This window comes from Parasteatoda tepidariorum, chromosome X2 (genome assembly GCF_043381705.1).
Source record: "Parasteatoda tepidariorum isolate YZ-2023 chromosome X2, CAS_Ptep_4.0, whole genome shotgun sequence".
In the NCBI taxonomy this organism is placed as follows: Eukaryota; Metazoa; Arthropoda; class Arachnida; order Araneae; family Theridiidae; genus Parasteatoda; species Parasteatoda tepidariorum.
The window spans coordinates 29,326,008-29,459,613 of NC_092215.1; the positions used below are offsets into that span (position 1 = coordinate 29,326,008).

The 133,606-nt window shown below is 27.0% G+C and overlaps 3 protein-coding genes and 1 long non-coding RNA gene across 13 annotated transcripts in view; 3 read left to right on the forward strand and 1 right to left on the reverse strand.

The window, feature by feature from the left end:
- Positions 1-5,599: 5,599 nt before the first annotated feature.
- On the forward strand, positions 5,600-53,577 carry LOC107438958 (cAMP-dependent protein kinase type II regulatory subunit). Its single transcript, XM_016051383.3, has 12 exons — positions 5,600-6,045; positions 25,550-25,635; positions 28,542-28,625; positions 29,909-29,950; positions 31,348-31,412; positions 31,696-31,852; positions 35,022-35,123; positions 36,807-36,881; positions 38,558-38,623; positions 41,087-41,147; positions 47,247-47,315; positions 48,611-53,577. Exons 1-12 carry the CDS (start codon positions 5,808-5,810, stop codon positions 48,739-48,741), a joined length of 1,176 nt encoding a protein of 391 aa, XP_015906869.1. The 5' UTR covers positions 5,600-5,807; the 3' UTR covers positions 48,742-53,577.
- Positions 53,578-55,004: 1,427 nt separating this feature from the next.
- On the reverse strand, positions 55,005-70,905 carry LOC107438957 (uncharacterized). Of its 7 annotated transcripts, none has more exons than XM_071188117.1 (5): positions 70,344-70,497; positions 69,805-69,879; positions 68,796-68,890; positions 64,498-64,619; positions 55,005-60,128 (listed from the first exon to the last, which is right to left on the reverse strand). In XM_071188117.1, the coding sequence occupies exon 5, from the start codon at positions 60,058-60,060 to the stop codon at positions 56,392-56,394; it is 3,669 nt and encodes a 1,222-aa protein (XP_071044218.1). In that variant the 5' UTR covers positions 60,061-60,128; positions 64,498-64,619; positions 68,796-68,890; positions 69,805-69,879; positions 70,344-70,497; the 3' UTR covers positions 55,005-56,391. The 7 variants fall into 7 exon arrangements, with proteins under 7 accessions (XP_071044218.1, XP_071044219.1, XP_042896959.1 ...); XM_071188118.1 differs by lacking the exon at positions 70,344-70,497 and adding an exon at positions 70,040-70,261; XM_043041025.2 differs by lacking the exon at positions 68,796-68,890.
- Positions 70,906-77,490: 6,585 nt separating this feature from the next.
- LOC107438956 (uncharacterized) lies at positions 77,491-88,210 on the forward strand. Of its 4 annotated transcripts, none has more exons than XR_011638345.1 (4): positions 77,491-77,642; positions 80,830-80,950; positions 82,072-82,131; positions 85,213-88,210. It is a non-coding gene; the product is annotated as an uncharacterized lncRNA (long non-coding RNA). The 4 variants fall into 4 exon arrangements; XR_011638346.1 differs by lacking the exon at positions 82,072-82,131 and having other exon boundaries at positions 85,213-85,740; positions 86,824-88,210; XR_001583467.3 differs by lacking the exon at positions 82,072-82,131 and having other exon boundaries at positions 85,213-85,368; positions 85,482-88,210.
- Positions 88,211-103,622: 15,412 nt separating this feature from the next.
- The window catches only part of LOC107450998 (hexokinase-2), a 40,157-nt gene continuing 10,173 nt past the window's right edge, over positions 103,623-133,606 (forward strand). Inside the window, exons 1-4 of the mRNA XM_016066951.3 lie at positions 103,623-104,082; positions 129,112-129,274; positions 130,779-130,918; positions 132,716-132,931. Coding sequence (XP_015922437.1) covers positions 104,059-104,082; positions 129,112-129,274; positions 130,779-130,918; positions 132,716-132,931 — 543 coding nt within the window. The 5' untranslated portion in view covers positions 103,623-104,058. The remainder of the gene's footprint in view (positions 104,083-129,111; positions 129,275-130,778; positions 130,919-132,715; positions 132,932-133,606) is intronic.

The window sequence follows — 133,606 nt, forward strand, 5'->3', positions numbered from 1 at the left end:
TCGATAGGGTTTTATCCCACTTTATATATATATATAAAGTTGGCTTTCAAATCTCGCACAACTTTCTAACTGTTGTAGAACTATATACAAGGAAGCCGCGATGGCTCAGGGAATATAGCGTTCGCCTTCCAATGAGGTAAACCGGGTTCGAATCCATCGATGGCTGGTCGATACGAATCCGCATCCGGCTTGCACCGACCACAGTGCTGACTTGAAATATCCTCAGTGGTAGCATGGGTTAGAGTCCCTTTGCCGTCAGGCTAACTGTGGGAGGTTCTCGTGGTCTTCCTCTCCATGTAACGCAAATGTGGGTTAGTTCAATCAAAAAGTCCTCCATGAAGGTAAATTTCTCCCAATACTTGATCTAGAAGTTCTTCTGGATTGGTTCAAAATTACAAGGCTACGGAGTTGAACATTAGTAGTCGTAAACCCGAAAATTGGGTCGGCTGTTCAGTGACGATGATAAAAAAAGAAGAGAAAAGAACTATATACAAGGGTGTTCTTTAACCAACGCCCTTAATATACACACATTTCCACAAATATCTACGACTCTGGAAGGAATTGTCAAAATGAAGCGAAATTTTACAATCGTAAGTACAACGCTCATATAAGTAAGTGATTGAGATATCAAAGTTAAATGATCATTTATTGCACACAAAAATACAAATGAATGGAAGTTTTAGCACCCTTTTGTGCTACCTCTTACGCGAATGCACAATGCGATATGGCCAGGCATTGAGGCAAGCAACTCCCTTGTGATGCTCTTCGGCATCTCAGTCCACAGTTGCCATAAACAAGCCTCTAATTTGACTAAATTAGAGGATGTCCAACTTGGTGCCTCAACTAATCGCAGATATGCTCGTTTTGTGTCATATCTGGCAATCGGGTAGGCTAGGGAAAGGTGATGATGTGGCTGAGGCTGTCCTGTGACACCGTTGCTGTGTGTGGCGGAGCATTGCCCTGCTGAAAAATTGCTCCTGCGAGCCCTGTTATGAGTGGCAACACAAGCAAGTTTTGATGTTTCTAATCTCGTTTTTCTCAATAATGTTTCGTCAGATTTCGATAGGGTTTTATCCCACTTAAATATTAGTTTGCGATCAACGATGAGTATAATTTTTCATTATATGTGTGTATTTATTAATATATATATATATGCGTGTATATTTTCCAATATTTATGTATTTTTAAATATATTTATATGTGTGTTTATTTTTCAAAATAAATGCATTTTTGCCCTTTAATGGGCCATTTATTTTTAGTATAGGTAAATTAAAGTATTTTTGGAATTGAAATTCTTTTAAGAGTAGTAATTGATATAAGAAAAAAAACTCATTTAGTTTATAAAAATGCCATTTTTTTGGTGATAAATATATTTAACATGACCTAATGACTTTTATTTTCCTTATTTCTAAAATAAATTTTATAAATGCAACTAACTTCAAAATGAATTATGTATTTTATAACTTTTAAACGTTTTTTTAAACTAACAAATGATTATTATTTTATTCAAACACACTTCAAGAAAGGTAAAGTTATTAACAAATGGAAACCTAAATTAAAAGTGGTAAAAAGTGGTGGTAAGTATACTTCCCGCGGCCTTCGAAAGGGTTAAAGGCCGTGACAACAAGGGAGAATGTATTAAGCAAAAGTTTCTTTAATTAAAAGGGCCTTTCACTATACTGAACAACAAAATTTTCCAATGAATATTCAAAGACTATGTATTCCAAACCATTAATTTCTGCAATGAATTAAAGTATATATGTTTTAATATTCTTACTCGCAACTCGTGTAATAACAAGGAAATTCATACAAATTTAACGAGACTTCCATAACTTCGTATGATACGTTAAAAAATTTCTTAAAAATATAGTCTTTTTTTTTTTTGTTACTTTAGATTTTGGAAGAGACAAATAGCAGAAATCGAGAAACTACACCTTCAACCATATTTTTTACGAATAAAAATTTGCATCTAATCATTAAAACCACTGCAATTATCCGACAATTAACAAAAAAAATATAATTAAAAAAGTAGAGCATCCTAAATAATACATAATTCCCAAAAACAAAAGGTAAAATTTTGTTTTTGTTAATTTATTAGCTATTTGCATAAAAAAATATTTTCAGGAAACGTATCAGTTTCTTCACGAAAATTAAAATTTATTTCATTAAAAACAATTAATAAAAACAAGTAATTTTAATAGTAGTACAATAGATTTCTTTTTGATTAAATATAAAATATAAGGAATGGAAAAGAAGCACGAAAAATAACTACTTATTTTAGAGAAGGGTATATTTTTCAAAAAATATTTTCAGAAGTTTTAGAAAATCTAACTAAATATATAATTATTTTGTATATTATGCTTAATTTTTATGTAAATATCCTCATTATCTTTCTTAACATAAGAAAGGGAAAAAATTTTACATACCAAAAAAAAAAAAAAAAAAAATTTAAACTTCACAGCTTTTATTTCAATGGATATAAATCAAAATTTTGAGTAATTTGGTTATAAATTTTTAATACCAAGTAGTTTGCTTGAAAATAATAATCCTTTGACAAAATAACCATCCATAATAATCCTTAGCGAAAAATCGACGAAGCATTCTGAAGATATTCATATTTTGTGCTCCATTGTTTAAATAATTCATACAAAATATTAAAACGCGTTAATTAAAATTATTGTTCCAGTTTTCTATTTAATACGATATAATTGAATTTTTTTCGAAATGATTATTACTGATGTATTTCATAAAATATTTCAAATATATTTAAAACTGTTTTTCGAAAACTCGGTACTCATATGAAAAAATATGTTTCTTTTTTCTTTTTTTTTTAATCTGTTAGAAGTTTGTAACAGATATTCCTGATTGTTGGATTAAGTTTTGCCTAAATACAATACTCTATGGAATACTGAATCAATTATAGCAAAATATCATAATCGTACGAGACAATAGTTATTATGTATCGTATTTCAGTGTACTTATATACAATTTTCAAAACATATAACATAGAAATATTTATTGAGCTGTATGGTTTAAAATAGCATTAAAAATGTAATTTGTTCTGTTTTTTTTTCCTGGTATTTTATCCCCAGGAAATTATCACTTTAGAGTATATTTACTAAGAACAGTAATTAAATTTTTGCAAACTGTTAATTTTCATAATTTTATAAATTCCTAATTTCATGTCAGTTTTCAAGTCTTAGTGCATAATTTTCTAAACCATATAAAATGGAAACACTTATTTAACTCTTTTATTCATTGAGATTTATTCCATTTATATCTATTGACATCGATAAAAGCAATGTAATTATCACCTTAGATCTTCAAAGTAAAGGAAAACACCGCGAAAATAACTTTAATATGATTTAATTAAATGTGATGATAAAATTATCAATTATAGCGAAACTTACAACTTCAAAATCATCCTGAAATTTTTATCTCCTTACAACAAGAAAAAAATAAAATGTTTCATTTATTGTATGCATGCTTTAAATTTGTTCATCTAAATCGAAAAATAGTATTCCTTTTAAAGTAAGAGTTAAATTACTTATGTTCTAGTTGTTAAAACCTGAGTGCATTTTCATTTGTAAATTAATATGATATATTATTAATAAACTCATTTAGGTGTCTTGATTTCTTTAAAACTAAGTTAAGGAATAGCTGAAAAGTTTTTAAAAAAAATCAAAAAGTTCTTAACTGAATCCCTAGCTAAATTCAAAAAAATTTTCGGTCAATTATTTGAAATATATTTCTCAAAAATAGAATTATTCTCCGTAAAAATTTCAAAATAGACAATTTCCTGATATTTTATAGCATTAGATAATACATAACCTAATCACTGTATTTAAAATATTTTAATATTCTCAATATAACAAGCACATTAATTTTGTCCTTCGTAAACAGAACTTCCATAAGTAACTTAGAAAAAATTTGTCTCTTAACTTCTTTTTTCTGATAATACGCATCTGACAAGTATATATCGATTGCAACTTTTTTTTACCCTAATATACCATCTCTTAAAAGCTAGCAGAGCAAAATAGAAAAAAATATCTATATTCTTCTTATAAGAAACTTATAAGAAATTCTAAACAATTTGAGAAGAATATGAGTGATGGATTAAATATATGATTTGTGCCTTTTATAAATTAATTTTTTTCCCCAATTTTTAAAACAGTTTTATGTCAGATAAGCATGCTATAAACTTAATTATAACTTAAATATTGTATATAATCTTTATTTAATGCTCAAGTTCTTTGAGATGTAAACGATAAAGGAGAAATAACTTATATCGGGTACTGCAATTTTCGTTTAAAAAAATAACAAATTTCTCTAAATTGTCTTCCATTTTTTTTCGAATAATCTTTTAATTAAATATGAAAGACTTTTTATATTAAGTTTTAGGCTAATCAACCAAAACGGGATAAATGATTTAAATACAATTTGTATCTTAACTTGTTACCTCAATTTTATTAATTATTAATCTTCAGATAAATTATTATCTTTCAATGAATTCTAAAAGGTTTTAAATTTTCATAGCAGGCGATACACATATCTTTTGATCTAGAAGTTCGTATTAGTTTTGTGAAGAAGCCAATTACTAGCTGTAATAAAAATATTCAATTTTTCTTTCTATTTAAAGAAAACAGAAATTTTTTCATCGTTTCCAACCAAATATATACGTATGCATGGATGATTGTTTGAATTCGTCCACTGCGATACTGTGGCAATAAAGGATGCGCGGAATGAGTCACTCAAATCTATGAGCAAGCCCCTTGAAAATACAAACACCCTTGTACCAGGGCCTCACCTTCATGGAGGGTCCTCCATAGTAGCTGAATCCCAGGGAGGGATCACAATTCCGAGTCTATGGCCAATCCGACCCTGTTTAACGTCACTTCACGTACCTGCCTATTTAAAATTCTTGAAAGACCTATCCGTTTGTAGTACCAACCAATAAGTATACGTTTCTATTGGAATAAGAATCGTTCAATGGGAATAATGTGAACAACTGGTTACCATTCTCAACCACGAAATTAGGGTCCTATAAAGAGAATTATATAGAATACTATATGGAGAGTTATATACAGTACGGTACTGTACTTTTATTTACGTCGAACTATAGCTGCAGAATGGGCTATTGGTGACGGTCTGGGAAACATCCGTGAGGATGATCCGGAGACAACATCCATGCATCACATCTCGTTTTACAGGGAGAACACATACGCTCACCATCCATCCAAAGATCGTAATTTTGATCTGAAGCAGAGCACGATCAATCTCCGGTCCAGCACCCCTAGAACTATTGATTTGTTATGGGAACTTGGAGGACTTAGTAATACCGACAGATTTAACGAGCACAAAGAGATATATATGTATATAAATATATAGTACGACTACTGTTTCAGCTTTCTGGTTCTCCAAATTTATACCCCTAGATCATCATTAATTCCTGTAGTGAAACTTCTAAAAAAACTCTAATATCTCTCTCCTCACATGTGTTTTCTAAAACTGGTTGGAGAAATTTTGAATTTTCTGTGCTATATGACACGCCATGAAAAGTAGTTTAAAATCGAACTCACAGGTGGCGGCCCTAACCTACTGTGGAATTCTTGACTAACCGATTCCTGTGTGCAGACCGGAAAGTTTCTCTTTCGTTTGATGTCATCTGTACCTAAGTGATCTGTCGAAAAGTATTAATCCGGCATGTTAATCTTTAGTGAAATTAGTTACCTTTGATTAAATATAATTTTGGTGATTGTGTGCTTCATTTACATCGTTATTGTGATCTGTAATTTTTGTTTGTAATTATGAATCGTCCTCGTCTCGAAGTACCCAGAGAACTGACTAGTTTGCTGTTAGATTTTACCGTAAATGTTTTATTGGAGAAACCGGCGGATTTAGTGGACTATGCCGTTAGTTATTTTACAAAGCTTAGAGATGAAGGTCGAAGTAATAATCGTGAAGAATCTGTTCCAGCTGTAACATGCGAAGATGAAGATGCTCTAAGCGAAGACGATGAAATTGATGAGCCACCTCCTGTTAGAAGTATGTAAATATGCATTTGTGTTCTTGCATTTCTTAAATTAATCTTCATTTGAAGTTAATTTATAAATTATCTAATGAATTTCTAAAATTATCTTCGCAAAAAAAAATTTTTATTCTGTAAAAATAGCTTCTGTTTTAAGATACATTGATAAAATTATCTTCTATTTTGAATTGAAGATTCTACGTTTGATTATTAATGTATTTGTTTATTATTATATTTGATTATTACTACTATAGATTACTATTTTTCTGAGAAATTATTGATTATTGTTACTTATTCTTTAATGATTAATTAAATTTGCAGCCAAAGATTTCTTAACGTTGCATAATTTTTCAAAAGTACAATCTGTAGAATATTTAAAACAGATTTATTAACCGAATTTTCTTTTTTATTGAGCTCTCTAGATTTATTTAAACTAGCAATATTATCTTTTATTTACATTATTGTAGCTGTTAAGCATTTTTTCACTGGGAATGCAGTCATTTATATCACATAATGGGTTTTGTGTTCAAATGGACAAAGTAGTTAGTTTCTGAGAAATTTAGTACATACAGCCTCAGTATCGCTNATAAAATACTTATTCAATTTGTTTATTTTTTAAAAGTTTTTGTGTATTTTTATTACAGTGTCGGGTTTTTGAATAATGTTTTATTAAGGAAATGGTATTTATTTAAAGAGTATCTACCTAATATAGTTTTGTGTTGCTAAATCTGTGTTTAATTATTTTATTTCCATTTAATATTTTTAAACAATTATTGCTCTATTAGTGTGTAAAATTTCTTGCATTCTTATATTTAATAAATTTTTTACTTAAAATTCCTTAGAAGTGTCAAATATTGCATACCGTGCGCCTTTTTTTATCCCTCCTGAAATCTCCTGAATTCTTGTTAAGGAAACTCCTGAATGTTAATTTTGCTAGGTTGGCACGTCTGAAAGAGTCTTGCATAACATAATACAACTAATCTTCTCCTATAATTAAAGACTAAAACCTTATTGACAGGAAGTGACATTTTGATGATTAAAACACTGGTGTGTAGAGATGGCTGGGTGCTTTTGGCAAATTCCTCGGGTAGAGGCCACTGAAAAGTAAAGTGCGCCTATGCAATCCTTGAAAAGAGCAAAAAATCTTTAAAAGGATGCTATTATGCAAGAGAAACTTTTCATAGCAAATTCTGTTTCACTTTCTCTAGTGATTTAAAGTTTGGAGAAAAGTGAGTTCAGTAAACCTTGTATAGTTTCAAATGTTGAAAAAATGTTTTCAAAGCATGGAAGCGAAAAAAAAATTTTACAGAATTATATTCCCACTGTTTAATCCTGAAGAATCTTCCTGTAATATGTTTACGTTTTAATATTTTTAAGAAAAAATTTCAGCACTTGAAACTTTATTGTTTACTTCATACTTCATTGTTCTATAATGCTGGAGAAACTTTTCATAGCAAATTCTGTTTTCACTTTCTTTAGTAATTTAAAAGTGAGTTCAGGTAAACCTTGTGCAGTTTCAAATGTTGAAAAGATTTTTTCAAAGCATGGAAGTGAAAATAAATTATTACAGAATTATATTCCCACTGCTTAATCCTGAAGAATCTTCTTGTAATATGTTTACGTTTTGATGTTTTTAAGAAAAAATTTCAGCACTTGAAACTTTATTGTTTACTTCATGCTTCATTGTTCTATAATGCTGGAGAAACTTTTCATAGCAAATTCTGTTTCACTTTCTTTAGTGATTTAAAGTTTTGGAAAATAGTAAGTTCAGGTAAACCTTGTGTAGTTTCAGATGTTGAAAAAATGTTTTCAAAGCATGGAAGTGAAACCAAATTATTACAGAATTATATTCCCACTGTTTAATCCTGAAGAATCTTCTTGTAATTTGTTTACATTCTGATGTTTTTTAAAAAAATTTTCGCTCTCGACACTTCATTGTTTACTCACAGGTTTATTTGAATTCATTTTTTCTATAATTTAAATTGCGTATGTAGTTGGAAGAGAATTCGCCCTGAAGAGCTTCTCCCACAGTATAGCATCCTTTTAATAAGAGGTGGAAAAAAGTTAACATGTTCCATATTAATATTTATTGAAATCTATATTTCAAATTTATTTTTATTAAATGTATGAAGAAATTATTCTTTTGTAAAAATTCATTGTTTCCAATTAAACATAAAGAAGTTTTAAAATTATTTAGATTGTCATGTCCTAAACTCCTATTATTAAATTTGATTGGAAATCATATTTTATAGTTAAAAATATTTGCTTAAGCCAAATATTTACCTAATAAAAAATTTAATTTCCTAATAAAAATAATAATATACTTGTTACGAACGAAAAGTTTGAGTGTGTTTAGTCATTGATTAGATGTCTTGGGCCATTGCCTACTTTGTCCCACACCACACCAGAATATATGGTTTAGCATAATGCATCGTTTAGTTCATCAAAAATAATGGAACTTTGTTTTATTCTGTCGATATTTTATATAATGTTTTTTTTTTTTTTTTAGAAAAATCAATTGTAGATTATTTTTTGATTTTTCTGTAATTTTAAAAATAATTTTCAAAAACTATTTAAAATATTGCTTTAAAAGTTTTTTCAGTGAGCGCTTGTTAATTTCTAACACACTTTTGTTATATTCCATTCTTAATACCCACCGCTATTGTTCCTTCTTCCAGTTCCTTAATTTACTTGCTTATTCAGAGATACTTCCATGTCCGCACCTTTTAGTAATGATTACTATCACCAAAGCACTTTTTTGCACTTGCAAAAAATTTTAAAAAGAGAGAGAAAGAAATCTATGGTATGGCAGTGGCTACGGGTTATATATATATCTTTCAAATTTGTCCCCTTTTGTGATTTTTTCTTTCTAGTTTCTTCCCAGTTGTCGCCAACATTCGGCGACTTTCTTGATGCAAATACCAAAAATCTTCAAATTTATTCTTAGTATTTCATAAAATCTTCATACATTGCATACATTTGTATTTATCTGCATGCACTACATACATCTGTATGTATCTGCAAGCACTACATAAATCTGTATTTATCTTCATGCATTACATACATCTGTAATTATCTTCATGCACTACACACATCTGTAATTATCTTCATGCACTATATACAGCTATATTTAAGATACATTTAAAAAAAAAAAACTAAGAATAAAATTTCAAATTATCCACATTTTAAAATAAAACTAATCAATTTTTATGCATAATGAATAAATTTAAAAACTTGTGCCTGATATTGTGGAATTTTTTAAGAAAAACATACAATTTGTCTGAACAACAGTGTGACAGCCCATAGAGGAACAAGGTCTACTGTGTCTATCCCAGCTTTCTTGATCTTGGGGAAGGGGGGTTGCAGGAGCAGATGTTCAGTGTAGGAAATCAGCTGAACATGAAACCCCTATTGTTTAAACCCCAAGTTTGCGGGGTACTCTTTTTATCAACCTACTATGAAAGGTGGATTCAGTCTTTCTTTATCAGAAGGTAGAATAGAACCCTGCACCTGTGGCACAGGAACGCTATACACTGTCACAATTTTTTTCTAGTACCTACAAGTAACAGGAATTTTTTTCCCTGACCTAAGTCTGAATTAAGAAGGAATTTTTTTCCCTGGTCTATGACTCAATTTCCTACTCTTTAAATAATACCTCTTTTAAATATAACCTAGATAATTTTGTTATGACTTAGAAAAAGTCTTTAGTTCGATTAAGTATGCCTAAAAATAGAATATTAAATACTAGTCTCTGAGTGCCCACAATGGGAATAGAGGAGGCAGTTGTATTCCCATGGAAATTCAATAAATTAAAAATTATATTTTGTTTTTAAATGTTAGTTTTTATTTACATTAAGTATTACATATCAAATCTACTCTGTATCTTGAGCTAAGTGCAAAAATTACCTTTTTAAATTAGGTTATCGATAAGTTTTTTTTTTATTAAATAAAAAAATTCATAGCAAACAATTCTTCAATAAAAAAGTGATATGACAGTCATAATATAAAAAGGAAATAAAGAAGCATATATATTTAAAAAAGAAACAAATATTCATTCATATATTAATACTGCATTAAGCTATCAAAAAGAGTTTGCAAACTTAAAAATGTGCAAAATTTTTACTTAGCTTTTTTATTTATGTAGGTACTCTTTACTTAACATTTTTGCCCATATTTCTTCAAAATTTTACTCATTCTAAACATTTTTATACAATTCTACATCGTGAACTAAAGCTTTAATTGATAAGTTTGTTAAAAGTTAGTTAAAAAATATTATTCATATTAGAGGATCTACTGGAAGGTATAGACTACAATAGAAAAGAAAAAAATATACATTAAAAAAAATTTTGAAAAAAAATTTTTTTTTAATAAATTATGAAAGTGAAGGTTTTTTCTACCTTGTTAATGAATAGTAAGGAATCATTTCCCATTTGTTTGAGTCCCGCAGTGGACTGATCGTAAAGACACTGTTCACTGGAGAACACCGAAGTCGAGTATCACTGGCTGCGGTCAGTAAGTAGGTGGGTGACCACTATGATTAGCCTGCATATGGACCAAAGGTGCACAGTATCGGTCCTAGTTAAACTGTTCTGCCTTAAAGTGCTCACCTTCGTGTGCAGGTCATCGGGCTAACAAAGCAGGGGAGCCATCACCTCTGCAGAGGATCAAAATTGTGATGGCTTGTCTTCGGGTCACCCTCAAGGATGTTTCCCAGACAGCTGCCAATATCCCATTGTGCAGTTCTAGTGTGACGTAAATAAAGTACCTACCTACCCTTTTGTTTGATAATAGAGAACTTAAGAGAAGAAAAATCTTCAAGAGTAATATCTTTTTCTTTTTTTTTTAAATTCCTTTAGGTAGATTTTTAAGTGTTGCGGCATAAAAAAATTATTTCTGTAATCATTTTCATTAAATATTTTTTCTTTCAAATTATGAGGCTATTGATATTTTTTTTCTCAATGCTATGCTTTAATTGGTGTGTTTTAAAAATAGACTGACAGCTGAGCTTTAAATTTAAGTAACAAGAAGTTGTGACAGTTATATTTAGCCTTGTATCAACATTTTGAAGAAAAAAAAATTATATATGAAAAAGATTTTAGTCTATCTTTAACCCTTGGATGCATATGGGACATTGGTGTCCCTTTTTATATTTTTTTTCTTGTGCTCTACTTAAGGCCTGGTTTCTTAAGACAGGACGCCGTCAGCTGGAAATCAGCGCTAACCTCTGATTGGTCCATTTGTGAGTTTGATAGTATACGTCATCGAACGCTCATCTTGAACTACAATTGCCGTCCAACTCAACTGCAGTTGGATTACAACGTGACGTTAACCACAGAAGCAATGGCGGACAACATCCAACAGCACATTGAAATCAGCCAAGATTTTGATTTTGACATTAAACATAGCTTCTTCATTAAACATAGCACTCTTCATTTAGCTCAGCTATAATGTGTTTTTTCTTGGACAAAGTCATTATTTGTTCTCTAAAACACTGGTCGACAATAACAAAATCAATACAAATTCAAAATAAATATTTGTTTACGTTATTAACGCATGCGCAATGAGAGATAATGTCTGCGTTGGACCGACTGCTCACGCTGAGCTAACAAAAAAGTATTTTTTTGGCGTCAGCTCTACGTCAACTTTCCGCTGACGCCCAGATAAGGCGCTAGTTCTAAGAAACCAGGCCTTGAGCTAACAAACCAGTATTTTGTTGGCGTCAGCGTGACGTTGACGTCCCGCTGACGCCCAGATAAGGCGCTTGTCCTAAGAAACCAGACCTTTAGAAGTAGTTTTTAATTATAAAAAAAAACAGTAATATTTTCTAAAAACTGTTAGGTTATCAGAATTATATTAATACTAAAAAATATATTCCAAACGAAGTAGTTTGAAAAAAATTTCAAAAATATTCATTCATATTCAAAATAATTGATTTTGCAAATTAAAATAATTTCAATGATGAATAACTTTTTGCTTAGATCTAAATAACTGCAAATGACTGTTTGGAAGATTTTACCTTTATCACTGAAAAAGACTCCAGTGTTTCATGTTGTATTTCATGACCGTGAGTTATTAAAATACTAAATGTATTATTTTTCTCTTATTTTGAGCTAAATTAATACAAAATAATGAATAAAGTATGAAAAATTTGTTCAATAAAATTTTTTTCGTCAAAGGGTTCAAGGTTGTCATAAAAAAAATGTTAAGTTTCAAGAGCCAATGATAAAAATATTTTTAGTTATCAAGGGTCTGTTTAGAAGAAATTTGGGTCAGTTAACGGACCCTTCACAAAATATCTTTTCATAAAAACGGACCCTTCACAAATTTGTTTGTCTTCATTACTGTTTTGTTAATTGAATAAACCCTTCCCCGGGGGGGGGGGGGGGNGGGGGGGGGGGAGAAGAAAGGCAGTTCGAGACAAACTAAGTTTCCCTAAGTTTAAATTCCAAATGTAGTATTCTAAGAAAATATTTCTACTTTTACAATCTTATTAATATTAAATCATATTTTTTTTGTAAATAAATAATTGATCAATTTATATTTATGCATAAAATTAATTAATAGAATATTATGTAAATAAAAATTAAGTATGAGAAAATGCGATTCACTCATGTGTTAGCAGTTCATCTTACATTTAGTCTCATTTTAATCCGGATGCAAGTATTGTAGCTACAAAATTTTACAACCAATCAAAAAATAAGATTTCAAATTAGCAAAAAGTCGTATTTTTAAAAATTTCATCGAAATTCGTATTTTCAAGGTAGTCACCTTTTAAAGTATTGTTTTTCAAGATTTCACTTTTATTGACCATTATAATAAATTTATTTAATTTAGCTACTTAATTGATAGATTCATTTAATATTTTTTTTAAGGATTATTGTATAAATTTGAAACTAAATTTAATCTCAATAAAATTTTTTCTGTTTGTTATTAAGCTACTTTGCATCAGGGTTTACCCAGTGGGCCCAGTCAAAATTTATTTCAAAAGGGCTAGAAAAAAATATGCAAAATATACATTTTTGTGAGTTTCTTATAATAACTGCTTTTTAACTATAAAAAAAAACTGTCTAGTTATCTTTTACACAAAGTTTTAAAATTTTTGATAAGTCCTTAAAATTTTGGACTCCTTGGATACTCCTTAGATTTCTTCTTCTGATCTCTGTATGAACCCTGCCTATGTCACTAAATATTCAGTTAGGCCCAAGTAATATCCATTTTTCCATTTATAAAACTTTCTCTATAAGACGATAAAAGAATTTATGTAAAAAAAAATAGTCTAATTAGACTTTTGTATAAGATTTTGCTTCACTTAACCATGCACAGCATTTCATGATATTTAAACAGTAAATAAGTTTTATATGAAACTTATTATAAAAGTAAATTTAAGGATTGGTGGGATTCTTTTTAAAAAATTACTGATTTATATATATATATTTGCTTAACATGTTACTAGTTATCATTTTTGAGTAAAGTATAATGCAACTTAAACCTATGTATCATTTATGTAAAATAATAGCCCACCAAAAAAAAAAAAACATTTAATTTAACTTTAAAATGAAGAAGCCAGAAAATTATTATTTTTATGTATAAAGTTCATGCCTTAATCTTAGATAATGTGGAATGAATTGTAGTCTCTGAAAAATAAAAATTTTTGTTTTTATTGCTTTTAATAAATACTATTACAAAAGCATGTGTAACTTTCTTTCATTCTATTTTCTTGTGCAAGATATATTTTCTAGTTGTTTAATGTAGCTAATTTTGTGATTATTTTTTCTTTTTTAATTTCTTAGATTGTGATTAATAATAAACCATTAAATGTGTATGTATTCTCATAAATTTAACAATAATTGGTATTACCAGGTTAGTTAATATTATTATGTGATATTTGTATTGTTTTACTATATGCATGTTTGGAAAAAATATTATTTCTAAATATTTTAAGTAATATTTAAAAATTTACTCTATTTCAATTACATGCTTTATGTCTCAAAAAAATTTAAATATTTAAAAAAAGTTACTAAAGTTAAATAATTAGTAAAAAGTTGCTAAGCATCAAATTAAATAAAAATCTAATTTAAATCAAGAAGATCCAAGTTTTTTTTTATATTCAGATTTCTAGTCAGCATATAAAGTTAAAATTATTAATATGCTACAAAATTGTAAAACTTTGTATTATTAGTAATAACTTTTGCATTGTTATTAAATAATCTTTTGGCACAAAAAAAATTTGACAAGTTTTTATAGTAACCAAAAATTAAATTGTAATTTAAAAAAAACGCTAGTGACTGCACTGGTAACTGAACAAAATGATTAAGTTTCCTGTAATTAACCTTAGGGATTTGCAGTTGGTAACTTAATTTGTGCAAATAAGTTTAAAAAATCTGAGATCTTTTAATTTAATAGGTAATTCTTAATTTTGATGTAACAATATTTGTTGATTTTAATCAGCTTGATTTAAATCAACTGATTTGTTTTTTTATATATATTGATTTTGAAAGTTAAAAAACAGTATTTTAAATTATTGATACTTTTCTTTTCTTTTCTTAGTTTTAAAATTTATTTTAAATAAATTGCTGGATTAATTAATTTTAGTCAACAAAATTACTTTCTTTCTTGGTGTGTGTTAAATTTCAACACATTTGAAATTACATTTTTAAAAATCTTTTGATTCTTAAGATTGAAAGTACAGATTTAAGTAAACATTTAATGCTGTCTTAATATAGACTTGCATAGCTGTAGAAAGTAATTAATAAACATGATTTTTTTTTTTAAATGCAAATAATGTTAATTGAAATTCTACCTTTTGATTGAAAAAGCATGGAATTAAAATCTACATTATAATTCCATTGGTGGAAAATGTATATTTCTAAAGCTTGAGGTTATATTAAAAAGAAATTACCCTAATATGCCAAAAATAGAAAAAAAATGCTGATGAATTCAGATATTTTTTTCCTGATATAGTGTCATTCTTCCCTTTCAAACTTTTTCAAAGTCTATTTGAAGCAGTAGGGTTATTAACTGGAAACTGGTATTTTGTTTTCTCATTAATATGTTTACAGTATCTTTGACAGGTTTGACAGTATCTTACAGTATCTTGATCAGGTTTTCTATTAATATTTATTTTGTGAAAAAAACATTCCGATGAGTACATAGATTTTTTTAAATTTTTTTTTAGTTTAACTTATCTGTTTTGATATAGGATAAAAAATGAATATTTTAATATAAAAATATATAGATTAAATATTTATTTATTTTTTGATGAATGACTACATTTATAAACACTATCTGTCTTTATTGAAACTTTGTTTTAATAGTTGTATTCTTTAAATTCTCTATTTCATCTAGTCTTGAAATTTCAATCATGCATTTGTTTCAAAATGGTTGCTATGCATTCAAAGCTATGTATTATAATGAAAAATTATGTTAGTAAGTTGGAGCTTCTAAAATATTGTTATAATATAATTTTAATATTAATTTAATTTAATTTTGTACTTACAGTGTATTTGAATAAAAAATTTAAAAAATCTGAATTTTTTGATTTTTTTTTTTTAAAAAAATCAGAAAAATCATGAACCCTATATATATATAATAACAATAAAAATGGTTGTGTATCAATTTAAAACTACTTTAAAATATACGCATATAGCGTATTGGAACTAAATGAGTGATAAAAAGTAACCAAACATATGTGTAGAACAGAGCATGAAATTTCAGTTTGAACTCAGGTTTGCTTTTTGTCAGGATGAAACCTATTTCTTCCAGCACAATGGAGGAAATCAAAGAAACTAAAAATGACATATACAATTATTTAGCAATAAGTATTATAGAATAACTTAAGGGCCATCCTCTACAAGTACTCTTTTTCTGGTAGGGAGAACAAGAAAAAAAATTAATGTCAGAAATTTCTGTATTTTTGTATTAAAATACAAGGTAAGGTACTAGGAAAAAAAGTTACAAATAATATTTTTTTAAAAATACTATATTTGTTTTAAGCTTTTATGAAAGTTAAAAAATGATAACATTGTGTGGGAATAATAATTTTTGTTATAAATGTGTATAAAATAATAATTTTAATGAATATATGTAATTATTTCTCAGTCCTTAACTGCTTAAAAAGATAAAGTGAAACATAAATATCTTTTTTAACTAGTCTTTAAAATCATTTTAGAGTCAATCCCTCACAAAACTGTCATAACATTTGCTTTTGAAGCGTATACCCATAAATCAGGGTTGGCAGGTTTTTGACATGTGACAGTTTTTGACGGTTTAAACCATGGTTTAAACCGTCACGTCAAAAACCTCACTGTCGAAAATGTCAAAAACCTATATTCATATGTGAAATTTAATTAATACACAAAATTTATATATTTTTTATAAAGGATAGTGTTTCTAAATATGTTTTAGAAAAAATAAATTTAAAATTTTGAAGAAGCACTTATATTTTGAATAGTAACCAAAATCTTGTACTTTTGAAAGCTCACATCTTTTGTAATATTATGTATTCATTTTCATGTGTTATTGAAAATCTGCAGTGATATTATTAAGAAATTTATTTATAACCAAATTTAGTGTATAGTATAGATTATACTAAAAATTAGACATTTTTAAAGATAAACATTAGCAGTTTTGTACATTAGACATCTTCTTTTAAAGAAAAATCTTTTTAATATTCTTTTAAATCTTCTTAATAATCTTTTTAACATAAGACAATACAAATTTAAGTGCTTTCTGTTAAATACACAGAGTAGTTAGTGTCGATTTACAGTATATTCAGCCTATTCATTTACTATGCTGAAAATTTAGTTTATCCAAATACTTGTGAATTTCATTTTGCTGAATACTATATAGTTTTGTTGAATATCTAAATATTCAGCTGTTGAATAATTACTTCTTGCTTTCAAGATATGCATTATTTGTATTCTTAATACAAGTGGAGAAAAAAAAATTAAGAGATAAAAATTGTTTTAAAATGATAAGTGTAATAATTATAAATAAATATAATAAACAATATGAATTATATTTATCATTATTCATAAATATAACTACTTTTAAATTCAAATTAACATACTGGATAATAAAGATATTCGGTATAACATTAAAAAAATTTTTTTATACACTTGTATCAAATTTGTATTTATACAACATAACTTGTAAGTTCCTTATAAATATTAGTTATAGGTTCCTTATATGTTAAAAAGGCATAGTAATAAACTTATAATTTTCTTAAGTATCAAAAAAAAAATTTCTTTTTTCAAAATATAAATATTTAAACAATTTTTGTGCAAAATTTTTCTGCACATGCATTTGAATATAAATTTCTGAGATTTTAAATCTGTTATTTTACCTTAATTTTAATTAAAAAATATTTTAAAACCTGCTGATTACCTATAGTATAATTAAATATCAATATAATGCATGGCAACTGTTGGTAGTTTTGAAATTTATATATTTTCTTGGCAAACTTCAGTTTTTGACATTTTTGACGGGTTTTTGACGATTTAAACCAGTATTATACCCTTGTCATGTCAAAAACCACTTTTTGACGTCAAAAACCCAACCCTGCCATAAATAAAAATGTATATTCTTAAACTATCCCATAAGAGGAAATTAAAGCACTTGTTAATGCATTTTTAGGAAATAAATTAGCTTCATAAATTTGAATTTAGGAATGAGAGCGTCATTTTAATAATCATCCAATATGCTTATTTAGTTTCTTTTAATGTGCTGTGAAACTTCTGCCAATTTATTGAAAATTGTTTTGCAATTTTATCACATGTGCACTGTTTATACTCAAATTCTGAATCCCTATAAGTGAGAAAATGAGATGAACTATATTAGTTATAAACTTTTTGATAAATTTAAAAATAAGAAAATAAAAAACATTGAAAAAACAAAGTATTTAATTAAAACATAGAAATCAATGTTAATTTTAAAATGTAAAAGTTTAAAAGAAAAGTATTGGTATTTTAGTGTGAAATATTGTTTTTTGTATTCATAGGTTTTAAGAGTTGCGAATGAGGGAATGAAATTTCATAGGTTTAAAAATTAATGAAAAATATTTATTAAATTAACAATACTTCAAACTTATGATATAATGTAATAAAAACATCTTCAAACTATAGATTGAACAAATAACTTACTCATTTTTCTATCCAAAAAAAAACTGAAATATCTTTCATTTACATTATTTTAGCCTACTTGCAGAAAATTACCCTTAAATTTAAAAAAGTTAAATTTGACACAGTGCCAGAAAGTTAGGAGTTTTTCACTTTCTTTAAAAAGGTAACTTTTTATATTATTAATTTTAGTCTTATACTGAGTTTTAAAATCAACATATTATTTATAAGTCTGCTTAAGCATTCACATTTACAAGTATTTAATTATAAAAATTAGTTTGATACTTGTAATTGTAATTTCAATATTTGATTTGTAGTAATTTATATGTTTAGTATATAATTTCTCTATTAAATACTATTAAAAATGTTTGATAATGATATTTTAAGTTCTTTATGTATTTATGGAATAAGGTTTTATTATACTCATTTCAGTAAAATATTAAATTACACTTATTTTAATATCTCAAAGAAAATCATGACATTTATTTTTATTTCTGTTTCTTTCTAGTTTCCACTTATTTAAAATTTATATATTAAATAGCTTGGAAGTTAATAACTTAAACCAGATTGCAATTATAAGCTGTTTAAAAAATTCTTTAATATTTAAATTTTTAAAAAAAAGGTTCAATTTCTTCCACTTGGGTTCCATTTCTTCAAGAGAGGATTTTTTCTTAGTTTGCAATCCCTGGCTTAGTTTAAACCAAATTGTTTATTTTTTATTTATTTTTTACAACCTTTTTAACAATTTAAATTTTTATAAATACTTTTAATTTAAATAGAATCAAATGAAAGAAAAAAAGATTTCAATTTTGAGTTCAATTGCTAATGTGAATCTATATATATATATATATATATATACAATGCCCACCTGTNTATATATATATATTTTAAATAAATTTAATTATATTTATTTAAAAGCATGTAGCATGGTGATCTTAGCACACCATGGCATTCTTGCAGAAATTTCTGTATGAAATAAGTTGGTGTTATCAAATTTAAAGTTTAGTCATAATGTATCTAAAAATGCTGAAAATAAAATAGAACATCACCAAATCCATGTTCTTATAGTTTTTGGAATTAATTAAATAATGTAATTATTGAACAAGTTTAGCACTGGGTGATGTCAGAAATTTTATATCGTGATACATCATCTGTTAGACACAGCGATGTATTAAGTATTGTGATTTAGTATATGTTCAAAAATTATCTATCAGAAATCTTTAAATCAATTAAAAATAATAAAAGGAATAACTATTACAAAAGAAAATGCTAATTCTAAAAAAATGCTTCAATAATATCAATAGCATTGCTTAATTTTTTCAATTAAAATAATAAAGATGTCTTAAAGTGAAAACAAACCCAAGCTTTATTTTTTTTTTTAAATTAAAAATGACTTAAGATTTATTGGTTTAAAAATAATAATAAAACTGTAAGAAAATATATTACATACCTGCAATAAAAATTAAAAGAAAAAAAGTGAAAGTAAAAGCAAACCAAAGTAATATTCACTTTAGTAAAACATTTTTTATAATTATTTGTTGAAAAAAACTGTGCTTTTGAAACATCGTTAGACCTTCTTTTATTTATTTATTTAAAATAATAAAGTTGTATTATAACTAATGGTGAAATTCTATACCTAATAAATGTAAAAATAAATGTTAAGTTTTTTATTTATTTATTATTATTTTCTTTTCTGAAAATAAAATCGACTAAAGATTTATTTGCTTAAAAATGATACTGACTATCTAACAAATTATGAAGCAAACAAGTATTGAAAGAATTTTAAGAAAAATGGGGGGGGGAATGCGTTAAGTATTATTGTTAAATTATTGAAAAGCGTCAATACATTACTTAACTTTTTATTTAATTAAGAAAAATTATTTGTTTTTACTAATAGCACATTTTTTTTATTAAAAAAAAAATAATGCAAACTTTGTTTTAATCTAAGCGTTGGACTACTAGCGTTGGACTAAACATGTGGGTTTTACTGTCTTAAAGTGTCCAAAACCTTGAGCATTGACAAAAGGTAAACATTTTATATGTGTAACCATTGTACGCATAATAATTTCATATATTAATAAAAATAAATATTTGATACTTTTTATGCAATTTGCTTTAACTTATTACAGGAAAATAATATATAATCGAAAAAGATTTATAACTTTTGAAGCTCCATAATTCATTGAACAACAAAAGTGAATACCTTATCCTTTAAATATGAATAAATATGCTTTTAATACTGTTTAGTTATGTTTTTACATAAGGATAAATAATGCAATATTAAAAATAATTATTAACTTTTTTAATAAAATAAAAACTTGTCTTCATTTTGTTTCTTGCTCAAAAATTAACCTTTTATTTTTTACATTATTTTTTTTAAATTGTGATATACTTTGAACAAAAGGGTTTTGGACAATTTAAGACAAAGGGGTTTTGGACAGGATGGTTTAAACCATGGATTAATCCATTCTGTCCTAAACCTTGCCAACTCTGAAGATTTATTAGTTTAAAAATAATCGAATTCTATAAAATTTTTATGCTTACGTGCATTAAGTAAATTTTTAAAAATAACTAACTTTTTATAACTAAGTTAAATGCAAAGTATCCCTATTGAATTATATAGCTTAAAATGAGGAACAATAATTTTTAAAAAAATCAATGAAGAATGCATGTTACAAGAAGTCCGCTTTCACAAAAAGTTTCTAAATCAATGTCATAAAATGCTGATCTTAAATAAAATTTTAAAAAATTTAAGGGAAATGCATTTTTCTAATGTTTTAGTAAGCAATATTACATGATATAAAAATTTTGAAAATTTTTTTTTCTTTTTACAATTTTAAAGCATGATGTTTATGAAGAAAAACTTATGTTGGTGAATACTGGTTAAGTTGTCCAAAAGAAAAATCATTTTACCAATTTTAGAAATCCTGCTACATCCTTCAAGAGAATGCACTTTCTGTTGACCACAATTAGTCAACCTCTTATTCTCTAACAATCTTAACTGCTCACTATTGAAATCAGCATTCAGCATTATCAATTAAGTCAAAAGCTATTCATTTCAATTTTTCCTTGTATCTTGCTAAAACTTGTGTTTTGGCAACTTTTTAGTTACTAACGTGTTTGAGTTTTATTGTTAGTTAAAGTTTTAAGTGTGAAAGAGAATACAGTGCTATGAAGAGACGTTTACTCTTTAGCATTAAATATGTGTATTTATGTGACCCCAAAATGGCAGGAGTTATTCAGTACTCTAATAGGAAGTAATAAAAAAAAATTATAGAATAAGGCAATTCTTAAATTTGAAGAAAAAAAGAAGTTTTGGAATAAAATTTTAGTTTATCAGTTTTGATTGTCGAAAAAAAGAAATTTCTCCTTAAAGCAGACTATAAATTGTAACTTTCTTTTTAGATATTTGTTTAGTTTTGCAAATTATGACTTCTTAATCTATTTTTTAAAGAATATAAGGAATAGTAATATGGTATTATGGTAATTAGTGCTGTTTTAATAAGTACCAAAAATACTAATATCGGTACAATTTTTTAAAGTAGCATATTTGATAGCTATTAAAACTGCCTCAATACAGGGCAGTTTTAATCTAAATACTGCAGAAAGTTTCTTACGACCCTACATCAATAGAGATAAATGCAAAAATATATATATATTGTTGTCAAAAACGTGTGTGAGATATAGCAAGCTAGGTTGTGTGGCAGATGGGAAAAGTTGCTATCATGCATCGTAAGCCCCTGAAAAGGCAAAATATAATAAGAAATATTATTAATTTAGCTTCATAATTTTGTGTTGGTATATGTCTATCAATTTTGTGCATGATTTTATTCACCTTATCTGTAGGCGGAGCTTATTTTCGCTTGCAGCCGTTATGGTCCGCATAAACTTCCGGAGCAACCGTAACTTATTTCTTTTCTAATATTTTTACTTAGGCTGATTCAATTATTGCTGATTAATGTGAAAAATTCATTTTTAAGAATGATACATACAAGTTAAATAAAGGTTCTTTGAATACATAAAAGTTAAAAAAGAAATAAAGGTTCTTTGAATACATGAAAGTTAAAAAAGAAATAAAAGTTCTTTGAAGTGTGTTTGTTTTTAAAGTCTTCTAAATAACTCAATATAAAGATCTATACGCAAACATTACCTGGAATTATTACAGAATAAAGATCTACACTTTTTCTTCTTTTTTTTTTAACATTGGTAATGTTTGTTTTTACTCAGTGATGAAGCCAAGGGCCCATGTTATCCCTCTCCTGAAATTTTGAGTTTTAAAAAAAGCATAATCTTAACAAAAAGAACTTTTCTGTACATATTTCTTAAACTTCTTCCAAGAATAATTTTTTATCTAATATATATAGTATTCTTTTGCTTTAAATTTCAATATTTAATCAAGCATAATTTAAAATAAAATTGATACTTTCCCACAATGTAATGTAAAATAAGATAATATCTAAATAGAGAAACATGACTTTCAACATTAAATAATTCAAATCCGTGTGTGCTATATTTGAAATATAAAAAATAAAATTACTTTAAACCAGAGGTGGCATTTTGTGTGGCACACAAAATCAATTTAAATCGAGAAAAATGTTATTTTTTAACAAAAATTTTGAAGATAAAGGAATTAATTAAAATTAAAACAATACAGAAACCACATTAGTGTCTGTATCTTTGAAAATAAAGATAACATCTGTGATATTTGCTAACTTATAGCTTTATTTGATCTAGAAAAAATTTTACTGTACGTGTAATAATTCAATGAACAACATTAGCATGGTAACCCTTATTGACTTAACATAAAATTTATATTAATAATTGCCATGTTCAAAATTTTTTACACTAAATGTGGTGCACAAGATGATCAGTGTTGACCACCCCCGCTTTCAACAATTAAAACTCTAAAGAAAAATAAAATAAATGCATTTTAAGAAAATTTGAAGTAACAAATCTCTTGTTTTTTTGTTTGCGTGCGTAATTGAAGATATTGCTTTTATTTAAGAAAGAAAAAAAAAATTCCTATATAAAATTTAATTTATCTCATTGTGTTCATTCCGTTTAAGTGAAAATAGGAGGCAATTATTTTTAACAGCTTCGGTGATTCTAAATTTTCTTATGAATAAATGACTTCAAAGCTAATGCAATGTTGTAGATATAGATATAAAATGAAAGTACGATGTCTTTTTTTTTAATTATATCAAAATTTTATCTCACATCCCTCTAAACTTGCTAAATTAAATAAAATATTATTGAATCGAAAATAGTATTATTGAACTTATTCCCTTTCAAACTCTGAAGTAGTTTTTCAAAAATATTGTAAATGAATATTTTCATGTCAATTTGAAAAAAAACTTTTTTTTTTTAAACTGTTTCTAAGTTTTTTAAATTACTTAAACAATTTTAAAAATTAATTAATAAAAAATAAACTTATTTTATTCTAAAAAATCTAATTTGAGATTTCAATAATACTACCAATAGTTTAGAAACTCTCTCCAGATCTGATATAAATTCATTAACTAATGTGGTTTAAATTAACGATGTCAAAAATCTTCGACTTAATGAAATTAGTCACAATTTCCAAACAAAATCAGAAAATTGAAATTTCCATGCAAAAACTTAAAATTTAAAAAAAGAAATTCTAAAGGTCATGCCCTATGAGCGAGTATAACTTCTTTAAAAAAAAAATTATAAAATTATTATTATGAGAACTTTGTATTTCCAATTTTTTGAATTAGGAAGCATCAACTTAAAGTCAAATCATAGGAAGAATGCAATTTTTAATGTAATTTTTTGTTCTACTGTATTATTCTATATTAAAATTATATTAAGTTTATTCAGATTCCTTCATCTGCTTTTTATTCAAGCTGATCAGAGATGAAGTCATATCACTTGATTCAGTGTTATTAATCAATAGCTCTTCCTTTCTTTTTTAGTTAAATTCAATTCTTTTAAAATTTGCCTTCTGATTCCAGTCCAAGTAAGAGTACAGTGAAACCTCACATTAAACACTCTTACAAAATGAACACCTTTCATTCTGAACATTTTTTGTTTAATTCCCCTGGAATCTTCTCTGAATAAACCATTATGTACCCTCACCGCAAAGCAGGTAATCCTTTAACTGGAAGCAGATAGTCATTTATGCCCCGAAACATTATTTTCAATCTCTTTAAACCTGACATCACTTTTTTTAAATTTGAAAAAAAAAGAAGAAAAAAAATTCTACTTTAAAATCCAAAAGAAAAAGTATGCATCTTCCCACCATTGTATTTTTTTGTCTTATCCACAAATAAAAATATTATTAAACTATTTCACTACTAAAGAATCAATCAATCTCGTCACCTTTCTTTATCTTAGTAAAGAAAGGAGAGAGAAATATGCTGCTCAAGTGAAATATTTTCAATAGCTGCATCTTTTCATCTGGACAACACAGCTTGAGACTGCAGGTTGACCCCCTTCCTAACTGAAAATTCCTTTCTTATCAATTTGACCGATCTACTTAACACAGCTGGGTTATGAAAACAGAACAAAAATCTAGTCATTGAGTTGTTCATATAAATTAAACATTTAGTCAGAATTTTGACTAATTTTTATTTGTCAATACCACAATTCCATATGACCTGGTACCTTACATGTAAGTACTGCCAAGCTTTTTTTTTTTCCTATGCATTTCAATAAGTTTACCTTCTAGGAGTGGCACAGCATGTCCTCATTTGGACCTTGTGCCACTGAACCCTACATTCAATCAATCAACCTTCTAGGAGTTATTATAATGACAATTTTATAAACACTGATGGGAATTTTGAATATCAAAAGAATGATTTACATATGGGCAAAATTGTTGAAATTGTTGCAAGAAATGACATCGAGATTGTTAATGAAGAAACTGATAGTCAAAATGCTTTCTGATAAATATATAAAAGTGCAAACTTTGCATGATTCTCAAACTTGTATTGAGGGACTGAGTAATTTTTATCTATCCAAGACTGATGAAATTTGTGTTAAAATATTGAATGATTTAAAAATGCACCATGAAGATATAGTAAATCACAACTGCTTAAAAGAAACTTCTTTAGTTTTAACTAGATAAATATAAAACAAATGCATGTATATGTATCAAAATTATTCACCTGTTCTTTTTGTACTGTAAATATTATAACTTTGTTATGTTTAAATAAATTTCAATGCAAACTATTATAGATTGTTTAATTATTTGTATATTATTGCTCTTAATATAAAAACAATTCATGGCATTAGACTTAGTAGTGTTCCCAGCCTTTCCATAAAAGGATAACTCTCATAAACTGACAATGTTTTTGGTCCCATGAGTGTCCACTGAGGTTTCACTGTATTTTGCTTATTTCTTAAAATATAACTATATTTAATATGCTTAACTTTTTTTCAGAGACACAAAACCAGTATTCAAGGCGCAAGTCTGTGTTTGCGGAACAATATAATCCAGAAGATGACGAGGATGATGATGTAGAAAGAGTGAGTATACTTTTTAAAAATTTTCAAAAGCAGTTGTGTGAAAATTTACCTTTTCAGTTGAGTACTTTCTGCCAAAAGCATTAAAATATATTAGTTGTGACTTTGACCAAGTAGTATGCACACTTTACAGTTCTTGTGATATAAGATTGCTCTAGTTAATATTTATTCATTTTGTTTTCGCTTAAAAAATATATATTTTAGCAAATTATATAATTTTAGAAGAAGGGCATAATTTCCTTTTTGCTATGACAAAAGACATTTCACTAGTACAATGCGCAAAATAAAAAACTGACTGTCCTGAATAATTTTTTATCTAATTATAGAATCTTTACATCCTATGACTCAATCTTAAAGATTCAAAGAGATGACTTCAAATGTGCTAAGTAATTAGTGTAGACGATATTTTAAGTTACAAATTCAGACACAAAAACTTACTTTCTCGGAATAAACGTACCTTTTCTTGACGGATTCAGATTTCTGACACCAAAAACATAGGAGGTAGTCGCAATCTGTGAAATATGCTCCCCATAGTCTGATCAAGAGAGCGGTCCAAAGTTTGAACCCTTTAATATTAATTTAATTTTTGCATATTTCACCATAACTCAAAAACTTTTTAACTGAATTGAAAAACATTTGCACACAAATATTAAATTCTTTTATCCAAAGATAATTTTATGAAAAATATAACTTTCAATAAATATTTATTATTTTTTGTTATTTTATTTAATAATGGTCAAAAATATTCTAAATTGTAATGTATAAATTTTTTGCATCATTTTAAAGGACATCATTTGACATAACAAAATTTGAGCAAAGTCGGTCACAGACCAGATAAAATAATCAGTTTGAGACAGCTGCCCTGCCCCAGTATGTCTCTAATATAGGTGTGCCACTGTTCCTCGAATCTGCAGAGTTCCACTTTTTTATCCGAATTTTCAAAAGATTCAATTAACAATACTAACTTTGCAAGTATCTTATCTAATCTAATCAGTTTGTTGTTTCAGAATTCTTAGAAACTTTTAAATAACATTATAAAAGAAACTTGGTTAAGTAGTCTTTCCTGTCACAGATTTGGAGGCCATATACCTATTTGCTATTTTTGGAAAATGAAATCAAATCTTGTATGTTGGAGATTAATTAATTATTCAAAAAATTTGAAATAATCCCTTTGTACAATGCATTTACAATTTTAATTAAGTCAACAAGTCAATAATTGCTGAATTTTGAAAATAGTGAAACACTTTAATTAAAAAAATTATGTTCTGATTTTAAAAGAAATATTAATCTAAGTACAATTTTATAAACAGACTATGATAATTAAACTGGAACAAAATTTAGAATATAGTTATAAAATAACTGGGCAAAAAAGGCATTTTAAACTAAGTATCTTGTTCCTATACTCCAGAAAATTACACAGAAATTTGACTGTGTAAAAGTAAAAAAAAAGTTGACTATGGATACACCCTGAAATTAAATTCTTGCAAACAATGAGTGGCAGCTATTCTGAAATCATAATTCAGAGTTTCACCCTTTTTATAAGTTCTATGGAAGATATAAAGTTTAATGCCAAATCTTGACTTGTAATTTTCTTGATTTTTTTTTTTTTTTTACTTGAGGATGTCTGTATTAAAATATCATTAAAAAAAATTATACAAATTTCTCATTTATCAAAATTAGAATTAATTTTCTACATTCAAAAAATAACCTTAATCTAGGATAAAATGTGCCTCTGCATGCACTTTTTTTCATGTACAGTTACGGGTATTTTTCTCGAAGTAATAATTCCATATTATTTGAAATGTTAACAAAAAATGAACACACAAAATTTTTTGATTTCAGTTTACAGATTTTTTTTTTTTTTTAATCAAACTCATTTTGATTTTATAATGTACACATATGTACACACACATATATTATTTTATTTATTACAATTGTGGAACTAACTTAAAAGGACTGTGTCATAAGATGTGTTGCTTTTCAAATTTCCTTTGTTACAGCTACTAAATATTTCTGTATGTTTATTTGTTAACATTAATATTTGAGTTTTTACTTATATTTTATTAATAGAACTATATTCAAATATTATATACAGCTTTTAACGTTAACTAAGCACTATTGTTAAATGTACTTTATAGAAACTTAATTTTACAGTTTAGCATTCATTCAGCAAAATTTAAAATTAATGAGGAGAAATTAAACTCTATAAATATTTTATCCATTTAGTATCCTATGGAAAATGAAAAAAATAGTTACTGAAGACTTTTTTATTGTTTAAATATAAAAATTTATGTCTTTTAATTTCTACTTTCTAAGTTTAGCAGGTATGTCTGGAGGTTACGTTGTTTAAAGTTTATTTGTAAAAGAATGACTATAGCTAATTTTTGTACCTTTCACAGTCATGATATTTTAAGCTATATTACAATGATGCTCTATATTTTTAATAGAAAATAAAAAATCCTTGTGATTGAAATTGGGTACCACTAAGAACATTAAAAAATAATAATGTAAAGTATTTAATTGAATTAAAAGAATGGAAAAATTGTGTGGCATTTTAAATTTCTTCATATTTAGTTTACATATAAAATTTGTAATTTTAAAGTAAAATAAAAATTGTTCAAGAATTTATGCCCATTCAGTATGCTCTACAGATTTTTTTGAAGAAAAGAAAGAAAACTAAAATTTTATGTATGTTTCCTCTGTTTATTAAGCTATATCTTTTTCATTGTTTTCAAGTCTGTCTGTTTTTCCCTGTTATTACAGATTTTGTATATAATAAAAGTTGAATTGTATTTTTCAGCTCTGGATAAAGAAATAAGTTTTTCAGTTACAACAGTGACTGTAATTTATGTAACATTTTAATTTAAATATTCCTATATTTAATATTGATTATTATTTTATTCTTTTAGCTTATTTTTCCAAAATCAGATGAACAAAGGCAAAGGCTTGGTGAAGCTGTTCGTAATATTCTTCTGTTTAGATCTTTAGATAAAGTAAGTAAATATTGTTATATATTCAGTCAAACCCCAGGGACCGAAATTTCTGTTCACTATAACCGGGAGTTCACTATATCCGTTACGCAGGCAATTTAACTAATGGTTCCGAAACTCCTCCCTTTTATTACTCATTATTCAAATAAAGGACTGAAAAATATTATGTAGTAGCAAGAAATGTGTTATTTTTCATTACTATTTGTCTTACGTACAAAAAAAAATTTGTAATCTTGTACTGATGAGCAATCCTCAACATCAGACATGGCTCTGACTCTCAGATAATTTTTCCTGAATTTCTGTTATTCCGCTTTTTAAACCTGTCTAACCTGTCATTCGAGTACATAAAAGTAGTCTCATAAAATCGCTTAGCAAATTCATCTACATTTGTCCAGATACTGGAAGATAGCGGCTTCGATTGGTGAACCACTTCAGTAATGTTTCTTCAACATTCTTGTGATCTGCTTTTCTCAACTTTTTTCTGCCATCTAAATTTTTTTCATGAGCAGAAATTATTAATTGCCTATATTTCCATATGTTGCAAACTGCAGATTTGGATAGTTTATATTCCCTGCAAATATCAGCTTGATTGCATCCATTTTAAATTTTTTTGATTATGACCATTTTATCATCAATGGAGAACGTTTTACGTTTACTGCTCGCATAGTTAAATTTAAGACACTTGTTTGCAGGATTTTCTTAACTGAACTGAGAGCAAAAAGGAATTGAAATGAGGGCCTTATCAACACATATTAGTGTCCAACCGTTTGACCAATAATGAATAATTACTCATTCCCTCTGACAGAAAATGCATATTGATCTCACTGACACCTTGCAGGTTCATCGTCTGCCTGGGTTGGAAACATCTGCTTGGTTTATTTAGGGATGGGAAAGTGATATAAAGGAAGCAAACAAGAAAAAATGCTTATCGCTACATTCCCCTCTATAGATGGTTTTGAAAATTGGTATATGTATTTTTTTTTAAATAGAAATTTCAAAATTATTACAAAAAAAAAATTTAAAATCTGCCGAAGACAGAAAAAAGTTCATTATATCCAACTTCCTCACTTTTTTGGTTCACTATATCCACAAAAAATAACATTATCCGTGTATAGCAAGGCACGTGACCGAACATTTCGTTCACTATAACGGGGTTTGACTGTATATATATATATTTGTCTGTCACAATCTTCTTTTTTTTTCACTTTAATTTTCTGAAATTTGTATTCCAAGGAACTAGTATACTCTTATAATAATTTTAATTTCATGTTATTTCTTTTTTGCAGGAACAGATGCAGGATGTATTAGATGCCATGATGGAAAGAAAGGTATTTTTATGACATTCTTGCCCTTTCAAAATTTAAGTTTATTTTTAAAATTAACTATGATTTATCCTTGTATAAAGATATCATGAAGTTAAATAAATTTTTTTAAAAGCAGATTTAGAAAACACCCAGAATAACTTTATAACTTAATTATTTTATCGGATTTAAGCTTTTGTGACTTTCCTTAATTATTTAACTGTATCCATGAATTTTCATGATCTAAAATTAATTGACCTCATTTAGACTAAAAAATCTTTCTTATATTTTATTAATTGTGAAAATCTTTTTTCAATATTCAAATTGAACCCTATCTTACCATTTGTTTTTAAATATCTATGAAATTGTTGCAATGATGCATCGATCTGTCAAGCAAAATTCTACAGTTTCACCCTAATTGGTGGATATTTACATCAAATGAATATTTGAAAACATTAGATGTGTGAAAATTATAATGAAAAGCTTATTTAGATTTGCCTACAAATTACTCTCTGGTATACTACAGTACGGATTTGGTTTGGTGTCGAAATTTGGGATATCTAGGGATTTAACTTGTTAAATATGGAAAAGTCCCATTTTGAGCTATGTTCATTTTCTTAAATATTATCTGTCATATTTTTTGATGTATTCATTTTCTTAAACATGCATTTTAGGCTATGCCAAGTTTCTTAAATATGCATTTTGAATTATTGAAGTTTCTTAAATATTCCATTTATCTTAGACATGCGTTGTAAGCTATGTCCAAAGTTAAAAAATTCACCAACATAATGCTAATTATGAGGAATATGCGATTTTTCTCTTTTTTGATGTAATTAAAGTCTAGAAATGTACGCTCCTGCTTTTATTAAAGGACTTGTTTTTAGTAATGGCAAAATGCACATTAAGAGTATTATAAAATGTTTTAAATTTTGACTATTGAAAGAATTGAACTGCACATTTCAAGAGTGCTTTTATTGGACATAGTGAGCTATATCTAATAAAAATATTCAAGCTAAAATCAGATTTCCTAAAATATTTCTTCCATTTTTTAGTCTATAATGTTAGCTTTAGTGTTTAAAAATTGATTGTTATGCGTGCATTGACCTGAAAATTAAGTTCCTCTCTAAGTTTGTTTTAACTATGCACCAAACATTGTACTTGTTTTAACTATGCACCAAGCATTGTACTTGTTTTAACTATGCACCAAGCATACTGCAACAACATTTTATTGTAAGTTTTTTTATAAATTAGAATTAAAAAATTTAACAAAGATATCTCGAAAAATATATTACAATGTATTTTATTTTAAAACTATCTAGATTGTTATCTAAAAATGCATATAATTTTTATTCTTTCTTTTGTTTTTTACTGAATCTTAAACATTTTATGTTTTTATATTTAGTTAAATTTGCTGTATACTTTAGGTAAAACCTGGTGACGTTGTTATCAAACAAAATGACGATGGTGACTACTTTTATATCATTGACGGGTAATTTCCCTTTTCTATTTTTAGCATTTCAAGTTCTTCATAATATTTTCTTAACATATAGTTAGTTATAAAAGTAGAAAGCTTTTTAAATTCTAAAACAAATAAATTTTGTAATCTGGTTTTAAGAATTTTTTTTATCCTTTTGGAATGTGGAAATTATTTAAAATTATCATGAACATGCAATTTCTTTTAAAATTCAACACTGATTTGAAAACTATTGTATAAGCTAATAAATTGAATACATGCTAAAATTTTAACTTATATTTTTATCTTTGCAATTTAGTGGAGTTTATCATATATATGTTGACACTGACCAAGAAAAAAATAAACTGGTTGGGAAATACGATAATGCAGGCAGCTTTGGTGAACTAGCATTAATGTACAACATGCCTCGGGCAGCTACAATCGAAGCAGTATCTGATGGTACATTATGGGCCATGGTAAGTTTTTTTCTAAAAATTATCTACCGTATTTTTCGGCGAAAGCGCAGCAGCGATATCAGAAAAAAGGGTTGTTTCTTCCTACATGCTGCTCTTGTGACAGAATAATTTTTAGTAGCAAAATAATTTATCAATCAAAATTGTTTAAGACGAAATAATTTTCTGAAAGAAAGACTTTATTAAGACAATTAATAATGAAGTAGATGAAATATTTGCTTGTATCGCGATCTGCTACAGAACAATCGCCAATTCTTAGCAACTTTCAGCAGCAGCCTGCAAGAAAATAAATGAACAAAATAATAATTTTAAAAAAGCATTGCATAAGGAGACCAATTTAAAAGGTATGTTTCTTGTATCCACCCCCAACTTATAGAAAGATCACAAGCTAGAAATCCACTTAGCGCCTTGGCAATTGTAATTGGAGTGAACAGATAAGGAAGTATTATCTTTTCTTTTCCCCAACCCTTTTAAAAATAACCGATTGATTCCTCCTGTACAGCTGCAGTAGAAATGACAAGTAGAGGAGGTGGGGTACATCCCTCTTTTAAACAGTTTCTTCACCTTTCTTTCTAAGCTGAGTCATATTGTGTTATTTCCATTGGACGAGAGGGCATTCTACCCACTAAAATTGTTATTTCTTATTTCTGATATTAGTTATTTCGTTAGTAGTTATTATTAGTTGTTTCATTATTATTTTTCCTTATATTATCCCTGTTAACATATACCTTCTTCATCAATGTAATGACTTCAAGAAAGAATAAGAGCTACACTTCTAGCTTAAAACTGTCTGTTATTAAGCGGGCTGAAGAAATCTGCGTGCAAAATTAATTGCCCAAAATCTTTTTTTTTTTTTCTTTTTATAAAATTTTAGCTTAAATTTTTCAATTTATTTTTTGTATTACATTGTTTTACAGATTTATGTGATCAGTCGCAGCGTAAATTCTTCCTCTAAATATGGTTGATATTATTTTTATAATAGAAGAATAATTCGCTTTCCTAAAATTTGAGATTCTTCAACCTTTTTCTCTCAAACTCCCACCCAACGCAAGGTTTTTATCGGTGCTGGTTCTTATTTTCTCTCTCTTATTTTTTGGTTGGGTGCCAGCTGGGAAGAACAACCTTATTTTACATTGTTTCGTTGCTAAAGAAAATTTTAACAAGCAATTATGCATTGTTTAAAACCAGGGTTGGCAAGGTTTAGGACAGAATGGATTAATCCACGGTTTAAACCCTGGTTTAAACCGTCCTGTCCAAAACCCCTTTGTCCAAAACTGTCTTAAACTGTCCAAAACCCTTTTACTCAAATTATACCACAATTTTATCTGAACAATATTTAAGAGGTAAAATAAACATAGAACTAATAACATATTGATAATTAAATATATCAGAGAATATTTGTTTTTAAAAGTATAATGTTTTATTAATATTGTTTGACTCTTCAATTTAAACATAGGAAGATTAATCAGTAATCAAGTTCAATTGGTCCTCTCATTCAATAGTACATAACTAAAGTTTGGCCTTGCCATACAGGTTAAAATATTAGGGACTAAGTGCTTGGCTCATCATAAACAGGTTTATTTACCTATAGTACTATTCAAGAATACTTTTATTTCATTCATGTTCAATTCTTTTAGCATAGTGGTGATATATCACCAGTGTCAGTAACTGAAACTGATGTTATGCCATTCAAAACTGTTAATACATTTTTCAGTTATTTTGTATTTTCAATTTAAACTAATATATTCATATTTAAAAAAAATTTTTGAAATAGATGTCTTTTTTATCATCCCGTGATGCAGAAATTATAACATTTTTTTAAAAAAATATTGTGAAAAATAAAAGGCTAATTTTTGAACAAATTTAGTATTTTTTTTAAGAAAAATTATTATTTTTTAATATTGCCATATTTATCCTTATGCAAAAATATTATTTATCAGTATTAAAGGCATATTTATATTTAAAGGATTAGTTATTCACTTTTGTTGTTCAATGAATTGTGGAGCTTCAAATATTATAAACCTTTTCCTATTATAATATATTATTTTCTTTTAATAAGTTATAGTAAATTTTTTAAAAAATATCAAATATTTATTGATACATGTAATTATTATGTCTACAATGGTATCACCTATAGAATTTTTACCTTTTACTAAAGTTCAAGGTTTTGGACACTTTAAGACAGTTTTACCCAGTTTAGGACAGTTTTACCCAGTTTAGAACAGTTTTACCCAGTTTAAGACAGTAAAACCCACGTGTCCTGTCCAAAACCAGTTTAGGATGTCCAAAACCCCAACCCTGTTTAAAACTTATCAAAATTTGTCTTATTTTCTGAGAAAAACAAGAATTAATATCTTCCAAGTGAAAGAAACTATTATTTTTCTGCATAAATTGACTTAATGAAGTTTTTTCTTAAATTAATTACAATAAGAGGATATTGAATATTATAATTCCATTTAGAAATTTATGATTATAAAAAAAGTAAATTAAGTTACTTATTGCCTGTTAGTTTTTACCTTTTTATATGGAATTGAAATATCTCTAATAGGTAGGCACATTTAAAATTCGCAGACTTTAATTAAATAAGCCGCATTGACTTAGTTTTCTTCAACCATTAAACAAATCTAGTGTTTAGAAAATTTTGCTAACTAGTTTTATTAATTCCTTTTTCTTTCAACTTCAAAGTAAAAACATTGTCTCCACTAAAGCAAAGCATTTTTAAATCTATCTGGCCTATTTTATGGACACATTAATCATATAATATTGATTTTAAAAAAATTGTTTACGGTTTATCATATTTAAAGACTTTATTTATTTGGTAGGATTTTTTCTAATATTTTTACTGATTTTAAAGGTAAGGTTTACAAAAAAAATTTGAAGATACTTAAAACCATACATTCAAGTTTTTTCTAATAATAATTTTTCCAACTTTCATGACTGATATCTAACATTTCTGTAAATTAATTTTTTTCTTCTTTTTCCTAAAACTCATTTTCGTATTTAAAATACAATATAAAGGAAACTGTATTTCATTTAGGTATCTGCTAATAGTGTTTAGAAGTTATATATATTCAGGGAAATGTTTCCTTGTTGTTTTGTAACATTTCGTTCTTACTTTTGATCTAATGATCAAAGTAAAGAGTGCATTATACAAATAAAATTTTCTATCTAGGATCGCCAAACATTTCGAAGAATAGTTTTAAAGAGTGCTTTTAAAAAGAGAAAAGAGTATGAAAAACTCCTGGAAGGTGTTCCTATGTTACAAACACTAGAAGTAAGTGCAATACATTAATTTTTACTACTTGATATTTTTTCACACACGTGTATATATATAGATGTATATATTATATGTGTATGTATGTGTGTATATATATATATAGTTTAACCTTATATATATATGTATATATATAAACTAAAACAATAACTACCATAAAATACTAATTAAGGGGAGAAACACAATAGAAGCCTGTAAAAACGTAAGATTTTTTAATGAATTTTGCTATGATTAGGATTAACTTGAAACATTTTTTTAACTTCTTGTACATATTTTAATCTTTATTTTTATCTTATATTACATAGTTTAACCTTATGTTGTGCATACAAAAATATGAAAAAATAAGTGCTTATATAATATAATGTTTATAACTTATTTTTTTAAATTTTCCCTAACTTGCTCTTCTTATTAATTGTAAAAAAAATCATCAAAATTTGATCCCATTTTGATTTTTTTAAGCTATATGAATGTAGTTTCCATTGCACATAGGATTTTTAAATAAACCTTTCTCTATATTTACCCTGTTTTCTCTCATTTCTTTCTGTTGCACTGATGAAAGTTGCCCTTTGAGCATCCGAAGCAGCTGTCTGCATTTATAAATATTTTTTGTGCTCTTAAACGTTGTTAACCTTAGTTTGTATTCTAGCACAAAGGTCGCCCACTTGTGTATTCATATATATACATGTCATAGTGCATCCTGCATCTAGTGCCCCGCAAGACATATTATGCTGTAACTTTCACATTTTTCTCAAAAATCGAATAAATATTTTGATACAATAATCTTAAAAGAATAAACTTTCAAAAAATGCAATAATTTTTTCATTTTCTTAAAATAACTGTTTCTCCTTAAGTGCCCTTTTAAATTTTGACTAAAAACATGCATTTTTGTGATGGTTGGTTAAACAGAACTAATTATAAATTACAAATTATAATTGGTAAAATAAAGGTAATGGTTGGTAATTTTTAGGAAAAATATTGACACAATTGAGAAGCTGTTGAATAAGTGTTTCTTCATAATTTTGCTTAGTGAATGTTTAGAATTCGATATAGAATTTATTATATTTCAACAAGACTTAAAGAAAAAGAAAAAAGTTTTTAGAAAAAATAAAATCAGCTTTGCCTTTTTCCCAACTAAGTTATTCTCTACAATTCTCTTTTTCTTTATAAAGGAAGAAGGGAATTGTAGGGGATAAATTTTATTTTGAAGATACTAAAATAATTTTGACCCTCATCTTTTCTCTAATGTTGTTTGTTTTTTTAAAAAAAAGAAAGAAAGACTGCAAGTGGTCCTATGCCTACTAATTAAATGAGCATGGGAGTCAGATTTCAGCAAAAAAAGATTCTCATATTTGCAAATTATGTCATCAATGACAACACTGATAATTTTTTATCACAGTTTCCTTGGTTTAGGATGAAATGTTTTTTTCTTTCATTAGAATAAATTTGTTTAACAATTTTTACAAAATGTGATAACAATCTTACATGTGAAAGGTAAGAGGAAGATCTTGAATGAAATTTTCCTAGTGCTGTCCTAAACTTTGTTTGTGGATTTGAACATTTCCTGCACCTCTGGCATTGAGTCTGTTACAACATAATTAGTATCAGCATTTTTATTTTTTAATATATTAGAATTGTAGTGAAATCATTATGATTGATGATTAACTATGTTTTAACTTTTTTTAGCAATATGAAAGAATGAATCTTTGTGATGCTCTTATGCCAAAAGCTTACTCTGATGGGGAATTAATTATTAAACAGGTATTGTTTTTAAATTTAAATTAATTAGTTACAAATCTTTTAGAATTTGACTGTACAAATAGTACACACTTGTTTTTATTAAGCCATCTCACATAACATAAATAGCTTGAACAAGTTATGTTGTCAAATCAAAATAGTTTTTTTAGATTCTCTTGAGTTTTGTGAATTAGAATAATAGTTATTTTAAATTAATCGGTCATGATGCTGCTCAGACTATCACAATATGTATGTTAATATTTAATTTTCACCAAAAATGATATAAAAGTTTTTCTTGTCATGCATATCTTCTTGCTAAAAAATTATAAATGAAATGGGAAAAAAAGATAGTATTTTTATTTTGTTAAACTTATCTGGTATATTTATATTTTCACTCTCTTTTTTTTTCTTTGTCTGGCATAGTTTTTAATTTTGTTACCTCGTGTGTACATAAATTACATGTTTAAAAATTGGATTGTATTTTTTAAGGGTAAAGAAAGAAATTAATATTATAAAAATATTCATTTATTTTAGTATTAAATAAATTATTTCCTATGTATTTCTATTTTAATAACTGACCTGTGTAACCTGGTTGAATCTAATCACTAGTTTGATGTGTAAAAGTCATTTATGTTAGCGTATCATTAACAGTGTTTGTTCTTTCAAAATGACTAAAAGAGTTATGTGATTATCAAGTGTATTTATTGTAACAAAGGAAGAAACTTTGTCACGATTTTCAAAAAGCATAACACTGATCTAAACTTAAAGCAGTGACAATGAAGTTTATATTTATTCCCAGTTAAATTATTTTAAAATTTTTCTATAAATACCTTAAAATAATTTTTTTTCTAAGCAAAAAAAACAATTTTGCATCTTCATAAAGTCAACTGAGCAAATGTAACTCCAAAAAAAATAATAATAATATTTTTTTAATTGTTTCCAGGTCTTTAAAATAAATAAGGTAATTAAATTCAAATTGAATGATTAACTTGATGATATCCTTACAAACGGCAGCACTATCTAAATTTTATTTTGCTCTGTTAAGGATTTTTAGTTATTTAGTGTTTTGTTGTGCCCAAATGTACTGTACATTTGGGCACAACAAAAAAAATGTCTAAACAGGAGTACTTTAAACTTATTTATTTTTACTTAAAGTAACTTTTTTAACTATTTTACACCAATCACACTAATTTTATGAAAAACTATTTATCTTAACTCCAATTTTCTTATACATGAAATAGCAAATAATCTAAATAGCATAATAATTGCAAATGATAGTTTTCCCCATAAATTTATTAAGTAGTCTTATGTTCTAAAAGGCAATGAAATGAAATTATTCAAATTTTTTAAATTGAAAAATATTTTGCATAAGTAGTGCTTAATCACTGCATATAAGATAAGTATCAATTAAATTAAAATTAGCTGTAGTTCACATTAATGTTCCCTCTTGTGAAAAGTGTGCTTAATTATTATAACCATTGAATTGAAATTGACATTATCTTTTGTTCATGTTTTATAAGTTGTTCATTGCTTTATATATCTTTTGTTCATTTCTTTGACATTATCTTATAAGGAAGTGTAGGTAAAAAAGAATTAATAGTGGTAAGGAAACTTATGTGATGACCATTATATGATTAATATGATAAACTTTATTTATGTATTCAGATTTTAATCCATATACTAAAATAATTATTTAATAGGGTGATGAAGCAGATGGAATGTTTTTCATTGAAGATGGTGATTGCAAAATAACAATGTTAAAAGAGGTATTTCATTTTTATGTTTTTCAATAAGGCTTTTAAATTGAAAATTAATCTGCTTTATACGCATGATTCATAATAAATGGTTATCCTGAAATTTCCTTTTTATAATCTTATTTTATATTTGGTCATGTTTCAAAATTAATAATTTCCAAATATAAGAATACTCTAATAACCTATCCTTCATCATGAATTTTGTCAATCAAACAATAAATAGTTTTAATACATGGCATATACTTATACTGCTATATTTATACAGTTCTATTCTTTTATCATTATTTTAAGCTCTCCTTTTGTATAAAAAATGTAGAAAGGAAATTAATCTTTCTTCCTGCTTCAATTCAGTCAATTTACACTTAAATATTTCTAAATTACTGTTCTTAAAACAATTATAATAAATATTTAATAACTTTTTATAGAAATATATCATCATTTTTCCTCACGCTTAATATTTGAGAGATGCATTAATTTAAAGGAAAACTATTGAAATGATGAATTTTAGAGTTTATTTTTATATATTATTTTTTATATTATGCATATCTCTTTTTAGATATTATAATGAAGTCTTTGATTTTTAGTTCTTCATGTTATAAAAATTTGGAAGCATCTAAATCTATTTTTGTTGATTTATACAAAAAATTAAAATTTTGAAAAAACATAGAAAAACATATTAAAACATATACTAGCAAACAAACACTACTAAATTGCTTATAAGCAAATTTATAACTGCGTGATTTTTATTGCCTTAAATTTTTGAAGAAAATTCTGATAGTGTTCTAAATAGTGTTTTTTGAAAACAACATTTTTCAAACTTGATAACTTTATAAATTTACATTGCATTTTTATCAACATTTAGCAGTATGCTTGTTATTAATGTAGTTTGTAGTTTTAGATCAATTCAAACGATAGTTTTAAAGGTATTTTTCATTCTCTGTTTCCACATTTATTAAAAGTAAATAAAAGTGCAATGAGAACTTCAACTATAATTTAAAAATGTCTGTTAACTCAATTGAAGAAAAAATGGTGATATGGAGCTCTTAATTAGCAAATGTCTGCACAAAAAAGTCTTACTTTAGTTAACTATAATTTTATTAGTAACTATCATAAATAAAAATCAAAGTGAAAGTTTACATGGGATATATNACATACATACATACATACATACATACATATATACATACATACATACATACATATATATATATATATATAAATGTTTTGTTAATTAAATTCTCAGTAAGTTTGATAAGACAATAAATTATCTTTGTGATAACTACTGGTATTTACCTCTAATTGTATTTTACTAGCAATGGTCATCAGATATCTGTATTTTTAAAAACACTTTGTATTTTAAGGACGTTGTTAGAACTCTTTCCAAATGCAGTACGTGCCACAAAATAGGTTAGATGAATATTTTCATTCATTGCTTATTTATGAGATATATTAAATTAAATGTAAAGATATATTTATGATAAATATTGTGATGAATCCAGAATGGGGTGGGTAATGACATCAAGAGTGAATTTTGAAAAAATGAATTTTTTCTGAGTATCATTTGTAATTATATAACATGAATTTGGAACCATTCCGAAGCTGTGCCAGGAGGCTGTTTCCTCTAGCTCCCACCTCTTCTTATCTAGCCTATCCCTGCTAATTTTTCACAACTATTGGTTACTTTGTCTTTTTTCCCCTGCATTAAAAAGGTTTGGCTATTGAATTTTAAGAGATTTTTTTCACATTAAATACATATATGTATAATATTGCATACGCAATATTTTGATTTGGCAATGATAAAATAAATTGGTCTTTTTTAAAATACTTTATCACAGTAGGACCCTGATAATCTCAAGAAAAAACGTTTGTTATAAAATAGTAATAATCAGATAATTGGCTGACCTTTTTCAAGTCAACTTTTTTGCTGTGTTAACATCAAACTATGAGTAATAAGTGGTACCTATAACGAAATTGGAAAATAAAACATTGATACTTTTGTATTCTCTTTTTATTGTTGTTCCCAGGTAGCCAAATTTCAGACTAGTTCTCACAGCAGTATTTGGATTACAACAGTTGTAATAAGGAAGAAACTTGAGTCAGAATGCTTTAACACACATTGGATAATTGAGATTTTACTTATCTTTTATTTTATGATTACAAGAGAAGGAAATAATTATTTAAAACAAATTAAACTTTCTATAACTATACTTGTTATTAGTATTGTTATCAATTTCTTAGCTGTTAGGAACCACTTGTAAATTCAATGTATATATGTATTATTTTTACAGATAGATTCTAAACTAATCTAAATTTTTTTCTGATTTATTTAACTATTCATTTAAAATCATGGTGAAATTAATGATGGAAAAGAAAAAGTTTAATACTCTCTACAGCACATCACTTTTAGCATTTCATTTCTTGCCCTTGTTTTCATTGAGATGTGCACGATTAATTGAGATTTTCTTTTCTTTTTAGGTTGACGGTAAAAAAGAGGAAATGGAAGTAGTAACACTGACAAAAGGCCAATACTTTGGAGGTAAAATTAAATACATAACTTCTTCCATCAATGTATTAACTTTAAATAAATACTGTAGATTATTCCAGTTCTAAAAATAATTTGGAACTGGCATCATCTACATGCAGTTATCTTTAAAAAATGCAGTTATCCTTAAAAAATGCAGTTATCCTTAAAAAATGCAGTTATCCTTAAAATTTGAACCTAAAACTCAATTAGTATATTCAGAATTCATTGAAGCACAAATTTAGAACATTGGTTTAAAAAGAGGTATCAATCTGACTAATTTATAAGTAATGATAAATCTAAGTTATATATTTAAAATTAATCTCTGGTTTCTTTTACCCTCCACTTTGACCTCTATGTGACTAAGGCAAAGGCACTCTCCTTTGGAAAACATTGTACAAATGTTATAGACTTGAGTTTTTAAAATGTTATATTATGTAGTATTTGTATAAATTGTATATGAAAAGGTGCAATTGTATTTTGCATATCCTTTAAGAGTATAAAACTTTTTTAAATAATTTTTGAATAATCAAAACTATTATAATTGATAGCAAAAAAGGTATTGACACCAAAAATTTCAGATGTGATGAATCTGTAAAGATCAAGGTTGTAAAAATTATATTTGTACCTTACTAGTTATAAAAGGTTTGATTAGTAAATAACACAACCAAATTTAGTGTCTGTTTAGCATCTATAAGGACTTTTTTTTCATTTTGATCTCTTTTCTCTTCTTTTTTTAACATTTGCTTCCTACAGTTCTTTTCTTTAACAAAATTGTAAATTTAAGCAAGAGAATTTTCAAAAGATGAGTCTTGTCCAAAGAATACTTAATGATGTGAAAAAATTAAAATTGTTTTGAAGCAGAAACTTCTAAAAGAATATCTTAAATTGTCAAACATGGTGAAAAGAAATCAACAAATATCACATCTTATGTTAGAAACTGCTAAAACCTTCCATGAATAATTTTAAACTTAGAATAGAAATGAACATATAACCTTTATAAATCTAATGAAATCTCTTAATTTAATATCCTAATCCCTAAATTTTAATTATGTTTATAACATTACTTTATTGTTTTGTGGATATCTTTTATTACAGATTTGTTTTTTTTCTTATTCCTTAAAAATTCCATAACAACCTCACGCTTAATATATACACTTGCATGCAAAAGTTTTTAGTCAACCTGTAGATAGCATTTTAATCTGCTTATTTTTAGTTTGTTTCCCATTGTTTTTAATCAAGCCAACATATTGCATTTGATTTTGGAATTTTTAATCTTGCTATTTAATCATTAATATAATCAACTTCAGATAAAACTTGAACTTTTGCCCATAGCTCTGGCTAAATATTTCTTTCTTTTTTTTATATATTTCGGGTCATGTAGGAACAAATTCTATGAAAATAAATGTCAATATTAAAGTAGTAGAGCTCCAATTATCCGAACGTGCAATTATCCGAACTGTGCCTGAATTCGTTTTTTTTTTTTTTTTTTTTTTAAGTTTAGAATACTTTATAACTTATCAAAAAAAATTTAAATTTCTGTAGACCAGTAGATCTTCCGGAGGAAAAGATGCCACGTTATGCAGAAGAGATAAAATACTGGTGTCAAGACACTAAAAGCATTCCACGATTTCAAACGATGATGAAATTGTTACTGAAATTTTGAATGAAATTCGGAACTCCACAGACGAAGAGGAAGATCAAGTTCAAGATAGTGGACCTTCTCACATAGAAGCATGCAATTCATTAGATATTGCAATGAATTGGCTAGAGCGTCAAAATGATGTTGTTCCAGTTCAGTTGATTTATTTAAAAAGAGTGAGGGATATGGCTGCTCAAAAAAGACCGTCTTCTTTGAAACAAAAGTCTTTGCTGGATTTCTTTTGCAATGAAAAATAAAGAAAAATGTGTTAAAATCAGTAATAAACAAAAAAAAAATTATAAAAAGCTGAAATCTGATTTAAAAAAATTTCAAAATAAAAAAAAGTTTTAAAAAAAATACTTAAAAATTGAAAGAAAAAAAATTTTTTAAATAGAGCTATTACAGACCATACTGCCAGTCCCCTAAACCTGGAAAAAGTGTGGAGGGAAGTTAGTGCATAAATAATAATCATTTAAACTAGATTTTAAACAACTTTCCAATTATCCGAACCACATTCAGTCCCGAGCAGTTCGGATAATCGGCGCTCTACTGTAATAGTATATAATATACAGTACAGAACCCGTTATCCGGAAATCAGAAAACCAAAAAACCGGAACGAAATTCAATAAATGTTCCCGTCATTTTTTAAAAAAAAAAATTTTTTTCCTCATAAGATTTTAGGATTTTTCTTTTTTGAAAGATGTTTACCTTACCATCATTTTGGAAATAATCATTAGTGTATTACTCCATCGTTTTTTCTTCTTTTTAAGATTATATCCAAAAAAAAATTTTTATTTTAGTTGGGGTTAACAAAAAAAACGGCTTTTTGTAGCGATTCAGAAAACCGGAAAAATCAGTTATCCGGAATAGCGATGGTCCCGATCGTTCCGGATAATCGGTTCCCTACTGTATATATATAATTAAGATTAGGACTCAGTAAATAAATATGCAAAGCCTATACTTATTAGTTAAAATTTTATTTTAACCAAATAATACTATAAACAAAGAAATTCATTCAATACTTACTTTGATGTACGAAAACCCTTAAACATGAAAAACACTATTCATTTAATACCGGACTGATTTGAAAATTATATTAAATTTAAAATGAATTTCAAAGCGGTGACTTTTCTTTTTTGCTCAAGCATATTAAACAAGTTTTGAAATAGAATAATACATTATTTTACTACATATCAACAATCTATAGTATTTAGTTTCTCCAAAGAGTTTTGCATGCTAGTAGTGTATATATTCATAAATAAATGGCATAAAGTTATTTATATAGATATTTTTCTTAGGTGCCACCAAAATCGTGGGTATTCCTTTATCTAAGTTAGCAGCAAATTATTGTAACTAATTATAAAGCACAGGCTCAATTTTTAACAGTGAGCATTTTGTGATTGCAAGAAATCAATGATACTAATAACTTAATATAATATATAAATTTAGACCATACATGTAAAAAGTAGTAAGAGAATTCTAACCTTTAATGGCACTTGTAAATTACAGTAACATTTTTCTTATGAAACTAAATTAGTATAGTTAATTTATTTCAGATTTTATGTTATATAATCAATTTTTGTTTGTCTCATTTTCTTTAATTCAAATAACATACACTTCAATAATTTCGTACTTTGCAAAGACCTTCATCTTTTATATCCTATTTTATATTTTTTCTTTGATAAAAATTTATGAAAATTCATCACTTTGGCAAATTACTTCATACTAATGCTAGCATTTGAATAATAATTTAAAATTATGAATATTAGCATCAGCGTGAAAATTTTGAACTTAATGAACTCAAAAAATATGTTTAGCTTTAAAAAATAAGTAATCTAATCCTAAAAATAACTGAAATAAATATGAAAACGTACTAGAAACTAGTTCTGAACTATGAAGAATCTATATATTTTTATTTATATTCTGTTAAAATTAGCCTTGTTTTTCTATTCTAAAAGTTAAACTTATTTGTAAATATTAGCAGGTTGCTGAAAGATTTCATACACTAGTTACAACTGACAGGTGTAGAACTAAGTGCTGAACAATGGTTTAACTGTGATTCTTACATTCCACATGAAAGCTAACTTGAAAAGTGTCTAGCCTGTTATTGTCCAAGTTTTAAAAAAATTTAACACTCTTTGCTACTAGAATCTATAGTACTAAATTTCATTAAAATCATCTGGAAAATATTTTTAAAAAAGTGTATAACTTAGTTTTTGTTTTTAAAAAAAACCATTGTATGTATGATATGTTTTGTCAATTAATAATTGGTATACTGTGAAAACTTATCTATACTATACATTGTTTACATTTTATTCATCAATGATTTTGGAATTACTTCATCATTTAAAGTTGAGCTTTTTCTTACCAATGGTTAACTTGAAGTAATAAAAAAATGAGTTTTATTCATATTTATTTTGCTGGTCTTGAAAATAACTTAGATAAGCATGAAAACTGGTTCAACAGAATGAAAAAGTAAACAATCAAAACAATATTTTTATAGCAACTTTGATTTACAGTCATGAGACCTAAACTCATTTGCAAATAATATCAATATATTTCTTAACTTCTGGTGTGCCAGTAGCAACTTACAGTAATTATACAACATCATGAAGATATTGTCTTTCCCAACAATAATTTAAATTTTGTTTCCTACATTCATCACCTTTGTCTAATTCATTTTCCCTAAAAGATGCTTTTATGAAGCAATATATATAACAGGGTGCATAGTGTTTTTAAAAAGTGGTTAAAGGTGCTTTTTTCATTGGGTGTTTTTAAATAGTGCTTAATTTTCCCTATTCTAAATTGGGAGTTTTTTTCTTTACCATGTCTATTTTAGCCATGCATTATGCAATAGCGTGATTTTTCTCATTGTTCTATTCAACGTTTTCACAATCATTCAACGCCAATCATTTTGCATGTTTGATGAAATACTTGGCGAGTTCGCTTGTGCGTCTACTAAGCTGAGTTAGGTGAAATTATTACACTAGCAAGTGCAGCTTTGCTGCATTTTGAAAGATTTTCTCAATTTCATGCTTCATTTTCGACCCTTTCATATGGAATCAAAAAATCTCTTATCATTTTATAATGACTAATGTTATCAAGAAAAGAGTTCTTTGTCAAAAAATTACCATGATCATGTAAAGTTTTTGAAAATTGTTTCCAATTTGTTAATGTATATAATGCTTAAAATATTTTTTGAGTGCTTGAAAAGTACTGAAAAGGTGCTTATTTTTTGTTGAAAGATTTGGCTACACACCCTGTATAATTAAAAGAAAATCACAGGATAAATGCAAGTTAGTTAAGAAAATATATTAATGAAAACATTTTTTGTCGAAAAGATACTTTTCGAATTCTAAAAAAAAGAAAATAACTCAACTAGCTTATTTTGATGTCAAATTTAGATTATAAATATATGTATAATATAATATATTTAAATATATATNTATATATATATTGTTGTGCTTATCAGAGAATAGTAACTTTGGTAAGTCATGAAAAATTCTTAGAATTATTAATGAAAAGTTATGGATTTGAAAATCTAAAATGTAGCAGATACCCTGTAGGTATATCGGTATAGTGAATACAAGGTATTAACTGGGTTTTTTTCTTGTGAAAGTGTTCTGATGCTCTGTGAATTGTACTGATTTTAAAACATTTTGTATATTAAGTGATATTCAAAAAAAGCTCACTTTTAGACATTACAAATTAGCTATTGTTTTTATAAATAAGCTATGCAAAACTTTATTTGTTTTGTACTATATTTCTGAGTCATATGAATAATTCTAATTGTGAATAAAATTATTCTCAATATCAAATCATTTGAGATATTGCAATATACCCATATGATGTTTACACATTAGGAAATATGCTGAATTTATGTTTATTTAGTAAAAGAAGCTTGTAAAATTATTGATATTGTATGTATTATAATTATAACTTAATTTATGAAATGCAATACTTACATACATATGACATTTTTAAATTAAATAAATTATCTTTTAGGGAAAAACTAAAACTCCTAGCTTCATCTAGTAAAACCCTTCCCATTTAAACACTTCCCATACAACACTTAAACAAACAAAAGAAGTCCTGTAATTTTTTTTCATATTTCACTATAATAGTATACTTAAAGATTTATGAACTAAAAATTACTATTCTTCACTTTATGTGAAAATTATTTATCAAATGCTAACTTAATTATTAAATTCCTAAAAAAAACTTGTTGCTATTACTTGTCCTTATCTTTTATGTATAAATGAAACAAGAATAGTTTTTAAAAAAATCATTTTTTGATATTTTTTCATTAAATGAGAACAAACTTGCTGCTCTGCAGCATAAAAACCATATAATTTTGCTGCTATATAATTATTGTAATTTGGCAATTTTTGTATTTAGTGCAATAATTTCGAATGTTATGTCAACAGCTATAATGTATAATTTTTTTTTTAATACAAGTTTATTATTTTTAGAATTGGCACTCGTCACTCAAAAACCAAGAGCGGCTTCAGTATATGCAGTTGGCAATGTTAAATTAGCATGTAAGTAATATTCAAGTGTGTTATAATAATTTTGTGCTCTTATGTTTAGTATTGTATTAAATTTGAATCTAAACTTTTATTTAAATTAGAGGTCATCAAACTTTTATGCTGGGGTGTCTGAAAAATTTTTTAGACTGCAAGAGGTAACATTTTCGAATTGACTTTAAAGGAAGTACAAAATCTCAGAATAGAGGAAAAACTGCCCATAAATAACTTTTATACCGTAAACACTAACTGCCGCATTGTGAGTGTTACGCTAAATGCATAAAAGCAATATAACAAATGCCGTTTTTTTTCTAATTATACATGGGTAATTATATATATGTCAAAGCACTGGGATGTCATTGTGAAGATTTGGGGTTCAATCTCCAGTGGCGGCTTGAAGCAAACTCAAATACAGATAGATGGGAAGTAAAGACGGCCTATGGGCAGTTCTGACCACCTTGCCACAATCATGCTGCTGGTCACAAAATTGTGGAGACTTATCCTTCATGACTCCCCTGGCCCACTATTGGCTGTTGCGGGGAATGCTTTACTTTTATTACACAAAAAAATAATCTAGATTTCGATCCTTAACCAAAGAAACAAGTTTTGCAAATAAGTAACACTCACATTAGTGAGTATGTATTTTTTAGGTATCATTATTGTTCTACAGAATTCAAACCTACCATATAATTTCAAATTTTTTCTCTGTGACATTAATTACATATTGTATTACATATAAGCCATTGTAATACAGTACAATGCTTATGAAAACATTACCTTTTTGTATTTGCTTCTGAGCATGTAGTTTTTTTTTTTTTTTTTTTTANTACAATGAGCATGTTTTTTTTTTTTTTTTTTTGTATACTCATAAATTGAGGGTATCAGTGTTCTACTTAGAACATGACTACAATTTTGAAAGAAATAAGAAATAGAGAATCATGTAAAGACTGATAAAAGTTTATTGATATATTTTTTTTTTTCAAAACGTTTTATACTATGCTTGAGTTATAGCAAGAATTATATTAGGTTTTAGCATTAAAGTTATTGTTTTTTATAACGTGCTTAAATTGCATTGAAATTAAAGAACATTTTATAAGAGTTCATACTGATAAAAATTAATTTTCAGAACAGTAAAAGCAACTTATTTGAAAATATTTAATCATTATCCAAAGATATATCCTGCATGTTTTCTGTATTTAGTGATAAACAAATGAAATAGTTTATTAGTAAACTGAGTGATTTCATCATTATATATTTATGAAACATTTTATTTTGTACATTTAACTCATTGCCTATAAATTTTTACCTAGTTTTGGATGTTGCTGCTTTTGAAAGGTTGTTGGGACCCTGTATGACTATAATGAGTCGTAATGTTGATCATTATCGGAAGCAAGTTGTGGAATTATTTGGCTCAGAAGCAAACATTAGTGATTTACGATGATCTAGTTTTCATTCTTTTTTCATCCTTAAACATTTGGTTGAACATTATTATGCCCTACATCATATCTGAGGTCAGACCAAGTACCTCTTATAAAATGTCTCATTTATGTTAATCTAGTCTCATTTTCTGTAACAGATAGTGCATTACTAAATGTTTAAAAAAAATATGTTGTGTAGCTCATTTATGCATACTAGAACAATTTCTAGTCTGTTTTCATAATCAAGAATAACAAGTTTTTACTTGTTTCAAAAATTTACGTAGGTGGTGTAATCTGTGCAAGTAAATGTGTGTATGTATATACATATATGTATAGTATATGTGTGTATGCTTATGCATTTGTATACATACATACTTAAATCAGATATTGGCGTCATATTAAAATGTAACTGTATGCACGAAGCAAAAGCTGTAACCAAGACTTGGTTGATACTCGATTTACTGGTACAATGCTTCGTTTTTAAAATTTGTTGCCATAAAATTTTTATGTTTATAATAACATTACCTATTTTTTTTTTTTTGAGATGTTAACTGTGTTATGATAAAATAAACATCTGTGTGTCAAATGCTGCATGTATTCAGTGACCAATTTAATTGGTCTTATCTGAATTTGAATGTTTTTACTTATTAAAAATGTTATGATCTTGATGTGTGGAACGCTGTATTGATGTTTATAACTTCATAAAGCCTGGTATTCCTTTTTTTTTTTAAAACATATTTGGAAATTACAAAGTTTTTCTCTTCCTTTTCTTGAAAAAACAAAATCATTTAAACATGAAATATTTTATCAAATATTAACACTTTTATAACTAAATGAAATCATTGTTTCCTTTAAATAAATTATTTTTACTTGGTTTTATAATTGTCTAAACTTTTTTAAAGGCATATCCTATATCTATGTATGAAATACATAATGTCTTAAAACTGTGTTTCAATTTTTTAAACTGGTACATAAAACTGAAAGAAAAATGTTTTTGTTTACATCCATTCAGAACTGCCAAAATGTCGAACTTGTAATATTCATATGTTATTGTTCAGTTTTAGTATATTTCTTTTTTTCTGATTAAACATGTGTATAATTTTTTTAGAAAAATTATTAGGTTTAAGAAAATGAGTTTCTTTATCATGCTTATTGCACCTATGCATACATAATTATGACACCCTTGCAGCTATAGTTTTTTTCTTTTTTTTTTTGGAATTCATTTTATTTCAAATTATCTAAAATTTAGCTGATAATCTTGCAATTGAAGTACTTCACGAAAATATATTACTAATCTAAATAAGTGTGCCTTTCTTTAGTCAGATCATGTTGTAAAATTGAATAGGTAAGCTTATATTAAGCAACTGTTAATTAGTAAAGTTAATACTAAATTACCTAGAGTAATATCATTTTTATTTAACTGTAAATGATAGAAATAATAGTACTTTTTCAAAATGAAAAGTTTAATTATAGAATATTTATGAGTTTATTAAGAGAATATTTTTGATTATTCAATTAAAAGTTCATTTAATTATTCTCAGACTAGAATTTCATTATAAAGCTTTTTCTCAAGTTAAAGAAAATCCTTGGTTAAACATTATTGTTTTATAAGGTGCAATTAGTTTTTATAGTAACTTTAATTTAACATTCATTGAATCATTCCTTTAAAATTCCTTTAAAAATCATTCCTGTAAAATAAGTGTATAAAATGTACATGAAAACATTTAAACACAAAATTAGATATAATTCTAGTGTAACTTGATGAAATGATTATATTTTATATAATCTTGTGAATTATATTTTCACTGAAGTAACATTAACATAATTTAAAACTGTCTCTTGTCACTATAGGAATAAAATATCAGCATTTCTATTTTAAGTATAGCTCCAGTTTTTTTGTGCAAATTAGTGTAATAATTTTTCAAACTTCTTCTAAATCAAAACTTTTATTTTGAAATTTGACATCTATTTCATAAATAGAATAGAGATGTAGAATGCTTGAATAAGACAAAGATGTCCTTTTATACCTTTTTGTGAAATTATAGCATTTATATTGCAGATGTAGACGTTTACTAGCAATTAATCCTTAATTGATATAAACACTAATAAGATTATATCTGCCCTAAGCAATATATTTCACTGTTACGTTTATAACCTATGATGCTGAAATAGTTTGTGAAGTTAATATTTATAGGCAACGAAAATTGTTAAAAATTCACTATGACTATTGATTATGTTAGCTCAATACATGTTGAGATTATTAAGAACCTGTAATCATGTTGCTTCTTGAAAGTGAAGGCCATTTTTGTATAAGATTTTATCAAATAAATAATACAGTTTGGTAACTTATTTGAAATTCTCAGGAGTCTTAAGTTTCATTTATGGAAAATATAGTTTTTTTTTTTTTTTTTCCTACTTTAACTTCTGACTATTGGTGCTTCTATCACTCTACTTATATATTTTTAAAATGTCAGTGATAATTAGCTTAAATTTATATAAAGAATATATATATCCCTAAGTCATACAAAATTTTGTTTACTTCACAAATGTTTCATTATCAATTTATTTTCATTTTATTGCAATTTATGTTTGTCCCTTTTCAACTTAAATCTCACTGACATAATTTAATTCATTGGTTTTTATTTACTACACATTGATTGTACTTTTAGACATTCAGCAATACTGTTTCTTGTCCTAAAATAAACCATTTTAATCTGTTTCCTCTAAGTATAACGACAGAACAATTAAGAGGACTATATTATGAATCTAATTAATAACAGACTACTTATATTTTTAACTTTGCTTCCTTCAATGGCATTTACTTTGTCACCGATTTCTTTAAACTCATGAATATCTGTTGAAATGTTCTATGTACACTCTGCTTGTCTTCAAACTGCATTTGGTGTTTTTGAATGAACTTAAGGGCATGTAATGTTTATCATAATGGAGTATGTAATTTGATTATCCCTATAAACAAATTGCTAACATTTTTTGTAATACTTAAACAATTCAAAAGACTATTTTGGTCACTAAATTGGGTTTGATTGAACTTACAGTTTTGTAAATAAAGAATTCCAAACAAATCCATTGTTAATTTAAACTTTTCTACATTGTGAGCTAATAATTTAAAATATTAGTGTAAAAAGTATTTAAACATATTTGCTTAGCATTTCTTTCAATTGGGACGAGTTTAAGTGTTTTAAGTTTATATTTATGACAATTTAATAGTCTTCTTATAACTCTACAATACTTACAACTCAAACGTTGTTTTAAATATACTTTGCTTTTCAGTGCATTTTTTTAAAAACAATTTCATAAATAATATCAATATATAAGTGATCAATAATTTTCATTAAGAAATAAGAATTTCCTTATTAAGTTTAATAATTATTTGAACAAATTACTGAACATTTTAGCTATTTTCAAGTTATTTCTCTTTAAGATACAATAAGGATGAACAGCTAGCATAATATTTTACAATGAAAATCCAACAACATGCTATTAATATGTCTATCAATGTTTCAAACTTTTTTTATTATAGAATTAAAAAAAATTTAAAATATTAAACTTTAAAATCATACGCGCTTAAATATAGTGCACATCAGTTAATGTTCATTTTTCTATCTATTTTAAAAATTACAACTTTATTCAAGCATTGTAATTTTTCCATATTTCATTTGTTTTTCATACTGTCACCAAAAGAAAGTATTTCATTTCATGTTTATGTGTCATTATCCTGCAACTTTTTTTTCCTTTCAAAAAATTTTTGATTACGTGAGGAACCAAAGTTTTTAGTTTCTAAGAAAGAAATCTTTAATTCTTTTACCTTCATGTGAATCTTACCAAAATTTTGTTCCAAGATAAATTTGAAAAAAAAAAAAAAAAAGATGGTATATGCATCACCAGCTGCAAAATAAGTATTATAAACCTGCATTTACTCATTTGTGGAATAAACTCCTAAGCTCTCTTCAAATGTGTTACTATATATTATACTTAAATAATTTATATTTCATATTACAATCATTTAAAGATATCAGCATTATTTTTTGCATTGGCTAATTTCTTATTTTTAAGAACATTAGTTTTAAATATTAAATATGTTCCATCTAAGTGTTCTAAGAAATGTTTCTTTTTTTTCTGAGATATATTGAAGTCATTTAGCCAAAACATGGGAATTAAAATATGGTTCATGTAGACTGTGTTGATTTTGAAAAATTGTGTTGTAGAAAGATTTTATTCATATAGTTGTAGTATAGGGATCATAACATCCTGGTAAAAAGAAGAAAGTGGTGGCAAGTTTATAATTAAAACTAGTGGTAATTCTCATTTTAGCTTTGTTTTTGGTAATCATGTCAAAAAGATTTCAGAATCTTCCTTTCTAATCCGTTTGTTGCAGCCAAGTGACAAATTCTTTACAGACTTGCAATTAGATAACTTGCTCACTTTCTACTTCTTGTCAAGGTACCAAGATCCCTGCTAGTTATAAATGTTCAATATTAACATATCCGGTGAGTTCTTTTAGAATATTTAAAATTATGTATATGAATAGTATTTTTCAGAATTGTGTACAAATTTGTTTGTGATACGTATTATGGCTCTTTTGTATCTTTTTGTTTGAGAATTTCTTAAATGTTTTATATGCATAGATTTTTAGTATTTAAACTTCACAACCAGTTAAGTTTTATGGTATCTTTTAACAAACAAAACTGTCTTTTTTAAATTATTTATAAAAAGATCCCATAGTTCTTACATTATGTGAGTTATAACTTCAAAATAAACTTGTTTTGCTTGCTATTTTATTTATTTTGTGAAATTAATTTGTTTATAACTGAACAAATAAATTATAAGTGTATTGGAAATTTTTTTGTGTTGAAAAAGCTTAAGTTTTTTTTATTTCATTCCCATAACAAACTTCAATGACTAAAGTGATTTTAGCTAAATGACAAATATAAATGTCTTAGCTCATAAAACTAAATTTAACTAAAGTAATAAAATTAATTTTTAAATGTAAGAAAGAAAACACTAAAGAGCAGTAATGCATAACTGCCACTCCCTGCATAACAAAAATTATCACTTTTTAGGGACGGGACTTTATTGTAGAACATTAATTAGGCAAATTTTTTCATCAACATTTTTTGTAGTTTAAAAAGAACTAATATTTAAAAAAGAGCCATCTTAGAACCTACTTATCCTTTTAAAAATTACAAAATAAATAAAACTTAAGTCTTTGTAGTTTAGACAAAAAAAAAAGTGAGTCAGTGTCCAAAATTAGCCTATTGATCAATTAATTGGTAACAGGAAAACTTCCTCCTTGTGTTCTTGGTTTTAGTTAGATAATTTTTTGACAGATGGCACTGCAGAAAGTAAACCTATTAAACAAAAAAAATTTGACTTTCAATAATTAGAAAAAATTGTGTGATGATTTTCAAGTTACAGATAAACAAATAAATGTTGTTTATCAGTAACATCACCAACTGTAAAAGTTTCGAGTTAAAGCTAGATACTCTTGTAGTAAAAATGTATACCATCTCATATGAATTTTATGCGAGAATTGTCTTTTTAAACTGAACTGTTTTCCTGTTATAAATTTTCGAAAATTAGGAAATGAAAATTGCAATTGAATATTTTGACGAGAACAATGAATTAAATTTATTTCAATAGTAAGCTGTCAAAAGAAATGAGGTACATTCATTTCAAGTGTGAAACAAATAACACAACTTGTCTTTGGGAGGAAGATTACTTGTCTGATGGTCACCCAAACATGTTTTCTTTATAAATATCACTTTTGATACCATAAAATAAAGAAATATCTTTCAGTTTATCATATATTACTCATGCAAAACAGAAAAATTTTATTTTCCAAAAAATTCTATAATAGGAAACTAGTAATATTTGTACTATTTATAAACTAGCATTTTAATGGAAACTTGTCTTAATAGCAGACTTCTTATAACATGAAGTACTTTTCTTAAATTTGAGCTTTTAATTTACTGCAATTTGTCTAATAGATAATTATCACCTGTTTTTCTAGTGCCTCAATTTCATTCTGGTATACTGAATTTATCATATTTTATGCAAGTCTAATTCAGTTTTAGAATAGATATCTTGAGGTACGGGAAATTTAATTAAAAAAATTTTAGAAATAAATACAAGTATACTTATTATGAAATAACATTTAATAATTACTAAAAATGACTAAACTATCTTCGTAATGTCTAATTTTATTTAATTGTAAATTATAAAAAAACAAAGAAATTAAAAACTCAGAATACAATAAAAAACAAACTATATTCAAAGAACATTTATTTATCAGATGAGAATGTATTACATTTAAGTTGTATGGAAAATTGGTGGCTCCTACAAGAAATCCATTTGGCCCAATTTTAGAGAAAGGTATGGATGTAATTTCAACTCAACAAGCAAATGGTTTTATAGTTAGCACACAACTTACATGTTAAAAATTACAACTACTTTTACACATTGATGACAAATTTTAAAGCATACTTTTTTTTTCAGAATGAAAAAGAATTTAATACCATCACCTATGGTACCAATTAAAATCACATACAATGAAAATCTACACAAATGACAATACATATACTTATAAGAAGCTACACATGAATACAAATGTTAAGTATAACATGACATGAAGATATGCCATCATAAAATCCACACTGTTAATTGTATTCTAAAATTTTAAAATCGCTTCAGTCATGAAAAATATATATAAATGCACAACTCCCATAGCAAAGTGGTTCAACAAATGCATTTCAAATATTACCAGAATACTTGTCACTTTACCATACTTTTAAAGACATCCATCATATCATAAAATTTAAACATTTTCTTATAAGGTAACTTTTAGTAATGCAATAGGATAAAATTGTATGGTACAGCTTTCAGATTAAGTCAGATTCGATTTTATCTTTAAAAAAATAAAGTTATTATTTTGACTATAAGTCGGAAAATTTTATGAAATGAAATAGAATTTTTAAGTTAAAACAGCAAAATACATTAAAAACAACTAAGTAAGCAAAATAAAAACTTAACAAATAAATGAATAATATGAGTATTATTAAATGTGAATCTATTTACTGTCAGATTTCATCTACAAGTGGTACTACTTAACAAGCAAATATTTATGGATTTTAGTTTCATGCACATAATTTTCACTGTAAAGGAACTATTTCTAATAAATCAAAGGAACTTAATTCTAAAAACATAAGAATTTGACTAGCCATTTTTTTTTATTTTTAGCTAATTCAGTTTGAAAATCACAGTCTTGCAAATTTAAACAGAAGCTATTCAAAAATAAAAACAAACCCAAAACATTAACTAATAACTAGAATGTTTTAAAAATAAATGGAAAAATGAATGTATGAAATTAATCTGAGATGCAGTCACTGGTAAAAGTCATGAGTAAACACATATGAGTGATAAATGATGAGATAAAAGCGCTATGACAACTTATGCTTATTCACAGGTTGTCTAAAAAAATGAAATGGATTACCTATAAATAGGTACAAATGACATGTAATAAAACAGCAAAAACTGTACATTGTAAAAACTGAAGCGAAACGGTGATTTTTACAGACAGTGCTTGACCCCTTTATTCACATAGAAGGTATCTTTTAGGCACTTAACTTCTCAATATGAGTAAGTTAAGTCGCTGGTTAAAGCAATCGAAGGTGGCCAGTTCTATATTCATCAAGTAGTTGGGTAGCAAAAGTAAGTGTCTCAAGTTCAGGAATATTAACATCATCAACTTGCAAATCACCACCATACATGTCAAATTCTACAATAAAGTCTGATCCACGATTAGTAACTCCCACAGCTCTACAATCTAGCCATTCTAATTCACCATCGTCTTTAATGAATGCTCGACTAAGTCTAGATCCAACAAGGTCATTGACTGCCGGATCTACAACTTTCAGGTTCTGACTTCTTAAATCATCAGCTATTCTGCTATCAGGAACACTCAGAATGCCTTTACTTTTGTATCTTATGTAGTATGAACAAGACCCATTCAAATTTCTTCTTGCAATGCAAACACCAGTAATCCACTCTTTTCCTTGTTCTGAAAGAAACAAATGACATACAAGTTTACCCAGAAGCCAAGACAAATTTTCTTTTGGCACAGTTTTGCCAGGATCCTCCTTGGGAACTAATTCTTGAGCATTCTTACAAGATTCAATTATTTGCCCACGTTTTTGTTCATCATCAGTAGCTGTAGCTAGCTCAAACACATCAGCTAAGTCTGCTTCTTTCTTGATGATAACTTTTAAATTGTCTCGCAGTTTAATAGAATTGAAAAACTTCCCTTCACAAGCTAAATCCAACAAACCATTGTCATGTTCTTCGCTTAAAATGTATTTTCGGAAGCGAATTTGTGCTTGCAGAGCTTTCAATTTATCTACCTCTTTTATTTCTCTCATTTGGGCATCAATTTCTTTTTCACTCTTCCAAAGACCACCAAATTTAACAAGGTCGTCTATTAATTTGTACTTTTTTTCAATCAATTTATAGGTATCATTTTTGTCCAAAGACTGACCTTTTAAATCACTAAGTTTTATCTTCCTTTTATACAACGATTTCAACTGCTTAGTATTATCTTTCTCCATGCAATCAAATACTTTTATGTTATCCTTGTTACACAATTTATCTTGCCAAGCTCCATTTCTTGTTTTGCTATATAATGTAAGTGCATCTAGAGCAAATGTGGGAGATGAATGGATATTTAGAGTAATTCTATCAAATGAGGCAAAATCTTCATGAATTTGTGTCTTAAAATCTTTGTCTACTTCCATTGCTGATTCACCATTGATTTTCTCAGAAGTTTTATTTCCCTGCATGAAAAATTTTATGTACGATACGAATGCTGTAAACAAAAGTTCAAGTAACTCTTTAGTCAAAACATCAGTGGCCTCATTATCTTTGACTAAACTGGCATATACAGCATCATGTGAAACCGGCACATCTTCAAACAAGCGCTCTTGTCCTTTCATAAATTTAGAGGAATCTTTAGCCCAATTTTCAATATTTTTTAATAGAGAGTTATATCTCAATCCAACTTCAACAATATCATCTTCTAATACAGTCCATAAGGGTACAGCTACAAGTTTTCCAATCAAGCCTAAAGCTCTTGCAAAAGCAAAGCTATGTTTTTCATTGAAGAGGTTAGAAAGAGAATCAACATTAACCTCTTTTTCTTTCATTTTTTCAAAAAACTCTGTTAATAATCCAATTTCATGATAAAACCAAATACCTGCACTATTATGAAAGATAACATTAAAAATGTTACCATTGTGAGGTGCCAAAGGGACGGATTCAAGCTTTTTTTCTTTAAGAACAAATTCTCTAAAAGCTTTCCCAATTTCATCTTCACTACTTGGATCAACTTTATCGCTAAAAGCATATGCTTGTCGAACAGTTTTACTTAAAATAAAACCAACATCAAAAGCATCTACATTATTGCCAGAAGACATTCCTTCCCATGCTAAAACTGTAGCATCAGCTAATTTAGCAAGCCCTAATAAGCAGTATAAGCCAGTGCAAAAGTTGTTTAAGATGATTGCTTTAGTGCGAAATGCATCAGGCAAAGTTTCTAAATTATTTGCAACAAGAGGTGATATCTGCTGTTTATACAAAAATAAAATTTCAATCAACTTTCGGTCTAATAATTGATGGTCAGACATAAAAGCTTTTACTGTTTTTATTATTGAATCAGTAGGACTACTACCCTCAACTTTAATATTAATGATGTCACTCAAGATATCTTTCAACACACTTAAGGAAGTATCTGGACTGCCACCTGATATATCTCTCACTCCAAGTTTTAAAGTAGACCCATCAGCTAAAGTTACATCATAAGATGTACCAGCAAATAAAAATTTTGTTTGGCCATCGTTACAGATTGATACCTTGCTCACTTTCAGAAATTCGGTAAAAGCTTGAAGTGCAGCTGCCATATGACATTCCATTAATATATTTCCTGCAAATGATGGAGAAGGAAGTTTATCTGTATTCAAAGGCTCCAATTCATCAAGAATTGAGAATATAACTTCATGAACATCAGGACAAGGAATTGGCATATTGCTCAATTCATAATATACAGCTCGCAAAGCATTAATGAATTTCCCATTTTTAAATTCGTCCAATTTTTCTGAATTCATGAAGTCTTCCAAGGTCATGACAGTATTAGGAGCAGGAGAAGCTGGTACTGCATTAGTGGCAGAATCAGAAACCTGAGGAGCTGGAGCATCGGGTGCAACAAAGCTAGAATCTGCTACAGAGGCTGTACTTGTATCAAGTGAAATAGTTGAAGCATCAGCAGATTTATCAGCTTCTTCTGACAAGCGAGGCTTTTTGTTTTCTTCAGTCTCTTCAGTGTCTTGTCGACCTCTCTTCTTTGTACTTGAACTCTTTTGCTTTGCTACAACCTTCTTCTTTTTCTTTTCTTTATCAAGAAATGTATTAGTTTTAGTAATTTTATGCTTAAAATCTTCTAATGTCTTTTCAAACTCGTAGTTTAATTCATCAAATATACCTTGTTTAGTTTTGTTACGTCTAACCATATAACCCACATCTAAATAATTCCCTTTGTTGTTATTGACATAATTCAAGCGCTCCATGCAATCATGCCAATTTACCATTGCATTACTCCACTCTACCTTAACTTTAGCAATATCAGTTTCAATTCGCCTTCGTTCAGCAACGCTAGATTTACTCAAATCATTTAACATTTGACATCGTTTATTTAGATCAGCCATTTTATCATTTAAAGAAGTTATAACCTTTTTAGCAATACCCAAATCTCTTTTAAGATGTACTATTTCTTCTCTTGCCTTCCGCTTCTTAGCTTCTTCATCATCCTCATCTGAATGACCAGACATATCCATTGAGTCATCATCATCTCCTCCTTTCTCTTTCAAAACTTTCAGCAATTTAGGACCAAGACTAGCACAAACAGTTGGTTCAAAAGCGTCAACTGGATCCATACCCATATCAGGAGGAAAGTCAAAATTCCAGTTCATAAGCCGATCAATCTCGCCACGATATCTATTAGGTGACTTAGATAAATATTTCCGAATATTCATTAGAGTATCATATTTTTTATTAAGTTCTTCTTGTACAGCTTCAGTGTTTTCACATTTTACTTGAAAGATGTTTATTAACCAATCAACAAGTTCTTTATTTCCAAGCTTCTTTGCTGTTTTATACTTTCTAAGTTCCCACATAACCCCATTGCTGATACTTTTACTTTCTTCACATACCTTAGTCTTCTGTCCATTCAAAACTTCCTCATCAATACCAAGATTTTTGCAATAAAGACCTAAAGCCATTTTTTTTATTTTTTAGGTTCTGGATTTCTAATTATAATTTCTCAAAACTGTATGCAAACTATCATCACCTAAAAAAAGCAAAAAATAATTGAACAATTGATTAATTATTAAATGCATTTCAACTTATAAACACTTATTTGTTTAAATATTATTTAAAATAGGAAATGCAAGTATACGCATTAAGGGATGCTAGAATGGTGGACAATGCACCACAACACTGCATAAAAACTTCATTGCCAAATCCTGATTTTCACCAATTTCTTTACATTTTTTAACTATTTGTCTAAATTGCAACATACTATAATTTTCACAGAAAAAAAAGTTCATTTTTTCTTATAAGTAATTTTATAGACTAAGATCATTTAGGTTTAGGGCTCGGCTGAATTTGCATTTAGTTTAAAACAATTTTGAAAAACCCCTCCCCATTCTTAAATAAAAATGATCAAATTTTTATTCTCAGGTTTTGCAAATTTTCCAGGTAATACAGCATTGGAGTAAGTTTTTAAATATTATAAAATTAGATAACAAGCTTTTCATTTTCACAAAAGTGTGGCTTATACACAGTGCTAGCTTTAGATAGGCTAAACTTGGCCTGACAGTCATGAGTAACAGTTGCAAACTCACAGCAATTATGAAAATAGCATATCATTCGTAAAATAGCATCATTTCATTATATGACAGAGCCTTTGAAAAACAGGCCTAACTTTTTTTTAAGCCCCTTTCATTTGGCTTTTCAAAATCTTATTTTCAATATTACATGAGAATTACAAATTTGATATTGCTTAATTGATAAAAGGAATTGTTTTCTAAAGCATTGCCCAACGATTTTTTAAATTCCTATATATTGATCATATCGCGAATTTTGAAATTAAGTTATCACTTTTTTGCAGTGATGATTCTATTACATTTTCTCATTGTTTCATGACAGGCTTTTCATGGTTTTTTAAATTTCAGTAATTTTAATACAATGTTTGATTGGTGATGATTCTATCATAATTTCACATCAAGATATTATGTTGTTCAGAAAGTATTATGTATACATACATTATGTATGTATTATGTATACATACTTGACATTGTATTATGTATAGGCACAAACTTAAATTTTTCGGCAGCCATTCAAAATTTTCTCACCTTTTTGTACATGGTTTTTCTCATTTTTATAACATTTATTACATTTAAATCTTGAATTTGAAATATCACTTTTTAATGCTTTAGATTCATGAAAATTCCACCATAATTGACATCAGTTTTTTTTACTGTTATTTATCTTTTTCTTTTTGGCCTTTTCCACATTATCTCTCAAACTCTGATATTTTCAATACATTACGACACATGAATTTCAAATTAGAGTATCATTTTCCACTGTGTTTGATTTGCATACTTCTCTAAGAAAATTCTTGTCGTTTTCCTGGAAAACGACAAGGATTAGCCATTTTTACTTGTTATTTTTTTATTTTAATATTCTTACATAATCTTATTACGACAAGTGTGATTTTCAAATTTAAGGAATCGAGTTAAGCTTTTTAACATGCTGAATTCATATTGATTCTGTCGTAAATCCAGATAGTTTTTTCAGGAACAGTTTCATTATTTTTTCAATATTAGTTTTATTACATAGTTTTTTTAATTAGTCGTTTCTTGATTATATACTAACATACCTGCCAACATTGGAGAAATAAAATAACGGAGATTTTATTAGCGACATTTTTCAGACTATAAGTAAAGTTTTGATACATCAAATATATGATGATTCTGAATTATTTTTAATTTAAGCTAATTCTCTTAAATATTAGATTTTTTTTTCCTGGAAAAAATTACGTACTTTGCATATTTTGGGTATCTTAAAAGCTGTGCAAATATTTGAGAACAATCACCCCTTTTTGTGATGGGTACCTTTTTTTAAAGGAGAAATAGCACCTATTTTAGATTCTAGCACCTTGTCTTTTCTAAGATCTAGAATGAATCCTTTCACTTATTTCACATTTTTTAATAATGAGAAATATATTTAATTTCAACTGCAGTGATATGAATATATTTTTATGAAAACACTGAAAAAATTAAACTGTAAAAAAAATCTTTTTAACAGCACATTGAATGCACAAATCGAGAGTTTGAAATTTTATCATTCCAGCTTGATGCAAGTGTTGTACACTTACTAATAGATAAAGTAATAAATTTAGCACATGGGTTTACTCACTAAACTTAAAAAATTTTCAAGGCTATTTTCCAATTTTTTTCTTTCTTTTTTTTGGTTATTCAGATGAGGAGATAATAAAAATCTAGTTTGAACAGTAGATTTTTAAATCCTGCACTAAATTTTAATCAATGATTAATTAAAGATGCAATTCAGATAATAATGTGGAAAAAAAACACTGTCTGATGATTTTCGATTATGTGAGAAAAATTTTTCATTTAAAACAAATAATGTGAAAACCTCCTCATTAACTCATTCTACATCCATGGATAGACCTCCCTTCTTAGCTTCTAAAAACTCGCTACAATAAAATTTATAGTTCTACAATCACTGAAACATTCCTTTGTTTAAGCTTTCTTCACATTCCAATGGATGCAGAACATTTCAGTTATTAGGGTATAATTCCACATAAACAGAAGTGATATTCCAAAAACGACGCTAAATCCATGTACTCAAAAACGTGATTTTAATTATGTAATTTAATTTGGAGGGAAAAAAAAATTTGCCATAGCACTGTGAACTGTATAGCTTTTAAATTTATATTTACTTATTATTTAAAAATATAATAGTTGAGAATATGGAGGTTCACGTATGTGTACCTCGGAACGTAATGCAAAATTTAAGACTGCATAGTAGTCAAGGAAAATCTCATAGTATTATGAGTATTTAATTATCTATTTAGTAATATTTTTGTGTGCATTTTAATTATTTTATATTAAAGTTTACACATACATTTACCAACTTTTTGTATTTTTTCTCATAATTTTGAAATTCCACCCAAGTATTAAATTTCTTTTTAATTAATATTAGATTCTTTACAATAATTATCTAACTAAATTCATTAATTTAATTTCACATTGAATACAATTTCATAACTTTAAATCATTGTATCCCGACAATGTAAAAACGCTCATTCCATTTGGTTTAAAATTGATCAGTATAATATCTATTACACTTAGATAATTATTGTTTTTGATTGAATGATAAATATTTATTATTTATTTCTGTCTTGTTTATTTGCAAAAAATAATTTACATGCAAGGTAAACTACAATAAAAATACATGATCTGTTCAATTTTTAGGTAAATGGATAAAAATTTGAAGTTGTTATTGGATCTGTAATTAGCAAATGAGACTGGGAAAAAAGAGATAAAATTTATTCTGGAATTCACTTTTAATTATTTTTCATAAATTTGGCACATCATAAAGGCTACAACTGAGGACATAAGTTCTTTCTTGTCCCCTGATAGCTATGGCACTAAATACAAGTAAAAAGTATATATCAATAATATAGCCTACATTTTTTCTCCCATTTCATTTATAAAATAGAGAAAATTTTAAGTGACAATTATTAATGTTTTATTTTAGGATTTTTAAAATGATTAGATTTAAGGAAATAGTTCATAAATATAAGTTGTATTTACATTGTTAATATACACTGCATACTTAAAATTAAAGATTTTTCAACTAAATTTTACAAGGTGGAAAATGTTATAGAAGATATTGATCCACTTATTCTGCTGTGCAGTTGAAAAAATAATGTAAGTGCCTCATGGTAGATTTTGAGAAGTGGCTTGATAACTATTTTCTTTCTATTTCTAAGGGTATGAATGCTAAAATAGAATTTCAAAAAACTGATAAAAACAAAATTTAATTCTGAAAAAAAAAAACTTTTGCAATAAGTAGTTAATCATAGAAAAATGCCAAATATATAAAAACCTCAATTTTGTATTTTTTCTCGTCTGTGTTAATTTTTCTATTGCACATCAGTATTCTTACAGGAAATAGAGGACAATTTAAATTTTAAGAAGCTATTTAATGGAAGAAAAATAATGTTTATAGTACAAAGATAAATATTAAACTAAATTTCAATATTTATAATTTTTATCATTAACTTATATCCAAAATGAAGAATTTACATCCGACACCAAAATAAAAAATTTCATTTTAATAATATAGCATATTTTACAAGTTAAGAACTGTCTACAATTCTTTATTCAAATGTCAGCTCTAAAATTCAGTTAAGTTCATATTCAGATTACAAATTCACAGAATTTTGGCAATTTGTAAATGAGTAGGTACTAATTTTTTGCTTTCTTGTGATTATGTCCAATAGCAAATATTGCTGCATTGAACTCTTAATTAAGGAACAGTAACAAAGATAAAAATAATACACTTAAATATTTTAGTTGATCTATTTTATTATTTAGTACAATTTGTAAATTTTAAAAAAAATATGCCTTTCAGACTTCTGTTCACTTGTTGCAAATTTTCAAACATGTCCTGTTGCAATAGAGATACGTCTCGAACTTTCCCTTTATACAATACTACGCTTATAAAATTAGTTTATTGTTATGCCATTCTGGAACAAAAAATAGGTTTTAATGAAAAATTTACAGACTAGAAAATACAACAATTTTTAAGTGTTAGAAGTTTAAAAAAATATTTGTTTTGCATCAATTTCATATATTTTATATAGTTTAGTATTGATTTAAATGATTAAATTTCTAAAAATATGGAATGTTCTGTAAAAATTGCCAATCACCTTCACATTATTTTTTATTGTAAAAATTATAAATAAGCTACCAAAAATTTAAAATAAATTTTTTTGGATGGATTTAATTTTTAAAGTAAATTAACAATTAAGTGTTGCATTTAGTTCTGACTAGAAAACAAAAATTAAAATTTTGTATCTAAACATTCTTTTATTTTCTAAAATTTTTTTATTAACTTAATTATAAAAATTGCATCCTTAACAGTTTTCTTTTTATCAGTGGCAAAAGTTTACTGACCTCGTCTTTTTTATTCCCTTTCCTCAAATTTTATTATCAATTTTAAAACATCCTGATCTTCCCTTTAGTGAATGAAATTTGGTTTTAAGGACACACATGATAAAATACAGTAGACTTTCGATATTTCAAAGTTCGTGATGACAATTTTTGAGAAAACAAGTTCAAAACTAAAAATGTTCTAATCGGTAGAAAAATATATTCTAAGATAACATTCTAAAAAGTAGAGTCATGAAACATAAAAATAACTAGTAATTAATATGTATGTAATGAGACTAAATGCAGTAATGATAATTTTATTTTTTAATGTAAGACAAAAATAAAAATAAGTATGTATGAAATAGAAAATAATTGGTGTGCACTAAACTTATTGTAATTTTTCTGAAAAAATTCATTTTCTATTTCATAAAATATTTGACATAACAAGGTTTTGAGAAGAAACTCTTTGACATAGGAATTCAAATTAACATTATGTGGATATGTAATGGCAAGGGGAAAAATATTTTTCAACATAACAAGGTTTTAGACATATCGAGAGCATACTGTAAGTAATTTTACCAATTTTTAAAAGTCTAACATGACATTTGTAAAAGTGTTCGAGATAAATAATATATTACAACCAAGTTATAGACTAAAATTTTCTACTATATTTTTTCTTCTACTGATTGTACTAATTTGTATCCTGGAATCTCAACAGTAAAGCTGTACAGGATAAACAAAAGTGATATGCAATGCAGCTGACCACTTCTACAGCAAAGACACCAGATACAATCAGGGTTGGTAAGTTTTTGACAATTGGCTGTTTTATCTGGTTTTATCAGTCATGTCAAAAACCCTAAATTTTAGCATAAGGAGGATTATTAGCTATTATGAATAAGAAGAATTTATAAATAAACATACATATAAAATTACAAGTGATCAATTATATTCTTGAATTATTTTTGAGATTAAACTCTTTTTCTTTTGACAATTATTGTCAAAAACCCGAATTTCGGTGCAGAAAATATTAAATAAATAAAAATGTATAAAACTGAAATTTATCGAATCAGTCAATTTGTTAAATTATTGAAAATAAGAATTAGACTACAAAAACAATCAGTTTCTTAAAAAAAATCTCAACAATCATCTCTTATTCATAATATATAAATTCAATTCTCATTTACTCGTTAACTTTTCATAAACTCATTTTTTAGTTTTCTATGCATAAATTACGAATAAATTAATATTCTACCAAATTTGAAACAATTCTTTGGATTGATGTTGAGCTGCATAGTCTAGAAAGTATACATACTAAAGCTATTATTCATAATATATAACTAGGAAATTTTTTCTAATAAATACACTTAATATTAATAGTAATTTAATTAAATTGATTGATGGAAAAAATTATTAACTCATTTAAACATTTATATTTTTAATAAATTATAATTGGTTTGTTAATCAGGGAATATATTAGAGTCAAGATTTACTGAAAATATTCAGGTATATATAAGCAGGAGTGTAGAAATATTTTCGTAGCCTAATATTTCCTCAAAACAAAGTTTCTTTTTGAATAAAAATTTCCCTAAAAATTTAATTTTTTTTCCAGTACATTAAAATATTTTTGGAAAATTAAGTGTAAAAGAGAAATAAAATTCAATTGATTTTACACAATACTTGAATAAACAAGCATGTGTGTCATTAAATAATAGAAATCAAAATAAATTGAAATAATAGAAATTTATTAAAGTAAAGTAAATTTAAGGGCCCACTTATAAGTTAAAGGAATTCAAACTAATAAATACACAAATTGACATATGTTTTATAAACAAGAAAAAGTTTTGCAAAGCAACACATTCTTTAACAAAAAATTTTGTAAGATTTTTTTAGACCAAAAAGTTCCCCATAGCTGCTTGAATTTCCTCCAAAACCTTGTTCGTGCAGTCAAACATATTTTGCTTCCCTGAATATAATTAATGGCAAATATTAAGAATCAATAAAATAAAAAAATACACGTTGAGATCAGACAATTATTGGTGAACACTTTAATTTTGCTTTAACTAAAAAAATTGCAGAAATAATAACGTAAAAGGATTAAAATCAATATTTAGATTGATAATTTTCAACTCATAGTCATTACCTATAATGTAAACCGAATAGTCATAATACGGGTCTAAAAGTATTAAGATTACCATTAGAAAAACTTATTGAAAGTTTCAATAATTTTGGCGAAATTTTGTTATATGTGATAAATAATATAAATCATAATTATGGAAGTATATAATGCAAGTATCATGCATGATTTAGTATCTAATAAAATGTCTTCAATGTCAAAAAAGAAACTTGCCCGAGGTTTTTGACAGTTGATGGATTTTGACAGTTTATGACAGGTTTTTGAAGTGTCATGTCAAAAACCCTACCCTGGATACAATACATAAAGAAAATTGAGTCGAAACCTATTAATTTTTTTTTAGCCAATATTAAATTGCAAAACTTTTTAATGAAGGCAAAAAGTCTCTTCCAAAAATAATGATTGTCACATTTTACATCAACAAGGAAAAAAGAATGATTTTGGTTCTGGATGGTATATTTTATTAATATAAAGAAATTATTTATTTCTGGCTATAAGTAAAATACATGACTAGTTATATAAGCCACACTTATTTAATTGAAAATATTTTATAAAAATTAATTTTAATATGCAAATAATTTTTTAAGAAAATTTGATGGGTTCTAAAAGAAATTAAGTTAAAAATTATTAACTATTTTAATTGTAACAACCTTAAACAGAATTTGGACTTTATAGGAAACAAACATTATTAGTTTTATGAAAAAGTTAGGAACATATTAAGTTTTTCTTTTCTCGGTTCGTCATTAAGAGACAAAATAGTTTTCATAAATTAGAAATATTTTTGTTTTATCTACAACTAATAATTAAGGTTACCGTGAGTACATACGTATGACAGTGAGGGTCTATATGGCTTAAGAAAACAGCTGATAAGTGAAACCTTAAAATCACTTGTTCAATATTAAAAGACAGAAAATACTAGCTTTCCATCAACTATCTTATTAGTTATAATTGTAAATAAAAATAATGAGAAGCAAAAATCTGCCGGAGCATAGATAAAGGATACGGAATACAAAATTTAAGATATTTTCGTTTCATGAAGAAAACAATAATGCCGTAACAGTACTATTTCCTTAACATTTTATCAGAAAGGTGATATATTTGCATATTAACAAAAAATTGTACTTTCATTAGAAACCCAAACTGTACTGTATTGAAATCAAAGGAGGTTCGATCCAAAAGTGATTGATTTTACGGAAAAATACTCGTAAGTCATTGTGGAAATGGAAAGATGTGAACTGAAAAACATTAACGTGTACAGAATTATATTAGAAGTGTAATTATTTAATGTAATTATAAGGAACTAGAAAGATTAGAAGTTGCACATAAGGAAAATATGAGAAGGTAAAAAAGCAGGGGTGATTGTGAGCAACTCAAAAATCCTGAAAATTTCTTGAGTAAAATTATTAACGACACATTTCAAAAAATTAATGTCTAATAATTTTAAATCATTGATAAGTTCACAACATGTAATTTTAAATAAATTATATGTAGCACAGTTTAAATTAATAATTATGTACAAGTTTACTTTTATCTCTAATCACATTTATTATTCTACTAGAAAAAAATATTTACAAAAGAGATGCCAAGTATAAATTCCAGTTCTAATATTTTTAAATAAAATATACAAGAATTTTTATACATAAATGTGATCGATGATTTCTTGAAGCTTCTGGACCTAAGATTTCCGGATCGCAGTTTGCAAAAATCCGGATTTACTCCGGAGCATAATCGTCTCTGTAAAAGGAAGGTTGGAGAAATCAAGGTTTCATAAGTGTCTCATTTTGACATATTTTCTGCAGATTTAATTATAAAATTTTAGTATTAATATTGAATTTAATATGCTTTGTCTGCAGATTGAATATTCTTATAGGCATTAAAACATTTAAGATACAACGTTCCAACGAAAGCCGTAATTTGATAAAGAACATCATTGTAAGACAATGTTTTTCAGTCTTATTTTATTTAAACTAGATTGTTAAAAGAATTCAAATATACGATTCAAAAAATTAATCTATGATATCTGGAATTTCCAATGCCACAAAACTTATAGTGTATCTCTTTAGTGCAATGATTTTGCTGTATTTGAATATCAAATGAGCATACAAACTTTCAATACGTATTTTTAAGTAAATCAATTTTGCTTAACATTTTTATAAAAATTAGTTATAATTACAGATTATAACTAGACACTCACAAATAAATTTTAATAAATTGCATTAGGAATAAAAACATTAATTTTTTTTCTCCTCATGCTGTCATAAATAATGTACCACAACATATATAGCCACAACCCTATTATCATCAATGTTGATAGGTTTATAATAGTTAAGAAGTTGGATTTATGAATAGAATGTAAAAATAATAATATTCAAAAATATCTATATATATAGTTCTCTTCATGAAAACTAATATAATGAATGAAAAGACCTTTAAAAAATAGTATACATGCTATTTGCTTAAAACAAATACGTTAATTTTAAATGTATCTCCAAACCAAACATATAACATTAACAAAACAAACAACTAGATCCAGCTAAATGACTACTAGAAATCAAAAGAATAAAGTTTGTAAGAACTTACAAGATCTTACAAACATCATTTGCAAAATGATTAAATATTATATACAATGAGACTTAAGTTGTACTTACAGAGAAAAAAGAATAAATTAATATTTGCAGATCACACTTGAAACATTCCAAAATTATTCGATTTCCATTAGAAAACTAAAAATAAATAAAGATTATAAAATAAGAACATAGACAACAAATAATTTAATTTTAAGTGCATTAAATCGGTACATATGTCGTACTATTTAATAACTCTAGAGACGCCGGTTTATGAAACCGTTATACTGAATAAGGATCACAACAGTGTAAACATTACCAATAAGTTTAATAACTTTGACTGTAAAACACATCAGTAGTATGAGCATACAGTCTTAAAAATTAAAAGATATGGATGTGACACAACTTATGGTTAACAGATCTTAACACTGTATTTTTAAAACTTAACTAATGCAATAGAAGCTGCGGGAAGCCATTTTCTTTATAACAGCACATTATAACAACAGTTACAATAATAATCAATAGATTAAGTATACAACATAGATAGATTACTATGCCACAGAAACGAATATAGAATAAAATAACAGTTATATCATCACAAAAGTACTAAGATTGTATCCTACCTTAAATTTTTGAAGAGAAGCGTTCATAGAAGCGAAATACACCGCATAAGAAGCTTCAAAACATGATGCCACACAGCTGATCTAAATACGACTCCGTATTTCTAACATCGATTCTTTCAAATATAACGGTTCTAGTAATTGTCAAGCCTCCCTGGCTGAGCTGTCTAGCCGTTCCGTCAAACGATCTGCTTTACTTCGGTATATCTCTTCGTAAAGCACACATGCAATGTGCAACTAACATGCACAGATTTAAGCAAACTAATAATTATAGATGCTACGTGATGGCCACACTATTCGGTCAATGCAAATAGCTTCAACTTTTGTAAAGATCAAAGGGTCCCGCAGTGGACTGATCGTTAAGACACGGCTCCCAGCAGATCACCAAAGTCAAACATCACTGGCTGCGGTCAGTGTNGATCAGTCTGCTTAGGGACCGAGGGTGTGTGGTATTGGTCCTCGTTAAACTGTTCTACCGTAAAGTGCTCGACTTCACGTGCAGGTCGTCGGGCTACCGAAGCGGATTACTACTTAAGAAAGATTTCGGTTCGAATCTGTGAGGCCTAGCACAAGAGAGCCTAGATTGAGATGGAGAGAATGCCACTTTTAACAAAGAGATAACCCGCCCGGTGAAAAGAGCATCAAATGAACACCAGCTGATTCCGCCACCTGCACCGGAGAACCCATTGTGCAGCTCTATTTCGACGTAAATAAAATACCTACCAACGTCAATCGAATATGCTGGGATAAAATACCATGCTTTCTCAATAAACTTCAACAGCGCCATATTGTTTACCATTTATGCATACTTGGTCCGTTAAAATGCCCTAAACATTCTTAATTGGATTTAGGTCGGGCCTAGGGCAGGTCAATCTGGTAACTGAACATTTTGTTGAGAAGGGATATTTTTCTCAATCGTTATGTATGTATCATTTTGTAATATACAATAAGTTCCACCTAGAAAGTTTTGAAAAAAGGAGCATATGCTGCCTCTGTGTACCTTGAAGCGTTTCAGATGTTTGTTTTCCTTTAAGGTAATGCAGTCATGTTTTTCCATTAAATTTAAATGCTCTCCAAACCATTAGAGATTTGTCTCCTTGCTACTTGCTGAAAAAACTCCTTGGCTCCTCTTCGAGGTCATGCCAATGTGAGTTCCAACCGTCAGGACCATCTATGTTACATTTCTTTTCATCAATGAATAATGCAGTTATCCATTTACTGCCGCACAACATGTGATTTTATTGTCCGTTTATTCTTTCCTGTTTAATAAAGTGGTTTAAGACATGGCTTGCGGGGAATTTTTTTCAGAATGATTTATTAACATTCTCTATGAATAGTGTCCTTCGATACTACTACAGCGATAGGGTGTTTAATTTGGCAAATCGACATGTGTCAATATGCCAAATAGAAAAAAGTATTTTTTCCCTTTACACTATTCTCTGAATTTTCCTATCGATCAGAGCACTCGTCACACACGATTGTCCACATCTCGTTTATCGGACGAGATCAAATCCTCTTTTTTCCTAAACACTTGATAAATATCTCGCTTTGATCTATTTAAAATGCTGGAAAAATTCAAAACACTCTTTTCTAGGATTTTAGGAAGAGTAATAACTTAAAAATCACTGAGGTAGTACATTGGAAAATTTCGTATCTGTCCTTTATCCACTGGCTGCAATTTGATGTAGTATTAAGTAAAAGACTCACATTTTTTTCAAAATTTTGTTGATCTCTTATGGATGGTCGGGACAATAGTCTAAAACGAGCCGCGAAGGCTCAGTGGATAGAGCGTTCGCCTCTCAATGACGTGAACCAGGTTGAAAATAGCATCCGGCTTGCACCGACCGCAGTGCTGACGCGAAATATCCTCAGCAGTGGTAGACGGATCACGGGTTAGAGTCCCTTTGCCGTCAGGGTAACCGTGGGAGAGGTTCTCGTGGTCTTTCTCTCCATGTAACACAAATGCGGGTTAGTTCCATCAAAACGTACTCAATGAAGGCAAATTTCTCCCAATGCTTGACAGGAGCTCCCTTGTCTACTGGATTGCGTTCAAAACTACAAGGCTATGGAGTTGAACATTAGTAGTTGTAAAATGTTATGCTTGTACATTTTACGTAGTAGTAGTAGTTGTAAAATGTCATGCTTGTACATTTCACGTTCGTTTGATTATACATTTACTGTGTTTAAAAAAAAAATCCTTTCCTCGAACTTGATACCTTAAGTACTGTTCTTTCAGCTGTGATTATATTCTGAGTTATAAACATCTTATATTTAATTATGTGTAATTGTTTCTTTAATTAACTTTGCACCCCTACTGAAGATGGGACATCAATCTATCTTCTGATTGATATTGTTTTTCTTCTTTGTAATGTTTGCTTATATTTAGTTCATTTCTAAGGAACGCTATTTTCTGGATTTCATATTTAATATTCTCCCTATTTCTTAAAAATCCAATTTGAAAATTTTTAATATGTTTGCTTATGAGATTGAACTGTCGCGCGCACTTCGAACTTCTTTGTTAGTTAAATAACGTCATGAATTTTTGTACTACATATTTGTGTTAGTAGTTATATACGATAAAAATATTTTTAATAGTTCTGATTTAAGATATTTTCAATTACAAAACACTTTCAATTGTTCTTATTTATTTACTTATTTTTTGTTCTATAATCTATCATTGCGTATGCAAATGAATTATACTAAATGTATTCGAATGAATTTCTTTTTTTCGCATGTCACATAAATTCGTCAAAAACTTTTTTAAGTAGAATTAATCTCATTCATTAGAATAATCTAAAATATTATTTAAATAGAGCCAAACAATGCTAGTTTAATTATAACAAATGAATATAACTGAATATCTTTAGAATAACTTAACTCACATTTAATAAAGATTCTCAAAACAGAGAAAAGAACTATGCTGATTTTTTGTTTCACCCATAAATTTGCAATTTGTCATTTTTTTTTAATTGAGTATTTCTAAAAGGTCTAATGTCAAACAACAGATTAAGAAATACTAACTAAAAAGTTTTCTTATTCAAGCATTTTTTGTTTACATAATTTCTAACAAAAAATTTAGAATTGGGAATTTGAAAATTTTTAAATGTCAATCTTAAAAAATTTTGTTCTTAAAATGTCCCATAATTAAAAAAAAAAAAAAAGCTATCCAGTATATTTCAGTTTTATAGCTATAAGAGTAAAATATCTTTATAGCTTTTTACTTCGCATTTGTAATTTTCGCATACGCAAGATACGTTAGGTGAACAGAAAATTAAAGAAAATAAATGAAATTATGTTTCTTAATTACGCATCTAAAGTAATCAACTACTTTAAAATAATTTCAAAAACGATTATACTGTAAAAGCTTCCGTTCTTTCATTTCTCTTAAAGAAAATTGTACAATGGATGAAAAATAAGCATACAGTTTATAGTAATTCTTACTTATATTTTATGCGACATGGTTATAGTAATCTTATTTATTTATTATGTACTAATCTCAGTTATAACTCGCTAATTTTTTTGAAGAAAAAATTACAAAATTTTACTATAAAACAAGTTTTTCTTTAAACTATTAAGCATTTTTTTAAAAAATATTATAAAAGCATTACGAGGAAGTTGAAATAAGAATACACAAAAATTTGGAGCTAAAATATTTATTAAAACATTACGTTTTATTTAAAGTTGCGTAAGATTATTACAAATTTTATTATAAGTTGTGCAAATTATTCACTTAATTTATTACATGAAATAATAAATGTGTGAGAGAAAAAATTATGTCTGAAATGTATTCATAAAATATCTGGGTGAAATTTTTTTTTGAAATCGGAAATCTAATTTATTCCTAGCTTTAAACGTATCCTAGTCGAACGTTCGAATCGCTTCACCAGCAAAATTGTTAAATGAAAGACATTCGATAGTTGGGAGGATTGTTGTTGTTATTGTTAATTTACGTCGCACTAGAGCTGCACAATGGGATATTGGAAACGGTCTGGGAAACATCCCGGAGGATGATCCGATGACATGCCATCACAATTTTGATCCTCTGCGGAGGGGATGGCACCCCCACTTCGGTAGCCCGACGACCTGCGCGCGAAGTCGAGCACTGATAGTTGGGAGGGAAAATAAAGATCGCAACCCTTTGGCAAAATCCGTTTGAAAGTGCGAGGTTACAGGTTTTCCCTAGGTGTAGAAACGGGACGTCAAAATGACGTCGCTTTTATATCCCAGCTCGTTCAATGGTTGCAAGTTTAGAACGGTTCATGCGGATCATACAAATAGTGAATCATACAAATAGAAAGTGCTTGTTGTTGTAGTTCATTTACGTCGCACTAGAGTTGCTGTTGTTGTTGCTGTTGTAGTTGATTTACGTCGCACTAGAGCTGCACAATGGGCTATTGGGACGATGTGGGAAACATCCCTGAGGATGATCCGAAGACATGCCATCACAATTTTGATCTTCTGCAGAGGGGATGGCACCCCCGCTTCGGTAGCCCAACGACCTGCACGCGAAGTCGAGCACTTTACTGTAGCACAGTTTAACGAGGACCAATACCGCACACCCTTGGTCCCTACGCAGACTGATCCTAGTGAGTCACCCACCCGCACACTGACCGCAGCCAATGATGCTTGACTGTGATCTTCTGGGAACCGTGTCCTAATGATCAGTCCACTGCGGGACATAGAAAGTGCAGACAGATGTAAATGAGAATCTGATTGGTGAACAAAACTCGCCAGTCAAATTCTTGTTCGCTAGTCCGAATTTGCATCTGTATAGTTTTGCATGCAATGAGAATATAGTGCTCGCAGTGAGAACGGTAAATTTTGTTGCCACAATTTTCCTATATTTCATTTTTTGTGTCTCTCTTTCTATTTTTGTGACAGAAATAGACAGCCAAAACCATATTAAAATTTTCTCCCTGTTACAACTTCGCTCTTCTTTCGTTTTCTCAACCCGCTTTCTTTAATTTTACTAGTTTATGTTTGACCTTTATGCTTTTTTTTAAAGGAAATATCCCCAATATTCTATTTTCAAAGCAAATACGAGGCATAAAGAAAAGAAAAACCTGTCATCATTGGAATATCAAACATCCTTTTGATGAATAAATATTTTAGGGGATATTTCCTTGCCTGTACCGCTATGCAATTAAAAAATCAACGTAAGCGAAAGAAAATGAGATTTTTATATATTTGGCATCTTTCTATGGTAAGCTACATAATGCGAAAAAAAAGAAAAAATGTCACAAATTTTGTTTTATCAGTTTTTTGAAATTCTATTTTAGCGTTCATAGCATTAGCTATAGAACGAAAATAGCTAACTAGCTACTTTTCTCGAAATAAATCCTGTAGCACTTGCGTTGTTTTTTTAATTGCACGGCAGTTTACCTGTCGTGCCAACTGAAATTTTGTTATTTTCATCCTCCCAGCATGGTTTGTGACCCTTATGTTTTATGTTAAGCAGAGCGTCCAGTGGTTCCTGAACCCGAAGACTTTTCACTACTTTGATGGTAAAATTACCATGATAACAAATTTGAGATACCACTGGATGCATTGGTGAAGTTTCATTCTCTTGTTGTCTCTTATCAACCCTCTAAATTTGTCAGCTGGATTTTGGAACATCCTGCATCAAAGAAAAGCAAATACCATTGATTATTTCTTGAGTTGTAAATATAACTTTCTATCATTATGTTATTAATTGCTTTAATATGTATTACTCTATATTCAGTAATTACCCTGCTTTGTAGGCCAGGAGTTATCAAGATTTTTTGCCTTATTCATCCCTTTCACCAGTGTTGTACAATAATTTCAAATTTCCAAATCTAAAACTAAGAATAAATATTTCTTTAAGATAAGCATATTTTAATTTAAGAATTAAACAATTAAAAATATATAAAATGTTGAATGAAAGTAATTGCTTACATTTATAAACTAATTACTTAATGACTAAATGAAATAAAATAACCTATTATTCCAGTATTGTTCATAGACTTGGGTGCATAATCCTACAAGATTCGTAAATGTGCCCTATCATAGGCTTACAATGAAAAATATAATATGAAACTAAAACACTGTGGTAAAAAGATATTCAGATATTTATAATCATTAATTTCATTTTGGTTTAAAAAAAGTAATTGCAATTAAAAGGTAAAATTAAGATACTAAATTTAAACACTGTATGCACTTATCATTAGAAAATTAAACTTTTTTTTAGAGTAGGAGAAAATAACTCATTATCTTATAGGTAGTAATTATCTTCAAAGTTTATTAAGGGTTATTATTATTTATAAAGTGAATTAAAAAATATTTTAAAAAAATGTTTTAACTCATAGCATTTTTTTTATGGTGAGTTGGCCCTCAAACCTCATGCTCCTGCATGTTGTGAGGATGTTATTTACAGCACTGCATAATTCATATAATAAAAGGTTCCGGTTGATAATCCTGTCTAGGTGAGTAATTGGGACAAAAGCCCCAAGCAAAATTGTTTGACAATGCTTGAAAGAGAAAAAAAAAATAAGGGTAGCAAAAAAAAAAATTTTTTTTTTTTGTAAGTAAACAAATTTTTTAAAAAAAATAACATTCACATAATACGTTGTGAATTTAAAAAAATATTTTAAAACCTGATGTTTTATATTTTAGGATAATTTTGTAATAAAATATTTATAATAGATAATTTTGTAATAAAATATGTATTTTTTATTTATAAAAGAAATTTTGCATGAACATAATTTTGCTTTTATAAAAAAATATATCTGAAATATGTCATAATCCAACAATGAAAGCATCATTGTTAATATTTCTCAAAATATTCCCGCAGTGTAGATTAAATGAATGATGAAACAAACTTTTCACTTTTAATTCTAAGTTTTTTTTTCTAACATATCATTTTCTAATGGTAAGGCAAATCCAGAAAAAAAAGTTTTCCTGACTGTTATGCAGGTTTAATTTAATGAGTAAGGGTGTTCTCATTAACTCTTAAATCTACGTAATTTTCCAACTGGCAACCTCGATTGTCAACCTTTCAAGGCCTATATTGGGTTGTCTCTGATTTCAATGTATTATATTATCGAAACTGTGATATAAGTATATAAATATACTTACTATTATTATTAACTGTGAACTATTTATATGTGATGTGTCTATTTTTTAGGCTATCCAGGCTATTAATATATCCAGGATATATTGAACTTTCGAAAAATCTATGAGAAAATGATTTGATCATCTTTTATTGTGGGAGTATTATCCTTAGAATGTACCCATTGAAAGAATCAATTATTGATAATGACTAGTATATTTTGTAACTAGTTGGTAAGTAAATTTTTTTTTTAAATTGAGAATTTATAGTTATGCAGCAAAGCAAATAGAATAAAATTTTTTTTAGTCTGTGTAATAAATATGCTCATTGTAGACCCTGTGGCAGAATTGCAGCGACACGGCAACATTTTCGCAGAACGTTACAAAGCTCTTGCAAGAAGATTTTTCTTATGAAGAGTTTTAACATTTTTTTTTCTTCACAAATGTACACGTAATATTTTACGACAATGTATCTTAATCGATGTAATGTTTCGATTTTATATTATTGATTATATTACTATTTATTTTATTATTGATTTTCACATGGATTTTTAATATCTCAATGCTTTTCAAACAACATGAAAAATTCGAATCGTGCTTTTGAGTATTTACTTTTTAAGGCAATAATTCTATCGAATTTTTCTCAGTTATTGCTATTGATTTCTTCATAGTTTTTAAGCCCAATCTTTTTTATACGATATCATTTATTGCAACAAGCTAATCTCAAAACAAAACACCCATTTCAGAAATCCGTTTCGGATTTCGCGGATTTTTTTGTCAATATTTTTTTTGGAAATTACTACTACGGATTTCATGATTTTTAATTATTTTTTTTATTGTGATGATTGTTTACAAATGGGAAGAAGGAAATACTTTTTGCGTTCCCCCTCCCACCCCCAACAAAATGTGAGAATATCGCCCATAATATTGGAATAAAAAATTATTACAAGTTCAATTTAAAAAAAAATTAAAAATTTTTTTTGTAAGCGCAGCGCTTTTGATATTTTAAATTAGTAACATATATGTTCGTTATTATTATAAGTATCTTGCAGAGCGATAATAGTGCCAGAGAGTTTTGTCGCTGAAAGCTCGAAAAAATTCTGCCACAGGGATTGCAGATATAAAATAGAATGTTTAAATTTTCTAATTTAATAATTTTTTTATAAGCTAATAAATTGGCTAAAAGAATCAGTATTTTGTAAATATTGCCTTGAATAAAAATTCAGTAAAACTATTCTTGTATTATCAAAAAGAAAATCTAAATGTGTAGTTATTTGTAATTTTTGTAAAACTATTTAAAAGTATGAAGAAAAAAAATTAAGATTAAAAGGAAAGAAAAAGGAAAGTTAAGAAGTAATTTTCTCTCTCTTGCCTTCAATCCACTTTTTTTTCAATGAACATATATTCTATTGTGAAATGCATGTGTTTTTTATTTAAAAAAAATGCTGAAGAGCATAAACTGTAATAAAAAATGATATAAACTTTATTTGGAATACTAGGGTGATTTGGGGTAATTCCTGATGAAAAAAATGCAAACATCTATTTTGTGAAAAAACTATTCAAGATGGAATTTTAATATTTACTGGAAGTTTGAGGCTATACGAGATGAGTCCTATGCTACCTTCTTTTGTTTGAATATCTAATTAGAATTTAAAAGATTTTAAATTTTTAGTGATCAGGTATTACCCCTTCTCTTGATAATTTCTGGAGTAACTCTCGATCAATTCTAAGGTAATTACTGATCACCAGTTTTTATAGTAAAGGGGCTGTTTAAAAATAATTATACAATGGTAATTAACAAATAAGACATCAAAATCAAACAAATAAACCAAAATATATGTTTAAGCAGTTAATAAAAAGATTTATTTAAAAGCAGAAATAAAGATGAACACTTTTAAAGATTAAAAATAAAGGAATAAAGATTAGCGCAAATAAAGATTAAATCTTTGCATTGTGGCATACGTTTGAGGCAAGCTGCCAACTCATTCTCATGTTCTGCTGGAATATAAGAAAGAGTTCCCACATGGGTTACTTTAGTTGGATTTTTTTAACTTCATTAAGTAAGAGTGTAAAGTTAGGCAAAGTATGTCAACAGCTCTGGCAGCAACTCTCACACTGAAATTTTCATTTTCAATCATTAAAAGAAATTCACTAATTTTGCTTACTAGAAGCTAAGTATCCATTTTAGGCTTATAATTTCTCACTATATTTATTAAGCTAATTTATAAACTTAAAAATTATTCTAACAATGTACTCACATAAAATTAAGATCGAAGCAAGGGAAGACAAACTAGAAATGGTGCAAATCAGAACACATTTGTCTTGTATACAGTTAAAAAAAAATTTTGTGATTGCAGTTAAAATATATTTTATAGTTGTTCCGCTTAATAAATATGATCTGTTATTTAAGAAAAGACAATTAGCTATTTTTTATGCTGTTTATAAGAAGACAATGATCAGGAATTACCCCAGTGATCAATAATTACCCCATCTGTAGGGGGAAGCATTTGATATAGTGTCCTATAATCAACTATAATGTTCACAGTAGATTTGAAACAGTTAAACAAAAGCTTACGCTATTTTTATATCAGAGAAAAAGAAAGTAACTCAAAATATTTATTACTAAGAGAAGGAAGGGGATCTTTGCAGAAATGTGCACATTATGAAACCCATCTTTGAAATGGAAAATACAGAAAGCAGTTTAAAAGATACTTATTTTGTTAGATTAAACAAAAAACTATTATTAAGTAAATGTAGTTATACTTTAGTAAAGTGTACAAGCATTCTTGTCCGTGCCTCAAATTGAAAAAAAATTTTTTTTTTAAATATAACTTAGGTGATCATTATTTACCCCAGAAAAAAAGTGATCATGAATCACCCCGGGTCACCCTATATCTTATAATATTCCTGCAAAATATAAACATAAAATTCCATTTTCTGACATTAACTAAATAATTTACATTTTTAAAAAAATAATAGGATAATTTTAGCACATATCAGAGCTTTACACAAATTCAGTAGACATTAAATTTTGCAGTGTCTTATAGCCAATGTTTTTCCGAGTGTCTTCTAAACACCAGCGCAAGCTTTAAAGATTCATTTGTGTCATTACAAGAACCATAAATCCAACTCAACCAACAGTTTCTCATCAAGCGATTCTAAAGGCTGGGCCATCACATGTAGAATTTTTTTGCCTCTCTTTTAATTTCAAATAATTGATGCAGTGTTTAAATGGGTGTTTAAATATCTTGCTGTTACTTGACACATTATTTGTTGTCGAACAAAAAGTTATTAAAAAAGGATAAAATGTTCATTGATCAACACTAGTTAATAATAAGTAGATGGTATAACAAAATTATTATTGTTTTTATTTTAAATAGAATCTTCACTGATATTTTATAACATGTCATTTTTATTGTAGAAACCTTTACCAGATAAATATTGCTTTATGGTTATCTAATTTGGAATGGATCCTACAAATCATATTAATGATCCCCTATTGCTTGACACTGTCAATGATTCTCCTGTTTTACAACTATCTGGTAAGTACAATTTTTTCTTTAAGGAAAAACATATATTTTTTATATCAGAGATAATCATAATAGTTTACTTTTTGTAAAATTGTGTTGGCGTCAACGTTATGTAAATTATGTGAGAATTTAATTAGAAATGTTTCAATGCTTGTTGCTATTGCTTTACTTCCCGTTCCTAAGTGCTTGTTGTTTATTCAGAATTTCACTGTGATCGTCTCGTATTCATTGTCATTCTGAATTAATGTGTTTGTTTTGATGTCGTCATGCTCTTTGTGCTCTGTATCTTATTCATTATTAAAGTAATGTTCATATCAACGTAAATGTCTGAAGTTTTGATTTGCTTAACATTAAGTCGGTCTCCAGCAATATAAAACCATGCCTACTACACACAGTCAATTTGTTCATAATTTTTTAGTTTCATGCTTTTTGTATAAAACTTGTGGCAAGCCAAGAAACCCAGTTAAATCACTCTCATAACTCAAAAATTTAACTATTATTAAAATAAATAAGTAATTATCATAAAATAATTATAAAAATTTATTTCTTATGTGGAAATCTTTGAATAAACAAATTTTATAATTGTCTGCAAAAATTATTAAATTATCTAAATTAGTTTTAGATATATAGAGAAATACGCAATAAGTGTAATCAATATTAAGGAGCCCATTTTGGCCATTCTCCTGCCTAAGCTATTGGAGCTATATTTTCTAGATTTAGAGTGAAAAATTAAAAAGAATGTTTATTTAAAGAAAGTACATTTTTGTTATGTGTTTGATTTTGTAACTCAAAATATAGTCTGCACAAGTATTTAACTAATTTTAGGTTAGTCCTTTCAACCATTAAGATTGAATCCTAGGTTGTGAAAATAGAATTATTAGATCAAAACTTGTTAATGTGTTCTTCTTTTAGTTTTGCACACTGTACATTTTAACATTAAGAGTTGTTCCTTACTTAATATGGTAAGATATTTTTATATTCTTAACCTTGAGATAGCTATTAGAAGTCTTTTAGTAGAGAAAGTACCTATCTCTTTTTAAGAACAATTACCCCATACATTTTATCTTTTATTTTGCCTTATTCATCTGGAATCATTCTTTTGATCTGTAAATTCATGTTTAATTTATTTTCAGTCTGGATAGTTGAAGATGTAGGATGATAGGAAATATTGGCTTCAAAAAACTATAAAAAAAGTATTTCATTCTTCATCTTTTTATGTTAATTGCTTGCCTTAATTATAGCTTTAATTATTCTTTTAATTTTTGTTTTGCTTTTTTAATGTTATTGTAATTAATATTAGGCAACAGTTTGCTTTTTTGATTACTTCTTGAAAAGGATTATTGACAAATTTTAAATATTTATGGTTGATTCATTTGTTTGTTTATTCTTTTGATATATTCTAATTGTTCCTTCTTTTACAATATATTGTCTTTTATAACTTAAACTTTTGAAAAATGGAAGGTTGTATTTAGATAAAGCATTGCAACTTTTGAAATTAGTTACATTTTTAAAAAGTCTGATTTTGAATTAATGTAGATAATCCTGGTTAACTAAACTTAAACCAGTATTACGATATAACTTAGAGCAATATTACTCTGTAAGAACTATGAATTGATAACTCGTAATTTTAATGTTATTTATTTCCAATAAATTAGTTACTTTAATTTTTTATCAAAATATAGAAACATTGCATAAACATTTGTTTTAAGTGTGCTTTCCGCAAATAGTTAGTCCACACAATAGTGTCAGTTAGTCCACCCAATAGTGTCAGTTTTAATAAAAATATATATCCTAAGTATTTTTAAGAACTGTCTACTATACTATTGTATCAACTGTTAGATTACTATTAAAGTTAGTCTCTTTAAGTATGGGCTTAACTTCAACTTAAGTAGCACTTTCAAATAGAAACTGCTGGTGGAAATGTTTTTATTTCGGACTTGCCTAAGTATACAACTTTATTCATTTTCTCGGTTTTTTAAATTGCTCTGTTTTCACCGAGAATGCAACTACTTTAGATTCGCCATAGTTTTTGCACAATTTTGCCTTTTACTATAGATCTAAAAATTATAACTTTTTCTACAGATAAATCAGATTTAGAACTTTTTGCATATTTTTATTGCTCAGATTTGAGATAAAAAAGTTGCAGTGCAAGATTGGTAATTGTTCTTATATTCATGGTTTTTGTGATTTGAAATATTCTGTCCTAATTTTTAACTTTTTGACTTGATATTTGAGTCTTTTTCTATTAATGCAAATTTAGGTTTTAAAATAATCAACTTGAAGAATAAAGGAATTATATTATGGATCCAGCATTTTCTTATTTTAGCTAATAATATTGTTAAAAATTGTAAAATTTGATAGTTCAGGCTTAGGGATTGCCAACTAATTATATACACTGTTTAGGTATTTTGTCTTGCCTTAGATTTATTGCTTTAAACATTTTGGTAATTCTGTCATTTTATAAAAAAAGAAAGTCAATTCTAACAATTTACATTATAAAATTTTTATGGTGATTAATTTGCTTACTTATACATATATTATTATGCTTATTTATCTATAATTTTCTGCACTAACAAATCTTTAAGGGCGGAGTTTGTAATATCACAATTATTGATTCGTTTCTCTTAACCTTTTTAAAAATTATCCATTCTAACTAACAATACAGTAGTCATATCATAGATTTTTTAAATGATAAATTAGGGACTCTCCTCAAAATTAACTTAGTGCAAAAATGTTAAGCAATGTTATTTTCATTTTGAGATTAAATCCATCGATTTCAAATAATCTGATTATAGAAATCTTGAACTTGATTATAAGTTATAACTAAATATTGGTATGTGGAAATAGTATCTAATTGTTTCAGTTTTTTTATGAAACATTGCTATTAGTTTTTTTTATACATTGATCTCAAACTAATATGAATAGTTAATTAAGTGCTTCATTTGCAAAATTATACTAGAAACTTTTTGAAGTTTCTGTTTTAAGTAAAATTGTATATTCTTTTGCTGTCATTTCTTATTTATTGCTTTCCAATAATGTGTTTGCTGAATGTTAATTTTTTAATTATAATTTTTTTGTATATGAATCTGACATTTTCAATTGTTAAATATATAATATAATACCAGTGCCTGTACATAATTTTTCTACTATCTTTTCACCTAGATTTCCTTCTGATGATCAAAACTGTATATATATAAATTTATTTTTACCATTTTCTATTTTAAATTTCATATAATTAACTATCTTTTTTAAAAAAATTTTATTTGTAATAGTTCCAGTTCTTGCACCTATAATTTTTTTAAAGATACTTTTTAAATTAAAAGTTTAATGAAAATTTAAGATTCTAATTTTGTTTGTACATGTTTTTATGTTATCATTTTGAATCAATATGTAATATTTCATAAAATTATCTTAATACTTCATAACAATGTCTTACATTCACCAAAACATATTTTATTTTGAAACTATTCAAAGATATTGATCTAAACTTCAAAATATATTAGGCAACTGCAATTTGAAAAAGGTGTCCCCAGTAGTTTTATCAAGAGTTATGGGTTCTTAATGTTATTTTTACACTAACAGTTCAAATAAAAGAATTCTTGCAAATATAAATTTGGGTGTGAAGCTTATAAGCACGTAATTTATCAAATTAAAAACCTTGAGGTAGGTTACGTATAATAAACTTAAGTTCTTATTTGTAACTTAATCAATTAATAAGTTCTTATATGTAACTTAATTAAAGTAATATTACTAAATTATAGAAAATTTGTGGGCTTATTGGGATTGATAACGATCCTCTTAAGTAAAAATGAGAATCATGTTTCAAAGCTGCGAGTAAATATTAAATAAGTACATATTAAATAAATACATATTAAATACTGAATAAAAAATATATATTTCATAGTTTAATATTTTTTTCTATTGCATTCTACTAAAACATATCAAATGAATTAGTGCTAAAAAATGTCTTTTAACTTGATTTTAGTCAATTTAACTTACAATCTTTGAAATAAATTTTACTCAGTTCAAAAAAGCTATAGAAAACCAATTGTTGAGCTTTTTTTTCATGTATACAAAAAAATATAACCATTGAACATGTGTACAATAACCATATTGTTAGAACATGGACCACAGATCTTTCAAGTTCTTCTTGTACTAAGGATTCCTCAAGAAAAAATTTTTAGAAAATGAGATTTTCTTTTTTGAAATCTTTTTAGTTTTTTTTTCTCTTTGTAAAGTTAAAAACTATTCCCCATTTTTCACATTTCTTTTAGTGAACATTTTATTAAAGGGAGAGTGAATTTGGTGTAATCTATATCAAATGGAGAGGCTTTTAACAGTTGGAGTTCTTGGTGATTTCAGTAAATGAATTGTGACTCATCACTACTTTTATGTATGTACAATTCTGCAAGTAAACCAAAGAGGAAGGTGTATGTAATTTTGCCTATATGTATCAAAATGTGATCAAATTATTTATTCTAACTTGTAATGTCATCTTATTATTATTATTTTAATTATTCTCTCTTATTTGTTTTTATTTTAGCACTATCCTATTGGATTACACTTAACCTCTTCACTCCGTAGGTCCACATATGTGGACTTCATAATCCCTGTTTGTAAAACTCTCTGAAGGACTACTCTTGTTTTTATTTTAGCACTATCCTATTAGATTTCACTTAACCTCTTCACTCCGTAGGTCCACATATGTGGACTTCATAATCCCTGTTTGTAAAACTCTCTGAAGGACTCTGAATGACTAAAACTCTCTGAAGGAATGGCGACTTCTTTGCGTCCTCGAAAATGTAAGTAATTTTCAGTATTTTAAATATTATTTATAGATCCAATAAAATTATTTTTAATTAACTTAATCTTTCAACATCTTAGAATAGTTTTGTTTGTAAAAATGTTTTATTGAAAATCTGTGCCAAGAATTATAATTAGGTACACATTTGTGTAACTTTGTCCCCTATGTTTAAATTATTGTAATATGATAGAAGTGTGTTAATGAATAATTATCGTTTAAATTGTGATTTAATTATTGTTTAATAGTAAGTAATTATTGTTTAAATGCATAAGTATGTTAATTATTTGTTTTTTTTTACTCAATTAATTTGTTCTAATTATCGCTATTAGAACATTATATTAGAACATTGTACAATAGTTTAACAAAAACTAAACATTAGTAAGCTGAGTTATTATCTTTAGTAAAGCATTCTATGTTAATAGATGTATTACTTACATGAGCAATATTATTTTTTTTACTTTTATATTTTATTCTGAATAATGTGCCGGCTTTGTCCTAGTTTAAAATAAATTGGTTGGTTTTATAAACTGCTACTAAAAATTGATGTAACTATTTTTTAAATGTGGATAATAGCACATATTTGACAATAGTATCTAAATTATAGATTTGTAACAACAAAATAATATAAACATTTGTGTATATGGGAAATAAAACTTGTATTAAACTTGTTGGTTATAAATTGTTGAACTGAAACTGCTGTTTTTACATGAATGACCAAAGCTTTTTATTTCTAGAAATCACAGTATAAGTGCTCTCTTGTGTTAATTGTAAGGGTGGTGAAAATAACTATCTTAATACAAAAACACATATCTACATGATTTTCATCACTTACTTATTACTAAAATAATTACTAGCTGTTTTATTGTTATTATATACTGTTTTGATTGTTCAATTAGATTGTTTATCTATTTATAAAATTAGAATTTTATATATATTTGTGTTGCTTGATGGTGTATATCTTTGTTGAAAAGGGAAAATTAAATTCCTTATTTCATACTTATTTTTATGTTTTTCCTTTTGAAGTTTGAAAGGTGTTCTTATAAAATCTTTTGTCCAATTCTCCTTTTTTTTTTAAATGCAGGTCAAGTTTAGAAAAACTTTTCTTTCTTAATTTGTTAATAAACCCAAGGTGGAACCAGCTCAGCATCAATATAGCATGTCTGGCATTGTTACTAAAGCAGTTATAGTGTTTAAAAATGTGATGTATGTCACAAAATAACCAAGGTTCATGTTGAACTGTGTTCAATATTTTTTAAAAATTTTAACTGTGTTTTTTTTTCTTTATTAAAAAAATGTAATTGTTTTAGCTCACTCTGATAAACCATTGCTTAAAATGTAAATGATTTTGTTGAACTATGTTATAAAATTTCTTTCTGACCTCATATGATGAAAGTTTGTTATAATCTTTTACAGTGAATGTCAGGAACAAACTATATACTATTCCCCATTGATAATATTGCATAATTTATTCCACGGTGCAATCAGTTTGATAAGTGGGGAGTAGGTTTATTTTTGTCACTAATGCTAGTCTATGGGCCACATGAAAGATTGTATAAGCATTTTGCTTAGATAACATTCCATAATAATTTTTCTAGTTTAATTTCACAGCTTAAAAATTTTGTCATGTGTAATTACTTATCACTTCATTTCATATTTTAGTTTATTATTTCATTTGCTTTAGTGTATGTTTTTGATTTGTAATGTTTTGTAAGCTATGTGATTTGTTTCTCTATAATTAAAATTGTATTAAAAATTTAGCTATATAATTAAAATCTATTAGTGTTATTTTCAAGTTTTCTGTTTTTACCTCATATAGGTACTGTTATCAGTAATATTAGCTATAATATCAATTCAAACAACTTACTATTTGATTTTTTTTGTTTAAAAGCTTATAGTGTGTCAAGTTTTTTTAAAAAAATTTCAAATATGTTATTTTTATTCATTATTCCTTTAAGTGTAGAGCCCCTGGGTAAAATTATACAGATATTTTCCTGGTATGTTTCATTTTCTCATTATATAACATGAAGAAACCAGTTTTTTGGTGTAAGAAACGTAACTGAAAGTTTGGAAAAATCCTGGACTAACTCTCAGAGGGTTAAAAATGTAATACTGATAAACTATTCTTTAAAATGTCTTAATAATTGTTAAATTTTCGATCTCAAGTTCTCATATACACATTCATACATCAATTTTAAAGTATGACCTGACTTTGCATTTAATTTTTTTAAATCTGTGGTGTGTTAAGTTCCACAATTTTAATAGAAATTGTTCACATTTTATATATGTACTTTTTAAAAATTTTGTAATATATGTATATATTAAATAAGTATGTATATTATATTGTTAAGAGTTTAAATATCTTTTAAAAACTCTTTATTCTGAAGTGTCTTTAAGTGCAGTATTTAGAACTTCTTGTTAAAGTTAAAACACTATTTTGAAATAAAGAAGTTTTATCCTTTTTTTATTTATCTTTATTGTATTCATTTTCACCAAGCGTTTTCAATTGCATTTGCTGCTCATTATTTGCTCTCTGATTTCATATTGTATGGTGAAAGTTGTTTGTTTTGGCAAGTCATAACTTTTACAATGTCCCTGGGAAATAGTATCAGGAATACCCTGTTTACTGTTTCCCATACACTGTATTTTATAATTTATGTATAACTGCAATAGTTCAATTAGCTTGATAAGTGGGGAGTAGACTCATTTTGATTGTAATGGTAATCTATGTGAAATATGTGTATTCATTTTTTTTTTTTGTCCAAAAATTCTGAATTTTTTATTTTAAATCATGCATGTGAAAAATGCTATGAGCTATACACATATCCTAAAGATCTGCCAGGATATTTAAAACTAAATGGAAAAAAAAAATACTAGTCACATATTAGGTTATTGGTTAGGTAAATACTCAGTGGTGTAGGAAATGCAGGGCTCAAAGTTGTTTTTAAATTCCTTAAAAAAAAGAAAGTGTACTTAGTAAGCATTTCAACAAATGTCCTGAAATGTTCGTGATTTTTCCAAGTTTTTGTTGAAGTTAACAGGAAGAAAAAAAATTATTGAAGAAATTTCAAATTCAAAAATTATGTTATATGTCATATAGCACGTGTGTGCTTTAAAGTTAATAACATGCTATATTTAAATTGCGTAATTAAAAATTAATTACAAAAATAAATAAGAATAAAGAAAGGTTTAAGTTAAAGAAAAATTTAATTTACCACAAAAACATATAATGAAAACTTACATTGTAAAGGATTAGATAATTGTAAAGAAGGGTTGAGGAACGCGTCCTCTCTCCACGCGAGTCAGTTTGGAAGTGAGTATGAGGGGGGTTTACAACCGGTTATGCTGGCTGGATTTACCTCACTTCAGTTTGTTTTGGAGTGGTCAGGAGGATTGTCGAGGTACATACTTGGGGACTGGGTGTTTGCCGAGGCACACCACATGTCATGAAGCAAAGTAAATAACAAAATAAACGTCAAAGTCTTCATAGCACGTCAAGTAGGATATTAATCTTTTTCTAGTATTAGAGACAATTACTCTTGATTTGATGGCATAAAAGCATTTGATGTGGGAGAAATATATCAAAAGTTCTTATCTTTCTACTCCCTCCTCATCACTATATCATACTCTACTGTTTTTCACAAGAGAATCCTTGTATTTTGTTACTACTTAACAATTTTTTATATTTAGACTATTTTCCCTTTTTTTTGTATAAAAAAAGATTGCATAACTTAAAAAAAAATCTGAGTTTTTTAAAATTGTTTTTTTTTTCATTTAAGTGCAGGAACTACTTAAACTATTACCAATTGTATATCTGAGAATCCATGTTGGTATTACAAAGTGCTCCCGTTAGAGAATCAGCATCCTTAAATTGTCCTTAAGGCAATCTTGTCCTTAATATTTATATTTTGGACTTCCAATCCTGGAATTGGGTAACTGCCCCTTCCTTGAAAAATCTCCCAAACCAGGCAAATTTATAGTTTTTAGTAATCTTTAAAGTAGGTAACCATGGTTAGTCCTGATTATAGTTCTGAGAATAGTATAAATGAAGACCAAGAGAGAAGAATAGTTTATATCCATGAAAACTAATTCTGAGAAGAAACGAATTTCAAAGTTTGAAACTTTTCAGGAACAAGCATATGATTGAAATTGTAAAAATAAAAATTTACACGACTATTTCCCTCGAAAATTTCAAAGCAAATTTTAAAATTTTGGATGTTGAAAAAAGCTAGTTTTAAAATTAGGTTGGGCAAGAATTTGTACTTAATTTAAATTCAAGTGATCATTTTCTCATAATCTTAAATTAAAAAACAACACCCAGCCTAAATAACTTTTGATATAATGATCAGATCTTCACTTTCTAGGATTCAATCTTAATGGTTCAAGGGGATGACCTCAAATATGCTAATTAATTACTACAGACAATATTTTAATATAGAAAATCGGACGCAAAAACGAATTTTCTCTGAATAAATACCTTTTTTTTCTTGATTAATTCCGATTTCTGACTAGTATCATAAAGATACGGTTCACAGTAAAACATCGAATCAAGCATCACTGGCTGTGGTCAGTGTGAGTGATCACTTCTATCAGCCTGTGTAGGGATTGAGGTTGTGCGGTGTCGGTCCTTGTTTAACTGTTCTACCATAAAGTGCTCACTGTTCTATCATAAAGGGCGCCCGCAAGTCATCAGGCTTGCAAAGTGAAGGAGCCATCCCCTTTGTAGTGGATCAAAATTGTGATGCCATGTCATTTTTTCATCCTCAAGGATGTTTCCCTGATCATCGCCGATAGCCCATTGTGCAGCTCTTGTGCAACGTAAATAAAGTACATACCTAGTTAGAAAGCAAATTTTGGGGCACAATCTTGGGTTATCGGAAAGGAACTAAAGTTTAAATGTCTAAGTTTATATGTTAAAGTCCGCACTGATCTTTTTAATGAATAATATGTTACCTGTTGGGAGTTTGTAATAGTTATTGAATACATTGCAGTAAAATTTTATCCAGCAGTAGCTAGTGCCCTCAGCTCTTTATGCTAATTATGAAAATGGCACAAAATTTTGATATTTTTTGAAAAAAGTCTAGGTTTTTTTGTAAAAGAAATGTAGTTTGGATACAATTTTGTAACATTTCAAAAAATATTTCAATACATAGTTTGACATAAAAATATGCAAAAATTAGAATTATTAATTGAATTAATAATTTCACAATTGTTGGCTCACGAACCTTTAAAGGTTTGTGAGGTGCATAAAGGGGGTTCGTGGGGAATTTTTTATAACTAATATTAATTTAGGTATCTATGTTTCTATACTATATTTCAGAAAAAGTTAAAAAATCGATTTACTTTTCTTGATCATGTGTGTCTGTCTTCTGCTTGTTTATTTAATATTTTTCGGCTGCAAAAGCTTACATACTTCTCTATATTTTGCGAAATAATAAATTTTGCATATTAATTATAATAATTAGTAAATAAATTAAATCAAAGCACATGTGTTTTATTACGACGTATAAGTGTCACTATTTTCTGTATGCACGCTAAATTTGGATTATTTTTTGCAAAACAAATATATCTCAGATAGGATTATTTGCATGAACTTGCATAAAAGGTAAATGCAGACCACCTAACTGAAACTGTCTGATATAGAGCTAAACTTTTAATTTCTTTATTACGTCAGAAGTAAGTTGTTACCGTTTTAAATTTTTCAGTTTTGTTGGGAAATGATTTAAAACTTCGTTTTCCAATTAAAATATTTGACACTTTTGGGTACTTCATATCTCTTCAACTAATAGTTTTTTATAATTTAAATAATTAAATTTGGACTTTCATCTTCACTGTGCATAATAGATTCAACTGTTTTAATTTCTGGAATTTTTTCATAGCCTGACTTTTTAAAAAACAATTTACTAAGGTTCTTTGTATTTTTGGATAATTGGTAAATCATCGTCGTACAGTTCCTAATAGGTGAAATATGTAGCGATTTGGTACATTAAAATTGAAGAAAAAAGCGCTGAAAACATATGCATTTTTTTTTCATAGTGCAAGATAGAAAAACGTTTCAATTTACTTGCATTCTGTTTATTTTTGGATTATTGTTATTTATTTGCCTTTTACATTATAATGGAATAGCTTCTTATAAATCAAAACTCTTTTATGATTCATCGGCAGGTGATTTAATTCTTACAGATGATTTCTAGGAGGGATTTTAACTCCTCAAACACCGCCTTAGCTGATGCACAGTCTGGTAAAACAAAACTAAATTGATTTTTTACTATAGTTGCAGAAAATTTAAATTATAATATGAAATAATATTTTGAAAATTACTTTTTGTAAAATTAATTATATTTTATAATTATAATTGTATTGTAAAAATTATTGTAATAATTTTTTTGTTTGCTTATAATAGTACGCTGCTTGTTATGATAAAGTTCAAGATTATTTGATTCAAACTCTTACAAAAATCTTATCTTTAATTTCTTATTTCATCTAATGATAAGTACCAACGAGTTTTTGTAGGTACTTGCAGGTTCTCTGAATTATCAGATTAAGAGATTAGTTATGAACTTAAAAAAAAGTTCAATGCAAAGCATGAATCGAATGTCAATGATAATACACGTCAATGATAAGATTTCACCCGTTGAAAACGTGTTCGAAGATTATTCTTTAGGAGACAATTTAGACATGGGTGTAAACTGCTTCTACATTTCTAACAAGCAAAGATAATTGTTCGAACTGATTATATTGTCATTTACATCGCTCTTAGATCAATCTTGACAAAAATTTTTGAAATGCGAAAAAATAAAAATTTCAGAATCTATTTCGAAATGTCTATGCACGCATTTTCGTAATACAATTATATTCCTCAATCTATCGCTATGGCTCAGAAAACCTACGTGTAAGGAAAAATGAGATCCATAAATTTGAAATCAATAATTTTTTGTCCCGCAGTGGACTGATCGTTAAGACACGGTTCCCAGCAGATCACCGAAGTCAAGCTTTACTGACTACGGTCAGTGTGCGGGTGGGTGAGCTTTTGGATCAGTCTGCGTAGGGACCGAGGGTGTGCGGTATTGGTCCTCGTTAAACTGTGCTACCGTAAAGTGCTCGACTTCGCGCGCAGGTCATCGGGCTACCGAAGCGGGGGTGCCATCCCCATTGCAGAGGATCAAAATTATGATGGCATGTCTTCGGATCATCCTCCGGGATGTTTCCCAGACCGTCGCCAATAGCCCATTGTGCAGCTCTAATGCGACGTAAATTAACAACAACAACAATAATTTTTTAGTTTGCGCTGAAAACAAGAAATGTATTTAATTACTTTTTTTTAAAAAATTAAAATAAATTGCTTTATTATTATATCACTATTGTTCATAAAATATATAGTAAGGTTGGAGGAACAAAGGAAATAAAATAGATGTTTTTTAAAGCATTTGTTTTGAACGATATTGGTAAACTTTTACCTTTTTTCACCACATTCTATACAATAGCAATTCTATACAATAGCGAGAGTGAAGCAAAAGATAAAATAAAGCAGCTTTTCGATTTACTTCTGGGATGTGATTCTTCCGCGGATTTCCGCATTTTTTCAGATTTTTCCATTTTTCCCGCTAATTTCCGCGGAAAATTTTTTTAGAACAAGTTAAAATATTTTATGAGGAATTTAATTTTCTGCGGAGCGAAAGTATTGTAGTCCTCATTCCTGCCTCTGAAGTTTTTCTAAAATTCATTTCCTTGGGATAAAACTGGTTGATCTTTATACAGGGACGAGATTTTTCCGTCTTTTAGCGGATTTTTGCTTTTGTCTCGGATTTCAACCTTTTTATCAAAAACTCCGATAAAAATTTATTATAAATATCCCTCATTTTTTAAAAAATTCAGTCGTTGAAATGAAATACCTAATTATATTTATTTACGATTTTCAAAGATAAACAGAGAATTCAAACTACGTCCTAGCTGCTAACCCTTCCACATTTTTACTTATTTTAGCTATTTTCTCCACTTCTGCGCACAGAAAATAAGATTTTCCGTAATTTTTTTCCGTTCGCCGGATAGCTCGTATTTTCGTAATTCAAACGTTACTGCTTCCTGTTTTCTGGCGTGAACGCAAACCTGATTTTCGTATTTACCTGATTTAAAAGTTGCACATTGCGATTCTTATTTACGCTATTTAAATTGTAATACTTATTTACATGATTTAAAAATCCAGTATTGCGTCTTGTATTTATGAATTTTTAAAATCGCGATTTTATTATCAAACATCGATTTTCGTATTTATCTGATTGAAAAGTTGAATGCTGCGATTCTTATTCAGACGATTTAAAAATCCAATATCGCGATTTGTATTATATATATATATATATATTGTAAATTCTTTCTTTGATTTCCTCTTTTTTACTTTCTGATTACTCTTATCCCTGACTGTAAAAAAGAAAAAAAGTAATATTGTCACGTAGATAAGTTTGCGGTTACTAAAGGCGAAGGAACGCAAGAGTATTAATCTCAACTTAAGATTTTATTTAACTGAACTGAATGCTACATAAGCTTATATACAATTGTGTCAAACTTTCTCGAACAGAACATTCGAGAATCCGAAAATTCTAGAAACTGATTCGTTAACAACATAACATCAACAAAAGAAAGAAGAAATTATAATGTATTTTTCAACAAAAACCACTTTTATACAAGTTGTCCCCATCACCATAGTTTGGCTCTATAGTCTGATGCTTTACCATGAAGCCACAGACTTCACAGAAAGAAGCAGCAGCAAAGTTGCCAAAAAAGCACAAAGCGTACGTTCTCTAACTCACTGTTTTTTCGACAGATTCAGATTCTGAATTCTTTAAAATATGGAGAATTGCCGCAATCTGGAAAATTTAGCCCCAATAGTTTAGGCAAGAGATTGACATTTTGGGCCCCCTCATTTTAATTTCATTTTATGTGTATTTCACTTTCTCATGCAAGTAGTATTTTTAAATTTTATTTTGTCAAGAAAAATTGAACCGATTTCATTCAAACTTTGGATTTTGTCATTTAAAATTACGAAGATTAAACTGGTGTAAAAATTTGTGCATTTTACTTTTCAAATTTTTGTTGACCATTAGTAAATTAAATAATAAAAAATAGTTTCTCTATATATATATTACAAGGAATTATCTTTGAATAAACATGTTTTATAACTGCCAAAATTATTTTGATTAGCTTCATTAGTCCCGGAGATATGTTAAATTACATAAAAAGTAAAATTAACATTAAGAGCCCCAAACCTAGGGGAACCCAAATCCATTTTTGCCGGAACATGTTATGAAACAAAAAATATTATATACTGTAATTTTTACAGTAATAATTACAATAAAATTACTGAATTACTCTAATTAAAAAAATATCTCTGTAAAAGTTGCGTGTAAATTCGCGTAAAAATTTGCATACTGTAAAATTAAACGTTAAAATCTTACGTTAAAAACGTACTTTACTCATGATGTACCTAACTAAAGTACCGATACTTAATACTGTAAACTTGCGCGGAACTTTTTACAGGGTACACTATTGGGATCATATTTTTCAGATTGTGGCTACCCTATCTGGGGGTCAAAAATCTGAATCCAGCGATATTTATTTCTTTTCACAGAAAGTTCTTTTTTTGTATCTGATTTCGTAACTTAAAATATTGTCTGTCCGCATTTTATAGGATAAATCTGAGACCCTCGTGCCGTTATGATTCTATAGTACGTGAAAATCCGATCATAAGGTTAAAAGTTAATTGTAGTATTACTTTTTCTTAAAAAAGAAAAAGAATGATAAAAAAATTTGATTTCATAGAACGGTTTATGATGAAAAACAATTTGGGGTCTCTTCAATTCTGATCAGTTAATACAAGTAAATTTCTGTTTTTTAATGGCTTGAAAATATTTTAAGTTTATAATTTGCTTTGCGCATTTTTTTATGATATTTAATGAAAAATTAAATTATTTTTTACTGTTTTAAATATTTTAACTCGTAAATGTCACATTTTCTCTTATCTATAATAACTTAAAATATTGTCTGTCCACATTTTATAGCATAAATCTGAGGCCCTCGAGCCATTATGATTCTATAGTACGTGAAAACGGTTTATGATGTAGTTATCCTTTTACATCTAGTTAAAAAAATTTTGGGGTCTCTTCAATTCTGATCAGTTAATACTCGTGCAAGTAAATTTCTGTTTTTTAATGGTTTGAAAATATTTTAAGCTTATGATTGCTTTGCGCATTTTTTTTATCATATTTAATAAAATAAGGTTAAAAGTTATTTGGAATATTACTTATTTTTTAATAAAGAAAAAGAATGATAAAAAAATTTGATTTCATGGAATGGTTTATGATGTAGTTATCCTTTTACATCTAGTTAAAAAAATTTTGGGGTCTCTTCAATTCTGATCAGTTAATACTCGTACAAGTAAATTTCTGTTTTTTAATGGTTTGAAAATATTTTAAGCTTATAATTTGCTTTGCTCATTTTTTTACCATATTTAATAAAAAATTAAATTATTTTTTACTGTTTTAAATACTATAACTCGTAAATGTCACATTTTCTCTTATCTGTAATAATTCAAAAATCGATCAAGGTCGCTTTCAAATTTCCATTGTGGGAGAGGTAAGTTTCGTTAGTAAAATCAAAAATAGTAGATGACCCTGTAGAAAGTTAAGACATTTTGTTTTTTTCATCGAAGAAGTCCGGAAACTCGTCTATGTATTTGATAACTTTCTTTTTGCACTAACTAGCATTGCTGTGATGATTGTGTTCTGCATTTTGAAAAAGCATATCATGTTTTCAATTTTGATTTTTTTAAACATATTGTCCCTGAACTATTTAAACTGATTCGTAAAGGTTGTTAAATAAGACGTCGGCAATACAATTTATTGTAAACTTTTAAAACTTATTGAACTAGATTTACACGATGTTTTTTTTTAAATTAAGAAAGCCTTCTATTTTTTTAAAGATGTTTTTACTTATAAATATATATTTTTTTAAATTAAAATTTTTTTCTGTGCCTATATTTGATTGATCTTATTGAGTACAATATTTTCGAGCTGTAAAGATAGAAATAATTAAATTTAGATGAAAAGTTGAACGCATGTTTTTTATGGATTATACAACTACATGCACAGTTGTCTAGCGATTTTAAATAGAGTAAATAACATGCCATAAAAAAGAATGTCCGAGTTTAGTATTATCCAATCAGAGCTAAGGAAAGTGAAACTAGATATATAAATCAGACAGTTCTTGCATAAAGATCGGAATCAAAGTTATGTTTAAGACAAAATATTAAAAGTGAAAGAAATATTTGCATTTGACAGTCTTCACATTCGTTCTATTTTTAGCTAATCATTACCAGCAGTGCTTATTAAGGCATTTATTTCTTATATGAAAATTACGATGAAGGAAAAGAATAATCAATCATGAGTAAAATACTATTTATTGGAAATAATTTAACTTTTACCGAAAGTAGTAGAAAAGCTATCACTTTTTGCAACGCATAAGATTATTTCTTAGAAAAAGATTTTTATTCAATTGAGTAAAACAAGATTGAATGCTTGTTTCATTGAAAAAAAATTGCACTTAGGGGTGGAGAATTGTTTTAATCAGTTGACAATTGAAATGTAAGTTCTTCTGTGATATTTCATAACTTAAACATCTTCATCTTCACATAAAGCAAAAATAAGGTTAATATAGGCAAAAATAAGGTTAACGGACCTGTGCAACTTTTGATCTAGTAATCAGATCTTTACGTTCTTGAACTCAATCTAAATAATTAGAGGAGGTGACTTTAAATATGCTAAATAATTAATGCTGACTATATTTTAAGCTACGAAATCAGACGCAAAAACGTATTTCTCTGAATAAACATATCTTTCAACGAATAGGAATTAATCTCCAAGGAAAATAAAATAGTTTCAGCTCTTTACACTTGAAGCAATGCAATGATTTTAAACTACGGTGGAGCATCGTTTATACGACGATCACTTATACGACGTTTACATTTATACGAAATGTGTGTGGTCCCAAATCATTNTCGTCGTATAAACGATGCTCCACGTATATATATCCGTGAAGAATTATCTGTGATTTAGAACAGACAAATAACTTAAATATTTTAAAAGTTATTAAACTTTTTTAGAAGTCGTCAATTTGACGACATTTCTCCTCCAAGATGAAAATTATCAAAATCACTGCCGTATTCTCAGTTTTTGTAAAGTTTTATGAGCCCAGGTAATGCAGCATTGGAGTAAGTTTTTAAATATTAAAAAATTAGAATGCTTTTCATTTTCGCAAAACTGTGGCTTTTCTCCAAATTGACGTTTTGTGCCATTTTCAGCTATTCTCCATATTGACGTTTTGCGTCATTTTCAGCTTTTCTCCATATTGATGTTTTGCGCCATTTTCAGCTTTTCTCCAAATTGACGTTTTGCGCCAGTTACAGCTTTTCTCCATATTGACGTTTTGCGCCATTTTCAGCTTTTCTCCATATTGACGTTTTGCGCCATTTTCAAACTAAGCGTAGACAGCACTGGCTTTAGAAAGGCTATACGTGACCTAACAGTCATGAGTAACAATTGCAAACTCTTAACAGTTATAAAAATAGCATATTATTCACAAAAAGCATTATTTCATATTACGACGGAGCCTTCGAAAAATAACCTTAAGCATATTTTAAAATCCTTTTTTTTATTATTTTGTATTAACTTAGGTTAAAATAAGTGAAAAAATATTATATTTAGCATTTTAATAATTTATGGTTATGAAATACAGCATGAAACATCAGTGTCTTTTTCTGAGTTAAAGGTAAAATCTATCTAACATGGCTATCTAACATGATCAAAGGGTAAATTAAGAAAATTCATTTGAAAATTTCTCATCGAATAAATTAAAACTGTTATGGTTTTAAAGTTAAATAAAGGTTTGAAATAATTAGATGAAAAGAATAAAATGAGTAATTGCACTAAAAGTGTAACTGTGGCACTAACCATTTGCTATTATTATTTTGAAAAGAATCATCTAGTTTTCGTCAAACGAGGGATACAATTTTATTAGATAGAACAATTTTAAGAAATCCCACCCCCTAAAAAAAAAAACACAAAATTAAAGCAGATAAATTTTGTTTCGAAGGAACGACCGACATTCTTCGTTTTCTATCAATCGAAAAAGAAATTGAAAAAGAAATAATACTCCAAAAAAACTTGTTTGCAATACAAAGTTTGTTCATAGCTTATTCAAAATTAGAATGAGAGTTTTTATTACAATATTTGGTCCGTAATACATAATTTTTTTAAATAAAAAACGATTATAAAAATTCGTATGAAATTGTTTTCTAAAGAAAATAAAAATAAAAAAAAATGTTTTTCTTCTTTCAGAATTTTTTTTTTATTCTTTTGAAACTTTTTGTAGTGTGAACTTATTTATCAAATATTTTGTTAGTTGTGTTAACTTTGGAAGTATATTTCTTACATCGCCACATTTAGGAAAATTATACTTAAAATAAAGCAACCTTTTACACCTAACACAGACCTTCGATTGCTAACTTGAAAAATTGGTCTCATATTTTTTGTAGAAGTTGCCTTTTAAGCAATCTATACTAAATAAAGAAGTTCACTTATTATTTTCTAGCCTTAGATTCTAACTGTATACAAAATTTCAGCGCGATTTGACTTTCTTTGTAAGTTAGAGAAAAAAAAAATTCTTAATTTAATCGGTTCTTATCTGTCTATTTGATGGTGATAAACACACTTGAAAATATTACGCAAGTAGGAGTTAAAAATTAGAAGAAAAAAAATTAAGTAATAGATTTTAAAAATGATAATATGTAAGGACAAGGAAAAATTTTGTATTTGACTAAAACTCTAAAAATGATTTAAGTCTATTGGTTATTGCAATAATCTGATCAGCGTTTTCGCAAAAAATGAACAAATATTGATAAGATCGAAACAAAAATAGAAAATGGCGATATAAATTGTTTATCTCTAAAAAAGGAGCTATTTATAGAAATATACGAGAAATTTAACTCTAAACATGTGTTTATCTTTAAATTCTATTAGTTAAAGATTAAACAAAGAATTTTAACTTCAACTTTTTTAAGACAGTATAAAGGAATCTAGTTATATTTTCGTTTTATTGAATTTATTGATTTCTTAAATGGGAAAAATAAATCAAAATATGTAAAGTAGCCATTCTAAAGTGTGATAAACTTTAACGGTATCTTTTCAACCCGGAAAATTATTAAAATATATACCAAAAGTAAGTCCAACCTATCAAGTTTCGAATCTTGATAGAGTTTTTAAAAATAGCTTTGTTTTAAAATTCATACGTTGATTTTATTTTTAAAATGTCATTGTGATTATTTTGAACGTGCGGTAAAGTTTAATTTTAATATTTAATTAATACAAATTAAAGTAATATCTATGAAAAGTAAATTTTGCGTTTATTAAGAAATATTTAAAGTTAATTTTACACAATAAAGTAAATGATGATTCTTCATCTACAATATGTTAATAACAGATTTAACGATAGAACTATTAGCTAAATTTGTACTTGAACTCGATGTTTTTTCATCAAATACAAAAATATATAATCCAAATTTCCTTGTCTTCAGAGTTTGGGCAATTCTGAATAACCCCTTTTTTCAACTTTTTGTTTTATTTTATCACCATCTAGCGTTTTCAAATACACATCTTTTTAATAATCACGCGTAATCAAACAGTGTATTTTTTAGCTGTTATATAGCTGTTGAATTTTTATATTGTTAACATAAAATCAGACATTCGAAAAAGCTATTAAAACTGTTTTTTGAAGTTCTGTCACCAAGGAAAATAAAAAAGCCATAGTTTAATTGCCTTACACTAGAAGTAATGCTATAATTTTGAACTATATATATAATCTTGCCTTGAAGAATTATCTGGGCTTAAGAACAGACAAAAAACTTAAATATTTTAAAAGTTATTAAACTTTTTTTAAAATCATAAATTTAGCGACATTTTTTCTCTCGCCTTGATGAAAATTATAAAAATCACTTTCTTAGTCTCAGTTTTTGCAACTTCTTATGAGCCCAGGTAATGCAGCATTGGAAAAAATTAGAACAAATTCTTTTCATTTTTTCGAAACTCTGGCTTTTCTCCATATTTTCCATTTTGACGTTTTGCACCATTTTCAAAATAAGTGTAAACTGTGCTGGCTTTAGATAGGCTAAACTTGACCTAACAGTTATAAGTAACAGTTGCAAACTCACAGAAGTTATAAAAATAGCATATTATTCGTCAAAAGTATCATTTCATATTACGACGGAGCCTTAGAAAAACAGCCTTAAATGAGTTGAAAAACTCAAAAGTGTTGTCAGTCACTTCAAAGTCACTGACGTTTTCAGCATTGACAGTTTTGCTGAGCTTGTTAAAATATTAAAACATTCCAACATAACGAACACTCAAGTGGCCATTTTGCCTGTCTTCTCTTTGTTGTTATTTTAAAAACAAACTGTATTGAATTCGTATATCTCTTAACATTCGTAATTTTAAAAAAATTTAAATTGAAGTAAAAACAAGAAATGAAAAATATGTAGCCAATTTTTACTCCTAAATAGAAAACACCTTACAAATATTTATAATTAAGAGTAAAAACAGTTTCATCTACTTACTGCTCTAGAAAATGTTTAGTTTGTGAAGCCTAGTTTGGGTTACTATGTTTAGCTTTATTATAATTATGTGTTGTTATTATTTAATGTTTAAATATCAAAGAAATTATTTTAATTCTCCTTGAAATCATACTTAAATTATTTGGGTGAGTGATTATGGAATATTTGGCAGCCGCGTAAACAAAAAGTGAAATTTCTCTTAAGCATCACGCAGGCCAAAGCTTAATTTTCTTCTTTATTTTTTCCTTTACAATTTTGTATTCTCTTATAGTAATCATTTTTTCCATTTTCTTTTTGAACTTGCACTTATCCTTTCATTCCGACTTCATTATAACAACTTTTGATCGGGAATACTTTGAACTTTTTGTGCTGAAGCAGAATTCAGCACTTTTAAAGTTTTTTTCATTATTATTTTATTTTTTAACTGATTTTTTGAGTAGGATGAAATGATTAAAGTTCAATTCGTTAATTTTCAAATATTTATAACAGCTTAAAAAATAATATTCTTTATGGATACAAAAGAAAAAATGTCAAACATAAAAACATTTTTTTTTACTCTTTTAAATATTTATAGTTAAATAAAACACTTTATTCAGCATTCATTTACCTCGCCAAATTATGCACGCCTCAAATTGCGCAACTCATATATAATTTGTTTCAGTTTTTGCAAAAATCAGTCGTTTAATTTTCTAAATCAGACAGACAAAATTATTTCAAAGCTTAATTTTATTCTTTATTTTTTTTCTATGCAATTTTGTATTCTCTTATGCCATTAATTATAGTTATCATTTTTTCAATTTTCTTTTTGAACTTACATTTACCTTTTAAATTGCATTTATCTTTATTCTGTCTTCTTTATTACAGCTTTCAATCGGAAATATTTGTAATTTTTTGCTCTGAAACAAAATACAGCCTTTTTAAAGCTTTTTAAAATTTATTTTTTAACCGATTTTGAGTAGGATGAAAGATTAAAGGTTAATTTGCTGATTTTCAAACATTTATAACAGCTTAAAAATAATATTCTTTATAGATTACAATACAAAAGAAAGCAATGCCAATCATTTTACTCTTTAAAATATTTATAGTTAAATAATACACTTATTACAGCACTTATTTACCTAGCTAAATTATGCACGCCTCAAATTGCGCAATTAATATATAATTTGTTTCAGGTGTTGCAAAAATCAGTCGTTTATTTTTCCAAATCAAATTAAAATCAGACTGACAAAAATTAATTCAAAGCTTAATTTTCTTCTTTATTTTTTCCTATACAATTGTGTATTCTGTTATAGTTCTAATTTTTTTCATTATTTATTTGAAATTGTATTCATCCTTTTCTTCTGTCTTCATTATACTGTCTTCATAAACTTTCGATAGGAAATATTTGTAAGTTTTTGCGCTGAAACAAAGCAAAGCACTTTTAAAGTTTTCTTTCATTTTTAATTGATTTTTTGAGAAGGATGAAACGGTTGAATGTTAATTTGGTAATTTTCAAATATTTATAACAGCTTAAAAAATAATATTCTTTATGAATTACATTAAAAAAGAAAAGAATGTCAATCACAAAAACAATTATTTTTACTCTTTTAAATATTTACAGCAAAATAATACACTTATTACAGCACTCATTTACTTTTCTAAATGATGCATGCCTCAAATTGCGCACTTTATATGTAATTTGTTTCAGCTGTTGCAAAAATCAGTCGTTTAATTTTCCAAATCAAATTAAAATCAGACTGACAAAAATTTATCCAAAGCTTAATTTTCTTCTTTATTTTTTCCTATACATTTTTGTATTCTCTTATAGTTATAATTTTTTTCCATTTTCTCTTTTAAATTGTATTTATCCCTTTATTCTGTCTTCATTATAACAACTTTCGATCGGAAATATTTTTAAATTTTTGTGCTGAAACAAAATAAAGCACTTTTAAAGTTTTTTTAAAATTTTATTTTATTTTTTAACTGATTTCTTGAGAAGGATGAAACGATTAAAGGTTAATTCGCTATTTTTCAAATATTTGAAACAGCTTAAAAAATAATACTCCTTATGGACTAAAACACACAAAAAAAAAGGAACGTCAATCACAAAAGCATTATTTTTTTACTTTTTTAAAAATATTTATAGTTCAATAATACACTTATTACAGCACTCATTTACCTCGCCAAATTATGCACGCCTCAAATTGCGCAACTCATATATAATTTGTTTCAGCTGTTACAAAAATCAGTCGCCAAACTATAAGACGTAATCAAATCATAGCCAGATTGTCACCTCCCCAATGACTATCAATACAAGCTGAGTTAACAAGACTCAACAGCCAGTTCATTACAGAACTGTCACAGAAAACTAAACGTTCATTTTTTATTCTATCACTTTACGAACTTCCTCTCACATCATAAGAGCTGAGCAGGGAAGACAGTTTTAGTTTCCTTCCTCCTGGAATTGAAATTTCTGAAGTAGACGTTTCCTTATCGCATTCAATACAAGAATATTCATCTCCTCCAATCATCGTTTACTTTTAAGTGACGTCAATAAGTGTTTATTAGAACTCCGCGTTTCTGAAATTTTCCACTACCAGAACAAATAGCGGTCCTGATTAGTCGCGTAATTAATGAAGCCTTAAATACTTTTCACGAAAAAAAAAAAAAACTACAAAAAAAGCAACAATGGTTGTTGGAAACAGAAGAAGAGTAAGAAAAAATATTATTTTCTTTGCTATATCTTTTAATAACTGTTTCAATTGTTTAAATTAAAATAATTTTTATTTTTTAAGTTAAGTTTTTGTAAAATTGTTGTGAATTTAAAGCAGGTTAGTTATAATATTTTTAGTATAACTTCGTATATGACCTATCTCTTTTTTTACTTATTGCATATGATTTCTGAAATATGTTTTTTATGATTAAATTATAAAGATTTTTTAGGAAAAAAAATTATTTTAAATTTTTTTTTTCAATTTTAGTTAGGTTGTTATGCTATAAATTTAAAAACTCATCAATATTAGTTTTTCTACCCTTTTAAAATTACTTGGAAAATTAAAAAAGATTTTTTAAAAAAATAAACAATAGTTTTTGAAAACAAGAAATAAATAAGAAAAATATTATTTGCAATATATTTTATTAACTATTGCAAATAGTGCTATTAACTTAGTGTTCATTTTTAAAGCTCATATTTTTCTGAAGATTTTAATTTAAATAATTTTTTAAGTATTATTAATTATTTTTTTTCGTGATATAACTTCTTTTTCGCATTACTTATAATTTTTTATTAATGGCTTTTCACATTAAATTAAAACTGTTTATAAAATGATTTAAAATAACTTTTTTCTAAATTTCAGTTATGCTATAAAAATTAAATCATTATAATTTTAATTTAGTTCTAGTTTCTGCTTTTTTATTTTTTAAAATGCTTTCAGTTTTGAAAGAAATTAGCTCATTCCATCTTTTTTAACAAAATGAAATGAAGCAAAACATTTTTATGAAACAAAAACAAAAAAAAGGATACGATTTATGTCAAAGATATTGTTAACTTAGCATAATAATGGACTGTTTAAAAATTTTATATTATCTAAGTGAAACTTAAAGATCATATAAAAAAATTTAATTAGAATATGTTTTAAGATAAGAAATATGATAAAGGACTTTAAATTAGAGAAAAGTTTCATTTATTTAAAAAAAAAAATTTGTCAAACTTATTTTAAAGTCTGACTGCAATTCATTCAAATTTATATAAATATATCCATTTTGCAAAGCAATAATTTCAATCAAATTTAATTTCTAGATAAGTAAAACGTTTTAAATATGTTTCGAACGGTTGAACTCATAAATAAATTTGTAGTCATAATTTTGAATGTTATAAAATAAATGATAAACATAAAAATGAAATTCAATGATTGTGAGATAATGTATTACTTAAATGAATAAATTTACATTAATAATAGAAATGTGTATAACTTATATTTAAAATTGTTAAAATGTTACATACTGTTAGAATACTTAACATAATTATATGTTATAAGATTCCTGATGAATATCATGTTGTAAAGTTGTATAAGTTCATAATTACGATTAAAATAACAGTGATCTGAAAAGTTAAATATTTTCGTTTCTCTACAGCAAATGTTAATTTATTTGTTTACAATTTGAAGAATTCAAATTAAATAATACTTTTTTTACTATGCCATGCCTAATTTTATATTTAGCTATAGAAAAATGTATATTATTATTACATTTTTTGTTCGAAATTATCTATTTTTCTGTGCGAAATTATCTATGTTTCTTTAAATGTGTAAATTTTCTGACCTATATTTTCCAATAAGAAATTAATGCTACTCATCTATTAAAGATAAAATAAAGGAAAGTTTAAAATTTTCTGAATAATTTTACTCAGATTCATCAGAATCCCCATCCACTTAAGTTATATAACATTTAATGTGTAAATTCTCTAACCTCTATTTTCCAATAAGAAATAAATGTCATTAATTTAACAAAGATGAATTTGTGACAGGTTTTAAATGTTGTGAATATTCAGTGATTCATTTTATTCACCGGGTTGAATTCATTAGAATCCCCATCCACTTGTTGAGCCAATCAGTGTGAATTTAACGGAGGTGTGTCTGCGTCGGCATTTATTTCATGCTTGGCTAGTTTTATTTCGTAACTAACGTTTTCTATTTTACCTCATAAAATCAACAACCAAAAAGATATTTGCTGTTTCGTAATACTCAAATTCTTTGTGGAAATGTCATGAATGTATATTTATGCCTGGTTGGCTTGAACACGCATTCTCAGAATTTCAGAGTTGATTAACATTTGATGAGTCAATTCCCATATTTATCTAGATTTAGAATACTCTTGTATTTAAATTGAATATTAAATTAATTGATATTTATATTTGTTTTCATTTTTGAACGACAGTATTTAGCTGAAATATAAGGTTATTTTCAGATATAATCTAAATTTAAAGATAGATAACTAGATTTTAATTTATAAATAAATTAAAATTAATTTTGGTTGTAATGAATAAAATCAAGCTTTAGAAATCAAGAGCTTGTAAGATTAAGTTAAGTTTAAATTTAGTACCATTTTTAACGCAGGCTTATTCAATTGAAATTTCAAAGGCCAGTCTTACGTACTTCTATTTTCTTGAATTTTCCAACTTCTTTTTTTCATGTAACATGGCATTAGTTAAAATTCATTTGAAATTAAAACATTTTTTGAGCATATATAATTTGCGATCATATACCTGAATATGCCACTTATTCTATAATTGACCATTGAGTTATTTATTGCTATAAAATCACTCAAGTCATAAGTCTCTGAAAATATACGTTTTGGAAAATATATGTCATCTACAACTCTTCCCAAAACGGCTTTTTTATTGGAGGGTCAGCTTTCTTCCCCCCCCCACATATAAATTGAGTTTTTGACACCAATAAAGGTTTTATTTTATTTCTTTTTAATGGCACCTTTTAACCCGTCAGAATGCTATTGAAAAGCATCTTTTGAGCATCATCCCTCAGAAATAATCTAGCAAATGAAGCCAACTTTTCAACTCCAAAACCGCAGCTATCCGTTTTTAATTCAAATATAAGTTTTTTTTTAAATCGTAAATTTAACTACATGTAGCTTGCGAGCCACAGTTTTCCGATCACTGATCAAGCAAATAGACACTGTTTTAGTCATTTGTTAAATTGGCTTGCGAGCCACAGTTTGCCGATCACTGATCAAGCAAATAGACACTCCTTTAGTCATTTGTTAAATTGGCTTGCGAGCCACAGTTTGACGATCACTGATCAAGAAAATATTCACTGTTTTAGTCATTTGTTAAATTGGCTTGCGAGCCATAGTTAGCCGATCAAACATATAGGCACTGTTTTAGCCTTTTGTTAAATTGCCTTGCGAACCACAGTTTGTATAGATTCTGTACCACAAATTATGTATCACAAATAGATTCTGTTTGAACCATTTGTTACATTTTGGTTCCTTGATATCCAAATTTTGTTATTTTTAGGATGCAATTTAACACATAATCAGATGGAGACTTTTTTCCAATTGCTAAGTCGAAAGTGATAAGGGTAAAAGCGACTTGTGGGAGCTACATTTTTCTTTCAAATATTTTTTGTCCATGACATTTTGAAAGGTCAAGTCAATACTTTTCATTTGCCTTAGACGATATTCATTGATGAACGTTAAAACAAAAACAATCAAAAACTTGCTGTTTTTGGACGCACTATAGAGGTTAAAAGTTTTATTAGTTCACAACTTGTTTGTCTGAATTTACTTTTGTTTCACAACATGTTTGTTTGATTTTACTACGCATAAAAGTGTTTTGGCATAAGATTGAGTATCAGTGTTACTATTTATAAAAAAATAATTTTTAGGAAGTAAACATTTAATTATAGTAAACAGAGTTTTTTATTGACTACATATAATATTAAAAATAAATTTTGTAGTTAAAATTTCAACTTTTTTTTTATAGATTTAATCATTTTTTTTAATATTTATTTTTATACTTATTCTTTTTCAAAGCAAAAGCTAAAGCGTGGTGAAAAGTTTTACACTTTTTGTAAAATGTGACTTTTACTATAAGCGAAGAAAAAACCTGTTAATATCATGACTGTTATTGAGAAAAACGGGTTATTACTGCTTAAAAACGGGTTTATTACTTGATAAATTTGTGTTCTGAAAACATACTACCATTTTCAGGATCATAAATTGTTTCTTTTTTTCCAATTCCAGAAATTCCATCTGCAATCTTTAGGAAATTAAATGTTTACTGTTTTTTTTTTCTTTTTTAAATGTAACGCTGTTGCTTCGGTCAGTGAAATAAAATTACATAATATTTTGAAAGATAGTGGATTAAAAAAAATTGAGCTAGCGTGTTTAAAAAATTAATCATAAAAATCTTATCAGATACTTCGGATTTAAGAGTAGTCAGATAATATTTTAGTGAGTGAATAGAATGATTGGCAATATTTATTTTTAGACGAAGAAGAGTTAAGATATATCTCACTACTTTTTGCGCAATAAAGCAGGTCTCTCTTTACAAGATATAGGATTGACTTGATAAAGCAGGTCTCTATTTACAATTTACAATGCTTGTGTTAACATTCATACTTGACCTTCAAGTAGAATCATAATGATGTAGAAAGATTATTTTTTAAAGTGGAAATCACAGAGTTCATCAGCTTTGACATGAAGCGTTCACCAATTCATCCTTGAGGAAAAAAAAGTGATTAATTGATAAGACATTTTATAATATTCTAGAATTAAATCGATGACGCAAATTTTCTGAAATACATCAAACAATTATAGTTTGAAATAAAATTATTCAATTTAGAAAAGATAGATATTTTTGAAAAAGTTGAAAGTTTTGGATAAGAATAAATTTTTATTTTTTTCAAGTAGCTTTGACCTTAATCGAAAAAGCTCATTAAATATTTATGATTTTGATAATATCAAAATTTTTTTTTCAGATCACGTAAATGTAATGAACCATTTTACCGACTTATTATATTCAGCTATAATAATATCACCCGTGGTGTAAAGTTGTTCCTATTAAAAAAAAATAATCAGAGCATTAGTTTGTCAGAAAGTGACAGATTTTTTACTGAGCATCATTTCTACCTTTTTCAGAAAGTTTAAAATAAAGTTGGAATAAATTAATATGCTTAATTTTAAGCTACAGACAAGTATATATATTGTAATTAAAAAAGTTTCTCATTATGGGGGTGAAAAATTAATTACATCCTTAGGAAAACTTATTTGTATTCATCATTCTACACGGAAAAAAAATTATGATAAAATTACCGTACTGTATTATAATGAAATTTTTGGTAAAAAGAGAAAAAAAAATTCTGGATAATAAAACCGAAAAATACGGTATTTAAACCATTCATTTGGTAATTTTTCTGTTCGGTTTAATCACGGTTTACCAAAAATTCGGGTTTTCAAAATTATAGCTCTATTACTACAGATTTAGTAAAAATACTAAACTGATCAGTAAATTTAACCAATAAAATGGTATTTATGTCCTGCTGTTAGATATTATAAAATTTCAAAATTTTACCGCATTTACCAAATTTTATCACTGATTTGTTAAAAAAAGCATATTTTATTGTTAACTTTAACAAATCATTAAAAATTACCATGCTTTTTGGTGTTTCTATACAGCCAGAAACATGGTAAATTTTATCATATTCTTGTAATTTTGACCATATTTTTTTTCTCAGAGTACCTATTTTGATTGATTATAAATAGTGATAAGTACACAATGCAGTATGCTTCAAATGAAAAAAAAAGCATTAAAAAGACAATATGTTTGCTCTGAAAATTTAATTAAAATTTAAAAAGGACGGTTTAAAATGGTTTGTTCTTTTTTATCAAGCAAACTTTCTTCGTAAATTTTAAATTTCAATTTAAAGCAAAATTTAGAGAATCTATTTTTTAAATAATTTCTTCAATGAATTTGCTTCATTGAAATATTAGTTGAAAAAATTAATTCCAGCGAAAGTAGCGGGGAAAAAATTCGGGTGTAACTACCCTACAGTATAGTATAGTAATGATATTTCTGGCAAAAAACCACAACTCTTGTTTTAAAAACCAAAATATACGGCATTTAAACCTTTTATTTGGTATGTTTTCCTTTCATATAGCAATAGTTTACCAGAAATTCTGGTTTTTAAAATTATAGTATTTATTATTCACACATTTAGTAAGAAATACAAAACTAAAAAGTAAATTAAACCGAATAAATGGTCATTATACCATGTCCTAAGGAATCATAATAATATTGCTACATTTTAATCACATTTACCAAATTTTATTGTTGATTTTACCAAAATCCGTACTAAAGAGCTTCAGTGAAAATTACCGAGCTTTCTCGAGTTTCCATAGAGCTAGAAACACAGTAAATTTTACCATATTCTGGTAGCTTTGACCGTACTTTTTTCTAAGTATCTGTTTAGTTAATCGTATAAATTTCAAAACTGACTTTTCAAAAAAAAACTTTTTTTTAAGAATTCTAAATGCTTATGTTCTACTAATCTCTAATAACATATTGTTAATATTTAGTTATATAACAATTTTCAAACCGGTATCAAAATATACATTAATTTCTTAAACAAAAAAATGCATCTTATTCAAATTATTCATCTTTTGTTACTAATTTATTCAGATCTCAATGACTACTTGTGAATATTATGCGAATTTCCGGATTATTTGAATCGTAAGACTAATGATATAAACCCGGAAAAAGTGTTAATAATTACTAAAGAGCGAAAAAACCTTCAACATTAATTTATCTTAGGCGCAATATGTACTTATAGGTATAGAGCTTGTGACCTTTTAAGACTAATTTATGTCAGACTGATTATGAAGAGCGATGATAAAATATAAACTTGTAAAAGGGAGTTAACACAATTTGATTAGATTATTTTGGGATTGCTATTGAATTTCTAATCCTCTAGTTGTCATGTTTTACTTAAACTGATCAATCACATCTTATAATTAATTTATGCCCAAGGTCTAAAACTTTTCTGAGTTGTAAAGTTGTTGGTGGGTCGTGATAGAACAATATTTTTTTAATGTTTTCATTTTCTTTTGGAAATATTTGTTTTAAAATAAGAACAATCTATAAAAGAGAATTATTAAAAAATGAGAGCTTGTTTTTTGGTTTTATACTCTTTTTAAAATTTCAGTATTATTTAATTTTGTTTAATACACTTTTAAAACAATGTTTTATAAATAATTAAATATCCTCTATTTTATTGCTAATTACGAATTTCAAAAAGGTAATTTTACAAAAAAAAACTAAACTAATTGCTCTTTTTTTACTAAATTTAATAAGTTCTTGTTTGTTTATGAAGATAGATACAAAATAAATATTTTTATTTTGTTTTATCCCTCCTGAGAAAAAATCCTAAAAAAATGAGAACTTGTAGCTATTTTTTTTTTATACACTTCTTAAAATTTAAAATTTCAATATCATATAATTTTGATTAATACACTTTTGAAACAATGTTTTTTAAATAATTAAATGTCCTCTACTTTCTGGCCAATTACAAATTTCAGAAATGTAATTTTACAAAAATGCTAAATTAATTGCCTTTTTGTTACCAAATTTAATAAGTTCTTATTTGTTTATGAAGATAAAAGCATAATAAATATTTATTTTTAGTTCATCCTATGTAAGAAAAAAATCCTAAAACAAAATGAGAACTTGTAGTTATTTTGTTTTATACTCTTCTTAAAATTTCAATATTATATAATTTTGTTTAATACACTTTTGAAACAATGTTTTTTAAATAATTAAATATCGTCTGCTTTCTGGCCAATTACAAATTTTAGAAACGTAATTTTACAAAAATGCTTAATTAATTGCCTTTTTGTTACCAAATTTAATAAGTTCTTATTTGTTTATGAAGATAAAAGCATAATAAATATTTATTTTTAGTTCATCCTATGTAAGAAAAAAATCCTAAAACAAAATGAGAACTTGTAGTTATTTTGTTTTATACTCTTCTTAAAATTTCAACATTATATAATTTTGTTTAATACACTTTTGAAACTTGATACACTTTTGAATAATTAAATATCGTCTATAATTACAAATTTCAGAAATATAATTTTCTAAAACTATTAAATTAATTGATCTTTTTTTCAAATTTAATAAGTTTTTGTTTGTTTATGAATAGAGACGCGCAATAAATATATTTGTTTATTTTATCCTATCTTTTTTGTTAAATCATGTTTTCAATTATAACTTCAGGAAGTTTCCTTTTATTGGTTAAAAAAGTAAATAAGGAAAAGTTTGATTGTTCTTAAAATTATATTTGCTGGTTGTTTAAATGACTATGTCAAGATATTAAAGAATGCGCTTTAACCGCACATAAGGTAATAGATTGAAGAACATTAATTGTTTTACCTAGGGTTAATCAGTGTAACAGCAATGTTATCATTTCAAAAATAATTTTTTTATTAAAGTAATATAGCATTAGAATAATGCGTTTTCCTTAAGTCATAATAAAATTTTAATGTGTTTATTAAAAAAGTTTATTACTTTGTTTATTATTTTGTTTACTATTTATAAACTTATTCTGGAAAAATTTACAAATTCGAAAAAAAAACTTGAAAACTTTTAAGTATTATTAAAATTACTGAAATTATTGTTTCAAAATGAATGAATTAAAATGAAAATAATTACATTAAAATAAAAAATGAATTACATTAAAATAAAAATAATTTATTAATATTTTTTTAGATAAAAACCATAATCATTTATCTGAAATTTTACGAATTCTGTAGGGAGAAATGTTTAATTGTCAACACTATCAAGCAGTTTCATTTGTATTATGAATAGTTTTCCTTAAAATTGGATTTTTGTTTTTACTTTTCCCCAAATATTAACATTGTTTGAAGTAACAAATGCTTCAAAGAAATATTCTCGAAACATAAATGAAGCTTTTGTGATAATTCGAGGAATAATTAAAACGCTATAATTAAAATTTTTTACATCAATCAAAATATAGCAAAAGCTTTGCTTGTCGTAAAAAAGGCATCAAATTGCATCAATATAATCGAGATTTAAAAACGTTAGTTATCATGATTGCAATCAAGACAATATTTTATGGCCTCGATGTAGAGTATGTTTGATTAAAATTAGTTCTCTCAAACCACGAATTTATTGGAATTTACAAAATATTAGCAGTTTAGTATTAGCATTAAGTATTTTACATGTAGGTGCCTAAATTTAATGACAGGAAGACATATATTTATTTATTCTACCCAAGTAAGAAATTTTCCTTATTTATTGACAATTTTCTTGCGTCAATCTTCTCTTCAAATACATTCATGCCAAATTTAGAGCTTAAGAAAAAAATGTCAATTGGATATAAATGAGAATTAAGTCGTTCTAACTCAAGACGTGGACGACAAAAAAAAAAAAAAAGTCAATCCGTACTACTCTAATTCTACTTAAAGATAATGGTTACGTGAATATTTTAATAGTCAGTCTGTTGCTCATTTATTACGTAATAAATGAGGCGGGAAAACAAGATTTGACAAATTTATTAAAAAACATTTGACAGAAAGAAAAGAAAGTTAGCGGAATAATAAACATACTATTTTCTCTTAAAATAAATGTAAGAAATGGTTTTGTGCTTGTTGTAAAAGAGGCATAAATTTGCATCAATATAATCGCGATTTAAAAGTGATAATCATGAATGCAATCAAGAAAATATTTTACTGCCTCGATGTACAGTATGTTTGATTAAAATAATTTCTCTCAAACCATGAATTTATTACTCGTTTTCAAATATTAGCAGTTTAATACTCGCATTAAAAATTTTGCATGTAGGTGATTAAACTTTATGACAGGAAGACATATATATATATATATTCCTTATATGAAAATTCCGTAAGAAAATTTCTTTATTTATTAACAATTTTCTTGCGTCAATCTTTTCATCAAATGCATTCATGCTAAATTTAGATCTTAGGAAAAAATGTCAGCTGGATACAAATCAGAATTAATTTTTCAAACTCAGCACGTGGAAAAAAACGCAATCCGGATTACTCCAATTCTACTTAAGGATAATGGGTATGTGAATATATTCTTTTCTTAATAGTTGTCTGTCGCTCTGGTATTACGCAATAAATGAGGCGGGAAAACAAGATTTGACAAATTTATTAAAAAATCTGACAGAAAGAAAAGAAAATAGTTCATGACGATCATTCTGTTAGTCTTACTGGAGTCTTAATCTTTCATTGAGTTAGTTGTTCAGATTCCTGAGGTGACAAGGAAGTTTGAGTTCTTTTACAAGGTCTTTTGCTTCCTAGTTTTTCTTTTCTTTAGTTATGGTTATTTTTTAATGTTGTTTTATTTCTAGTACAAACGTTATTTGCATTCAGTTCGCATCGTCTTACGTCTAATAGTATTTAAGGCAAAAGCGAAAACATGGCGCCTTGCAGACGGACACGTGGTACTGAGGTGATAAACAAAGATATTATCTTCTCGACAGTTTTCAAGGGCTGCCTTCCAGCTACTTTATCCCATGAATATTATATATATTTTTACGTCATATTTGCGTCAGTGATTGAGTTTTTAGTGTTGCCATTTTATAAAATGAAATTTTTTTCTGAGTTTGAAGGTGAAGGTAACACAACAATTAAGTTTTTAAGAGTGGTAAAGAGAGTGCAAAATATTGTTTGTTATTTTATTCTACAATTAATTTAAGTATTAATTACTTATTTTAAATTAAAATCTAAAAATAGTTGACATTGAGCAAAAAGTTATATATTTGCTTGCAATATAATGTATTGTTTACGAAAATAAATTGCTGACATCATAGCACTCTATGTTGAATTAATTTTTATGATCTTTCTAAAAATAGCTCACATTGTCAAAAAATTTAGATTTTGCTCGAACAAAAATAATGTTAACAAAAATAAACCTGTGAATACAAATACAAAATACTTGGCAACACCCTAGCGTTTTTTTGGTTTCACTTTTACAAATCGATGACTAATGAAAGTTATATATTTGTTAAAATTAACAAATTTTTAACAAAACTTAACTGAAAAGCCATGCAAAATTATTGACAAAAAGCACTATATTCAAAAAAGGATGCATAAAAATTTTTTTTTTGAAGTTTTCGTTATTATCGAAAAATTGCTAGGATGCGGTGGTGCTATAGTTCCATGGACTTTATCGTATTGTCAATCACTTAAATATTCGTTTTTTTCTTAAGCTATATAGTACTTAAATTTTATGTTTTAAATTTATGCTTTTTTAAAAAAAATGTTTTATGGCATGTAGAATAATTTTTTCCTAAATAAAAATTTATCTTATAAATTTTTTTAAAGTTAAATTTAATACAAATAAATTCGCAAAATGCTTCTTTTTTGAACAAAAATAAATTCCTACCGAAAAAAAACTTTTAAAATTGAAACCGGGAAAAAAAAAACTGGGACGAAAAAACTTTTTCCTTATAGATTATTTTTAAACTATGTTATTTTTCAAAGAACTTATTGAGTGATTATAAATAAATATAATAACTTATTCTAGTGTTATAAACATAAAAATAGATTGTAGTATTTTCAATTTATTAACAAATACACATGATACACATATTTTTTCTTGTTCCAAAGCGTTATATGTTTATTAATTTTTAAACTTAAAAAAAAGAAAAATTAAAAAAAATCAAGTTGCAAGTATACTAAATAATGTAAAAAAAATTCAAAACCTATGTAATATTATATTATGTTAGTTATATTTTTACGAAAAAAAATACTTAAAGTGGTAAATAGATTTCGCTTATATTATTAAACTTATTTTCTTCGATTTTAAGTATCGTGAACAGTGTAAAAAATTCCGGATTAAATTACGATGAAAAGTACAGAAGTGTCGGAATTTATTACTATAAATCCAGTATTACCAGAACATGTTACAGAGCGAAGAATCTGACACATCGTAATTTTTACAGTAATAATGACAGCAAAATCACCACATCATTCGAATTAAATAAATATTACTGTAAAAATTACGGTATAATATTTTACGGTGAAAATGGATTTTACGGATGATGCATCTAAAGTGCGTGTACTTTATATCGTAATTTGATTCGAAATTTTTTACAGTGTAGTCAACTTTCAAGTAGTAATTACAAACCATTTTTACAAATTAAAATTTTAAAATATTATTTTTTAACGGGTTGATAGCTATATCCCTCTTTCTAAGTTATTTTTTAACGGGTTGATAACTATATCCCTCTTTCTAAGTTATTTTTTAACGGGTTGATAACTATATCCCTCTTTCTAAGTTATTTTTTAACGGGTTGATAACTATATCCCTCTTTCTAAGTTATTTTTTAACGGGTTGATAACTATATCCCTCTTTCTAAGTTATTTTTTAACGGGTTGATAACTATATCCCTCTTTCTAAGTTATTTTTTAACGGGTTGATAACTATATCCCTCTTTCTAAGTTATTTTTTAACGGGTTGATAACTATATTCCTCTTTCTAAGTTCATGGAATAATTTGTTTTTCAAAAAAAATATCATCAAACCATTTCCTTTCAATTTAAAGTATTTAAAAAAATATGCAAATCCTATTTATATTGTTCTAATTAAAGTCGGTCATTTCATCAAAATGATTTAATTTAAGAAAAGAGAAATAAAGCTGAAGAAATAAAACAAAAATAGCTGTTACGTTAAGTATAAAAGTATAATATATTATTTCTTACTTTATCATTTTGCAATTCTTTACATTTTAATGGAATGTGTTACATCTTCAATTAAATTTCATCAAAATGATTTAATTTAAGAAAAGAGAAATAAAGCTGAAGAAGTAAAACAAAAATAGCTGTTACGTTAAGTATAAAAGTATAACATATTATTTCTTACTTTATCATTTTGCAACTTTTTACATTTTAATGGAATGTGTTACATCTTCAATTAAATTTCAAAATGCATTCGATCAGAAAATAAACGATTCGACAAATCTATTTTTTTTTACTGTTTGTATGCCCACGTATGTAAATAAGTTCTTCTTTAAATGAGAAAAAATGTTATTGACTTTAATGGTGAATAAAACGTATTAAATAATTAATCCCATTCGAGTTAATGTCAATTTATTTAATATGTTTGTTATATAAATTAATAATAACTCTTTTTTTTTACTGTGAAAATTTAGCTGCCATTATTCATAGCTTAATTGAAATTGTTATAATGGTAACTGTAAGATAATAAGACACGGAATAAAAGCACTAGATTTGTTTCGATTTACGAAAGGAAAAATCCACTGGGAAATGTATTTTCTTTTTCATTCATGACCTTGACTGTAAAATTACCTACAGGAAAATTTACAAGTAAAAAAAAACAATCCAGACTAACTTATGAATGAATTAAGCGTATTTTCAAGTCTTCTAATGTAAATGCGATAAATTAGAAAGCGTTGTAACTATATGTATTTTATCACTATGCTTTTTTGTTATGAGCCTACTAGAATTTGTTTGTTAGTTCGTAACATAATTTCGTTTCCTTTTTATTTATTATTGCGTTTTTTTAATTAAAAATCATATGCTTCTTTTTCTGAAACATGTTTTGTTAGCAATTATGTTTTAATTTGCAACCAATTAAACTTCTAAACGTTTATTAAAAAAAAAAACTTTAAATTTATTATCAATCTATTAATTTTACTTCTGCGTAATAGATAAATAAAAATTATGAAAATAGTTAACAATAATAAAACAATAGTTTATGTAATAGAAGCTATTAAATTGCTTATTTTTAAATCGAAACTATTATAATTTAATTTACAAACATTTGAAATCTGTAGTATAACACTATTATTTATTATGTCCTTTTTTCAGGGTTCTATCATTTAGTATTTTGCATCTATAACCTGTAGATTAAAACAAACAATTGTTGTTAGGTTGCTGGTCTGAAAGACAAAATGTTTTGAATAATTTTGTTTAATAGCAGACAAAGTGCAAATGAGAAACAATTATATTAAATTACGAATATTTTTTATGATATAAAAGTATTTTTAATATTATATCCTATCTATCCTAATTTATTATATCCTACCTCCAACGCTGACAGCAAGCAGTACCGCGGTTTAATTTTAAAAATTTCTATCCGTTGAGTTAGAATGAATTGTCAGAATGCTTATAAACCAATTTTTAAATTAATTATTTTTCATTTTCGTTTAGTTTATTACACATTAAAAATGATTTTAAAACTTCAAATCTTTAACCCAAAACGCCAAGTTATCAAACCGACTGAAGAATAGTAAATTATTTTGTTTCAGTTTGGTGATTATATATAAAAAAGATTAACTAAATATTCAGATGTCCCACATTTTGTGAAACTGTCTCGATCGGTTTACACTTCTTGAAAATTAATGCTTTTTTGTACCTAAAATACTGAACTATTTTTTAAATCTCTGTTTTCAAATACGTTTGAAAAGTTTGTTGATGAAAAAATTATTATCATTATTATTATTTTATGTCTAAAACTTTCTTCAGAATCCCTTAAATAAAATTAAAGTATACTTTTCCTCGTATTTGGAACAATAAGATATTTTATAATTGGTATAAATAATTATTATTCCAATTAATTTTCATTTTATTAAAAAGGAAAATAAAAGAACGCCAGTTATTGTTTCGATTATAAACTGCAATCATAAATTTTCTGCCGTGGGAAAAAGATAAGGAAACTAAATACGTCGGTCGGTATCGAATGTAAATTATTTGAATGTATTTTCAATTTTTCTAAAAAAAAGTAAAAAGAAAATATACTGAACAAGCAGATTACGGCTACAACTATTGCCAAATATAGTAGTTACTCAACAAGGAGGCTTGGCAATTGCTTTTAAGAAATTAACTGCACTTAAAAAATGTCCCATTATTATTATTATTAATTCTAAAACTTTTTCCAGATTCAAATGCAGAATGATGCTTGTTCTGTTTCACTCAGTATCCCCTTAAATAAAATAAAAGTATACTTTTGCTCATATTTGGAACAATAAGGTATTTTATAATTGACATAATTAATTATTATAACTAATTTTTATTTTATTAAATAGGAAAATAAAAGGACACCAGTTATTGTATCTATAAATAAAACTGCAATCATAAATTTTCTGCCGCTTGAAGGGGATAAGGAAACAAATGAAATACGTCGGTTGGTATCGAATGTAAATTATTTGAATATATTTTCAGATTTAAAAAAAGTAAAGAGGAAATATACTGAACAAGCAGATTGCGACTACAACTATAGTGAAATACAGTACTTAATAAGGAGACTTGGCAATTGCACTTAAGAAATGAACTGTTCTTAAGAAATACCGTTTTGTTATTATTATTTTTATTTCTAAAACTTCTTCTAGAATCATATGCAGAATGATGCACGTTCTGTTTCGCTCGGTATCCCCTTAAATAAAAAAATGTATACTTTTCCTCATATTTGTTACAATAAGATATTTTATAACTGGTATAATTAATTATTATTTTAATTATTTTTTACTTTAATTTTTATTTTAATGAATTTTTATTTTAATTTATTTCTATGTTAATTAATTTTTATTTTTATTAATTTTTATTTTAATTAATTTTTATTTTAATTAAATAGGAAAATATGAGGATGGCTGTCATTGTTTCTATAAATAAAACTGCAATCATAAATTTTCTGCCGTGCGAAGGGGATAAGGAAACAAATTAAATACGTCGGTCGGTAAATTATTTGACTGTAGTTTCAGATTTAAAAAAAAAAAGTAAAAAGAAAATATACTGAACAAGCAGATTACGAAATACAATAGCTACTTAACATGAAGGCTTGGCAATTGCACTTAAGAAATGAACTGCACTTTTAAACTGCTTATTCAACTTTTCGTCGCCAATTTTATGAGGCGACATTGTCTTTCAAATAATATTACATCATAAGTTCCACATTTTACGGTTATTGAAAAGAACTACGAATCGTATAAAGAGATCATAGTCAGATCATATGACGTCAAAGCATCAACTGAGGATGGTAGAGCAGGACACTTTTCACAACGACCTTCACAATGTAGAAGTTTTAGAGCACGTTTAGAATATTTTTCCGTGTGACGATTTCTCTTTAAATAAATCAAATTTAATTAAGACTCCAATTTTCAAATTATACTTTAAGGGTCAGAAAACTTTCACATTTATAAATTAAATTAAATGTTGCTTATTCTGTTATTTTATTAAAGTGCAAAATTATATGAACTGGTAAAATAGGTAATGCGTTAAAAAAAAGTGATGAATTGAATTAAACTCAATTGTGAAATTAACACTGTGATAAATCTTTAGTTTATGCATATAAATAGCTGAACATGAATCAATTTTTTTTATAAGAATGCTTTATAATTAACACTGTGATAAATCCTTAGTTTATGGATATAAATAGCTGAATATGAATCAATTCTTTTTATAAGAATGCTTTATAAGTTTTTTTTTATATGAATAATCACTTCAGATAAAATGAATTCTTATAATTTTTACGTGTTACTTATGACACTTACACATATTTTTTTAAATAAAAACAAAAGGATAAAATTTTTTAATTAGTGAAAAATTAAAGAGATTTGTATTTATGCAGCATCTTATCATCTCAATGAAATTCAAAAAATTCTGAAATACTTGTGCTTCAAATGCTTTTCAATAATAAATAATGATTACATGATACCAATACATAGTTTTAGTATTAATATACAGTTTTATTATTTATACATTTATATGGATAGTGTTATCTATAACAGTGTTCTCCCTCGGAACAAAAAAAGGCAGGGCGCTTATATTATAACTGAATTTTACCTTCAACAATTTTTAAATTACCCTCTTATATTATTTTATGTGTTTATTTCAAAAAGTAATTCTCTCTCATAATCAAAATAAGAGAAAAATTTGCAGTCAATAAAAATAATTAAAGGCATGCTGAAAGGCAATCTCAGTGCATTATTTTTTTCAAAAAAAAAAAGTAAACTAACAAAAAATTATTATTTGATAAACAACTTGGAAGCTTTTTTAGATAATTTAAACTGAAAATTATGATAAAATGAACATTAAAAGGTGGAATTTTTTTCTTAAAGAAAGGTATTTATTTAAAAGTAGTTTTAAAATTTAAAATCACAGAAAATTATTAATATCTCCCCTACGAAAAAAAGATTCTTAAGAATAACCTAGTGAGAATAATCCTAACAAAGCAAATATTTGTATTACTAATTAGAATTAAACCTATAAACATATATATTTTTACCAATGTGTAATTATTATTTAAGCAGTGAATAAATTTTTCAAAGTAGAATATGAATGAAAAGGCAATGTTTCTAAGGGATGGTGGCAAAAAAAGTGGTCGCATTTCCTTTATAAATATTATGTTAACTATAAATATTAACTGTAAATATTAATAAATATTAACTATAAATATTATGTTAATTATAAATATTAACTGTAAATATTAATAAATATTAACTATAAATATTATGTTAACTATGACCAAAAAATATTATGCTAACTCGGTATAATAATTTTCCCCTGTCAACACTTCTCTTCAGGGCCTACACTGTAAAAAATTCCGGTAAAAAGTACTGGTAAAACTATAGTAAAAGTACCAGCACTCATCATGCCGGTACTTTTTTACAGTAAAATCTATTTTTACCGAACATGTTATGGAACAAAGAATCTGATGTACCGTAATTTTTACTGAAATAATTACCGTAAAATCACTGAATCACTCTAATTAAATAAGTATTACTGTAAAAATTACGATAAAATGAATTTTACGGATGACGCATCCAAAGTTTCGGAACTATGGCCTATTACCATAATTTGATCTGGAATTAAAAATAGTTGTTTGACATTAGTTTAAGTGATAGAAACGAAGCAATTATTTTAAATTCCAACCGTTTATTTCAAGAAACTATATTAACAATGATAATGATAATGTAATAAATTTTCATGATAAGTTATTTTCTATCTTAAGCATTTCTTTCAATATTAAGACTGTCAGAATATACAGTTGAAATAGAAAACCTTTTTTTTCTTCGTGAGGTATTTTTGACGGCAAAGGAGACAAAATATTAGGGCGCGCGATTTGCGACACGCCCTCGTACATAATATGGCACGTCAAAAAGTAAGTGCACCAGTACTAAATTTGCTAATGTAGTGATTATTGTTCCTACATTATCGATGCATTGAAAAGTTAATCGATTGGATTTTGTTATGAGAACAATGCATATGTTGATGAACACAACAAATAATAAAAATTTTTCTTATTATTATGAACGATTAGAAAGCTAAATAAATTGATTTTATGATGTTATTCAGAAATTCATGATGAACTTCAGAAATTTCATAAAAAAAAGTCTCATGCTTAAGTGATTCAATAATGTTACTTATGATTAACTTCATAATGCAGATAGAAAATTCATAAAATTTTTTTCATGATAGTTAAATTAAAATTATTTATGATTAACTTTATTATACAGATAGAAGTTTAATAAAAAAAAATCAAGCTAAATTGATTTCATTATGTTATTTCGTAATACAGATAAAAGATTCATAAAAATTGTTTTTTTTTTATGCTAAATTTCTAAATAAAACAATTTCGTTCGCGAAAAACTGAAGTTATGTATGACCAAATGATATAGAAATAAATTATTAATCGCAAATCAAGTTCATAAATTAAAAAGAAATGATAGGTGATAGAAATGATAAATTTTTTCACAGTAGATTGATTTTATTTTATTATTTATGATTAACTTTATTATACAGATAGAAGTTTAATAAAAAAAATCACGCTAAATTTATTTTACCTTACTTTGTAATACAAATAAAAGTTTCATAAAAGTTGTTTTTCCTGTTCAATTTCTAAATAAGACAATTTTGTTCGCAGAAAACAGTAATTATGTATGACCAAATGATAAGGAAATGTATTTTTCAATCGTAAGTTAAGCTCATAAATTCACAAAAAAAAAGTTTCAAAATTAGGATAACGTAGTGTTAACATTGAAAAATAAAAAGTAGCTATTTCGTTTTTTTATTATTTGTTTTTGTGTAATTATCTGGGGAATTTAAGCAATTTACAGGTCAGAAAGCCATGAACAATTTTGTTTTATTTCTTCATTTGTTTTTATTCCTCTCCCATGAAATCCTCAACAGATTCTTCATATTTATTTGACAACAGGTGATGTTGGAATTTGGAAAGGATAAAAAAACGCCTGTCATTTATACGACTCCATATGTTATTATACTGTTATTTCAGAAGACCACTACAATATTTTCAGCTGTATATTCCCTATACATTCTTACTAAAATTAGAAAAAGCTTGTCTATCAGCTGTTTAAAGAGTTAGCAGACAACATAAGATTTATATTCTATGGACAGGTTATCTTGAAAAATTTCCCGTGAGTTCGCAAAGGATGTTAATCTAGAAATGCAAATGTTAAAATACTTTTAACTCAAAATTTACTTTAGCAAAAGTAAAAGCTATTCTTATGCAAATCTAAAATATATACAATATAAGAGATGGCATTAGCTTTATTTCTTTAAATTACTGTTTTTTTAGCGACGTATTTTAACTCGAAGAGTCCCTGTAATTCTACCATGGAACCCCAGGGTTCTTCGGAAGACCTTATTTGGAACCACTAAACATACTTCAATAAATTTCTTTTCAATATCTTATACTGATTTAAAGAAAGATATACAATTTAATTTTCAAAGAATTCAGTTTATTCAATAATTTTATGAAAGGAACAATATTTCTAAAAGAACATGTAATATGAAATTACCTTTGGCTGCTTTAATGAGGAACGAATTCTTCTTATAAATAATCAAAGATTAAGTTGAAGTTAAAAGCGCTAAGATTTTTTTAAGATAAATTACAAATGAGGATATCCAATTTCTACAAAATTCATACGTGGAAAAAACAAAACATCGAATCTTTAATTATTTCTGCTAATTCGATGCAAATATTCTGCATCGAATTAGCAGAAATATTTCATAACTACCAAGCGATATTTAAAATTAAGCAAAAGTAGTTGTAGCAAAATATTTTATTCGTACATTCTTTTATCAGACGATTTTGAATTGTAGGCATTTTAATTATTTAATTAGATTGAAATAAATAAATAAAATTGTCCTTTTTTTGTTATGTAGCAGACGATTTTCACACTTCAAGACGATTTTCACAAATGGCACGTGTCTTATATTTTTTTTTTCGAAGCAAAGATTTAGGTTTTAATTAAATGTTAGCTAGATCTTTATGTTTGATGTATTCTAAGGAGAAAATATTTCTTTTTTAGCCTTTAAAAAACTTACAATAAGATTTTCGTAACTTACATCTGAATGATATTGCTTGGAATTATATCAATATAATCATTTTTACATAAGAATCCTTAATGAAAATTTAATTTCATATTTTATTTGTCTTTCAAATTTCATGTAAGCACGTTCATCTAAGCTTTAATAATAGTTCCATTATTACGCAGATAGGTTGAGAAACAAAACAACTTTACAAATTTTAAATAACTTTTCTCAAAAGAACGTTTTTCGAAACAACTGCGCTCTTATTTTGGTGCCTATCTATTTATAAAATGTCAGATATTATTGTTATGAATATTATTACTATTGCATGAAAAATTAATTTTTGATCACGTTCATAAACTTTTAGTAACTAATTTTAAAGCTCTTAATTTTAAAGCTCTTAATTTTAAGACATACCTGTTCAAAATGCCACTATTTCGTTTTTAAAATTTTCTTTAAAATCTTATCTGAAAAGCAAAATACATGAATAACATACTTGTTCTTAAATTTTAAAATGAATCAGAACAAAATTGACAAAGTTTTAAACCGATATTAGAAGATAGATAGCTTTAGAGAAGGACGAACTTCATGTCATGTATATAATTGAATTTCGTTTCCCTGCACCCATTTTACTACTTATTTCAATTATGAAAATAAACAATTATGTTTTTTTTATTATATAAATAAGGAACTACATTAGCTTTTTCGGACCCTATAGATGGTGCTTTTTAACGGAAATTAAAAATAACTTTTTAATGAGTAGAATTAAATGCTGTATTTTAGTATTTCTGGTCCAGAATCAAAAATGCGTGCACTTGAAAAAAAAAGGTAGAATTAAAAAAAAACTGTGCAATTATATAAAAAATATGTTTTTTTTAATTACTTTTTAAATAAATAACAACGATTGTCTAATTTTGTTTTATAGTTAATCTTTAAATTCTTTATTGTTACAGTATAGGCATTTTTGATAAGTATAAAAAATTTTTGGAAACTAAATATCGAACTTAATTTGATTTTTAAGCTATTGTAGCTAAATAATTTAAATAATTTTTTTTTTTTACCAAAAGAAACATTAATTTTTTTATTTATATATCTTTTATTTATTTATTTATTTAACATTTGATTGACCAATATTTATGATTACCGCATCTCAAACTGCAACCGATGAAAATATACTATTTTCTAATTCAAAATAAATTTAGTTATTATAGACAGATTATATAATCAGTAAACAGGACACTATTCACGTGATTGCCGTATATATTCACGTGTATAGATAGGGAAATATCATTCGGTCAGTTCACCCGATAGAGGGGAGAAAAATAGGTAAAGAATAAAAGAAAAAATTTTCATTTCCTTTTTCTAGCTTTGATTATGACTTTAACTAAAGGGTAAACATGATGCTATTTATAGTCTTAACTTAATCTATCCCTAACAGATGTTGTGAACTTTTGTCCTACTATCTGTTATATTTTCAGTTGTTCTTAATTTTTATATCAAAGATTTAAGATTATAACTGACTCTCAGAATCACTTAATTATTAATCAATAATTTTGGAATTCTTGTATTTTTTATGGCATGAGTGACCAAAATGAGAACTGAAGAACTCTTACAGAACTGAAATTAATTCATTTAAAAAATTAAAAAACTAATTAAAAATAAATGAATAGTTCATAATGTAAATATAAACCCATATTTTACTTTGTGCTGTATTTTTATTACCAGATGCTCTTAATAATTTTGACATTAAGATTTAAAATAATAATTGATTCTTAGAACATGAATCTTACGTCAGAAAGGTTTTGTTTATTTATTTTTTGGAGTTCTTGGATTTTTTTTATGGCATGAGTGATCAAAATGAGGTTTGAAGAACTCTGTTAGAACTTAAATTAATTAATTCTTTTATAAAATTAAAGAACTAATTAAATATAAAGGAATAATTCATAATGTAAATATAAACCCATGTTTTACCTTGTGCTGTATTTTTATTACCAGATGTTCTTAATAATTTTGACATTAAAATTTAAAATAATAATGGATTCTTAGAATATGAATCTTACGTCAGAAAGGTTTTGTTTATCTATTTTTTGGAGTTCTTGGATTTTTTTTTATGGCATGAATGGCCAAAATGAGGACTGAAGAACTCTGTTAGAATTGAAATTAATTAATTCATTTAAATAAATTAAAAAATAAAGAACTAAATAAAAATTAATAATTCATAATGAAAATACGAATCCATGTTTGACCCTGCCCTGTATTTCGGCTTTCAGATGCTCTTAATTTTTGATATTAAGAGTTAAGATTGTAATTAGTTTTCAGAACAACTTAATACTGATATGTATTAAAATTCTTAAGACAAAATTTTTTAATTATTAGATTTTTTATTGTATAGTCATCAAACTCAGAGCTAAAAATTTTAATTCAATTCATTGATAAAGTGTGATAAGTAAAAAAAAATAAAGGATTAATTCTTACTTGGCGTTAAATTTTCATTATTAGCTAATCTTAATTTTGATTTCTAGAGTGGCAGATTTTTAGATTGATTTAATATATTTTGTTAATAACATTTTAAACTAGTATTTGTATCATTGATAAAAAAAAAGTGCTATTATTTATGTTTATCTGTATGACGTAATCAATTTAATAGATTAAATTTGAAAAGTCTTTGATATTGATAGCACTAGTTTTTTCCCCCCTGTTGAAGGAGTCAATGATTTGATCGGATCACACGACTTAGTATGATGTTCGAAAGATGTGCTCTAATTTGCATATCAACATTTTATCAGAGCCAGTTATGAAATTTAAAAATTCTCCTTACTATTCAAAGTTAAGAACACCAATTTCAGCATTTTACAAAGTGAATCAAATATGTATACACTGAAAAAAAGTATGGCCTTTCTATCTAAAAACTATCTAAATATGGTAAAATTTATCGTGTTTATGGTCTTATGGGAACACCAAAAAGTTCGGAAATTTTTACAGAGTGCTTTAAATCTATCATAAGTGCTTTAAATTTTACAGAGTGCTTTAAATCTATCATTTTACAGAGTGCTTTTGGTTAAATCTATCATAAAATATAGTGCTATAATTTGTGATAAAATTTAGTTAATGCTGCAAAATTTGGTAATTTTATCATGATTTCTTAGAGCATGACATAAAATTGATTTATTCGTTTAAATTTACGTTTCAGTTTAGTGTTACCTAAATGTGTGATAATGAGAATTATAATTTTAGAAACCAGAATTTTCGGCAAACCCTTACCATATAAACGGAAAAATTTCCAAATACCCTATTAAATTAAATACCGTATAATTTGGCTTTATTAATCAGAATTAAGGTTCTTTTTACCAGAAATGTCATAACCAAGCAGTACGGTAATTTTACCAAATTTCTAGTTATTCTAGAAATATAATTTAGAATTTTGACAGATTACTATAAGTTAACTTGGCTAAAAAGTGACTTGAAGAAAGTTAATACAGAATTTTTCGTTGTTAGTAATTAATAAATTTTAAAATTAGATTTTAATAAATTAGAAAATGTTAGCATGCTCACAATAAAAAATCATTTTGGTCGTAGTAACAAAATGCAGAACTTTCTTTAAAAATTAGGAAATACTTGCATACGGATGAAAAAATAAATTAAAAAATTGTTGGCATATTTACGCAAAAATAAATCACAAAATCGGGCTATAGAATAATGTACTAGAATAGTTAAGCTTTACGAAGGAAGGAGGATTGATGGAAACAGGAGAGAAAGGTTTAATTTGTGTGCAACTTACGTATAGTTTTTAAACATTGGTAATTGGGATAAAATACATGTCAGATATGTAATAATTCATATGTTAACGAAGTCTATCTATTGAAAATCAATACGAAATATCTTAAAGTAATAATAATTACTTTAACAGAAATAATTAGGTTCAATAGCAGTCGAGACAAACGTAAATCTCGTGATCTTCAGTAAAATCATATGAAAGAAGAGAGTTATTTTAAATGTATTGAAAGAGTAGCTGTAAAAATAATGACAAATAAAACTATCACAAAAGTTTTTGAAATGTAACCATTCACAAATACACTATTGGAATTTTTATTCTCTAATTACGGTAAAATAATCGGCAGCAGTCTCTCCACCCAATTACCGTAAGGTTTACGGTAAAGAACATTTTTTACTTTTATGGTTTTTAAGCCGTCTACAATTGGTATGGTTAAAAAACCATGAATACAAAACTATACGGTTCTTCAACTGTTTACAACTAGCATTGTTATAAAACCGTAAAAAAGAAATTCAACAAGATATTAGAGCTAGGCTGTTCGTTAGGTAATGGGCATTAGAGTAAGGTTGTGGTTGAGTTGTGTTCTGTCAAATGAACCGTGGAATGAGGTTTAACTAGTTTATCTGTTGGTGCCATCAATTGTAAGAGATTTGAAAGACTGAACTTTTTTGTGTTAAGCAGCTTTATGGTGCTGCCATCAATGCGTGAATTAGAGTATCGTATTCTAATAGTCCATGGTCACAAATTGGGGAGTGCAGGACACTGGAAACTCTTCATGTGTTGAAGGGAATGGAGGAAAAATTGAGGTGCCAACGCTGGGATTCGAACCACCTATAAGATTGACAAATTACTCCTCACGGCTGTAATATATAAACCTAACTGCAAGGAACTAAGTGGCTTCATTAGGTGGACCAAAATTTTACGATAAAATTCTGGTTGCTTAACTGTTATTAGGCGAAAGCAGTTAATAAACTATTTTTCTTCAAGACATGTCAGGCGTTTTTTTATTTCAAATCACTTTTTGTATATATAGTAATTATATTACAGTAATAAAATTTGTTTAGATGCATTTCAACTGTGTTTAACATACAAATATGACATTTTCTTTCTTTCTGTTAGATTGAAGCCCTTACCAGAGACTTAGTACTCACAAATGATCAACTCCAGAAAGTTTCGGTAAATCTGTTACATGAATTTCACAAAGGATTATCTTATGACACTCATCGAGATGCTGCTGTAAAAATGTTCCCTACATATGTCACAGACGTGCCAAATGGAGAAGGTATTTAATTTATCTGCATCAAATTGTGAAACTCACATTGAACATGTTTAACATGTTAAAAAAAACATTATTGATCTCTCTTAGTTTTATATTCAATGCAAGAGTAAAAATTTACAGTTAAAAATAAACTGTGTTTCAACTAATTTAAGGTTTTAAATGTCTTGCTATTGTTTTTAATGACACTTGCACAATTCAAGATCGCAAGCCTTTGGTCTTTTTACGAATTAAGTCAGGAATGAGCTCCTTTCGTTTGACAAGAGAGCACTGTAAGAGTGAAAGTACGTCATGGATCAGAATCCGGCGGATAGATGGCAGCACCACCCATTTGTGATGCCACTTCCTCAATTTAGACATAGATCTAAAGGAAATTTTTTCTAGATCCCTGTACCCATGGTATTGCTTCGAGACTGACCACAGGACTTTTGATTCCACATATTATTACAAGCACCTAGATTACATGTACTCTGCTGGTCTTAGTTTAGTCGGGGATCAAACCCAGGTCCCTTCTAACCAAAGTCCGATTCTGTATTCACTGGGCTACCACGACTCCGTCAATAGCGAATAAATGTTATGCTGTTATTAAAAAATGTAAATATTGCACATGTAAATATTGGTTTTTCTCATAATAGATTTTATAGAATAGAAGATAATTCAGAAAAGAAAACAATTTTATAAATGAACAGCATGTTGTAAATTCTACATTCAATCTAATTATATTATTATCTAGAGAAAAATAGATTTAAAAAAATTTGGGTTCCAAATCAAAGAACTGCGTTTAGTATTAAGGTGGGTATGTTAGACAATTTTTTTTAAAGTTTTAATTTATTTGACTGCATTGTAAAAAATTCCGGATCAAATTACGTTAAGAAGTTTTTACTGTAAAATCCATTTTACGGAACAAAAAATCTGATGCACCGTAATTTTTACAGTAATGGTTACCGTAAAATCACTGAATCACACTAATTAAATAAATCTTATTGTAAAAATTACGGTATATTATTTTACGGTAAAAATGGTTTTTACCGTAAAATAGATTTTATGGATGATGCACTTTATACCGTAATTTGATTCGGATTTTTTTACAGTACAGTTCTTTGAAAAAAGATGGGAATAATGATTTTTTTTAGAAAAAAAAAATGCGTTTTTTCTTCTTTTTCAGTATTGCGTTTGCTGAATGATTTGATTTCTAATATAATTTTTAAGGTTCGAGGATTTTAATTTTGAAAAATATTCTTGTCCTTATAATTTTAAAATTTAAACAAAAGGCACAGATATGGCAAAAAGTGATGATACTATAGTTATTGAAAGAAAAAAAAAATACATATAAAGCAGATTGTAGATATTGTACATTATCATGTTATGGGAGCATTTATGGTTCGATGATGAGAAATTTATATATTTATTCTTGTTTCCCATGCCTTTCTTCGTGAAATAGTCTAAATAATTAATTAAATAATTAATCTAAATAATTATAAAATAATTAATCAAGATATATTATTTTCAGAACAAGGCAAATTCCTTGCTCTTGATCTTGGAGGAACCAATTTTCGAGTATTACTCATAACTCTTGAAGGTGAAGATTTTCACATGGAAAATGAAGTATTTGGAATTCCTGAATCTATAATGCTTGGAACTGGCACACAGGTACAATGCCATTTTTATAAAAATCATAAAGTTGTTTGATCATTTAAAAATAAGCATTCAGTTCCTGGCCACATTTTTAGATGCACTCTAAGATTCTATGTAAAATCTTAATTAGCAGATGATACTAAACAGCTTTATTTTTTTTACGCGACTGAAACCNACATTATTTTCAGAACAAGGCAAATTCCTTGCTCTTGATCTTGGAGGAACCAATTTTCGAGTATTACTCATAACTCTTGAAGGTGAAGATTTTCACATGGAAAATGAAGTATTTGGAATTCCTGAATCTATAATGCTTGGAACTGGCACACAGGTACAATGCCATTTTTATAAAAATCATAAAGCTGTTTGATCATTTAAAAATAAACATACAGTCCGTTGCCGCATTATTAGACGCACTATAAGATTCTATGTAAAATCTTAGTTATCAGATGATACTATACAGCTTTATTGTTTTTACGCAGCTGAAACCGGTTTTCACTTGTTTACGTTCGCGTATCGTATTGGTTAAATTAAACGATGTATAATATAAATTCGCCGATTGAATAAATTAGACTATATATTATATAAACATAGAATACTTATTATATCAGGTATTTTATTAGTATATTACAATAGTTAGATCAAATTTTTAGACGCACTGTAGTTTCTTACTAATTACGTGTCTTGCACGAGTTTATATGCAATACTTTTATATTTAAACATACATGTAATTTGTCTTTATTCCGGAGATTTTTTTATATACTTCATATTTGTATTTATTTTTAACGTATTGCATTGCAAATGTTAACCAATTGATACCTAAACGTTTTGAGTAAGGATGCGCAGAGATGGTATGTGCATGCTAATGCAAAAGTATGCTAATCAACCTCTCGTATGTCTCTTACTTACCGCTTGTATCGTCAGTATGTGGCCTGCCTTAGTGAAGCTAGCCTTAAAAAGGAGCGCTCATCGCTGTTCAGTGAACTGACATAAAATCTTATATCAATTGCGTAAAACAGAGTTCCAAAGAAATATGATTACAAGTAATCTATTATTCATTCCAGTGATTTTTGAAACCGTGATTACTAGTTATGATAAATTTGTGATTGCAAACAATCATAGTTTACGATTATAAATAATCATAATTATTTGTAATCACAACAGGTAAGTAATCTTGATGACAAGTAATCAAAATCTATAATTACATGTAATCGTAAATTTCAATAAATTCTTATCACTATAACTATGTGATTGTAAATTATGATTATCTGTAATCACGGTAACCTGTAATTGATTACTATGTAATCATTATTTTTAATCAATTGCTTTTTAATTGATTTTTATGATGGACCTCTAACGTTGTCGTGAAATCAGACTATGAGTTTCGTTTTTGTTTCATTATTTGTTCTTGTGGAGAAATGCCTCGACTTTGCTATCAAATGAATTTTTCTTTGGTGATAATATTGGTGTACAGTTTTGATTAATGTAGTTCTAGTACAACATTAATAACTAAAACAAATCGAATAATTCTTGCTGAAAAAATGGATTAAAAAAGCGGGTTAAATGAGTATTATGAAAACAGCAAAAGAAATTAGTCAGTTTTCGAACAGGTCAGTCCTTGAACCAGGAATTTTCAACTGGTCCTGTGAACTGACCACTAAGAATGAATTCTTCATAAAAGGTGACAGACTCAAACTTGTTAACCATTTTAGCTAATATGGCTAAAACAATTTATCACAGATAACTTGTTTAATCATTAATTTATTAATTTAATTCTAAAAATAAAGTAATATTTTTTTAAATTTTTTCTTCCAGTTATTCGATCATATAGCTGAATGCTTAGCCAATTTCATGGAAAGACTAAATGTTAAAGATCTCCAATTACCTCTTGGATTTACCTTTAGTTTCCCTTGCAAGCAAGAAGGATTAGCTAGCGCCAGGTTAACAGGCTGGACAAAGGGATTTAAATGCTCAGGAGTCGAAGGACAAGATGTTGTAGAACTACTGCAAGAAGCAGTGCAGAGAAGAGGAGTAAGTTACTTCGCGTAAAAAATATTTTCAATGTTTATAGCCCTATAATATGCATTATTCCAAAATAACCAACTACGTGCCAACAAAGAAAAACCTACAATTTGAAGGAATAAAATGGAAAGTGATATAAATGTGTGGTTAACTAGAGCTTTTCTCCAATAAGATTCAGAATTATTTATAAATTTCGTTAAAAGATGGCGTTGCTAACTTGAAAAACCTTCTGAAATATTCGTATGGGTCTCTGATAATTTTGTCCTCAGACTGCGCCACGTTGTTTCGCCAAAGTTTGTTGTTTTGAAAACATTATTTTATAGTTTTTCTGATCTGTTGGCAAATTTTGTAACAAATTTTATAAATTTAATAATTTGATGATTTATAATTTTTATTCCAAAACAAACTGTACGTCACTGTCTTCTTATGTTTTTAATTGATTTTTTTTAACTTGTCTGATATTTTTGAGATACCCGGTAGCAAAATAAATACCTGCGTATTATTGCTATTTGATTTTTTTCCACAAGTGTTTACTTTCTATTCATAAAAAAATTTAATGTATATCGTTAAAAATTGCCTACAAGGGAAGTTTTTGAAAGGGGTTTTAATATCTAAAATCAACTTTGTTTCTTTGTTTCCTCAACTCGTTCAGTTAAAAAGATATATATATATATATATATATAA

Coding starts and splice junctions, on each gene's coding strand:
- LOC107438958 (XM_016051383.3), top strand. CDS start 5,808: ATGAATCGTCCTCGTCTCGAAGTACCCAGAGAACTGACTAGTTTGCTG. Junction 25,636..28,541: donor AGGATGATGATGTAGAAAGA/GTGAGTATACTT, acceptor TTATTCTTTTAG/CTTATTTTTCCAAAATCAGA. Junction 31,853..35,021: donor ATGGTACATTATGGGCCATG/GTAAGTTTTTTT, acceptor TTTTCTATCTAG/GATCGCCAAACATTTCGAAG.
- LOC107438957 (XM_016051381.3), bottom strand. CDS start 60,060: ATGGCTTTAGGTCTTTATTGCAAAAATCTTGGTATTGATGAGGAAGTT.